The 144,179-nt window shown below is 38.3% G+C and overlaps 3 pseudogenes; 1 reads left to right on the plus strand and 2 right to left on the minus strand.

Annotated features, from left to right (window-relative positions):
• Nucleotides 1-24,870: 24,870 nt before the first annotated feature.
• On the minus strand, nucleotides 24,871-26,872 carry LOC149180665 (putative purine permease 5 pseudogene; annotated as a pseudogene).
• Nucleotides 26,873-27,546: 674 nt separating this feature from the next.
• LOC149180666 (putative purine permease 5 pseudogene) lies at nucleotides 27,547-96,336 on the minus strand (annotated as a pseudogene).
• A 47,288-nt stretch (nucleotides 96,337-143,624) lies between these two features.
• The window catches only part of LOC149180667 (SUMO-activating enzyme subunit 1B-1 pseudogene), a 798-nt pseudogene continuing 243 nt past the window's right edge, over nucleotides 143,625-144,179 (plus strand).

Raw genomic sequence — 144,179 nt, forward strand, 5'->3', positions numbered from 1 at the left:
ACGGAACAGCCATGCCAGAGAAAGGCGGGCGACATAAACTAGGCCAACAACTAGGTCTGGAGTCATCTGGAAGGTCGACTATTGGAAAAAATTTGCCCAATCTGGATCATCGCAGGCGCATAACTGGTCTGTCGCGCTGACATCGCTATTGAATAACGTATCTAGTCATGACATCACTCAGGATTACAGGCGACAGTCGCGTTGGCACATAAAATCCGACCATCGCGGGAATCATGTGTACTTCCATGATGGCAGTGCTTCTGGACTATTTTGGAGCGCTCATCAGCACGTTTATTTAGCCAACAGACACGATGAGGCAGAAACCTTTGGAAAAGTGGGTCATTTGGCAACATCAGAGAGCATTTTTCTAACATGAGCATGTACAACTTTGGACACATGACACAGTAGGAAGACTGGAGTGAAAACAATGACAAATTACTGTGTAACACCCATAAAAGTCATCATGCTTAGCTTGCGTGCTAATATATCATTCTAAGAAAGAAGCATCTCTAATATATCAGCTTTGGGACTTAAAATCATATCACAAACCAATTTATTTAAGTTTCTCTTAGACTGGAAAGAAACAATTAGAGTCAAAATTTTAGCATGTCCAACAAAATCTCCCAAAGGGAAGAATTCTTTTGACTCTATAAAATTGTAATACCTTCAAAATGATGCTAGAGAGGCTCTTCGAGAAGGAGAAAATCACAATTCACGACCTTCATAATCATGACCTTCATAGTCATGAATTAACACATTTAATTCAATGCGCACTTGTAGAGTGCAAAAAGACAAAAATTAAGAAGCATGAAACAAATTGCTTTATGGTTAATGCTTGGTTTGACGAGGAATGCCAAAAGGCAAGGAGAAGGTGGAAAGATTCAAACAAGGGTAAGATAAAGATCAAAGCTTACAAGCAGTTATCAAGCAAGAAAAAGGCTGATTTCATGGTTTCAAGGAGGGAAGAACTAATCTTCCTTGGGAAAAATAATCCCAAATTATTTTTGAAGGAGCTCCAACCAAGAAAGATACAAACTGGAAATAGTATTACAACTTCTAAATGGTTTGACTATGCAAGACAACTCTATGAGCAGGATCCCAAGGTTGACCCTCTCCCTTGGTCAACACTGATATTGAATTCTTCACGGTGCAAGAGGTAGAGATGGGTATCAAAAAGTTGGGTGTTGGAAAAGCAAAAGACTTAGCTGAACTCCAAGCAGGATATCTAAAGTGGGGCTCAAAGATTCTTGCACCTCACATTACAAAAATGTTCAACAACATCATACACCAGGGAATCCCCATAGGTTGTACAACTAGTCTGGAAATACCTCTTTTCAAGAGCGGTGACATCAATAATCCCTCCAATTATAGGACCATCATGATAAAATCTTTGTTAACAAAGCTATCTGGAAGCATGCTGGAAAAAAAATTAGCAAGTGGGTAGACGAAATAGATAAGTGTGCTAAAGGGCAAGCAGGTTTTAGACCTAAACATTCCATAGGTGATCATTGTATAACATTAAGGCACATCATTGAAAATGTTTAGGACAAAAAGGAAGAAGTCTTTTGTTTCTTTGTTGATTTCAAAAAAGTGTTTGACATGGTTCCTAGGGATAAGCTTTGGTACAGAAGGGAGGAACTTTGGGTTCCTAAACATTTGAAAGCAGTTGTGCATAGGCTCTATGAAGAGGTGAAAATCAAAATTAGAACTTCAGTAGGCATTTCTGAAAGTTTTAGAAGCGACATCAAGGTCAAGCAAGGTTTCCCACTGTCTCCTACCCATTTTGGTTTATATATTGACAAGCTTGAGGAGTGGTTAAATTCGCAAGGGGGTGATGGTATCTATTTGGGAAAGTTTATTATAAGGCTTCTTTTGTATGTGAATGACCTTATTCTGATTGCTAAATCGGCTCTTGGTTTGCAAGAGCACTTACCATCCCTTGAGCATTTTTGTAGAAGTGTGGGGATGCAAGTCAATATCAGTAAACAAAAGTAGTGGTTTTCTCTAAAAAAAGAAAACATAACCAACATAAGTTCTACTTTGAAGGCAACATTCTGGACGAAGTTGCGGATTACAAATACCTTGGAATTGACTTCAACAAAGATCTAAGTTAGGATGGCTGTAGAAAAAAAAGAACTTTGGGGGGTTGGAAAACATTTTATGCTTTTCAAAATAGGTGCAGAGAGGCAAAGTTATGGGACTAGAAAACCACTCAAACTCCTTTTGGGCTTTTAGTGATTCTGGTGATTCTCTATGGTTGTGAACTATGGGCCAATAGTACATATGACATGCAATGAAAACAAATTGAGAACATGAAGTGGAAAAAAATTGAGAAAATTCATAAGCGTTTGATTACAAACAAATTCAAGATTAAAAGTGTAGTTCCTTATGCTATCTTGGTAAGTGAAATAGGGGTTGCTCTTATTGAAGCAATTGCAATAGTGTGAGTCATAATGTATTTAAAAAAAAATGAGCAAATGGAAGAGGGTAGATGGCCTAAGGTTGTCTTAAGAACATATTTTGCAACAGAAAAAAGACTTGGATACGACAAAATAACAAATGGTTTAGTAGATGGGGTATTTGCTTGAACACGTGTCTCATAAACAGCAACGAGATAAAAGATTTTGTTATGGATAAGTTCCACAAGTGTACTTGGGAAAAGGAGCTAGGAAGAAAGAAAAAGTACTATATTGAAGTGTTTAATCCCACTCATAATCATCAACCAAAATCATACATAGAGGCCAATATCTCTTGGAGAGCCAAAATTCTTATTGCTAAGTTAAGGGTTAATTCTCATCAACTCCATTGTGAAACAAGAAGCTAGGAAATGCCAAAAGAAGTGTGGGAGGAAAGAGTATGCATTTTTTGTCCTTCCAGAAAAGTGGAAACAGAAAAGCATTTCATTTTAGAACGTGAGGCCTTCAAAGACAACAGGGAAAGTTATGCAGACATGCTGGTAGCTAGCTCTAGACAATGGTCGAATACATCAAGCAGATGAAGAAGAAATTTGTTCCATAGGAAGGCTATCTTAGCTCTAGAAAATGGTTGAATACATCAAGTAGATGAAGAAGAAATATGTCCAATAGGCAATATTTAGCATCGTGGACATTAAAATATTTGTCTTTCTTTCTTTCTTTCAATCAAATTATACAATTATTATTATTATTATTAATTAATTAAAAAATTTTAAGATTTTCAAATTATATAAAAATAAAATAAATTTAAATAAATAAAATAATTATAATTAATAATTAAACCAATTTAGATCCATTTTAATTCCAGACTTACTAAGCATTTAGAGGGATCAAATCTTTTCAATCTAAAAAAAAGTTGCACCTCAAAATATTTAATCCCTCTTAAGAAAAATTCCAAATTAAAACATAAATCTAAATAATAATTTATCATACCATTAATAAAAAGATTGACAAAACTTGATAAACATATATAATATCATTTATAAAATTATTTTCATTTTTTAAAAACAACAAATAAGGGTTTCTGATGAAGAACATCTTATGGATGAGAAGACCCATCTCTTAAATGTCTTCAAGAAGAATGGTTATAATAAGTTCCAAGGTCTCCGGACCTTTTTAAAAGCTAGTGAAGAACATAGAACTAAGAAAGAAGTTAAGATAGCTCCTAGTGTCCAACTTCCCTTTATCCAAGGGACAACTGACAAGATTGCTAAGATTTTGAGGAAGGCTCCACCTTTAGACCTTTAAAAACCATTTGTAGCTCTAACTGACAAGATTGCTAAGATTTTGAGGAAGGCTCCACCTTTAGACCTTTAAAAACCATTTGTAGCTCTTTAATCTGTCAAAAACCCTATTTATCCAAAATGTATGAAAGGTGTTTATTTAATTCCTTGTTCTTGTGGAACCCCCTACATTGGAGAGACAGGGTGTTCCATTTCACAAAGGATTCAAGAGCACACAGCGGACCTTAGGCACTGTAGGACCCGCTCCTCTGCGTTAGCAGAATATGCTGAATTAACGAAGCACCATATTTGCTTAGAGGAATCTAAGGTCCTTGCGAGGGTTGACCATTTCCATCATGGGAAATTAAGGGAAGCCATTGAAATTTAAAAGAGGAATAAGACTCTTAACAGGGACGATGGACAAAAGTTAAGTAGTTTGTGTGTTCTTTCTCTTTGTTCTTGGGAGTTAAGTAGTTCGTGGATTCCTTCTCTTTGTTCTTAACCCTGTGCCCCTGCCTCTTGGTTATTGTGTCCCGGTCTTTGGCTTTTAATTGTTTTGTTTTATTTTTAATTTATTTTTTGATTATATAAAAAAAAACAATTTTTTTTATAATGTTCATTAATTCATATCACATTTAGATAAATTGTGATATTATTATTATTATTATTATTATAAGTTGTAATAATGTACTAAATTCTTAAAATTAATTTTAAATTCAATTTAAAACTAACATAATTTATTTACAGAAATTATTTATATCACATTTAAGAAAATAGTGATATTATTATTATTATTAATATTAAGATATTATTATATTTAAAAATAATAATAATAATAATAATAATAAATTAATTAATTAATTAATTTCAAAAAATCAAATATAACTATTGACTAAATTTTTTTATCATTAATTATTCTTTTTGAACGTTGAATGATCTTGCTCTTTAGGGTGGTCCCAATGATAATCCCTTCAAATCATGAATCACAAAAACATCTGATGAAAAAAATATACGTAATTCATAATACTTTTAAATATATTCCCCCAGTCTCCTAAAAGCTGCCGACTAAAATAAATACACCAAACTACAATACGTAAAATGTACCAAAAATAAAAAATGTAAATGTAACTAATGAGAAAATATCTATAACTATCTTTAACTTGTATTAACAAACCAATTTTTGTTTTTTTTCACCTACGTAAAACTCTTAAATAATTTAAAATTTACCCAACATCGATTGCTTGGTTTCACAAACAATTTATGCACCACTTCACGGTTTGTGCCAATTTCGAGTCGTGCTGGCCAATGCACAATTACATGTGGAAAGTGAAGTGATAAACACTACTTCAAACTTGAAACCCGGAGCAAATAGACAGCGGCCATGCACAATGCAAACCGAGAGTTAAATTGCACAGTTATATTTGTGCCCTCTTTTCTTTTGCCACGTGTAACTAACGCATTGAGTTTTTATTTGTGGGATTCCCGGTGCCATGACACTAACACTGGCTTTATTCAGAGCAGCCGAACCGCAATATATATATATATATGTATGTAGCAGAGAGCGGGGAACATGGAGAGTCAACTGGAGAATTAGATCTGTGCCCTCTTCGTCTTCTGCCACGTGTCATAAACTGCAATATATATATATATATATAGCAGAGAGAGGGGAGCAGTTTGGTAAAAGCTATTTCCTATTTCCTATCTCAGAGAGCGGAAAGCAGTTTGGTATATGATATCCTATTGAGAAGCTATTTCCTTTGCCTTTAGAGAATGGAATGAGAGAGAATGAAGATGGAAGAAGAAGAAGACGTGGAAATGGTAGATGCAGAGCGAGGAGCAATATCTGGTGTTAAAATGTAATGCATGTCTGACAGTGGCATCGCTCGTCACAGGATGCAGCATCGATACCCTCCACGGCAATGCCCAATATGCAAATTCCATGTCTGCGAAAAAATAGTTTTTCCAATTTATAGCAGCAGCCCCCAAGAAAATTCTCCGCCTGAGTGCCGTATATGTTTGGACAGCGCTGCAGCACAAACAATTGTTACAGAATGTGGTCATATCTTTTGTAAGGATTGCCTTCTGCATTGGTTCCGTACATGCATGTCCCAGGTGCTCCATTCCGGTTGGGTTTACCAGCAACGAATCAATTATGAATCAATGCGGAGATAGTTGGTAGCCATGGCTTCGGCTTCAAATATCATATCATATACCAAGGGGTTTTGATTTTGCATTCCCTAAAGCACTAGCCTGCTAGCATATATTCAAACTCGCTCGCTCAAAAATAAAATTTCGGGGGAGGGACCCCGACCTACAACTCGCCCTCTGCGATCCTGGCTTCTGCTTTTGCATTCCCGAAAGCATTAGCCTACTAGCATATATCCGAAGTTGGAAAAATATAATTCATTTTATTTACGGAGTCTATTCCTGTATTTGGTTTAGTGGGTTTTTCTTAGATTGGCAGATACGCTTAAGACAGGTGATCTGTGGACTGACGATTCGCTGCCGAGGTGTTGTTTGAACTTTGAGCTTCGTGTATAGCTCGTTGGTGGTCATGCCTTCAAACTCGGGGACGTTGAAGTTGTATAGGGCGAGTAAGCACTGTGAAGCAGTGCTATGGGTGTGGACACAACAATTTGCAACAGGCCTCAGTTGTTGTGCGTGAAGAAGCGTTGTTCTATTGAATGGAAAAATAAAAATAAAAATAAAAATTGTAGAACATATCACTGTTGGAGCGTAGTTTATCAGTGTTGCAGAGTGGATTGTAGCGTATCACCATTGGAGGTTGGAGGTGGTGTCAGACAATTTTTTGTTTTCGCAGAATTGCTCCGTTCTGTGCATTTTCCCTCATTCTAGCTGTCGAATTTGTTGAATCGACTGCCAGTATTACTCTTTGGTCTGTGCCGAACCGAACTGGAGTGAACCGAATATCCATGAGAGCCGACTGTTGGTGCATGAGTCAAGACTGGGCAGTTGCATTGAACGTGTTGTCAGAGTTTCATCTTGCAATAACGGATATATATGTGTTAGCGTTTGGCAGTCTCCAGAAATGGCTACAAGAAGACCATCTTGGAAGTGCGTTGAAAGAGGTGGCTACAAGAAGACCATCTTGGAAGTGCGTTGAAAGAGGTGATTTGGTTCATATTTATGAGATAGCTTAATAGGTATGGCCAGCTTATTGGAGCTATTACAGCATGTGGACATTAGGGTGATAATATTTTTTTGTTTTCTCAATACATTGAGTATTGAGCTTTATTGAGTCTAGCTCACTCAAGGTGGTAAAGTTATTTGGTTAGAATTCACAAGGAGATCCAAGAATTAATTGATAAAGACAAATGCTCAGGATGTGAATAATTTCAAACAATGAGGTAAAGGAGCAACAATAACCATTAAAAGATGATGGGCAAACAAGATGAAAGATTGTATGTTGAAATAAAACAGACTCAATATTATGTTGTAATGTGAATCACACATGTATTAGTAAGCAATTATGATGTTTTGTAATGGCGTTTGGAAAATATGTACTTGGTAATTCCATGAGTTGGAGTGTGTAATGTAACCCTGATGAGGCATGTGTACCCCATGAGGTTTGTGGTAATCTTAAAACCACTTTGTAATTGCAGGTTTGTGGTAACCAGTAAACCACTTTGCAGTTTAGGTTTGTGGTAATCTAGAAACCACAAGTGTGAGAGTGAAGTGGACAAGGATTCCTTTAGGCATGGCTTAGGGTCAGCCGACAAAACAGCTAGCCTGATTATGGGTAATCTGAGGAAACCCATGATGACTGTTATCAAAAAATCACTACTAAGGGCTGCAACCAAGCAAGATTTCATGTAACTCTTTCAACCAGACTTTAGACCAAAGATTAGCCTCTTTGGTCAGAGAGGGCTCTCTCACAGACTCTTGATAAAAATCCTTCACTACAACAGATGGCTAACTCTTTACTCATTCATGAAAACAAAAGCTGGTTGGATACATATCAAACTGGTCCTCATTGGGCTATGGAGTCTCATACACTAAGTAAACAAGAAAAACATAGTCATTTCATGGAAGTCAAGGCTCTTTGCATTAAATGTTCAAACATACTCCACAAAAACCACAGCTTGCCAAACACACAGGAAGTCAGAGCATAAGATATGAATTCTGAGTGATTGTGCTATAACAAGGCTGTAAAAGAACATATAATATAAAACACCACCATTATATTTGAACAACATAATCCATCGAGAATCTTGAGAAGAAATCAACACTGTTTTACTATTACTGTAACAAGTCTTACATTGGCCCAAATAACTCTGTTTTTGTATAAAATGTCCAACCTTTTTTACATCAGAGTCATTTCTATATATAGCAAAACCAAAATACTACTACCTGAGACTCCTCAACAAGCATGAAGGGAGCTCGGAATCCTATCATTAATTATCTTATCCATATCTAAACAAACTAATTAATTACAAAGGTATTGCGCTGTGAAAACAGAGGGTTCCATTCCCCTTGAAACTTCAAGTCTATCTCCTCGTGTGCATTGATGCTTTCTTGAAATTTGACACCTGTATCACTTCAATGATAGCCGAGCCATGCTGGAAGAACATTCACTGAATGAGCAGTCTCGGATGCTTGATATGTGGATGATTCATCAACTGATAAGAATCTGTGCCCTATGTTCACGGTCTTTGCCTCCCATTAGTCTTCATGCATTAAAGATTATGCTTCAAGCCATTTAATCCTTTAATAATCACGCATGATAGAAAAAACCTTATGATCTGGCCACCTTGTAAACTGAACAGGTGTACCACTCAAAATCTCGGTAACCCTACCAGAACCCTAAAAATTTGGATATAAAGTGAAGACTTTAACAAAAGACAAAAATTTCACCTTTTCCTTAAATACTCACACCTGTCACCTTTTAAACATCTGAATGGCTTTATATAATCTCCATGCTAGCCTCGAGTCATCCCTTTAAGATTCGCTGACCTCAGCATCAATCTCAAATTTTTCACATAAACAGTCATCTACAGCAGTTTCGTAGCGCGCTACGAAACTGCTGTAGGTAATCAAAACTAAGCATATGAACCTTAAAGCAATAATGACTTAACTCTGTGATTTCTTCAGCTATTTTACACAGGTGTAAGGACTTCAAAAAGTTTCAAAACGATGATAACCAAAATTTACCAAAACTTGGAAGGCATATTTTCCCTTGGATTAATTAGCTAGTTTGCCTAGCTTCATCTTCAAACTGCTAACTTCTTCCTTTAAAACCTTGTTTTCTGCTCTTAAGCTTGTATTCATCTGTTTCATGATTTTTGCCTGCTTCAGAGCTGGCACCGTCCACACATATGCATCAGAGACTGAGTCAGTTTGACTCATCAAACTTGTTCTGCCTTTCATTACAGCCTTTTTATAATTTGCATATCTTACTGCCCTTTCCTTAGAAACATTTTTAATCTGAGGTATTTCTTCTTTTGTTGTTCCAGCTTGTTTCTTGATAGCAATAACATTTCCACCTTGACTGATGATAACCCTATTACCCTTGTTCTTGCTTTTGGCTGCTTGAACTATTCCAGTCAAAACCTCAAGTACCTCTGTCCTAGGCACTTTTAAAGGTGCCTTCTCTTTCTGCGCTTTCTCCACTTCTTTGATTTGCCTTCTTGTGACTGGTCTACGTGGCTTAAAAGCATATTCTTTACTAGGCTCTTCAAATTTCAACCTTTTAGAAGCCCTTGATTTTTTAGAACTTTTGGGTGAAGACTGAGTGAGGTCAATATGCATTGGCTGCACCGGGTGATCTTGCTCAAATTCTATTGGTTCAATCTGTATTGGCTGATCTTGCTCTAGTTCAATGGCTTCAAGTAAGTCATTTAAACTACCTTTTGAAATAGGGCTTTCTTCCACAGTAATTGACTTACCTTTCTCTTTGTTTAGTTGACCTCTGGTTCTCACCCTTGAAATTTTTTCAACTTCACTTGATTTAGCTTCATCCTTCTTTTTCTGAATCTTCTGCTTTGATGACTGAGGTGTTTCCTTAGATGATGACTTAGGAGTTTCCTTTTCTGATACTTTAGATCTCTCCTTAGATAATGGCTTAGGAGTTTTCTTCACTGATGATTCAAGTGTCTCTTTAGCTGCCACAGACTTCTCTGATTTCCTTGACTTAGTTTTAGGCTTCTTTTGGTCTGTCACTTCTCTCCTAAGTTCAGCCAAAGTAGGTTCTTCACTCCTTTCTTCCCTTTCTCTCACAGGCAATGGAGTGAGGCCTGTTTTGCTTGGGAAGCCGGCCATAAACACAAATGAATCCCAATCTCTGCCAATCTTTTGTAAACTATCCAACACCAACAACTTTACTAGACCATGATGAAACAGGGATGTTTCACAACCATCTCTCTTTAACTGAATTTTATCACACATTTTGCTAATGCTTCTGAACAAATAGAAAGGTATGTCTATTGAAACCTTACCTGTGAAATGTAACAAAAGTTTGAAGTGGTAGGAGTAAACTTTATTGTACCTACCCTCGCATGTCAGGTATTTCTGGATGCATGTGAGGAGCGTAGCATAATGTTCTTTTATATAACTCCTTGGCACCGCTTTGGTGAGGTTTTCATCTACATAAGGTTCCTTCAAAAACTCTTTACAGGGACTCATGTCGAACTTGAAGTTTTTGAACCATTCTTGGCCACCCCTCGGAATTTCAGTGACAGTGGAAATAACTTCAGGAGACACAGGAAACTCTAACATTGCCACCTTTGAATTCAGTCCAGTAAAATTTAATGCGAAAGCCTTCGTCACCTCTGCATGTCCTCCCTTCAATTTTTCGCAAAACCTCCAGCAACCAGCATTTCGAAAGGCTCTTGCTACACCTTCATCCCTGAGAGCAACATCTAACCCCTCCGGCTCTGTCTTCACACACTTACTGGATCGATGTTCCCTCTTTTCCATCTTGCTTTGAATATTTTCACACAGGGAACTAATGGTAGCTGTAGCGCGAAAACAAACTCGACTTTGGAGTGCAGGCTCGCTTGCAATGATCCCTTTAAATAAGAACTTGGGCTTCTCATACAGCAATCATGTTTACACATTATGAAAAACCTATTATGATATAACCATCCCTTGTAAAATCCCTTAAACTGACACTCAAATGCATGACTCTGGACCTTATGGCGGAATGATGGTTTATCATGACCTGGAGAGGACGTAAACTGACAAACATGAACGGAGCTATGACTCACCTCTCTCGGATTTGACATTCAAAGGAAGAGCGCTACAAAAAACCCTGAAACCCCGATTTCGTAGTGCGGACAGTTCAAACTTAACAAGATGCGCTACTAAATGGCTGACAAACAGAACGCTGCGGAAAAACGAAAACATCATTTCGCAGCTAAACTGACCAATCAAACATGCGCTGCGAAACTGCGCAAAGTACTAATGACATGACATGCTTTAACTAACAATGATGGAGGGTATCTAATGATTTTTTCCTTACACGAATTCACATCAATACCTTTTGAAATTCAAATTTCAAATTGACATACACCAATAAACCTATTCACAAAACTGAAAACCTTTATATGAAACTTATGGACAACCTTATATACATGAACTATAGTTCTAAGTGATAACAATGACCATGACGGAAGGGGATTTACAGGTACAGGTATGTAGAGAATGGTTGACTGAACCATGTACCCATGGTTGACTGAACAATGTACCCAAGGACATTCTAGTTGACTGGTGGTTGCAGAGATTGGTGGTCACAGTTGTTGGTACTCATGCATTCCAGTGGTTGATTGTTATTTTATATGGACGTCAATATATTTTTTTTATCATGTTTGTAAACACCAAGACCACCGATAGACTTTGCTGGTTGAGATTGAGACAAGTAGTCATTAAAGGGGGCTTGGAAAAATATAATTTCTACTTGTCTATGTTATGATTCATTTTATGTACATAGTTTTTTCCTAGTATTTGGGAGTTTGTTGAACTCTAGTTGGTTGAGAGAATCTCTCCAACTAATTTGCTTCCTAAATTGGTGCGTGGTTGAGATATTCACTAACCAAGAAATTGTATGTCCAAGATAAACTTAACTATCTCAAAACATAACATAATGTATTTATATTATTTATTATTTTCATATGAATATAATTTTGAGTGTTTTATCAAAATTTATTCCCCCACCCGGCAGATACCAAAAATCAAATGAAACATTTATGTTTTGCAGACTAAGTGTTATCTAACGGTCTCTTCTCAACTTTGTCAACTTCCTCTGTTCAGGTAAGAGACTACAACACATCCTGTGATTTTATGCACTGTAATTTCTTTTAATGATTTGTTTTCTGTGATTTTTTGCTTTTAACTTCATCGAATGGTTCGGTTTTTCTCATCTATTTCACATTATTTTTTGTTTTCTTTTTTCATTTAACACTAGTTGATGTATTTTTTACTCTCACATAAAGGGTATTGCAGGAATCTATGTTGCAAGTTGCAGTGGTACGAAATTTCCCAAGTTCAATCCCTACATTGAAAGAAAGCATTTGGAGTCTCAACAGAAATATTATGGTCTCTCTATGATGCGCAATTTTATTATTTTCAACATTACCTTCCTCTTTCCATTTCCGTATACAAATATTTATGTCAATCTTTAATACTGTAAGAATTCATTTCAGTTAACTCTGACTTCTCATAAGAATTCATTTAAATTAACTCTGACTTCTCAAAGTTTTAAATGAATCAGGAAGTTGGAGAATGATCTCCCCAACATTCAAGTCTATTGGGAATCTCCTTTCGGGTGTCTCTTTTTCGTCATGCTTTAAGATGGAAGTTGGAGAATGATCTCCTCAACATTCAAGTCTATTGGGAATCTCCTTTGGGGTGTCTCTTTTTCGTGATGCTTTAAGATACCAAGCTGTAAGAGCCCAAATAAACTCAATTAGAAGGAAAGGAGAAGGAAGAATTAAAAGGAAAATCAAGTGCTTTGATACAAACTTGTGTACATTATCCTATTGCACCAGTACTTCAACTACAACGTAATTAAAAATAACAGCAACTCATTCGAGCAGAGTTCAAATGGCCAGTAGAGAGCCAAAAGAACAATAGCGGGGACGACCTATACATCCATGTAGATTTCACCCATAGGTCTCCATTAATGAGAAAAGCTTATATATATAAACCTTTTTCATTATATTTCTAAAGCCATAAAAGTTAAAAAAAAACATATAACCTCCTATTTATATAGAAAGAAAAAGAAAGGATGGGTTTTCCTTTAATCATAAACAATAATACGTTACTTTTTTAAATTTTGGTCCTTTAAACATTGGTCTCAACATTGTATCTGTGTATGGATGTATCTTTATCCTGTTTTATGACCTTATTTTTATTCTTGTTTGAATCAATGAATTTCATTATGCTATTATCAACTAAATGGAATTTATTTCTTTTCCTTTCTTCTCTTCATCCAAAATTTTCAGGTCTAAGTGTGTTTCTTATCCATATGAGTGTGTTTCTGAACAGACACAAGTAGCTAGCATTTGAGATTAAGGTATATGGCCACATGGAAACTTATATAGGTTTGGGTAAAAATCGATTGTTTCTTTTCGAAAAGATTTTGCTATAGTGAATATATATATATATATATATATATATATATATTCAAAAAGGCTATGAATGAAAAAAATAAAAATAAAAATTCAAATCTGCAATTATATTTTGCTCCAAATTGTTCTCACATATGTAGAAACTTGGTCTTATGAAAAGCTCAAATTCATGAGTTTTAGAAGGGGGAGGGGCTATTTTACAGGAACATGTTAGGGGTTTTGGGTTCAAATTCTCCTTTTTTTTCATGTTTTTGAAAAAAAATGAGGAAGATTCACTAGCTTGATATTTTTGACAAATGTTAAAAACAAATTTTAAGTGGATCCTTCGGTGCATTTGAAAAGTAAATGTATCTTGTGGATCATTCTCCCAATTTGCACAAACACAAATCCTAGATCCCATGATTAATTGTGTTCCATAGACATGCACTACTTATCCAATCTATGTTTATGTGTATGGTTTTTGCATGTTTGCCTGAAATTAGCAAGTTCTATCTTATCATGGTAATTAATTTTTTGAAGTTCTATTACAGTACTTTTATTAGAGTTTTACTTGTTGCTCAATTTGTGTTCTCCTTTAGCAGCAACTCATACACCACAGGTCCAAATTTCTTTGCCTTCGTTCTTGTGTGTAATAGAGAAGGCATTGGGATGATTTTGCAACACTAGCATCTCTTGAGGGGCACACAATAGCTATGTAGACAAAGGTAGAGAAATATGTGCCATCCCTAGTTCCCAGTTTTAGTTATTTTTAGTAGCTTTTTGAGAGTTGGCTAAAGCACATGGATTAAGGAGTGATTCTACATTTAGATAAGATGCAGGTTCCAAGCAGAGAAATGCTTGCTTTCCTGCATTTACTCTCTCCTAATGCATGTTCTTTGGTAGGAAATTTACTCATGCAGGATAGGCACATTTCTCTAGGTGGTTAGGGTTTGACACTACCAAACTTGATGCATGAAGTTCGGGTCTGTTGTAAGCCCCCCTTATTATTCTATAAAAGAAAGAGGGCACTCGACTATTATTTATTCAAGTCATTTTATGTGAGCTAGATTCCTAATCGAATCCCTATTTTAAATAAATAAACAAAAATGTGATTATTTCCTACAATCTTAATTTGTTGCCATAGTTTTCAATGTGATGTGTTGTTAGATCTAGAGTTTCATAATCTATTTTTTTGATGTGTTTTATTGTTTAAGTATCTATGGGTTTGTTTAGGAGTTTGGGTGTGCTTACCATAAAGTGAAAACTTGACATGGTATTAGAGAGGTGCAACCAAAATCTTACACATCTATATATGGAGTGGGATTTTAACTATTAGAGGGAGTACTCAAAGAATCTCAACAGGCATGATGCCCAAAATACTCCAGAGATTAGACTGATTTGTGCCTGAGATAGAAGACAGGCCATGTAGCTCAAGTGATTGAAGTATTGATTTGCACCTATAATAATTTATTGATTTTTTTTGTGACTGACCTATATGTTTGAGGTGTGATGCAAGAGTAGTTAGCATGGCTAGTCTAAGTCTCAAGGAGTGTGAATAGTTAGAGGGTACTACCAATTCTACACCTTGGAACTACACACTACAAATATTGTTGGAGGAGGTCAATATTTGGGGAGTGGAGGACATCTAGAACCTTGTCCTCATTGAGAGTGTAATTAGAGGAGGTAAGAAAGGATGACCTAAGTGTGTTCAAAGGGGAAAGAAGGGAAATTCATGTTTTTCAAACCAAGGAAATAAAGATTGAGGTACATGAAGTATTTCAAGTGCCATAGGATGGGTCACTATGCATCTCAATGTCTTGAATAGAAGGTAAAAGGAAAACAACAACAATAAAAAAAAATTGCAAGTGAAAAAGAGTCTTTCAGAGTTTGTGAATTTGTATCCAAGTGAAAGCTTTCTCCATGGTTTCATACATTTCCACTAACACTATCTCAGGTATGGGAAGCTATGTGGATGGTGGAGGACCCATACACATGGCCTTCAACAAGAAAAATTTCAGCAAACTACAAGAAAAATAGGTTGACATATAGGTGGAGTTGGTCAATGATGGTACTTATCCAATTACAAGGGTGGGTTTTGTCTCAGTCTACATCCCATTAGGTGATTTATTGAACTAGAAGATCTTTTATATGTTCATGGTTTAACAAAGAAACTTCTTTCAGTATCAACCATGACAGATCTTAGGTGGGTTGTTGGTTTTGATGATCAATGAGCTATTATTGATGATCACAACTACATCCCTAGTCAAGTTTTGGCCAAAGGTATGTGAGATTCGAGAAGGTATCCTCTACATGTTGCTTGTTGATTTGAGCAAACAGGGAGCTTTAGTGCATGATAACAACAAATAGTGTGTGCTTTGAAACAAGTGATTTGATCACTTGCAGTATGAATTATTATCTCTTTTGAAGGACATGGTGAAGGTTGTCTTTCTTCAAGATTGAGAAGACATGTATGTGCAAGTTTGTAAGCCTGATAGGCATGCTAGGACTTCCTTCCCAAGCATTTTGCATTGAATAAGAGGGATTCATGATTTGATCCATTTAGCATCATTGATAGGTAACATTTAACATGTTTCTTTCATTGCTGATTTTTATTTTAAAAATTGGGTTTAGTTTACGAATACCAATGGAGTCTTCAATAAGATCTAAGAAGCTCCTATGGAGAATCACATGTTGGAAATATTGAGAGGGGGTGAATCAATGTTTCTTAGCAATTCATCACTTATTAATCTTTTCAGAGTAGTAGTTAATCTTCAACAATATTTAAAACCATAAATAAACAGTAGCATTGAACACAAAGATTTTTAGGTGGAAAACCCCCTCCGGGTCAAAAACCACCGAATGCTTTTCTAATAAGTTCTTTTAATCTTCACCTCCAACTGAAAAGAAAGTTCCAACTCCCTAGAGCCTTAGAAAAACATTTATTCTCCAGCTCTCACCAGAAGGACGCCCCAACGCCCTGGTTTTATCAGCAGTTAGCTGAAAAGATGCTCCAACACCCTAGCAAGCTCCAACTTGCCCTAGCACCACCCCATCACCCTGAAGCTTTTTCAGGCTCCAATTTGAAGGTGACTTCAAGCACCAGCCTAGCACCACCCAATTGCCCTGAAATAATAATAAAGTTTGACAAAATAATGTGGGATCCCATCCTAGGGACAATGACCCACTTTACAATGAATAGATGACTACTACAACTTTATTGGGCTCCTGTACCAGGGAAAATGGCCCATTTACAATGAATAACAATAACAACACTTACAATCAGCCTACAAGACTTTTGTTCTAGAAACCCTACTAAAAACCCTCACTGCCAGATATGAACCAAAACACCCTTTCTCCAGACTGCTATAGTAATGAACAAATGTACCTTTATATGGAGCAGTTGTTAGATAGTGTAGGTGATGAAAGAAACCAAATTTCTGATGATGATGCTAAAGTTGACTTGATTAAATCCTTGATGTTACTGTAGCTGTGGAAGTCCTTAAGAACGGTCCTCAATCACTAACTTAACCGCATTTACTTCTGTAAGAGATAATATTCGTGAACTGAACACTATTGAAGGTGAAACAACTGAATCGGAATTTCTTCCATTTCTGTTGGCTGACTGTACATATCTGAGTCCTTACTGATAATAAGACCTCTGAAGATGAATCAATGACTGTTGTCAGATGAAACTACCTTACTGTACCCAAACAACCTGTTTATTACTTCTTTAGTTTAAGGGCATTAACTTCCTTACAAAATTCTTCACAATACTTCATAATTGTGTTATGATTTGTTGGAAATTGACAACTAATTATGTAAATTTGAGTAAAAATGTATTAGTTATTGACAAGTTAGTTTTATATCGAAACAACAGTTATGTAACTAAGGAGGCTCATATAAAACTGATGAATGCCCGAACTATTGTAAGGAGAATCATTTATTGATTGAATAGAGATTCCAATCCCTTGCCCCGTGGATGTTTCCTTGACACCCTGTCAAGGTTTTACCACGTAAATCCTGAGTTTTTTACTTGTATGGTTATGTTCAGTTGCATTCTCTTTCTTGGTTAATTTAACCTTCTTTCTTGATCAGTAACCTATTTTATAACTACAAATGGTATCAGAGCGAGGTTTTGAGTTGAGTCTGGAGTGCGTATGAACCATGAGTGTTGTCTGTGCCCATCAAAGGCTGTGTGCATGTGGCAACAAGGCAATGTCAAGGAGGGTTCAAGACCCGTCGTGGAGTGTTGTAAACGGTGGGTGCGTGAAGCTAGAGCCCATGTCTCTGCATGGACTGGTGAGGAGGCCCTATCCAAAACCGGAGCAAAGAAGTGCTGCTGTGAACGCCGCCAACCCTCTACGCTGCCAGACCACCACCACTATCTGTCGTGAACCAGAGTCTTTGCGTGGACTATGCCAGACCACCGAACCTGTGTCTCTACTCTCTGTGTGTGCGAGGAGCTGCCAAAGACCAGTGCGTGAAGACCCCAGGGAGCATGAAACCCCTGCGTATGGCCAGGCCAGTCTTTGCTCTGTGTAGAAAAAATTTTGTGGGTGCGTGAGAGTAAAGACCCTCTGCGTGATCTTTTTTGGAGGCGAATGCAGAGGTGAAATCATGTTTGGCCATTGCTGCAAGTCTGGGAAGAGGGTTTGTTTCATCAATTCACTGTGGAAGATCTGGGTAATTTTAAAATAATTTTTTTGAAAACAATTTTTTTCCCCAGAATATTTGGGCTCAAAAGCCAGTGGAAATTTATTTTTAGAAAATTGTTAAAATTGATGAGAGAAGAGCAGGGTTTCATTAAGGAAAGGAGAACAAGTTTTATTTTTTCAGTAAAATCTGAAGGGTTTCTCTAACAGAATCAAGAAAAAAACTGAAATAAGGATTTTTTTTTTCTTGGGGAGGTTTAGAAATTTGTTTTTTTTTTTTAATAAACAGACTAAAAAAAACAAAGGCTCAGAATTGTAGAAAGGAATTTGTTTATTTAAAAAGGGGCTTAGTTTTTTTTAAGAAAGGGAAACCAAAAATAAACCCTAGTTGAAAAAAAGGAAACCCTGGGAGGAAAGAAATGGCCAAGATGTCCAATGCAAAGTTCAAGGTGGAGAAATTCACTGGCAAGAGAAATTTTGCTCTATGGAAACTAAAAGTTAGTGATTTGTTGGTGCAACAAGGGTTGGACAAAGCTTTGGACGAGGTAAATAAGAAACTTGCAAGCATGAAAGATATAGACTGGGAGAACTTGGATTTCCAAGCTCTCACTACCATCAGGTTATTTGGCGGATGAAGTTCTCTCCAACATTGTTGAAGAGAGTACAAATTCAGGCTTATGGGAAAAACTAGAAAGACTATATATGACAAAGTCATTAACCAATAGAATTTATTTGAAATACAGTTGTACAGTCTTCAAATGAAGGAGGGTTCAAAAGCTGTAGAGAATTTAAATGTTTTTAATACACTTATATGCCAATTAGCAGATATGGAAGTTAAAATTCAGGAAGAATACAAGGCTATAACCTTGTTGTGTTCTCTACTCGAGTCATCGGACCACTTCGTAACTTCAATCAGTTTGAGAACCGTTGAATCTTTGAAATTTGAATCAGTTGTGGGAGCTCTCTTGTCTGAAGAAGTACGAAGGAAATCCAGTACTGAAGAAACAACATTAGAAGCCATGATAGCTAGAGGACGGTCAAAGGAAAGAGGAGAAAAAACAAGGGGGTCTTCCAGATCTAAATCAAAGGGAAAGAAGTTGTAAGGCAAAATGTTGGCACTACAATAAAATTGGACACCTGAAGAAAGACTGTTGAAAAAAAAAAGACTTTGATAACCCGAAGAAGGAAGCAAATCAGGTTGATTCAGGTATGATAGACAAAGTTTTATATGCTAAAGAATTATGTATGATAGTTGAAACTTCACCTGTATGTAATGTCTCTCAGGGTTTTGAAAGTTGGCTATTAGACTCTGGTGCTTCTCATCACATGTGTCCACACAAAAATTGGTTTACTTCATATGAAGATGTAAATGGTAGTTCTATGTTTATGGGTAATAATGTATCATGTCAGACTATTGGGATGGGAAATATCAGGATTAAAATGAACAATAACACAATTAGAACATTAAATAGTGTTAGACATGTACCTGAATTGAAGAAAAATTTGATTTCTTTGGGAGTGTTGGATTCAGATGGTTATAAGTTTACATGTCAGAATGGAGTGTTGAAAGTCTCTAAAGGCGCCCTAGTTGTTATGAAAGCAAAAAAGGTCAGAAATCTTTACAGACTCAAAGGAAGTACTCAAGTCAGTGAAGCAGCAATTGTGTCAGAAAAAGAAGAAGGTACTCGCCTATGGCATCAGCGATTGGGTCACATGAGCGAGAAAGGTCTTCAGGTATTGATGAAATGTAAATCACTTCCTGATCTGAAATATTTGAAGTTGGATTTCTGTAAACATTGTGTGTATGGAAAACAGTGTAAACAGAGATTTAAAACTAGAAATCATAATAGTAAAGATATTTTAGACTATATTGATTCTGATCTGTGGGGACCATCTCCTGTTGTATCATATGGAGGTTCTCTATATTTTTTAACGTTTATTGATGATTTCTCTCGTAAATTTTGGGTCTTTATGTTGAAAAGGAAAGCTAATGTATTCACTGTCTTTAAACAATTTAAAGCAATGGTAAAGAAAAGAATAGGAAAATCAATTAAATGTTTAAGAACTCACAATGGTGGTGAATTTACTTCAATAGAGTTTGAACAATATTGCAAGGTTGAAGGAATTGTTAAACACAAAACTATTGTTTATACTCCTCAGCAAAATGGTGTTGCTGAATGTATGAATCAGACTCTTATGGAAAGAGCCAGAAGCATGATCAGCAATGCTAACCTGCAAAAGGAGTTGTGGGCAGAAGTAGTATCCACTGCTTGTTATTTAGTTAACAGATCACCTTCAGTAGCAATTAATTGTAAAATTCCTGAAGAAGTTTGGTCAGGTCAGTCTTGTGATTATTCACATTTAAGGATATTTGGTTGTGATGCTTATGCTCTTATTCCTAAAAATAAACGTTCAAATTTAGATCCAAAATCGAAATGTTATGTCTTTGTTGGCTATGACTATGCGGTGAAAGGATATAGGTTGTAGGATCCTACATCGCGGAAGATAGTGATTAGTAGAGATGTAAAAGTTGATGAATCTTCTTTTTTAAAATCAAATGTTGAAAGAATTAAATAGGAACAGGTATTGCCAAATCAACAAATTCAGTTGGAAGCTAGGCCTTTCGGTTATAGTCAAAAGGAAGAAGAGATGTCTGGAGAAAAAGGTGTTGAAGATACAAAGGAAGTTGTTGAAGTTTCTGAACTAGTTCCGCAACCAGTCACTCTAAGAAGGTCTACAAGGGAAAGAAAAACTCCCAAAAGGTATGAAGATTCTGCTTCATCTTTTTCTTTGATTACTGAAGATGGGGAACCTTCTTGTTATCAGGAAGTAGTAGATGATATGGATAGTGAAAAATGGAAAACGGCTATGGAAGAAGAAATGGATTCCTTAGCCAAGAACAATACCTGGGATCTTGTAGAACTTCCTGAAGGGAGAAGTGTTGCTGGATGCAAATGGGTCTTCAAACTGAAATGGAAAGTTGATGGAAGCATCGAAAGGTAAAAGGGGAGACTGGTAGCAAAAGGGTATTCTCAGGTTGAAGGTATCGACTTTCATGAGATTTTTTCACCAGTTTTAAAACTTGTTTCTATTCGTACTGTGTTGGCACTAACTGCATTACTTAACCTTGAGGTAGAATAGTTAGATGTTAAAACAAATTTTCTACATGGTGATTTGAATGAAGAGATATATATGGAACAACCAGAAGGTTTTGTACAAGGTCACAGTAGAAGATTAGTTTGCAAGCTTAGGAAATGATTGTATGGTCTGAGGCAGTCATCCATACAATGGTACAAGAAGTTTGACTCCTTCATGGTGAGCCAGAACTTTATTAGAAGTGACTATGATCATTGTGTATACTTCAAAAGTTTCAATGGCATATTCATTATCTTAGGTTTGTATGTTGACGATATGCTTATTGCAAGCAAAATCATGGAAGAGATCAACAGGTTAAAGGCTCATCCCTCTAGGACATTTGATATGAAGGATATTGGAGCAAAAAAACATATCTTGGGCATGGAGATACACCAAGATAGGAAAAATGGTAAGCTTTGTTTATCACAGCAGAAGTATGTGGAGAAAGTACTTGAAAAGTTTTGTATGAACAATGTCAAACCTGTTAATGTTCCATTAGCTTCCCATTTTAATCTTTCTTCAGTTTTGAGTCCTAGAACTGATGAAGAAAAGCAGTATATGTCTCATGTACTATATACAAATGTTGTAGGCAACTTAATGTATGCAGTGGTATCTACAAGACCTGACATTTCACATGCAGTTGGAGTTGTCAGCAGGTTCAAGGAAAATCCAGGTGAAGAACATTAGCGAGCAGTGAAATGGGTGCTTCAATATCTAAGAGGCACAAGTGACCATTGCATAATCTTTAATGGTAGTGAAGGATCAGTTTGCAGATATGTAGATGTTGATTATGTGGGTGATTTGGACAAAAGAAGATCTACTACAAGTTATGTCTTTACTCTTGCAGGTGGAGCAATTAGTTGGATGTCAAAGCTTCAAGAAATAGTTGTGTTGTCCACTATAGAAGTAGAATATATAGCTGCTTCAGATGCCAGTAAAGAAGCAATCTAGTTAAAGGGTCTACTTGATGAGATTGGAAGGACGCAGGAGAAAGTGAATGTACTTTGTGACAGTCAAAGTGCTATTCATTTGGCTACAAATCCTACTTATCATAGCAAAACCAAGCACATTGATGTAAGGTATCATTTTCTGAGACATGTGATCGATGGCGGAAAAGTAGCTCTTCAAAAGGTCCATACACGGGAGAATTGTGTAGACATATTCACAAAGTTAGTTACAGTAGAGAAGTTGCGATGTTGTTTAGCTTCTCTTGGCTTTCAGAAGATATGATGAATGGGCATGGGCAAGGGATTAGGAAAATTGCTGTCAAGGTGGAGTTTGTTGGAAATTGACAACTAATTATGTAAATTTTCCCTGTGGATGTTTCCTTGACACCCTGTCAGGGTTTTACCATGTAAATCCTGAGTTTTTTACTTGTATGGTTATGTTCAGTTACATTCTCTTTCTTGGTTAATTTAACCTTCTTCTTGATCAATAACCTATTTTATAACTACATGATTAAGGTTTTCCAAGATTTAGCTTCTTGATGACCTAGCAATGCTCCCTTTTGCTGATAGATGATAGAGCTGCAAAGGAGAAGAGATTCTTCACTGTTCAGATTGCCTTCACACTTTCTAACAGTAAATTGTGGCCACCACAAGCTCGCTTTCCACTTGACTTCAGTTTTTCTCTTTTAAATAGACAATGCCATAGCCACAGATGCAGTTTAACCTTTAGACTTCAAATTGCAAAGATTAAGGTTAATGAACCTTCTGGAAAGTATCTTCTACAATCTCCAACATACATCCTTCCTTCTCTACTCTATTTCTTCAAAAGAAAGGCCAAACCATGATCATTTTCTCGTTAGTCTTGGAAGATTCCTTTCAAAGATTAGACAAGAAAATGCCCAACTATTCAACTGATCTGCAATTCACAGTGCTGGTGTAATGACCATCCTCAAGGCTCGGTTTCTTCCAAAATAATTGACCGTACCTTCACTATAGAAGAGAAGCCAAATAAATCTTTGTTGTCTTGATGTATAACCTCAAAAATTTATTGCCCAACGAGGGCCGAAATTGCAGATGTGTAAAGGATGATAAGTCTACTTTAAAAGGAAGGTCTTGACTTGTGAAATATATCTTCACTGCTTGGAGATGAGCCTTTTCTTTTATTCACAAGAAGGCCGAAATTGCAAGGGAATAGCCAATTAAAACCTTCAGTCTAACTACAAGATGGATACCCAAAATGAAATCCCAAAACCAATCAACATAAGGTTCCATAAACCTCTTTTCTTATCATTCTTCCACAGGGCTGAAAAGAGAAATTTCAGGGAAGATGTTCATTGATGTTTATACAATAGGAAGTAAATTCAATTTCCACTGATGTTCAATCTTCTGCTTGCAGTAGAATAGACACAAACAAATTCCAAATAAAAAAAAACGAAACCCAAGTTACCAATCCTCTCTTTTGATAATGTGATGTTTCCATAGAGACTGAAAAAGACTCCAGAACTTGTATTTTTATCAAATGATTATTATTGCGCTTATACTTTAGGAGGGAGGATGCATGAAGGTCTCTTGTGAGGGAGTAGCCAAAATCTCCTTTAGGAAGGAGATTTAAAAATTTTAATTCAACCTTTTTGGCACCACCAATTTTATATAAGTTTGACTGGGTGGAAAAACCCTTTTTGTGGGAGGCTATTTTCCCTTGGGGTAGATTTAAATTTTTACTTGAGGCAAAAATTAATTACATAAGGCATTTCTCTCTGAAATGAACTCCCCTATGTGCCACGGGCACTGTCTTGGGCTATTGATTTGATGTGTTAGGTGATTAAAAAGGTTCCTACTATTAGATCATTATAGGCGATTATAATAAGTTGGTTACCATAACGATACCCACACCATAATGATACCCACATTGCTATGATCCTGAAAGACATAAAATGGTGAGAAGTGATGTTGCCCCGACTTTCTTTAGCATTCTGGAGTCTCCCCATCATAACCCCATTCATAACAATGACTTGCCCAGGGAGCTCTCTTCCTATTCCCTTGGTTCCGATTTTTCCCAGCCACTTCTTTTCCAATGGCAGTGGTGTATGCATTTTTGTTTCACCTGTTTCCTATTTTGTTGCATAATTCTTATGGACCTCTTGAACAAGCTGAAACACTTGTGGGTGTTGCTTCCCATCATAAACCCCTTCGTAGCAATGGCTTGTCTGGGGAGGGCTCTCTTCTTGTTCCCATGGTTTTGATTTTTTCTAACCCCTTCTTTTTCAATAGCAATCGTCTAGGCATTGTTGTTGTACCCGTCTCTTGGTCTGTTGCATGGTTGTTATGGACATCTTGAATGTGCTAAAACACTTGTGGGTGTTGCTTCCATGGGTAAGGAAGTGGTGAAACAAGTAGCAGATTTGAAAACAGAGGTTTTCAATTACCAAACGTTGTGTGAAACAATCCAGGCGCACATTCAAGGAGAAGAGCTGCTGGAGAAGGCAATGTGTGGCGATATGGACATAATCTAGGAAGCTATAGACTATTTCAAGGTTTCCCTTCGTGATGTAGAAGAAAATAATTTGGAGAACGAAGTTATTGCATAGATCAAGTTTGGGAAATCATATTCCTCTATTTTGAAAATGGAGAAGAAAGCCCATTCCTACCACTTTCAGAGAATCAAGATTGCACTTGCCATCATGTCTATACGGATTGGAAGTTCTGAGTGGCACATGTATTCTTCCAAAGCAGTAAAAAAACACCAAAAGGGAGTATTTAAGTAGGAGAAAAGAGAGAATGTAGAAAACCACAAAGGCACTGAAAAAAGAATGAAAGAAAAGATAAGCGCGGAAGGGAAAGGGAATTCTTGTAAAAAATTCAAATGGAAGTCTTCATGCTATAGATTTTTCTTCAAAAAAATTCTTGTTAGTTAGTTGTTGCTCAACTTTGGCTTCTGTGGTAGTGCCATAAATGTATGAACAAAACCCCCAAATCGTAAGTAGGAAAAAAATAACTTTGAAGCCACCCATAGGGTCATGGAAATATACAACTTATGCAATACTAGTCACAAGGACTCGTATTGCATTAAGCACTCCAGCCATCAGTGTCAATGTCAAGTAAAGCATTACTACACTTCCTAGTATTCCAAGCTGGAAAGTTAAAACCCCCTAGAAAAGTACCATATAGTACAAAACTACCCCATGTTTAAACGCAAGTGCCTCTAACTTCATAGCTATGAAATCCTTATTTATAATTACACCAATTGTCGTAAAAATGCAACCGAACAGTGAAACCATAACCTGTTATTCTAGGACAACATGAAAATATTCCCTTCCTAATATCTTAATGAACATAAGCTCTGATAATGCAAAAAATAGGCCATGCAATGCAGAGCCTAAAATGTCCCATATGAAGCCAACAACATATTGGTGATGGCTTACACTAGTTGGCTTATCAGAGTTTGAGTCTATGCCTATAATCACAACTGTTGCAGTTATAATCACTATTGAATTCAAAGTGGAAGCATTCAACTTCTTTCCCACAATGAAATAAGCAAATATTGTAGTAAATGTGAGTGATGATGAAGCAAGAAGAGAAGCAGTTGATGCAGGCAAAAATGAATAAGCCCACACATACATTAGGTTGTTAATAGCACTAAACAAGCCAAGTACAACATATGACATAATGATTTTCCAACTAAGTGGTGTAGGTGAAATTCCTTTCTGAAAATAAAATGGAAGTAGAAAAATAGTTGTTAGAGGCCAGCCTGCTACTGCTATCCATAACAACAGCCACCTACTATTTCCACCATCAACATAGTATAGATGAGAAAGGAGGCTAGAAGCTAGAAAAGCAACAAATGTTGTTGAAATTCTTAGGAAGAAGAGCACCCAGTGAATAGGTGTTTTCCTTTCAGAAAACTTCCCTAACCTGGAATAAGTCAACCAACTTTCTGAAACTTCAAAGAACAATCTCGATTCCTGATATATACCTGCTATATTGAGACGAGTCAAATGTTAAGAACCATTCAAAGTTATAACAATATTTCAAGAATATCTCTAGATTTCCATTATCAGTGAACATACTTCTGAAATGGAAGCATCCATTAAAAAAATGTGTGCAATTTATGTGTGAAATTTGTTGTTGTGGCTACTCCTTAGTTGTTGCAGTTTAGCCCAAGGCTTGCTTTCACAATCCCATGTAATCATGTTCATGTGGTCTGGAAGCATCCATTAAAAAAATGTTTTGTTTTAGGAGATAGATACCTCTGGAGTTGCTTGTTGATTCATTTTACTTGTAGATTTTCAATGTTTGTAAGTTCCATACTTGAGAGAAAGCTATTCAACTATTTTTGATTTCAACTTCACTCTTTTGTAACTTACCATCCTAGTCAAGGACATATAAAAAAAAAAATCATATAATTAATCTCTCCAGGTAATAAATTTTCCTTTAGGGCATTTTATCTCCTAAGATCACCGAGGGAAAAGTTAAGTAGAAATAAAAGTAGCATGTTGGAGTTAATGCATGTTGGTGCTACCATAACTTTTTGCTTTTATTGATGTCTAGTTTCACATATGAAGCTCTTAATATCATCGAGCTTATCATGGGAATGTTCTTGATTGAGCTTTCCTTGATGTAGGTTGATTTATGTGTTGTTTTAGGGTTATTTGAGATCAATGACAAGTAGAGCATGTTTATACCTCTTTTAGGTATATGATTAAATTCCTATATAAATTTTAATCACTTGTGCAATTTCAATGAATAGATATGACGTCTTTAGGTACCCCATTATATGTTAACTATTAGTTAATCCCAATTATTTATGCTTGAAAGATTTAATACAAAGTAGGTATTTGGCTGACCTTTTTGAGAATAAGCATCTATGCAGGCCATTTAATTGAATTCCCACAGAGACATGCATAGATAATGTATCTCTCTTTAAATTAATCTAATTAGTTGTTGCCTTATCTATGAATGGTTGAGAACTTCAAAAAATACCTGAAATTTTTTTCAAAAGAGTTTGAGAACTTTGACTGTCAGAATGAGTTTCCAGAGGATAAGAAATGGACATGTTATAATAATATTTCAAGAATATCTCCAAATCTGCAATTTCTACAGGGATTGAGTTTGTTCAATGCTAAGAGAGGAAACAAACAGTCGAGAAAGCTTCTTTCCAACAATCTTTACAGGTGGGTAGTGAGGGTGATCATAATGAAATCCAGATGGGGAAACATCCCATATCCTCATTACCCTTTTTTACTCGTGAGGAACAACAACAAGATCTTGAAGAATCAAATCTATCAAATTTGAAACATCACAGACATGAATCAACTCATGCCAATATGGAACTTTCTGTTGTTCCTGCTAATGATATTTTTTGTCTTGGTTCATTCGAAGAGCATACAAACATCAAGAAATGACTTGAGAAGAAGCAAGGTAAAGTGGAGAAAATGATCAACTTAGAACTTATCACAAACCCTTCAATACTACAAACAAATATCTATATGGAAGGGAAAGGGAATTCTTGTAAAAAATTCAAATGGCAGGCTTCACATTGTACATGTTTCTTAAAAAAAATTATTGTTAGTTAGTTGTTGCTCAGCTTTGGCTTCTATGGCAGTACCATAAATGTATGAACCAAACCCCCAAATCACAACTAGGATAGAAAGAACTTTGAAGCCACCCACAAGGTCATGGAAACATACAACTACCCCAATACTAGGCACAAGGACTCGTAATGTGTTAAGTACTCTAGCAATCAGCATCGATGTCAGGTAAAACATTGCTATAGTTCCTAGTATTCCAAGCTATAAAGTTAAAGGCCCCCCATAAAAGTACCATGTAGTATGAAACTTCCCCATGTTTAATGCATATGCCTCTAACTTCATAGCTATGAAATCCTTTTTTTAAATTATACCAATTGTTGTAAAAATGAACCTAAATAGTGAAACCATAACCTGTTATTCTAGGAAAACATGAAAATATTCCCTTCCTAATATCTTAATGAACAGAAGCTCTGATAATGAAAAAAAATTAGGCCATGCAATGCATGTTAATCAAGGTTCTCATTGATGTCAACATAGCATTATTGGAGATGGTGAATATTCATGTGATGTCAATGAACCTCATGTAATCCCCAGGTGCTAAGGATGCCATTAATGAAGAAAAACCTAGGTGCTAAGGTTTCTCTTACATTATGAAGATGCCAAGCCACTAATGAATAAGTCTAGTATAAGATGCCCATGATGCTCTAAAACATGAAGATTGATGTTCATAGTGATCTAGTCTTTCAATGTCAATTATGTTTCCAATATACAAACCCTAGAACTATCCTTATAGTGGGAATATGATATCTTTGCTCTTGATGAAGAGGCCTTAAAACCATGATGATTTCCTTGCTCATGTGAAGAAGCCATAACCTAAACATTTATTAAGTTAATGACTTAGATGACTATACATAATGACATGGTTAGAGACCACATGATGATATGGAGGACCATATGATGACATGGAGATGATATGATGACATAGTTGAAGACATGACAATGGAGATCATATATGACACACTTGTATAATGGTTGGAGACCTCACTTAAAGCCCTAATGACCTCATTATGTCCCAAATACCTTATACATAGAAAAATTCAAGAACAATCATAAAGAAAAATACTTTTTGTCACCTTGGAGGCATCATATCAACTTGGCTCCTTCACCATCTTGAAGAGGACTCCTTCCTCTTTCCAATGAACCCTCAAGTTCAAAGATCCTATTTTTTAAGCTAGTTGACCTACACTCACACACCTATGTCAACCTCCCACTAGAAAGGCATGTCCCTTCATCTCAATTAAAATCCATATAAATAAAGGCTCGGACTCTCATTTCAAGACAAGGAACTCAGTCAAGGATTACATAAAGATGAAAGTAGTGAACACTACAACACCGAGAAGAGGAGAATTAGAGGATGAGAATAATTTTTTTGGACCTATGACACACTAAGAGGTGCGACCTCTAGAAAACTTGGACTTGTGATATATTGAGAGCTCAAACCTGTAGTGATATCTCAACAAGCTTGGACAAGTGTTTTTGGCTTGAACAGACCCATACATTCTTCACTTATGAACTTGGACTTGTGGAGTAATGACTAATCAACTTAGCAACTTGAACTTTATCAACATAATTCACCACAGTCGGTCCTAATCATCTCAGGCTCAAACTTGTAGTAACATCTAGAAGACTCGGACCGGTGCCTTTATATCTTCGATTGTGGATTTGGTGGCTTAGTCTTGTTGGAGAGCTCAGTGCTAGATAGTGACTAGAATTTGGAGCAGTCATCCATCTGTAGAAGCTTCTTGTTTGGAGACGTTGAAGATCCATTAATATTAAAACAATTTTTCCAATGTGGATTAAAGGAAGACAATCAACTATAGGATATCAGACTATAGAAAAGACCTGGCCTAAGTTTGACACAGTAAGAACAGGGATCTAGTGAACTATTGGACAAGTGAAGTAATCCCTGCAAACATTTTCATCTTTGCACCATCTTTGAGTAGACTTTAAGTAGTATTGAAGACTTTGAGATAGCTTAGGTCACCGGTATATTAACTCAGTTTGAGAGCCCTCAGAATTGCTTATAGTTATGTCTTGGACAGCTACCTTTGGAGGCTAGAACTGTGACATATCTCCAATTTGGGCAATCACCATAGAAACTTAGGATTGGACTTAAGAAATAACTCCAATCTATGGAGTGTTGGACTTGGACAGTCAACCATTAGGCTGACCTTGGAGGCACAATCTTAGAGTTCGATATAATCTCAGACCAAGAAGTATTTGGAGTCTTGGACAATGGAAGTTTGGAAAGGAAGACAAGCTTGTGGGCATTGAATAGTTCGAAGGCATGAACTATGAATGAATTGTGACTTGATTAGTGGAGTGAAGAACTAAAGGCTCAGAAATTCAGACTTTGAAGATTAGTTTTGAAGACACTAGGATCACTTGTGAAGTGACCTCGAAGACTTTCTTGTGAAAACTCTTTTGGAGCAGTGCTAGAGCATACATCATTTCTCTTGAATCCATTTGAAGACCTCTTGAAGTATTGAAGGCCTTCATGATGCAACCTTGAAGAATTTTTGATAACTTGAAGAGCAGTTGGAGATGATCTTGACCATGCCTTGGAGAGTCATATAGAAGCCTATTGGAGACATTATTGGAGACCATGATTCATTGTTGATGTCATCATGAGGTGACCTTGGAGAATTTTTTGGGTAATATGAAGATTTGTGGAGACACATTCATGAGAAGACAAGGTTTTCATTGATGAAATAATTTGGAGGAGGCATTGTTGAAGATAGGCAGGGCTCGTTGAAGAAGATATTGGGAGTCGTGAAGAATCATTAAACCTATCTTAACAAATTGAAGCTGAGGGTTGGAGCCCTAGAGGTAGGAGCATCATAGAGATAAGGTTGGTTCCTTAGAAGATAGTGTTGGAGCCCTAGAGGATAGGAGTCCTTAAGAGACCAGGTTGGAGCATGTACCAAAGATAGGGTTGGATCCCTAGAGGTTGGTGCCTCAAAGTGACAAGGTTGGAGCCTTGGGAAGTCCAAGTTGGTGCTTGGAAAACTACAGGTTGAAGCCCGGGAGATTGAAGATTGGTGTCTTCATCTAGGTTTGGATCCCTACACATTATTGTATTGAATTTATTGTAAAGAAGAAATTAATAAAAGTATTTATTCTTATTTTTCATTTTGTATTCTAATTATAAGTGATCTAACTGGTAAAAATAACAATTGAAAATAAATACTGAAGGAATACTGATTCACCCCCCCTCTTAGTATTTCCAACAATTCGAATCAGACCCAGTATCTTCACTCAAATCCTAACAACTTGAAAGTAGATCCTTAGAACACAAATGGCAAAGCCAAGGAAGAAAGTCTCCAATCCTTCTAAATATTTCTCTTCTTCAACCATGAAAATCGAAGACAATCAAATTGGGAGAGTTCCATGGTTCAATTGAAACTTTGATATATGGAAGGTGAGAATGAGGAATTTCTTAATGGCTCAAGATGTTTAAGTATGGGAATTAGTGATTACTGAAATCGCGATGGAAGGAGAATCCAAGGAGTATAATGCAAAAGCGATGAAGCCAATCTTGAATGGGCTACTAGATCCTATAAAGGTCAAAGTGGAAAAATGTTCATCAGCAAAAGATATGTGGGACAAACTTCATGATCTTCACTCAAAAGGAGCATTGACCATGACTGCTAGTTAAGAATATGATGGAAACCAAGAAGGAAATCTAGAACCCATTAACGAAGCTGAAAACAAGAGTGAATCTATCAAGGCCAAAGAAGACCTAGAAGATGAAGAAAATAAACAAGACTTCAAAGAAAATCTCATGGAAATACTTATAGCTTCCCTAGAAGAGATTAACCGTTTGAAAAAAGAAAATTAGGAGCTTAAGAAGCAATTACAAGATGGTGACCATAACCTTGAAAATACAAGGAAGGAAGTTGACCTATTCAAGCTTCAGGTTCAAGAAATAGATAAGGAGCTCACCAAGCTAAAGGAGGATTGTCATCAAAACAAGAAAATACATCATGAAGAAGTCATATCCATGAAAAATAAACTGGATAAAGCAAAGAAAAAGGAATACACTTTTCCAAGCCACCTTGAACAAAGACACGGTACCTTGAACAAACTTGAAGTAGAATTTAGTCAATACAAGGAAGAGTTTCCTCCCTTAGATCTCAACTAGAATAAGCAAATAAATAAGCACAAAAAGTTGAGAAGGCGATGGAAGCTTTGGCACTCATATAAGGACAAGATGATGATGCAGAAAAGGAAAGAAATACCATGATATGACAACTAGAATAAAAGGATGATGACATCTCCAAATTAAGATAAAAAATATCTTCACTTAAGGCCCAATCATGTGAAGAAACCAAGATGAAGGAATAAATGAAGATTAGTCTATCAAAGAAGGATGAAGAATGCAAGAAAATGAAAGAAGAATTTGTCTTTCTTAAAAAGGAAGTTGACTTGGTGAATAAGAGTCTAAAGATATCTAAAAAACTATATGACATCCTAAGTCATAAAAGATCTCCTCTTCAATAAATCAGGTCTTGGCTATACAGGTAAACCCTCAAATAAGAATGATGCAAACCCTAATGCTTCAAAAAATAAGGATGTGGAAAATCTTGGAAGAAATGTTGATGCTTCCAGTTCGAGCAAAGATAAGGAGAAGAGTCAAGATGACATTGGAAGAAATCCTACTCCAAGAAGACTTACAGATGGTGTCAAGAATGCAAGAGGCAATGGATATCATCAAAGGATCCCAAGACAAAATGAATTTGGAAGTACATCAAGACAATCTCCATCCTGAAGGTACCAAAGTATATTTTTTGGTTATTGCTATTCTTGTACAAATTTTGGGCACATGGAAAATGATTGTAAGGCATACCATAAGGACAAATATAATGGTCTTGTCAGTCTCCTAGAAGCAACTTCGCAACAAGAACTCATGCTTCCTCATACATGAATAAGATGGGATGCTTCAATTTCCATAAAATTGGACATATGGCTCATGATTGTAACTTGACTTGGGTCCCTAATCAAGCTAAAAACATGACTACCAAGCAAGAATAGAAAGTTACACAAGTATGGAGAAGGAAAAAAATCGGATCTGAAAGTCTCTTGAACACTCAAGCCAACAATGCATGTTGTTGATTTGATGAAGACGTCCTTGGCAAATGTAATATTCCAAGTGTTTGATGATGAGACTCTACCAAAAAAGAGACCATCCATACAGTTAGGGGGATCTTGTGATTATTCTTGCATAAGCTATCCATGAAGAGCCCTATGAAACCCTTGATGAGTCACACATGGACAATCTTGATAGATCATCTCTCGGGAGTACCTCCATTAAAGAACATAATCCTTTACTCATCTGATGGACCATTGTTTAATATGTCTTCCATTTGATCACAAAGCAAGCAATCTTTCTTGAGATAGAGGAGTTTATGCAGGCAGGGGGAGTTGGTTCATTACATGAAGAAATGAAAACACATCTATAATGGACCACATTGCCAGAAGGAAGAGCACCTTGACAGAGGGAGCAACATATCTATCACAAAGAACTATCATTGAAGAAAATACAATGGGAGAAACATATCAAGAAGAAGATTGATAGGGAGAGTACTTGGGCACCTAGTTTTCCATTGATGTCAAAGGGGGAGAGAATGTTTGAAGGGAAAGAATATTGACATGAATGACAAAGGGGGAGATTGTTAGTCAAGGTTACCATTGATGTCAATATAACATTAATGGAGATGGAAAATACCGTGTGATGTCAATGAACCTGTGGTAGCGGATACAACCACCCTCCAAAATTTTGCCTTAGCTTTGTTTTGGAGCCTCCCTCCTGACCATCCTTAGCGGCATTTTCAATCACATCAGCTTCAACTGTTTCATAGAGTCTTGTCAGCCTGTGCATGCAAGTGTGTTTCACCCCCTTCATAGGCTACTTTCTGGACTTAGTGTCAGTTGCTGGTTGAGTAGCTCCCTCTGGGAATTGCACAATTCGGGAGGGGAACCAACCTTCCCTCCAGAAATTGCACAAACCCTTGTGCAATTATTCCTGACAATATTCCTCCCAAAAATTGTGCAATTCATCCCTCAACAACTGATTAGCCCAGAAATTGTGTAATTCTGGGTAGCAATCACCTGCTGCTCCCAGACATTGTGCAATCCCTCTGGGACAGCTAGCCCAACAGTTAGCAGAAATTGTGCAAGTCAAGCCAGGCAACCTCTTGGGCTCAGAAATTGAGAAATACAGTCAGACAAGCTTCCTTAAGAAAATTATGAGGTCTAACCTAGGATAGCTGCTCAACTTAGAAATTGTGCAATACTGTCAAACATGCTTCCTTGAGAAAATTGCGCAGTCTGACTCGGGACAGTTGCTCAGCCCAAAAATTGTGAAATCCTAAGAGACAGTCACTTGTTCCTCCCAGAAATTGTGCGATACCTATGGGACAACCATCTCTGCTCAGCCCAGAAACTACGCAGATTTTCATCCCAGGCTCGCAGACCAATGCATGTGCCTTCAGGTTGACCGGTTCCCTCCAGGATTAAGCAAAACTGATTTGCATGCATGGACTGCTTCTCCCAAGGTAGCATGCAAAGGAATCCCTTGATTCAAGGATTTGTTTTTAGTAGCTAGAGGTTACATGCAAGGATAATTTCAAAAGCCTCCCGCCAAGTGTCGCCTTTCCTAGAGTTGTAGCATGTGCATCACAACATCAATTTTATTAAAACTCATCAACCAGATGCCGCAGAGCTCATTCCTCACATCTCAGAGTCATCGACACATTCAACTCAGCTATTTTGGGGTAAGCCTGCCTTTCATGTCTTGCATTGCATTTATGTCACTTTTTATGTTTTGCTTTGTGTGAGTGTTGTCTGCTTGATTTCAGTGAGCACTTGCTTTTGTTTTGATATATTTTAGCTTGTAGAAGCATCGTTTTAGTTTTTGTTCGCATCTCACCGTTGTCGTATGCATGACACTGTTTTTTTATCGATGGTCGTCATTGTGGCGACTCACCTCACACACATACATGCTTTCTCATTTTATGAATCTTGCACTTGCTATTTACACATATGATCATTCACTCTTGTTTGCACTCATCTCACCATGCATTCAGACTTCTCATGCTTTTAGTTGCCCATCAGCCTGACTAGACTGCCTTGGCCCAGATCGTGCCTTTCCTGACTAGCACTATGCATTTCTGAAAGCGAAGGCTCTACCTTCCCTCTAGAAATTGCGCAAGTCTGGCCTAGCACTGACTTCCAGGTTTGCATTACACAATTCTTGGGAGCAATGTCCTGTTTGCCCTAGAAACTGTGCAATGTAGTTTGCTAGTTGCATGTCATTGTTGACTAAAATTGTGCATTGCACAATTTCAGTCCTCAACAAGCTAGGCTAGAATGTGCTTTGTGCAGTTCCAGTGGTCAGTTAGCCTCCCGACAACCCAGACTGTGCCTTGCGTAGTTTTGGCAGTCAGTCTCCCGACCTCCCTTCGGAAATTATGCAACCTTCACATTCAATCACACAGGTATGTTGCAGGTCAATCCTCAAGTTTGTTTTGGTTTTCAACTGACAGATTGTTTGCCATGAGTGTTGCTATATCTGCAGGCATCATAGGTGTTTGCCTATCTCTCAGTAGCACAAGTACAACGACTTCTACAAAGACATCAATTTTTTCATGGAAAAGGATATAAAGATCAATGGAAATGAAATCCCATCGAGCAGCACCATCAGCAGCAGTAGAAGGAAGCACACATGCACGTGACGAATGCAAGAGGAAGGTTGTCGACAACATAGAGGCAGAGCAAAGTTGCCAGTTCAAAGCAGATCCACTCATGATGAAAGCAACTTTAGAGATTGAGGCTATGAGGTGACAACGTGACATGAAGATCACGTGATGACAAAGAATGGAGCAGAGAAAGAGTTGCATGTGCTGAATCAACAACTCAAGGAAGAATAAGAGCTTCACAGACAAGAGAATAATTTGCAGTAGGAACAGGTACAATAGGGGGTGCAACATGTACAGATGGATGAAACTGCGCCTGTACAAGTTATGGATCCATCCCAGCAGTTGGCATGGAGCAGACAAGGTGAGCAGTGTTGTCGATTGCATGCAAGGGAATTCAACAACATGCATGTCATTGTGCACATGCATGCGATCCCACTCATTTGGCACACTCACCAAGGAGAAGACAAGAATCAAGTCCAACTGGAGATGAACATGTATTTTGACAAGTCGATGTGCACGACCACTAGCACATGTTTGGATATTAGCGCAAACACTATGCATCAACATGTTGTCGGTCTGGTCGCACCCAGGACGACCATGCGCATGCTATCAGATGAGTTGGACAAAGGAGCCATATCAGTGTACCTGGATGCAATGGGGGCAAGAGTTTGCTTTAGCAAGATGTCACCATTGAGCACACAGACACCATCACGGATGAACAAACTTGACATCAATTCGCCACCATCAAACATCATAAGGATGTCAAAGAGTTGGCCTCACCACAACGGTCTGATTATTAGTGATGTCTTGCATGGTTTTCTCAAACCATTGTGTCTCACATGGGTACATGTGCAGGTTGTATGTAACGTCTTGCCAAGTGTAAGTTCAAGTATCGATAGTGGATGTAATATTCATAGAGTAGATGAAGATTCATGAGAGTAGATGAACTATCACAAAGGGAAATGTCAAGGGCCACCCCACCCTTTGTTATAAATAGTCCCTCATAACTCATTGTAGAGGCTTTTGGTTGGCCAAGATTGGATAGGACTATCTTAGAGAAAGCTTGGACATTATTGTAATGTGCCTTGGCTTCTCCATTGCACAGAGCTAGTATATCTCTTTAGAGGAGCAGGCGGTTATGGTTGTAACGTTTCGCTATCAGAACTAGTGGTTGGACATGGATGTATTGTATGACTGGAACTTACACTTCCTAATATAATAGAGCCAACACATTTCATGCATATGTCATATTGTATTCCATCTATCTTGTTTACTCTAAATGGTATATGTATCTGTTTTCTTACACATGCATGTATGGACTATTCTGTATAAGTATGTATGAATCTTACTAAAATGTGTTGATTAGTTTAACAATCACTTTGGATTGTTACCTAACTTTATTTCTAGCTGGTGATGCATCTTTGCTCACATGTTCCCTTCCAAGTCGAGTACTATTACAGATTTCCAAGGAGTGCACTCACCCAACTTTCCATGTGTTAGAAACGTTCATGCATCTTCCTTGTCTCGCTTAAACTGTCACACCCTTTGCTACCAACAGGGACATCTTACTTGCCTCTATGAAAAATCACGGTCAAGGCATCACCTTACGACCTACTGATGGATGTTCTGATGAACAGGCCAGTCTGTTGCTTGCATACACACTTCACGAATCTCTACATTGGTGGCTATGCATCTTACCAGTTGATAGCGTGCACTCACTTGAGCACTTCTGTGATCTCATTGAAAACACTTTCTATCATTTTGATCCAGAACATCTTGACCAAAAACTATTACAACAACAGAAGGCTCTACATGAGTCGCCTATGGATTTTTGGCAGCGCTTCCGTGATTTGCAATTTCAAGATCCGAAGATCTAGATGAAGTTTTTCTATCTTTTGGATAGTTTTGAGTATTGTCTTAAGAAATATTCCCATCCCAAGAAGAAGTTTGAACTCAAGCCTTGCTCAACATTTTTCAGTGATGGAGCTGCAAAATCACAGACGAATATGGTCACTGTCACAAGTGACTATCTATCGTCCCCTCATCAAACAGCTCCTCCACCACAAAGTGATGCGGGAGATCATGCTCACACATATGTTTAGTTGTCACATCCTCCCAACATCACTTTGTTTAATTTTCTTGCAGATTTGGTTGTGAATCCATCAAGTTGTCATATGAATTTTGTACCACAACCTCCGTCTTCGTACTCGGATGATCCTCCAGATGATACTGTCTTGTGTTCTTCCATTCCATAATCTACACTTGTTGTGAACGAGGATCAAGCCACTAACGGAGTTGGTGTTGCACAACCAACATACGATGTCATTTATGAATAGTATGACTAGGAGCTTGAGCATCAACAGTCAACAAAGGATGACTCCCTTCTGTCTGAGCCTCCTCCGTTCTTTCCTGAAATCTTTGGTGAACCTGCCATCCATGATTTCACATGTGTATCTTTATCTATGGATGCACCCATTGTTGGTCACTCGTAGGACATACCGGATGTCAGTCCATCATCTAACAATGTAGAGGATAAATTATTCATTGAAAATCCACTTGATCTTTCATCTACCTTTTCTAGAAACACAAAGGATGAATTTGTTCGTTGCTCATCTACCCCTATGTTTGATTTATCAGATCATGAGGATGCCGATGAAAACATTGATTTTTCTGATCATGGCTATCGTCATAGATTTACTCCCATATTCGATCACAATCATGATTCTATCTTAATTAATTTTTCGAAGCCACTTGTTTATGAGGATCTATCTGACGACAAAGTTGAAACACCCTAGACTATTGTGACACTTCAGCCCGAGCTGATGGTTATGTCAAGCTCTCGCTATCCTGAGGTTGGTTTCACTTCTGATCATGATATTGTTCGATCACCCGAGGCTCCTCATCACTCCTTTTTATGCGTTGAAGATCAATATCACATAGATCATGCCTCCTCCACTCAAACTACACGATCCCATCACTCATGCATTAGAGGAATCTTACATTGCAAGCACACGTGAACGACACAAGTTGTGTTTGTTTCTTTGTTTGCTTGCATGTCATAGTCAAGAGTATGCATATGCTTCAAAGCTACATGCAGTGTCGCACAACACAGTGATAAGTCCACGGACCACATGTCATGTACTTGCACTCACTTATGTCTTGTGGACACTTTGAAACATGAAGTGTGTTTGTCTTCATTGTTATATCTTTCTTGTTTGTTGGTTCATACAACCGGGTTTCTCGCGGACCAAGCCTTCACGAACATGGGTCAACCAATGCGTCGGTGACTGCATTGGAAATATCACTTCACCTGATCAAGCCCATACACTATTAGTTTAGGAGCAGGAGTAGTGTTTTCTTTCAGTTTGTTTTCTTGCATGCATGTTTGCATACTTTCTTTGCTTGTTTGTTAGTTTTCTTGCTTGTTTGCTTACTCATTTTTCTTTTTCATTTACTTATGCTTCTACTTTGCTTTGTTGTTTGTTTGCTTTTTTTTGTTCATAGGTTAGTTTTGCATGAAACCATGCACGACTCTTGAAACAAGCTGGGTAAAAGTACAAGAGGCCTTGTGCAACTATCACTACTTGGTTATCTATCATCCTGCCTCTGTATGAATAACTTGTTACTTTTGGTCCATGATACGTCGATGGAAAATGCGTACTGTTCGAAATGAACCTTGGTGAAAGCACAACGCTTACATGCTAACTAGTATCACCTACTCTAGTCAGTTTTTTTTTTGGGTTAATCCTTGTCAGCTCAGTCAAGTAGAGTAAGGTGAGTGGGAAAACCTTAACAAGCATGTCAGAGGTATATAATAAATTACTTCTTTGAAGGAACAACCTCTTCTGCTCTCAATAAGTTGGTATCCCTCTTCCACCTCTAAAATGAATAAGTGCTATGCATAGTTATGAAAAATGAAAAATTTCAAAAATGAAAAATGAATAATGTGAAAGAAGAGAAAGGCTTCCTGCATAGAGTGGTGATGCAAGTAACTCTGCCAGGGTACTTACCAGGCTCGTTGGCAACGGATTGATGCTTGTGTTCCTGCGTGACTCTGCCAAGGTACTGTCCAGTCCTGCTGGCAGTGGAGCAACACCAAAGATGAAACTAAGACTCTGATTACTATACTGTTTGTGCACCAATATACCGCTCATACCCAATTGAAACCACTGTGTTGGTTTGGCTTGGAATGTGTGTCGACCAACCAAGGGCTTGACAGATGCTACATCTAAATCAAGCAAGTGTGAAAACCAAGATGATCAGAGAACTGAACAATACTTCTAGAGGTGTTAGACTTACTTTTCACGAACAATGTCCATTCAGGGAGCTGGAGTTATACCAGTGTGCCCCCAAGTGTTGTAGTGGCTACAACCGCCCTCCAAAATTTTTCCTTAGCTTTGTTTTGGAGCCTCCCTCATGACCATCCTCAAAAACATGTCTTGCACTATCAAGCACATCAACTTTAGCTGTTTCATAGAGTCTTTTCAACCTGTGCATGTAAGTGTGTTTCACCCCTTTCACAGGCTACTTTTTAGACTTAGTGTCAGTTGCTGGTTGAGAAGCTCCCTCTAGGAATTATGCAATTCTAGAAGGGAACCAACCTTCCCTCCAGAAATTGTACAAACCCAACTAGACACCTAGTTGGGCTTTAGAATTTCGCAATTATTCCTGACAATCTTCCTTCCAAAAATTATGCAATTCATCCCTGGACAACTCCTCAGCCCAAAAATTGTGTAATTCTCAACAACAGTCACCTGCTACTCCCAGAAATTGCACAATCCCTCTAGGATAGCCAACCCAACTGCTAGCAAAAATTGCGCAAATCTAGCTAGGTAGCCTCATGGGCTTAGAAATTAAGCAATACAGTCAGACAAGCTTCCTTGAGAAAATTGCAAGCTCTGACCCAGGATAGCTACTCAACTCAAAAATTGCGCAATCCTGTGAGACATGCTTCCTTGAGAAAATTGCGCAGTCTGATCCAGGATAGTTGCTCAACCTAGAAATTGCGCAATCCTGGGAGACAGTCACCTATTCCTCCCAGCAATTGTGCAATCCCTCTAGGGCAACCATCTCCGCTCAACCAAAAACTGCGCATATTTTCATCCCAGGCTCGCAGATTGATGCATGTGCCTTCAGGTTGGCTGGTTCCCTCCAAGACCAACAAAACTGATTTGCATGCATGGACTTCTTCTCCCAAGGCAGTGTGGAAAGGTATCCTTTGATTCAGATATCTATTTTTAGCAGCTAGAGGTTACATGCAAGGATCGTTTCAGAAACCTCCCGCCAAGTGTCGCTTTTCTTAGATTTGTGGCATGTGCGTCATAACCTTGATTTTATTAAAACTCATCAACCAAACACTGCAAAGCTCATTCATCACAACGAATTTGCAGCTCTGACATCCCACCTTTCATCTAGGAGTCATCAGCACATTCAGTCCTTAGTAGGCCAGGCTGGACTATGAATTATGTAGTTCTAGTAGTCAGTCAGCCTCCTGACATCTTAGACTATGCCTTGCGCAGTTTTGGCAGTCAGTCAGTCCTCAAGTTTGTTTTGGTTTTCTATTGACAGATTTCTTGCCATGAGTGTTGCTATGTCTCTCGGCATCACTGGTGTTCATCTATCTCTCAGCAGTACAAATACAATGGCTTCCAGGAGAGAAGAGTCAAAGACACTATTAAGAGTGCAACTGGGGATGCAGTCGGTCAAGTGTCTATGAACTTGCCTATCCACGAAGACATCAAGTTGTTCATGGACAAGGATATCAAGATCAATGGCAACGACATCACAGTGAGCAACACCATCAGCAGTAGTAGAAGGCAACACACCTGCATGCGATGAATGCAAGAGGAAGGTTGTTGACAACATAGAGGCAGAGCAAAGCTGCAAGTTCAAAGCAGATCCACTCATGACGAAAGAAGCTTTGGAGATTGAGGCTATGAGGTGATGACGCGACATGAAGATCATGCAAAGGAAGAGAAAAAAACAAAGAGGAGTTGCATGTGTTGAAGCAACAACTCAAGGAAGAATAGGAGCTGCATAGACAAGAGAATGAGTTGTAGTAGGAACAGGTAAAACAGGCGGTGCAACATGCACAAATGGATGAAACTGCACCCGTATAAGTTATGAATCCATCCTAGAAGCTAGTATAGAGCAGACAAGGTGAGCAGTGTTGTTGATCGCATGCAAGGGAATTAAATAGCATGCATGTCATTGTGCACATGCATGCGATCCCACCCATTTGGCATACTCATCAAGGCGAATACAAGAAGCAAGTCCAATTGGAGCTGAACATGTATTCTGACAAGTCGATGCGCATGACCACTAGAGCATGCTTGGAGATCAGCACAGACACTATGCATCAACATGTTATTGGTCCAGTCACACCCAGGATGACTGTCATGGATGAATAAGCTTGGCATCAATTCACCACCATCGACCATAACAAGGATGTCAAAGAGTTGGTCTCACAACAACAGTCTAAGTGTTATTAATGTCTTGCATGGCTCACTCGAACCATTTTGTCTCGCATGGATGCATGTGCAGGTTGTATGTAATGTCGTGTCAAGTGTAAGTTCAAGTGTCGATAATGGATGTAACAATCATAGAGTAGATGAAGAGTCATGGGGGTAGATAAACTGCCAAAAAGGGGAATGTCAAGTGCCACCCCACCCTTTGCTATAAATATTCCCTTATAACTCATTGTAGAGGCTTTTGGTTAGCCAAGCTTCAATAGGACAATCTTAGAGAAATCTTGGATAGTATTGTAACACGCCTTGGCTTCTCCACTATGTAGAGCTAGTATATCTCTTTGGAGGACTAGGCGGTTGTGGTTGTAACGTTCAGCAATCAGAGCTAGTGGTTGGAAATAAATGTATTGTATGACTAGAACTTACATTTCTTAATATAAAAGAGCCAACACGTTTCATGCATATGTCATATTGTATTCTGGCTATCTTGTTTACTCTAAATGGTATATGTATCTGTTTGCTTACGCATTCATGTATGGACTATTCTGTATAAGTATGTATGAATCTTGATGAAATGTGTTGATTGGTTTAACCATCACTTTGGATTGTTAGCTAACTTTCTTTTCATCTGGTGATGCATCTTTGCTGATGTGTTCCCTTCCAAGTCGAATACTATTACAGGTTTCCAAGGGGTGCACTCACCCCACTTTTCGTGTGTTAGAACCATTCATGCATCTTCTTTGTCTCGCTTTAGTGGTCACACACTTGCTACCAACAGGGACATCTTACTTTCCTTTATGTGAAGTGGTGGTGAAGGCATTACCATACGACCCACTGCTAGGACTCCTACACCAAATGGTCTGAGGTCTAATTGGGAATTCTTACTAGGGAGATCCATTGACATGTTGGTGGGTCCAGAGCCATCAACAGAACCTCATGCAATCACTAGGTTCTAAGGATGCCATTAATGAAGCAAACCCTAGGTGCTAAGGTTACTCTTACATTATGAATATGTCAAGCCACTAATGAAGAAGGCTAGTCTAAGATTCCCATGATGCTCTAAAACATGAAGATTGATGTTCATAGTGATCTAGTCTTTGAGTGTCAATTATGTGTCCAATATACAAGCCCCAGAACTATCCATGTGGGAATATGATATCCTTGCTCTTGATGAAGAGGCCCTAAAACCATGATGATGTCCTTGCTCATGTGAAGAAGCCTTAACCTAAACATTTAATAAGTTGATGACTTAGATGACTATACATAGTTGGAGACCACATGATGATATGGAGGACCATATGATGACATGGAGATGATATGATGACATAGTTGAAGACATGACAGTGGAGATCATATATGACACACTTGTATAATGGTTGGAGACCTTACTTAAAGCCCTAATGACCTCATTCTGTCCCAAATACCTTATACATAGAAAAATTGAAGAACAATCACACAGAAAAATACTTTTTGTCACCTTGGAGGAATCCTATCAACTTGGCTCCTTCACCATCTTAAAGAAGATTCTTTCATGTTTCCAACGAGTCCTCACTCATCCCCTAACACCCAACAGTTTGTGAGAAACTAAATTTTCAAGTTCAAAGAGCCTATTTTTTAAGCTAACCGACCTACACTTACACACCTATGTTGGCCTCTCGCCAGAAAGACGTGTCCCTTCATCTCATTGTAAAATCCATATAAATAAAGGCTCAGACTCCCATTTCAGGACAAGGAACTCGGTCATGGATTACATATAGACAAAAACAGTGAACACTACAACATCAAGAATAGCAGAATTAGAGGCCATGAAGAATTTTTTTGGACCTGTGACACATTAAGAGTTCAAGCCTCTAGAAAACTCGGACCTATGATATATTGAGAGCTCAGACTTGTAGTGATTATCAACAAGCTCAGAAAAGTTTTTTTGGTTTAAATAGACCCATACATTCTTCACTTATGAACATAGACCTGTGGGGGAAGGGCTAATCAACTCAGCAACTCAGACTTTATCAACAGACTTCACCATAGTTAGTCCTCATCATCTCGGGCTCGGACCTATAGTAACGTCTAGAAGACTCAGTTCAATGCCTTTATATCTCAAATTGTGGATTTGGTGGCTTAGTCTTGCTGGAGAGCTTGGTGTTGGACAATGAATAGAATTTGGATCAGCCATCCATTTGTAGAAGCTCGGTGTTTGGAGACCTTGAAGATCAATTAATCTCATAACAGTTTTTCCATCTTGGATTAAGGGAAGAAAATCAACTATAGGAGCTCGGAGTATAGAAAAGAACTAGCCTAAGGTTCACACAGTAAGAACAGGGATCTAGTGAATTATTGGACAAGTGAAGTAATCCTTGCAAACCTTTTCATCTTTGAACTATCTTGGAGCATCCTTTAAGCAACAATATTTAGGACACTGAGATAGATCAGATCACAGTTTAAATGTTAATTTTGGGTATGTTTTACGTTAGAAAAATTTATTTCAATTCTCAATATCTTTTCCAGATTAGCAATCACATCAGCATTAAAGTAAACTACAGATAGAACATAAATATAAATTGCAGAAGACAAGCCAAGACAAGAGGACACAAGATGTGGCACTAGCCAGGGAAAAACCCCAATGTGGGGAAACCCTTGATTAATTCTTCTTATATTTTATTCAATAGTTCAGCAGCGAGAGAGAGATAGTACATTTAAAACAGAGGTCAACACTTTCACTTATCTAGATGAGAGCATAGATCATCTCCTAGGATGATGATACATGAGATCAGTTGAAGACATGTTGCTTCAATTGATTTTCCAAGGTGACTCCGTCACTTATCATAGTGCTACATCTCGTCATCATGTTGCACCTCATCATGTTGCACCATGTTGCAGCCATCATCACAATGTTGGACCTCATGCTGTTGTTGCCCAAGTGTTTATCATTGTTGTACATAGTGCCATTGTTGCACCATGATTATTGTTGTCCCAACGTACTTGCTACTATCCATGCTTTAACATGTTGTTGTTGTCCATGCTTTAACATGTTGATGCTGTCCATGATTCTTCATGCTTGCAGCTGTCCATGCATCACCAAGATTGTAGTTGTCCCACTTGCAATTGCCCCATGTACAAGCTTGCTGATCTGATGAGGGTACTTGAGGCAGACCTAAACTTCCTTCATAATCTCCAAATAGTCCAAAAGAGTAGCTCTAAGAAACCCTTGCTATGATGCTATGGCCTATGGCCTAGCACATAGCAACTCTGAAGTAAATGTCCTCAACACAGTTACATAAACATCATTAATGCAACAACACTAAGGAGCAGACTTCAACGCTTTCCTTCACTGTATAACTGTGGCTTATCAAACAATCCTTAAGGCATACAATAAACAACTTATTTTATCACAACAAACATGTTGTCCTTATAGGCTTATTCATGTAGTGATAATACCCCTTCTTGTTGTTGTCAAGAGTCTCTCCATGACTGCGTCTAAGATCTCTTGACTGTGGATTAAGGGCTATATAAATAAAATCTAGGCTAGCGGATAAGGTCGTGGATTAAGGCCTTTTGTAGCTGCAGATTAGGGCCTTCATTTAGGGCTTATATCAGCTGTGTATATAACCTCCTCTTAGCTGTGTATTAGGGCCCAGTTGCTGCAGAATAGGATCACTGTTTAGCCGTGAATAAGGGCTAAACATACTGTGGATTAGGGCACCTTAGGACAACGTATAAGGGCCTCTTTAACAATGAATTAGGGCCACCCTTAATTGTAGATAGAGCTCCCTCCTTAACTATATTGAGCCTTCTCTTTTGACTGTGCCTTGATCTCGTATAGAACAATAGTTAGGGCGTCCCCCTTTAGGTCAACGTTTATACTTCTTCTCTCCTCCATGATGGCGTTAAGGTCTCTCTCAAAATGCAGATTAGGGCATGGCATATTCCCTTTGACTGTGTCTAGATGTTCCTCCTTTAATTGCGGCTAGACTGCTGCTAGGGCATCATAAGACTTAGGCCAATGTATACTCTTAGGATATCTCCTACCACCAAAACCCAAAGACAAGTGGAGAGAAAAATATCAAAAGAAGAGTGTGTGTGTGTGTACAAATGACTTGAAGACCTCCTCCTTTTATAGTAAAAAGTGGAACACAAGAGGGGGTAGATTAGTTGCTGGCCGACCTTGACGAATTATCCCTTAACACAAATAAATTCACATCTCCATGAATAGTTATCAGAATCAAATGATCTTGAGATCAATCTTACACCTCTCGACGAGCGGAGTCCAAGAAAAATATCAATTGCCATTAATAAGATGACCCATATGGAGTTTGGCCCTAGTTTCCAATTTTAACACTCCCTCTCAACTATGGAGAACTCCATTTGCTGATCCATATGTCCTAATGTCCTAGCTCTGCCATCAGTGCCCTGCACCGCTATGCTCTTCTCTATTGAACCATGAGGAATAAGAATTGATCGAGAATGTATCATACCATTCTCTACTGACTCGAAGTCAATTTCATCTAAAGAAAGTGTGTCATATCACTCTTACTGACCTGAAGTCAGGTTTATTGATCCCAGATCAATATCACAAGAGAGTGTCTCAAACCACTCATACTGATCCGAGATCAATGGAGGTCATCCTAGCATAGGGAGTACAATAGATACAATGATGCGTCCATTGATAGTACTACTATGGTCCCTAACCCCATTTCCTTGCTCATTGATTAGATGAGAGGTACTTCCCATGAGTCCTAGACTGCATGAGTAGGATGCCTAGATAGGAGAACTAATCATCCTATCCACAGGAGAATGAATCATCTTGTCCCACAATCGCCACGTGAGAACTAATAATCCTGACCCATATGAGAACTAATCATCTTGTTCCACAGGAGAACTAATTATCCTGTCCCAAAAGCGCCTTGGGGTATCACAGGGGAAGGCTGAGCTATTCACCCTATACACAGCGCACCATTAGGGGAGGGTGAGTCGCCCTATGGTCATGTGTTGCTCCAGTAAGTACCCCAAGCCCCCTAGAGCTCCCAGAGCTCAATGCATATAATGCGCATGACCCTTATACAAGGGTCTCTCAACGACTCCAAGTCGCTCAGGAAAGTCACATATTTGACCTTTCCCTGGGGCTTTGAAAAAATGTCTGCGACATGTACATTAGTCTCAATGTGTTGGTGCCTCCTTGCTCATTGACTTACCATATCCCAAATAAGGTAGTAACTGATGTCTATCTGCTGGAGCAATCATCGAATACGAGATTCCTCAACAATGGAACCCCCCCTGGTTGTGACAGAGAATCACAGTGGTATTCATCATGTGTATAACTACAAATAACTCACTAAAGAGCTTCCACAACCAGGCAGTTTCACACGAGATCATACTCATAACTATGTATTCAGTCTCAGTGGTGCTCAAAGCAACCGTCTTCTACTTCCTGCTCATCTAGGACATCGAAGTAGAACCCAAAGAGAACCAACACTCAAAAGTGCTCTTGCGATCCTCCACACTGCCTGCATAGTCAACATTCGAATAATCATGCAACTTCACATTTCTAGTAATGTATCTCAATCCATGACATATTGTGCCCCAAATATATCTCAGAACATTCTTGGCATAAATCTAGTGAGGCTCAACCATATATGAGCTCATCATGCTAACTGCAAAACATATGTCTGGACAGAAGTTCACCAAGAACATCAATGCGAATGAGTTTATGAAACTCAGAGGCATTTCCAAAATCTGGTCTGACACTACTACCACATAAATTTTGAAAGTTAAGCTCCATCGAGGTAGTCACGGGCTTGCAGTTTACCATTCCAAATCTGGAATCCAACTCTCTCTTACTTCTCCAAATGAGAGGGTTTGCACTTGTCAAAAAGAGGTTGTCCTCAGAAGGTGCCGGTATGAGAGGTCTATCATCCACAACCTTCAAGAAAAGGTTTGGATCGGCTTCACTCATAGTGAATTTTAGCTTCATCATATAGGTATCAATCCTCTCATACTATGCCCGAGGTGTTTTTCTTCAAGCCATAGAGGGCTTTCTTCTACCTGTATACATGAGATTCCCGATCATGAATCTCAAACTCCTCGGGTTGTTCCAAACCTGTGGTCTTGTTACATGAGGGGAATGGTCCCCTTGTAATATTTTCCTTTGGTACATCTTGGACATGTGTTATCGGGAAATCTAGTGTCTATGTAGAGTTGCTAGTCCCACTAAGGCTGGTAGCTACCTTAGAAACAAACAAACTAAAACCACTTTTTTTTTCCTTTATGAGAAGTAGATAAGAGGGGAAAAGAGGAGACCAACCTTTGTCTTGCACTTGGTTCCTTGCTTGATTCCTCTCCCTTCTGATAGGTCTTTGCCACTCACTTCCTCATCTACCCAGCTTCAAAGAGCACCTGTGGAATCAAAGTAGCATAACACTATCCAAGAACAGAGATCTACAATCATAAACAATATAGGACCAGATATATATTGACCACACAAATGCATATATCATCAATCATACAAGAATGTGGAGGAAAACTTGAATAGATTTATTAATAATCAAGAATAGCAAACAGGGTTACAACCAATTGTTCTGACCCAACGTCATCCTCTCAGCAAGAAAGCCCTTCTTCACCTCATGAAAAGCTAAGATCACCCAACACTATGATGTTACACCAAGAAACTAGCAACACTTCCTTACAAGATACAAAATTCCAGCCTCCGGATCTCTGGGATGAGGGATCCATATATAGATGTTTGCAAGGGGGGTGAGTCAGCTTTTGAGATTTGATTAGTGTCCTCTCTCTGATAGTTCTTGATTCCACTTGGAGATTGATGATCTCTTACTCATCCCTGGGCGAATGCAGAGAGGCAAGTGTCACAGGAGAAGTTTCTGGAAGATTCCATGATCCTCCACCTCACAGATTGACCCTAGCATTTGTCCACTCTCGCCCATCGCACCCCATAGAAGGTATTTCCAGTATGCATCACACCTCCCGTGTGCATTTAGGTGGGATGCAACGCACCTTGACCATGGAGCAGGTGAGATGGTCCAGTTTTGACCAGTTTTGAGTAGTTTTTCATGGAGAACTTCCGGGAGATGTTGTAATCAGTTGACCTTGTTCTTTTAGGGGTTGGAACAACACTTTTAGGGACTTAGGAGCCCTTAGTTTATGGACATTTATGATTGGGGTTGCAGTGCAAAAAAATGTCTATAACAGTTTCCCCCTAAAGCATGAGGTCGTTAATCTTTTGATGTCGGGTGAAATGCTTTATCATGAGGATCCGAAGTTTTCTCAAGCTGGAAGGCGACCTGTAATAAGATACAATACAATACATTATCTTCATAATATTTTCATGATCTAGCTGAGGCGGGCATTCCCATGCTCAGCTTTATAAATTCATTTTCATGCACATAAGACAGATAATCGTCTGAGTGCAGACTGATGATTCTGGTAGAGCCATCATCCCTTGCATTGGATGATTGTCTGTGCAGCAATGATGTACATTTGATGTCTTTATTTTCCTAAATATATATCGCAACCCAGATGGATGAAACTAGATCCGGGGTCTTCAATCTCGTTCGATCTTCACTCAAAGTACAAGTCGATCCATGTGAGAGATGTTCTGGAGTCGAACATGGAAAGACATCGCCTGATTACCAACCAATGATGTAAGCTGTTAACAGGCATCAGAGGAATCACCGATAATGATGATGACCCTCAAGGTACTACAATACAATTCACGTGGTGTGAATAAGGGACTTGGCATCGAACAACACGCAAAATCTTTCGGTCGAAGGCCATTGATGTAGACCTGTCGCCGGAAGTGAGAAACTTGCCATTGAGGCATGCAAGCTTCAAAGTACTGAAAGGGTTGTTCCTAGATCGACTTCCTGGATAATGAGCTAATGTCGACAAGAAGTGATCCATCATAGGAGGGCCTTAGTGAATCCCACATCAATGACACAGAACGGAGCAAATGATTTTAATGGAGGTGAAAACGATCTGATGAGATAAGGTTCAGGGTGGCGGTCATGAAAGAATGGAGCATAAATGTATTGCAGTGAATGAGACACAGGTGAATTCTCTGAGCGACTTCTCTTGAACATATCAGCGACACTGACATGATGGATTGGCAGTGTTAACCCCAAATATGGATGGTGTGATGGACCAATGGTGATATGACCAGTGAACGGAACAACCCAACCAGACTCGAATGCGGAGTGAAAGTGTCATGTGCAAGAGCGACTTGCTACCAATAAAGTTTCTTCAAGTTTTCTTCCCAAATTTTCCCCAGTCATTGCTGACCAGTACCTCTTTATTTTTTTCAAGCTTGAGGAGGATAACATATGCTTGTTCTATACTTTTCCCTTCGGGCAAACCCATCGCTATGTTTTAACGAGCCTAGCGATAGTGAAACTCGTTCTTGTCTGTATGGACAAGTTTGTCGCTATTCGGTTTTAACGAGTTTAACGACAAAGATAACTCGGTCCTTTTCAATTTTAGAGAGTCTGAAAAGGTACGTAAAGAAAACTCCAATAATCCTTTTTCGTCATATAATCCCATAAGTCCGAAAAAGTATAAAATAATACAAAAGGGATGGATTTTCGGTAATTTTAATGAGTCGAACAAAACAAGCGCTCGATATTTTTGTGTACTAATCCCTCAGGTCCAAAAAGATTAAATTCTAAAGGAGGGATGGCACTTCCGGTCACTTTAATGAGCTGGAGAGGCCAATTTCTCGGCAATATTTTCATATTTTACGATTCAGATGAAAAGAGCTTAAAGGAGACTCATTTTTCGAGGAACGAGTGATAAATTCGGGTAGCAACTAATTCCAGGTAAGGTTTGGAATTTTCCAATCATGGCAGTGTCACAAGGATGGCTAACAGGATCACTCTTTGCAACTATTCCTCAAAAGGGTAAACAATCAAATGGAGGTCAATGATCGGCCAATGCAGAGTGGAGGTGATGATGAGAACACGACCAAGGCTTAGAAGGCTAATGTTAATACATTCACGATGGTTATTTACCGGAAATTGGTTCATTTTTTAATGAGCTTAAACTCTGGGGGAACGTTTTCTCATTGCTTATGTTTATTTTTTAACGAGCTTGAATTCCACGTTAAAACTGCTCGATCCAGTCGTATAATAAGGATGTCTCATTTAATATGGCATTTTTTCAAAGCTTTGCCCCGCATCCTTTCTTTATGCAAGTTAGGAAACGACCAATCCTACGAGTTTAAAGGGTTAGAGGACCTACAAATTTAAAAAATAAATGGTCGCTCTTCGCTTGCACACCAAAAGGTTTGCATGCCCTCGGGTATAGCGAAAAATTTCCAAGTTACCAAAGATTGTTCTATCCGTACTGCGGACAAAACACTTCCTTGGCGATGTCTACCGAAATAAACAAAGGTGAGTGGCGCAACTGGCTCCACTCACATAACTTTGACGAAGGAATCTTATTCCAGTCTAATCTCATAAACTAGTCATATATCCTTCACGGAAACCTACCCTATACCCAAGGTTTTCCTGCCGAAACAGACCAGGGTGCATGCCCCCTGGGTTTCAGTCATGTCCTCTGAATCACTCACGCTCATCAGGTGGACGGACTGGGGATTGATGAGACATTCCTTGCGCGAAAAGACCATTCAGGGATGGTATTTGACTATTTTCTATTTGTGAACTGGGAATGAAAGCTGGTCTACGAGCTTGACCACTCTTCCTTCATGCGGAAAACACATTACTCTAAAGAGTGAGGAGACAATGGCTCCCATGCAATAAATATAGTCACGTCCAAGGAGTAGATTATAATCCAGGGGTCCTTGGACTACCATTATGTTCATGTGAACGGTTTTCCTTCTCAATGTTATCGGCACATTGGGAAGGATCCCTAACGGTCGACTGGTTCCTTTGTCAAAGCCTGTTAGATTTCTCATTTCAGGAAAAAGTGATGGTGAACCAAGCGCTTTCCAAGCAGTTGAGGAAAGGATACTCACAGAAGCCCCTTCATCTATGATGGTACCGGCCATGACCATTCTATATATTTGAGCAATGATTCGAAATGGTACACTAGCCGGTAAACGGGGTCTGCCTAGTAGATTCCAATCGAAGGAAACAACTAGGTTGCTTGGAGGTGGGACCGAATAGACGGTCGGATATGACTCTGACGAACTTCCTTCCTGTGGTAAAGGAATGGGTAGACTGCCCCCATGTTCATCAGAGTCTGTGCTTACGAAGAGAATTTGAACGGTGTCGTTCTTGTTCTCTCCAGTGACTGTATCATCTGAAGATGGACCTTCTGAAGGAAAGACTGGGTCAACTGCCACCTCGACCTTTTGACTTTCATCTGGTGTGGATTCAGAGGGTTCATCTTCAATGGTAGATGCTTCAGCCAACCACAATGGCGTGTCAGCCAGATTTTCAACTAGTGACGGACTCAGCAAGAGTTTCTTATATCCAGGAGGAAGCCGTAACGGTGAAACCGAACGGTCGTCTAGAACTCTTTTAGCCTCGTCTAAGAAGAGACAACGGTGGACGGCGTGACCGCCTTTACACAGTTTACAAGGAAATTTACATTTTCCTTTTTTCCAGGGACTTCACTTTCACTAGTTGATGGTGTATCCTTAGCATGATCGTCAAAGGTTGATGACATCGGATTGTGCAAACGAGGAGACCAGTCCCTTAAGATCCGAGGGATGCAAGGACAATCTCAATGATAGTGGTCTCCTTTGCAAATGACACATGGCGATTTAGTCCTGGACAGTGCAGTGTGTGGATTTTTGCTAGACGATGCCTGGTTGCCCCTTTTTGCCTTTGGATCCTTCTTCTTCTTCTCTTTATTCTTCTTCTCCTTCTTCTTCTCAGTTACTTGATTTTTGGCTTTACCAGCTTCATCAAGCGAAGAGGAAGGAGGAGAGGGAGAATTGGACGAAGTAGAAGGTTGGGGGGTAACTTTGGTATCGTTTAGTTGCTAACTTGATTGTTCAGGAATCACGGTGTTCTGAACGACAGAGGTCGAGAAGAGCCATACGGGCAAGCCGATTGTCAATCCTGGAAGTGACAATGTGGCCATATGGGGTGCACCAACATCTCCCCAAGAGGAGAAAGGACTAGGATTTCCTCCAAGGGGAAATCCTTGGTTGGTGGACTCCATTTTTCTCAACCTAAGACCAACGTAGGAAAGGTGATGTTTATTTCGATTAAAATAAATTTTAGATGCTTTGACACAAATTGTTTTTTCAATTTTTAAGAGTTGAGAAAAAACAAAAGATGACTCTAGTCACCTTCGATTTTTAATAAGATTGAAGTGACAAGTGCTCAGATGGACATTTTCCTTTAAGGAGTCTGAGAAGGAATGGAAGAGACTACTCTGGAAATCTAGACAGAGGGATTACCAAACCAATCGCAAAACTGCAGAATACTTTTTACGATACGGCAGTCAATCTTCCCGAATGATGTGTTCAGTGCATTGCGATCAATAGGGTGGCAGACACGGCTTCCTATGGATAAAGGATAAAGCCTATTGTGGTTTCCCAATATATACTCGACGGTACATGGGAGCACAAGTCCGTACTGGCACTTATCATCTCAAAGTGGAGGAATCACCCAACCAACAATGAAAACAACAGTTACCAGGCTTTACGACGCCAGAATACGTCTCTAGCCTAGACTTCTAAATGTTGTGCGTTAGGTTCAAAGCGCTTTTAGATTCATTAAATTTATTTTACAGTTGATCTTGCTTAAGAAATTTGCCTTTCAGGTTCACCGCATGATGTAGATATACAATTCCTAAAATGCAATCTAAGATGATAAACAATCGTTTAATCTTCTTTTTGCAATGCAAATCCTAGCTACTAAAGAAAGAGAGATGATATTCTTTCAACATAGAGCAGAGAGCACACACTATATGCACTGTCCTAAATCAAACCAACAAACAGTCTAAATGCAAATGCACATGCATGTATTTGTTTTCAGCCTTCTTAATGTGTGAATGATAAAAAGAAAGCTAAGCGCAAATCTGAATTATTTTTCAAAGCGACATTACTAACAAGTTTATTTTCAAGACAAAATAAAGATAATGACGACACTTTGTTATTTGGAATTGAAAACTTGCTTTCGACACTTGAAAAACTATTAATTCAAATCAAATACAAGAGTAACAATGTAATCGACTATCAAGAACAATCGGATTCTCTTCTATGACTGAAAATGACACTTGCGACACTTCCAGATCAAGAAATGACAGTTCAATTACACTACTTCTTTGTAAAGGAGAACTAAAAATGGCTCACAATACATTAAAACATTTGCAGTTCTTTGCACAATGGAGGTAGAATAATGGCAAGGAAGGGGGTTTCCAACATAGGTATACTGACTACAGACAACAAAACTCCTGAATAGAGCTGAAAAGAGTGAAAAACCAAAGTCTGAAGGCAAAATTAGACCTTTCTGATCAACGTACCTATTACACAGGGATCCCAGTATGCATCCCACCTACAGCACATGGGAAGTGCGATGCATAATGATATCCTTGAAGAGAGGGTGCGATGGTACAGTGCGAGACTTTTGATCCAGTCCTTGATCACAGTTTGCAGCACAGTTCAGGGATTTAGGCCGAGCAAGTGGTAATCAGTAAATAAATCACAGGGGTAGATCTAAAGAGGTTACTGGAGCCACCACAAGGGAAATTAGAGAGTTTGTAGATCAATTGTTCAGTTCATAAACAAAACCCGGAGATAGACTGATGCAGCATTGATCTACTTTGCACTTGCATAGCAAATGCAGTTCAAAGGCTAGCTGGCTTGACTTCAGGCTCCATCTGTAAGTTTATAAAGCAAACAAATATAGACAAAAAAACAATCTATTCACTCCCCAGCGGAGTCGCCATTTTGTTATCGTGAAATCTAGTGTCTATGCAGAGCTGCTAGTCCCGCTAAGGCTGGTAGCTACCTTAGAAACAAACAAACTAAAACCACTTTCGTTTTCCTTTATGAGAAGTAGATAAGAGAGGAAAAGAGGAGACCAACCTCTGTCTTGCGCTTGGTTCCTTGCTTGATTCCTCTCCCTTCTGATAGGTCTTTGCCACTCGCTTCCTCGTCTACCCAGCTTCAAAGAGCACCTGTGGAATCAAAGAAGCATAACACTATCCAAGAACAGAGATCTACAATCATAAACAATATAGGACCAGATATATATTGACCACACAAATGCATAAATCATAAATCATACAAGAATGTGGAGGAAAACTTGAATAGCTTTATTAATATTCAAGAATAGCAAAGAGGATTACAACCAATTGTTCTGACCCAGCGTCATCCTCTCAGCAAGAAAGCCCTTCTTCACCTCATGAAAATCTTAGATCACCCAACACTATGATGTTACACCAAGAAACCAACAGCACTTCCTTACAAGATACAAAATTCCAGCCTCCGGATCTCTGGGATGAGGGATCCATATATAGATGTTTGCAAGGGGGGTGAGTCAGCTTTTGAGATTTGATTAGTGTCCTCTCTCTGATAGTTCTTGATTCCACTTGGAGATTGATGATCTATTACTCATCCCTGGGTGAATGTAGAGAGGCAAGTGCACAGGAGAAGTTCCTGGAAGATTCCATGATCCTCCACCTCACAGATTGACCCTGGAATTTGTCCACTCTCGTCCATCGCACCCCAAAGAAGGGCTTTCCAGTATGCATCACACCTCCCGTGTGCATTTAGGTGGGATGCAGTGCACTTTGACCATGGAGCAGGTTAGATGGTCCAGTTTTGACCAGTTCTGAGTAGTTTTTCATGGAGAACTTCTGGGAGATGCTGTAATTAGTTGACCTTGTTCTTTTAGGGGTTGGAACAACACTTTTAGGGACTTAGGAGCTCTTGGTTTATGTACATTTATGATTGGGGTTGCAGTGCCCAAAAATGTCTATAACAACATGTACCTTCATGCTTCTCTTGAATTCAAGCATCCCTATCACCATCTGACTCACATCGGGTAGGGCCCCATAATAAGTAGACCTCTGAAGTTATAGATAATATATGTCAATTGACATGATCCCCAACGGACCATCCTGCAACTTGATACAAATTACCAACCATGAACCCATGAGAGAAAGAATCTTTGAAAATTCTATTTTCAAACACGTACCTTTCCATCGATGAATGCCACCTTGAAACCTTTCCATTGCCGAAATGGACACCAAGTTCGTCTTACGATCATGTACATAAAAGAGATTTTGTAAATGAATTGAGTTACCCTCATTCAATTGAGGGGTAACATTCCCTATACTCTTTCCGGGATAGGTGGCATTGACTCCAAGTGTAATCCCATGATTGTTTCCATCTCTACCAAATTAGAGAGAGCACCCTTCTATTCGTTGAAGTGCTTTGAAGCACTACAATCAATAAGCCAGATTCCCAAAGAATCTGAAGTAGAGGGCTAATACAAGATAAAATTTCTTTATCTTATCAGAGACAACATTTTATTCTTCATACCTAGGGTTCCTTGCTTTCTCTGAGAAGTCGGCCATTTCCTTGATGACCTGCATTACCTGTCATTCCTTTGATCATTGAAGATGTCCCTGGAATGATTGTTATCATCATCAAGTGATGTTTTCCTGCCATTCAAACACTCCTTTGCATAATGGCCAAACTTATTGCAAACAAGGCATCTATCTTTATTTTCACCCTTAGATCCAGACTTCCCATTGAAGTGATCTTTAGGCCACCAGAAGCTTCCACTGTGCCATTCTGATAATTTTCTCTACTTCGACTTCACCCTTGGTGAATTTGAAGAGGGATGAGGAATCCATTGATCCTTTTGTCTTTTCCAAACTGTCTTTGGTGATTTTTCTTTCACTCTTGCTTGGGCTTTGTCTTCACCTCACCTCTAATACCATGTTAATTTTGGGTATGTTTTATGTTGGAGAAATTTATTTCAATTCTCAATATCTTTTCTATATTAGCAATCACATCAACATTAAAGTAAACTGTAGATAGAGCATAAACATAAATCGCATAAGACAAGCCAAGACAAGAGGACATAAGATGTGGCACAAGCCAGGGACAAACCCCAATGTGGGGAAACCCTTGATCAATTCTTCTTATTTGTTATTCAATAGTTCAGCAAAGAGAGAGAGAGATAGTACATTTACAACAGAATTCAACACTTTGACTTATCTAGATGAGAGCATAGATCATCTCCTAGGATGATGATACATGAGATTAGTTGAAGACATGCTACTTCAACTGATTCTCCAAGGTGACTCTGTCACCTATCATAGTGCTACATCTCGTCATCATGCTGCACCTCACCATGCTGTACCATGTTGCAGCCATCATCACAATGCTAGACCTCATGCTGTTGTTGTCCCAGTGTTTATCACTATTGTACATAGTGCCACTACTGAACCATTCTTACTGCTGCCCCAAAGTAATTGCTGCATTGTACTTGCTTCTATCCATGCTTTAACATGTTGTTTTCCATGATTCTTCATGCTTGCAGTTGTCCCATGTTGTAGTTGTCCATGTGTCACCAAGCTTGCAGTTGTCCCATGTATAAGCTTGCTAATCTGATGAGGGTACCTGAAGCAGACCTAAACTTCGTTCATAATCTCCAAACATTCTAAAAGAGTAGCTCTAAGTAACCCTTTCTATGATGTTATGGCCTATGGCCTAGCACATAACAACTGTGAAGTAAATGTACTCAAAACAATTACATAAACATCATTAATGCAGTAACACTAAGGAGCAGACTTCAATGCTTTCCTTCACTGTATAACTATGGCTTATCAAACAGTCCTTAAGGCATACGATAAACAACTTCTTTTATCACAGCAAACATGTTGTCCTTACAGGCTTATTCATGTAGTGATAAGACACCTTCTTGCTATGGTTAAGAGTCTCTCCTTGATTGCGTCTAAGGTTTCTCTTTTACTGAATTTTAAGGCCTCCCTTTTAACTATGTCTAAGGTCCCTTGACTATGGATTAAGGGCTAGATAAACAACAACTAGGATAGTGGATAAGGTAGCAGATTTAGGCCTTCTATAGCTGCGAATTAGGGCCTTCATTTAGGGCTTATATTAGTCGTGTATAGAACCTCCTCTTAGCTGTGTATTAAGGCCCAATTCTTGCGGAATAGGATCATTGTTCAGATGTGAATAAGGGCTCAACAAACTGTGTATTAGGTCACCTTAGGAAACGTATAAGGGCCTCTTTAACAGTGAATTAGGGCCATCCTTAACTATGGATAGAGCTCCCTCCTTGACTATGTTGAGCCTTCTCTTTTGACTGTGCCTTGATCTCGTATAGAACAGCAGTTAGGGCATCTCCCTTTAGGTCAACGTTTAGAATTCTTCTCTCCTCCATGATAGCATTAAGATCTCTCTCAGAATGTGGATTATGGCATGGCATATTCCCTTTGACTGTGCCTAGATGTTCCTCCTTTAACTGCGGCCAGACTGCTGCTATGGCATCCTCCTTACTATGGCTAGGGCATCATAAGACTTAGGCCAGAATATACTCTTAGGATCTCTCCTCTGTTATAGACATTTTTAGGCACTACAACCCCAAGCATGAAATTTCCATAAACCAAGGGCTCCTAAGTCCCTAAAAGTGTTGTTCTAACCCCTAAAGGAACAAGGTCAACTGATTACAGCTTCTCCCAGAAGTTCTCCATGAAAAACTGCTTAGAATTGGTCAAAAGAAGATCATTTTAGCTACTCCACTGGCCAAGTGCATTGCATCTCACCTAAATACACTGTGTGGGTGCGTTGCATTTCAAAAATCCCTTCTATGGGGTGTGATGGGAGAGAAATGACAAATGGCAGTGTCATTCCACGAGGTGGAGAGGAAATGGAAGCTTCCAGAAACTTCTCCTGTGACACTTGCCTCTCTGAATTCGACCAAGGATGAGTAAGAGATCATCAATCTCCAAGTGGAAGCAAGAACTATCAGAGGGAAGACACTAATCAAATCATAAGCTGACTTATCTCCATTACAAATATCTATATATGGATCCCTCATCCGAGAGATCCAGAGGCTGGAATTTTTCATATTGTAAGGAATTGTTGTTGGTTTTTTGAGACAAACATCAGATTGTTGGGTGATCTAAGCTTTGTATGAGGTGAAGAGGGCTTCCTTGCTGAGAGGTTGATGCCGGGTCAGAACAACTGGTTGTAACTCCTCTTGGCTCTTTCTTGTTTATCAATAAAAGCTATTCAAGTTTTCCTCCATACTCTTGTGTCATAGATGTTTGCTGCATTTGTATGGTCAATTTACATCTGATCCTAGATTGTTTATGATTATAGATCCATGTCTTTGTACAGTGCTATGCTACCGTGATCTTACAGGTACTTTGTGAAGCTGGGCGTGCAAGGGAACAAGTAGCGAAAGACTATCAAGGAAGAGAGGAATCAAATCAAGAGATTAGCGCAAGACAGAGGTTGGTCTTTCTGTTCCTCTTTATCTATAATTCATAAAGGAAAAACAAAAGTAGCTTTACTCTGTTTGTTTCTAAGGCAGCTGTCACACCTTAGTGGGATAGAGCAGTTCTATATAGACACTTTTCCCTGTAACAAAATGGCGACTCCATTGGGGAAGAATTAGTTTGTTTGTTTATCATTCTTTGTTGTCTATTTCATAAACTTACAGGTAGTAATCGAACTGCATTTGCCATAGCAAATGAAAAGTAGATAAATGCTACTTCAATCCATCTACTGGATCTATTTATGATTTAAACAACTGATTCACAAACTCTCTGATTGCCCTTGTGATAGCTCTTAGATCCTCCTTAGATCTACCCCTGATTGTTGAGTTACTGATTACCTTTTGCTCGGCCAAAACCCACGAACTGAACTGCAAATTGTGACCCAGAACCCAAATAGAGTCTCATTTCTGGCCCAGCGCAGGTACTGTTCAGAGAATTTGAACTTCAACGCACTTCCCGAGTGGAGAAGGTGCGCTGCATTTCAAATTCCCTATGTTACAGGTGCGCTGATCAGACTAGGCTTTGTGCAGTGTTGGTTTCTGTGATTCATTCTTTCCAATTCTATTCCTGAATTTTGCTGCCTGTGATCAGTATATGTTTGTTTGAAACCCCTTTTCCTTACTGTTATTCCGCCTCTTTTGTACAAAATAACTGTAAATGTTTTTGTGTGTTTGTTGAGTCATTTTCAGTTCTCCTTTGCAAAAGTAGCATAATCGTACTGTTGTCCTTTCATTTGAAACTGTCGCAAGTGTCGATTTCAATCATGGGAAAGAGTTTGATTGCTGTTGATGGTCAATTATCCTGTTACTATTGTTTTTGGTCTGAATTTGTAATTTTTCTAGTGTCGAAAATGTAGGAATTTACAGGGTAAGTTCCTCAGAAAGAACACCAAAAGGACACCGCTCACAACCAGATCACAAATCAATACACCAGTATTTTTGACGTGGTTAAAACCCTCAAAGAGGGAAACAGTCCACGGCCTGCGCCAACGTGGCTACTACAGGCAATTTATTAATCAAAGAATGAAAATTTACATAAGCTTCTCTCATGCACGGATTACCCGAACAATGACCCTCCATGCGCTTTAAATAGAACTCATGGACCAATCGGGTGTCAAGCCACGGATCAAGTGTCGGTAATACCGAGGAGAGAGTGAACCGTCGGATCACTACATATCGTGACCGTCGGATTGTAAGTTACAAAATGTACAACGGTAAAGAAACACACTTTACCTAACTCTATACCTAACTCTACACTAGACCAAGTTGAACTTAACTATATCCTATGTGTCGGAATATCCTAACATCCCCCCTTAAGAACAACTTGGGATAGGATTGAAGGATTTACAAATATGACACAATAGGAGAAGGAAGGAGGCACTAGAGCCTATCCCCCCTTAGTGACAACTTCCTGAACTCCAAGCATATATCGAAGTTTAGTGAACTTCGCCTCTGTGAGAGCCTTTGTGAAGATGTCTGCAACCTGATCATCTGTTGAACAATATTGCACTTCAAGAACATGGTCATGAATGAGCTTTCTGATGAAGTGCATGTGTAGTTCAATGTGTTTGCTGCGCTGATGCTGGACTGGATCTTTGCATAGCTGAATGGCACTTTGATTATCACACCAAAGTGTGGTTGGATGCTGCTGCTCAAAGCCAAACTCTGATAGGATCTGACGAAGCCACAAGGCTTCCTTACTAGCTTCCACGGCACCACGATACTCTGCTTCTGCTGACGAAAGAGAAATGGCAGCCTGTTTCTTACAAGCCCATGTAATAGGTCCTGAACCAAGAGTGAAGACATAACCGGCAGTAGACTTCCGATCATCAGGGTCACCAGCCCAATCAGAATAAGTGAAACCAACTAATAGAGGAGCTGCTTTGGCACTGTAATGAATCCCAAACTGTACTGTACCTCGAACATAACGAAGTATTCTTTTAGCTGCTTTCCAATGACTTTCACGGGGGTTTTTCATAAAACGAGCAACAAGGCCAACAGCAAAGGAAAGGTCAGGACGAGTATGGGTTAAATACAAGAGTTTTCCTACAAGTTGACGGTATAAGGTAGCATCAACTTCAGGAGAAGTACAAGAGACTGAAAGTTTGACTCCAGACTGAAAGGGAGAAGGGGCTGGCTTACAGTCTTCCATGTGAAAATGACGAAGAATATCACAAGCATACTTGGACTGGGAAAGGAAAATACCCTCCTTGGATTGCAAGACTTGAAGACCGAGAAAATAGTGTAAGTGTCCTAAGTCTGTCATTTCAAATTTCTTTTTAAGGCTGGACTTCACATGGTTTATAAGGTTGGGATCACTACCAGTAAGAATAAGATCATCAACATAAAGAACAAGGATGATAAGAGAGTTGCCCACTTTCTTGGTGTAGACAGTATTGTCAGAATAACACCTAGAAAAGCCAGATTCTAAAAGAAAGCTATCCATTTTGGCATACCAAGCCCGAGGAGCTTGCTTGAGACCATAAAGGGATTTCTTAAGTCGACAAACAAGGCTGGAGTCTGTTTGTATGAAGCCAATGGGTTGTTCCATATAGATTTCTTCCTGCAAGTCCCCATGCAAGAAGGCAGATTTAACATCCATCTGATGGACTTCCCATTTTAAAGAGGCAGCAAGGGAAAGAACAAGGCGGATAGAGTTCATTTTGGCAACAGGGGAGAAGGTTTCAGTGTAGTCAATGCCTTCAACCTGTGAAAAGCCCTTAGCAACAAGACGAGCTTTATGTTTATCAACTTTCCCATCTGGTCCATACTTGGTTCTGTAAACCCATTTACATCTAACAAGTTTGCGTCCCTTTGGTAGAGGAACAAGATCCCATGTATCATTTGCCAACAATGAATGATATTCTTCATTCATAGCTGCTTCCCAATGTGGATGGCCTGAAGCTTCTGCAAAAGTGTCAGGATCATGATTTACTGGAGCTTGAGCCAGTAAAGAAGAGGCTCTTTCAAACTGAGAACGTGTACGTCGCTGATCTGTAGGATCACCGGCAAGATCACCTGCTGCATCCCGAGTAGCACGGACCCATCTTGGAAGTTGAGGATCCTGAGAAGGTGGGGGAGGATTATCATCCTCACTTTCATCATCTGAAGAAGAAATGTTTTCAAAAGTAGAAGAGATAGGAAGAGGTGGCACATCCGCCGGACTAGGCTCGCAGGCCGATTTATTTTCATCAAATTTTACATCTCTTCTAATGATAACATTTTTGGACTTAAATGGAATAAGTCTATAACCTTTTACATCTTCAGAATATCCAACAAAAGTACATTTCTCACTCTTAGGTTCTAAAGCTTTATGCTTTTCATCTGGAATATGGGCCCATGCTTCACTTCCAAAAACACGAAAGTGACTTACATCTGGTTTAATGGAACTCCAAGCTTCTTCTGGAGTGATATTCTCTAGAACCTTAGTAGGAGTGCGATTGATTATATAATTTGCACAATTAATTGCTTCGGCCCAAAAACTAAGACTGAGTCCTTTAGATTGCAGCATACAATTAGCCATTTCCTTTAAGGTGCGATTTTTTCTTTCAGCTACACCATTTTGTTGTGGAGTGTATGGAACAGTATGTTGCATTTGAATTCCATTTTCGGTGCAAAAGTTGATGAATGTGTTTTTAACATATTCTCCACCATTATCAGTTCTTAGCTTAAGAATTTGATGTCCAGATTGTTTTTCAACAAAGGCTTTGAAGGCCAAAAATGTGTTAAATACTTCGCTCTTGAGTTTTAAGAAGTATACCCAAGTGCGTCTGGAGAAATCATCAATGAAAGTTAAGAAATACTTGCAGCCAGAGAATGAAGCAACAGGAAGTGGACCACATAAATCACTGTGCACAAGCTGTAAAGGGGCTGAGGCGTGCCAAGAGGCACGTTTGTCAAAACTGTCCCGATGATGTTTTCCGAGTACACATCCGGAACAAACACCATCCCTGCAAGATACCATAGGAAGACCTGTCACCATATTTTCTTTACATAGATGCTGAAGGGAGCGATAGTTTAAGTGACCAAATCGCTCATGCCAAAGTTTGCTCACTTCATCATTATGAGCAACAAATACTGAGGGAAGATTTGATGACCCAAAGTTGTGAAACTTATACAACCTTGTGGAATCATCAGCAATACCAGTAGCTAGAATCTGTTTAGGATCTCTTAGATCCTTGATTACAACATCATGAGGTGAAAATTCAACAATTTTACCTTCACCTGAATGAGTTATCTGATATACAGATAGAAGGTTGCAGGATAAGGTTGGAACACATAATACATCATTAAACTGACCATTGTCTAGATGAACAGTTCCAGTCCCGACAACATTAAGAGATCTATCATCACTAACATATATATTTTTGGTGTTACAATCATTTAAAGAAGAAAACATGGCTTGGTTTTTGGCCATGTGATAAGAGGCTCCAGAATCAATGAGCCACTCATGAGAAGGAGAGGAAGAAGATACATTTAATGCATAACCAGACTGAGATGATTGACAACGACATGCAGAAAGTGCCATTCCGGAAGTTGAAGTTGAAGTATGCTCCACATGGATGTTATGTTTCTTCATTGCGGCTTCCAAGGCTTCCATCTTCTTAAAGCATTTAGATTCTAAGTGGCCATCTCGATTACAAAAGTTACAATGTCTATCAGTCTTCTTCCATTTGTTTTTATTGGTCTTATCATTTTGAGGCTGAGTTGGTTTAGGACCATTCTTTTGAGGATATGACTTCTTAGGATTCTTTGAATTTGGTTGCTGCTGGGCGGCTAACGCTTTCGTGGAAGAGTTTCCAAGATTAAGAAGACCAAGGTGTAAGAGTTTTTCTTGTTCTCTTATTAAAGAATCACAAAAAGAGTCAAAGGAAGGGGCCTTGTAGTCTTTTCCTTGACAAATGAAAGCTTCCCTTGTAGAATGGAAGGTGGAAACAAATACAGAGTAGGCTGGTCCCAACTTAGTAAGGATGGAATAAATAAGGTTACTATCTTCTTTCTTAACCTTAACACCTTCCAAAAGATATCTAAGGGTCTTGAATTTGGACAAGAAATCTTCAATGCAAGAAAAATTATTAGGATCCAATGTAAGCAACTCATTTTCAAGTTGATGGGCTCTAATTTCATTTTTAATCCCAAAAACTTTAGTGATTTTTTCCAATGCTTCATGAGGAGTCTCAAGTTCTGCAATATGGAATCTAAGATCAGGAGAAATAGACATCCCTATCAAACCACGTGCTTGATCTTGTCTATTTTCCCATTTTGTAGCCTTGTCTTCATCTTTTGGTTTCTTCTCTTGGTCTGTGGCTATTCTGTAGAGACCTTTACTTCTAAGTAAATCTTCCATGTAGGCTATCCATTGGAAGTAGTTAGTGCTGTCAAGAATGACTTGGCATGGACTTTCCATTTTTTAAAAAAAAACTGAAGCTGAAGATGCTGAAAGTAAGTGTTCCAATGGATAGATCTCGAAAAATTAGGCTGTTTTAAAAAAAACGGCTCTGAAAAAGGCTTCCGGATGAAGAAGTTATGGCTTTTTGAAAAAAAATTGTTGAAGTTGCCGGCAAAGTGCGCGAATGTGCGGGAATGAAAAAATCCGCCCCCACAAAATGGAGACTTGAACCCAAGACCTCTACTCTCTTAAAATAGCTTTGAACCAATTGATCTATACAAAAAATTTGAGAGAGAGAGAGAGAGAGAGAGAGAGAGAGAGAGGGGGGGGGGGGGCCTTGGTTTGCGTGCTTGCCTTGAGAAAGCTCTTTTTCCCTACAAAACACAAAACACAAAACACCCAACACGAGTATGCAAAGAAAAACGAACCTTGCGGCTCGAAGTTAGCTTTAGCCAAAAAACTAGATATTTAAAAAAAAAATCTCAAAGTTAGCTTTAGCCGAAAAACTAAATATTTTTCTCAATGTTTCTGATTTTCCGAGATCACACTAAGGTGCAGGGAAAAGAGCATACGCATGAGAAAAATCCTTCCTTTCTGTTTCTGATTTGATCGCACAGAGTCGCAGGGAAAAGAGCATACGCAGAGATGAAAGGTATAGCTAAATAAACCGAAACCGAAATAAGCAGAGAGAAAATAACAGTAAACTGCAAAAACATTGTATACCTCCCGATCTGAAAAATGACGCAGCTAGGGCTACCGGAAACCTTTTCGCGTGAAACGAAAGGGGTTCCTCACTGGAACAGATGCTCTGAACGCAACAGAGCAGTCCTCTCAGCCCGAAAGCAGTCAGAAACAGCAGATCTAGGAAACGACAGCCTCATGCAGTTCTACCGGCTTCAGATTTGGATCACCAACGGACGCGGCCCTCAAATAGCTCTGATACCATGTAGGAATTTACAGGGTAAGTTCCTCAGAAAGAACACCAAAAGGACACCGCTCACAACCAGATCACAGATCAATACACCAGTATTTTTGACGTGGTTAAAACCCTCAAAGAGGGAAACAGTCCACGGCCTGCGCCAACGTGGCTACTACAGGCAATTTATTAATCAAAGAATGAAAATTTACATAAGCTTCTCTCATGCACGGATTACCCGAACAATGACCCTCCATGCGCTTTAAATAGAACTCATGGACCAATCGGGTGTCAAGCCACGGATCAAGTGTCGGTAATACCGAGGAGAGAGTGAACCGTCGGATCACTACATATCGTGACCGTCGGATTGTAAGTTACAAAATGTACAACGGTAAAGAAACACACTTTACCTAACTCTATACCTAACTCTACACTAGACCAAGTTGAACTTAACTATATCCTATGTGTCGGAATATCCTAACAGAAAACAAGTATTCATTTCAAAATCTTAAAGTGTTGTGATCGTCTCCATTTTTGATTTCGAAAAGAAACTTGTTGATATTTGTCGCTTGAAAAGAAATTTAAATTTAGGAAAGTGCATTGGTTTGATTTAGGAAAGTGCACTTAGAGTGTGCTCTTTGCTCTTTGTGAAAAGATTCTGTCTTTCTTTCCTAGTAGCTAGGATTTTCATTGCATAAAAAGAAGATAAAAAGTTTGTTTATCATCTTAGATTGCATTTTAGGAATTACATCTACATCTCGCGGTGAACCTGAAAGGCAAACTTCATAAACAAGATCAACTATAAAATAAATTTAATGAATCTAACAATGCTTTGGAACTTAACGCACAACATTTAGAAGTCTAGGCTAGAGACGTATTCTGGCGTCGTAAATCCTGGTAACTGTTGTTCTCACTGATGGTTGGGTGATTCCTCCACTTTGAGACGATAAGTGCCAATACGGACTTGTGCTCCCACGTACCGTCGAGTATATTTTGGGAGACCCCAATAGGCTTAACCCTTTATCCATAGGAAGCCGTGTCTGCCGCCCTATCGATCGCAATGCACTGAACACAACATTTGGGAAGATTGACTGCCATACCGTAAAAAGTATTCTGCAGTTTTGCGATTGGTTTGGTAATCCCTCTACCTAGATTTCCAGAGCAATCCCTTTCGTTCCTTTTCAGACTCTTTAACAGAAAAGGTCCATCTGAGCACTTGTCACTTCAGGCTCATTAAAAATCGAAGGAGACTAGAGTCATCTTTTGTTTTTTCACGACTCTTAAAAATTGAAAAAACAAGTTGTGTCAAAGCGTCTAAAATTTATTTTAAACGGAATATTCATTACCTTTTCCTACGTCGATCTTGGGTTGAGAAGATGGAATCCACCAACCAAGGAATTCCCCTTGGAGGAAATCCTGGTCCCTTCTCCTCTTGGGGAGATGTTGGTGCACCCCATATGGCTACATTGTCGCTTCCAGGACTGACAATCGGCTTTCCTGTATGGCTCTTCTCAACCTCTGTCATTCAGAACACCCCAATTCCTGGACAATCAAATCAGCAACTAGACGAGTCCAGAGTTACCCACCAACCTTCTACTTCCTCTAATTCTTCTTCTCCTCCTTCCTCTTCGCTTGATGGGGCTGGTAAAGCCAAAAGTCAAGTACCCGAGAAGAAGAAGGAAAAGAAGAAGAAAGAGAAGAAGAAGAAGGAGCCAAAAGCGAATGGGTGCAAACAAGCGTCGTCTAGCGAAAATCCACACACTGCACCGACCAGGCCTAAATCGCCATGTGTCATTTGCAAAGGAGACCACTATCATAGAGATTGTCCTTGCATCCCTCGGATCTTAAGGGACTGGTCTCCTCATTTGCACAACCCGGTGTCGTCAACCTCTGATGGTCATGTTGAAAACACACCGTCAACTAGTGAAAGTGAAGCCCCAAGAAAAAAAGGAAAATATAGATTTCCTTGTAAACTATGCGAAGGCGATCATGTCGTCCACCATTGTCCGTTCTTAGACGAGGCTAAAAGAATTTTGGATGATCGTCTGGTTTCACCGTTACGACTTCCTCCTGGATATAAAAAACTCTTGCCAAGTCCGTCACTAGTTGAAAATCCGGCTGGCCCACTCAGGTGGTTGGCTGAAACATCTATCATTGAAGACAAACCATCTGAACCCATACCAAATGAAAGTCAAAAGTTCGAGGCGGCAGTTGACCCGGTCTTGCCTTCAGAGGTTCCATCTTCAGATGATACAGTCACCGAAGAGAACAAGGATGACACCGTCCAAATCCTTTTCATAAGCACAGACTCCAGTGAACATGGGGGCAATTTACCTGTTCCTTTACCGCAGGAAGGAATTTCGTCAGAGTCGTACCCGTTCATCTATTCGGTCGTCTATTCGGTCCCACCTCCAAGCAACCTAGTTGTCTCCTTCGACTGGAATCAATTAGGCAGACCCCATTTACCAGCTAGTATACCATTCCGAATTATTATTCAAATATATAGAATGGTTATGGCTGGTACCATCATAGATGAAGGGGCTTCTGTGAGTATCCTTTCCTCGACTGCTTGGAAAGCGCTTGGTTCGCCATCGCTTTTGCCTGAAATGAGAAATCTAACAGGCTTTGATAAAGGAACCAGTCGACCGTTAGGGATCCTTCCCAATGTGCCCATAACATTGAGTGGAAAAACTGTTCAAATGAACGTAATGGTAGTTCAAGGACCCCTGGATTATAATCTACTCCTTGGACAAGACTATATTTATTGCATGGGAGTGATTGTCTCCTCACTCTTTAGAGTAATGTGTTTTCCGTACGAAGGAATAGTGGTCAAGCTCATAGACCAGCTTTCATTCCCTGGTTCACGCATAGCAAATAGTCATATACCATCCCTAAATGGTCTTTTCACGCAAGAAATGTCTCAATCTCCAGTCCGCCCGCCTGATGAGCGCGAGTGATTCAGGGGACATGACTGAAACCCAGGGGGCATGCACCCTGGTCTGCTTCGGTAGGAAAACTTCGGGTATAGGGTAGGTTTCCGCGAGAGAATATGACTAGTCTGTACTCCCGTCTGTGATTGGAAGAGGGGGCTATTCTGGAACAAGATTCTCTTGTCAAAGTTACGTGAGTGAAGTAGCCTCCTTCACTCACCTTTGTCTATTTCGGTAGACATCGCCGAAGAAGTTTTTTGTTTGCGCTGTGAATAGAATAATCTTCGGGTGACCTGTAAGAGGTAGGCCTCTCCCGGTAAAACAAATGTTTTAACGGAAAGAAGAAGGGGTAACCTTGAAATTCTTTTTTATACGTGGGGGCATGCAAGCCTTTTGGCGTGCAAGCGAAGAGAGACTATTTATTTTTTAAATTTGTAGGTCCTCTAACCCTTTAAACTCATAGGATTGGTCGTTTCCTAACTTGCATAAAGAAAGGATGTGGGGAAAAACTCTAAAAATTGCTGTTTTTATATATGAGACATTCTTATCACATGACTGGATTAATCAAGTAGTTTTAGCACATAGTTCAAGCTCGTTATAAAATAAACATAAGCCATGAGCAAATGTTCCCCCCACATTTAAGCTCATTAAAAAATGAACTATTCCCCGGTAAATAACCATCGTGAATGTAGTACTTCAGCCGTTAAAGCCTTGGTCGTGTTTTCACCGTCACCTCCACTTTTGCATTGGCCGATCATTCACCTCCATTTGATTGTTTACCCGTTTTGAGGAACAGCTGCGAAGAGTGATCTCACTAGCCATCCTTGTAACACTGCTGTGATTGGAAAATTCCAAACCTTACCTGGAATTAGTTGCTACCCATTTTATCACTCGTTCCTCAAAAGACGAGTCTCCTTTAAGCTCTTTTCAACTGACTCGTAAAATATGAAAAGATTGCCGAGCCATTGGCCTCTCCAGCTCGTTAAAGGGACCGGAAGTGCTATCTCTCCTCTAAATTTTAATCTTTTTGGACCTAAGGGATTATTACACAAAAAGATCGAGCGCTTGTTTTGTTCGACTCGTTAAAAGTATCGAAAATTCATGCCTTCTATATTGTTTTATACTTTTTCGAACTTAAGGGATTAGATGACGAAAAAGGAATTTTGGAGTTACCTTTACGTTCCTTTTCAGGCTCTCTAAAATTGAAAAGGACCGAGTTATCTTTGTCGTTAAACTCGTTAAAATTTTAATAGCGACAAACTTGTCTATAGACGAGAACGAGTTTCACTATCGCTAGACTCTTTAAAACATAGCGATGGGTTTGCCCGAAGGGCAAATTATAGAACAAGCATATGTTATCCTCCTCAAGCTTGACAAAAATAAAGAGGTACTGGTCAGCAATGATTGGCGAAAAATTGGGAAGAAAACTTGAAGAAACTTTGTTGGTAGCAAGTCGCTCTTGAACATGACACTTTCGCTCCGCATCCAAGTCGGGTTGGGTTGTTTCATTCACCGGTCACATCACCATGGTCCCATCACACCATCCACATTTGGGGTAATGTACCAATCCATCATGTCAGTGTCGCCGATATGTTCAAGAGAAGTCATTCAGAGAGTTCACCTGTGTCTCACCCACTACAATACATTTAAACTCCATTCTTTCATGACCGCCACCCTGAACCTTATATCAACAGATCGTTTTCACCTCCATTAAAATCATTTTCTCCGTTCCGTGTCATTGATGTCGGATTCATTAAGGCCCTCCTATGACGAACCGCTTCTTTTCGATGTCAGCCCATTATCCAAGAAGTTGATCTAGGAACACCCCATTCAGTACTTTGAAGCTTGCATGCCTCAATGGCAAGTTTCTCACTTCCAGCGACAGGTTTACATCAATGACCTTCGACCGAAATATTTTGCGTGGTGTTCGACGCTAAGTCCTTTATTCACACCACGTGAATTGTACTGCAGTACCTTGAGGGTCATTATCATTATCGGTGATTCCTCTCGCACTTGTTAACTGCTTACATCATTGGCTGGTAATCAAGCGATGTCTTTCCATGTTCGACTTCAGAACATTTCTCACATGGATAGACTTGTACTTCGAGTGAAGATCGAACGAGATTGAAGACCCCGGATCTAGTTTCATCTATCCAGGTTGCGATATACATTCGAGAAAATAAAAACATCAAATGTACATCATTGCTGCACAGATAATCATCCAATCAAAGGGATGATGGCCCTATCAGAATCATCAATCTACACTCAGACGATTGTCTGTCCTATGTACATGAAAATGAATTTATAAAGCTGAGCATGGGAATGCCCGCCTCAGCTAGATCATGAAAATATTATGAAGATAATGTATTGTATTGTATCTTATTATAGGTCTCCTCCCAGCTTGAAAGAACTTCGGATCCTCATAATAAAGCATTTCACCCGACATCAAAAGATTAACGACCTCATGCTTTAGGGGGCAACTGTTATTGACATTTTTGGGCACTACAACCCCAAGCATGAAATGTCCATAAACCAAGGGCTCCTAAGTCCCTAAAAGTGTTTTTCTAACCCCTAAAGGAACAAGGTCAACTTATTACAACTTCTCCCAGAAGTTCTCCATGAAAATCTGCTTAGAATTGGTCAAAACAAGATCATTTCAGCTGCTCCACTGGCTAAGTGCGTTGCATCTCACCTAAATACACTGTGTGGGTGCGTTGCATTTCAAAAATCCCTTCTATGGGGTGTGATGGGTGAGAAATGACAAATGGCAGTGTCATTCCGTGAGGTGGAGAGGCAATGGAAGCTTCCAGAAACTTCTCCTGTGACACTTGCCTCTCTGAATTCGACCAAGGATGAGTAAGAGATCATCAATCTCCAAGCGGAAGCAAGAACTATCAGAGGGAATACACTAATCAAATCATAATCTGACTCATCTCCATTACAGATATCTATATATGGATCCCTCATCCCAGAGATCCAGAGGCTGGAATTTTGCATATTGTAAGGAATTGTTGTTGGTTTTTTGAGACAAACATCATATTGTTGGGTGATCTAAGCTTTGTATGAGGTGAAGAGGGGCTTCCTTGCTGAGAGGTTGATGCTGGGTCAAAACAACTGGTTGTAACTCCTCTTGGCTCTTTCTTGTTTATCAATAAAATCTATTCAAGTTTTCCTCCATACTCTTGTGTCATAGATGTTTGTTGCATTTGTATGGTCAATTTACATCTGGTCCTAGATTGTTTATGATTATAGATCCATGTCTTTGTATAGTGCTATGCTACCGTGATCTTACAGGTACTTTGTGAAGCTGGGCGTGCAAGGGAACAAGTAGCGAAAGACTATCAAGGAAGAGAGGAATCAAATCAGGAGATTAGCGCAAGACAGAGGTTGGTCTTTCTGTTCCTCTCTATCTATAATTCATAAAGGAAAAATGAAAGTAGCTTTACTCTGTTTGTTTCTAAGGCAACTGTCACAACCTTAGTGGGATAGAGCAGTTCTATATAGACACTTTTTCCTGTAACATCCTCCCACCAAAACCCAAAGGCAAGTGGAGAGGAAGAGAGCACAAGAAGAGAGTGTGTGTGTACAAATGACTTGAAGACCTCCTCCTTTTATAGTAAAATGTGGAGCACAAGAGGGGGCAGATTAGTTGCTAGCCGACCTTGACAAATTGTCCCATAACACAAATAAAATGAAATCTCCATGAATACTTATCAGAATCTGATAATCTTTAGATCAATCCTACACCTCTCGATGAGAGGAGTCCAAGAAAAATATCAGTTTCCATTAAGAAGATGACCCACATGGATTTTGGCCCTATTTGCAAATTTTAACATTAAATAACCTTGGAGTCTCGATATATTAACTCGGTTTGAGAGCCCTCAGACTTACTTACAGTTGTGTCTTGGACAACTATCTTTGGAGGCTAGATCTGTGATATATCTCCAATTTGGACAGTCACCATAGAAACTCAAGATTGGACTTAAGAAATAACTCCAATATGAGGAGTGTTGGACTTGGAAAGTCAGCCATTAGGCCGACCTTGGAGGCACAGTCTTAGAGTTCCATATAATCTCAGACCAAGAAGTATTTGGAGTCTTGGACAGTGGAATTTTGGAAAGGAATACAAGATTGTGGGCCTTGAATAGTTCAAAAGAATAAACAATGAATGTGTTAGTGTCTAGTCTTTTTTTCCTGTCACCAGTGATCAAATATGCTTTTACCAAGTCTATCAGGAGTCTCAAGGTCAAATTTTACCATGTCACTAGGTTTACAATGTAAAATTTGGTCACTGGTTAGTTGGTCTAGGAATGATTTTATTCTTTTGTGAAAGTCACACAAGCTGGTCACCTACCTCATTCAGATGAAGTTGTCATAACAAAAAGGATATTTTCATTACATCAGTGATCATCATCATTCCATTCAATTTCAGGTCTTTAGTAAGTCATTAGGGTTTCAAGGTCCATCATCCTCATGTGCAAATCTAGCATTAAATAAATCATGACAAGTAGCTCTTTAACATTATCTTGATGAATTTCCACAAGTTATTCATGATTTTTGTGTCGAAGGTTCTAGGAGAAGAAGTTTCATTGTTCAAAAAGTAAAAATGAAGCTCAGGTTTCAGCTCTCTAAGGTGAATCAATGTTAAAGTTGAAAAATCATTTAAAAAAAAAGGTTTGTGGGGCCCATTTCTTTTCAAAAGGGAAAATAACTTGCCTATATAAACACAAAAATCCCCAAACTCACTTCATTTGCCTTTTATTCCCCTTTGTGCATCGAGATCTCTCTTCCATTGGCAAGAAAAACTTGGGTTTTTAGGAAATTTTAGCAAAACATTGAAGGCGTTGCACTTCCAAAGACTGCGTTGCGCTTCTGAGGCCGCCGCTATGCTTCTCAACACTTCGCTTCTAGACATTGCGTTGCGCTTGTGCTAGAGCAGCTCAAAACCGTCCAGAAATCACCCAAATTGAAATTTCAAGATTGCAATTTGTTTTCATGCTAACCTAGACTCCTCTACAAGTAAGTACATCACTTCACTTACCTTTTTTTTATCAAGATGGATTCAAGCTCAAGATTTTTTCATCTAGGGATTTTAGTGAATTTATCATGAAATGAGCTAGGGTTAGTGATGGCTAGTCTAATTTTCATATGTTAAACATGTAAAAATTTCATCCTACACTTCTAAACATGTTTAAAATACGTTATGAACCACTAAACCAACTACAAATCACCAACTTACTTCACCAAAAATTAAACCCTAGCTCATTCCTAAGCAGTTTGGACAGTTTTCCTAGAAACTCTGTTTTCCATTTTTCACAAACACTCATTTCCTTCATTTATCCTCATTTGAGTTTTATGAGTTTCTCACAATCCATATCCACCTCCTATAATTTCCATTGCCATTTTTTCCACTCCACCTATCCATCATTTCATTTTTCACTCATCCCTCACTGTTTTTTCTCATTTTCCTGCTGTTAGGGTTTTTGTCATCATGGAAGGAAATTCTTCATGAGAAAGGAAGAAACATCATAAAGGAGGAAAAATTCTCAGATATAAACCTACCAATTGTAATGAAATTAATACATCACCCTTCATCAAGTAGTGTTTTGACATGTGAATTATTTAGATTTTTGCAAAAGGGTCTATGAAGTAGGTTTCCATGAGCAATTGACAGATTTGGTTGCTACTCATTTGAAAGGAGAAAGTTCCATTATTGTTGGGGTTGAGTTGACATTTTCAGTGGCTTCTATTTCACTTGCTATAGGGAGACCAGATCATGGAGAATATTGGTTTAAGGGCATGAGCTTAGATCTTGTGCATTACAGGTCCTTCCTGAAAACACCATATAGGGAAACCCATACACATATCATACCTTTTAGGTACCTGTTGGAGAAGTATGCTCCTTTGATGAAAGTTTTCCTGATTTTTTCACATGTGAAGGAAGGTTTTCTAGATTATATTCCTATCACATCTAGCTTCTAGTGCACTTTACAACTCAAAAACCTTTCAACATGTGCAACTATCTATGTAGAAGCCTTGCCAAGATGTCCAAGAAGGTACAGGTGAAAAAAAAAGAAAACTATCCTAGTCTCTTTCATCATAGTTTGATCAAGACTGTAGTGCTCCATCAACTTGCAGAGAAGAACATGACATGGGATTATTTCTTGGAGACAACTTTGAAATGGCAGGAATCCAATGTTTCAGTTCAACATTCAAGCATTCCAACACAGCAAATGGAGATTGGGTCCTCAAGAAAATCAGTAGAGATTCCTAAAGCACCTAGACCTGAGGTGACTAGGATGTACAAAAGAGGAAAAAGGCTTGTGTTTACTTCTCATGATGAGAAAGAGGCCAAGCCTTCAACATTAGAAAAACAGGTGTCACCAGTATAGGATAAAGATTTGATTGAGCATGAGTTTGAGTTGGTACACTTGGAAGCAGAAAATGATCCCTCAAGCATACAATAGATTATCAAAGGCAAAGACTCTCAGATTAGAGAACTCATGGACAACATGGAAAGGGAAAGGTTTGTCACTTCATTCCTAGAAAAAGAAAACAATCAGCTAAAGGAAAAACAACTTATCATGGAAAAGGAGCAAGCTAAACTATTGCAGCAAGCAGGCAAGGGCAAACTAGTTTTGGAGATAAATGAGCCTGAAGGAACTAAAGGACAAGGTAAGAAAAAGAGGCCAAGAACTAAAGGGCTTAAGAAGACATTGAAAGAGGAGAAAAAACACATCTTGTTGGATGAAGAACCAGAGTTAGAGGACATAATCACCTTAGAGGTTAATGAAGACATAGAGTATTGGATTGACAAGGTCAATGACCACTTGGAGAAGCTTCTGGACAAGGCCAATAGAGACAACTAGCTACTAAGGCACATGGCACGTCACTACTAGGCCAAGAATATGATTTGCAATGTCAAGGTCAAACAAGTGGAAAACAAGCTCAAAGAAACCCTAAAGGACCAAAATGACAAGGGTAACTTAGAGACGCTTGCTGAAGCATCCACAAGGGCGTAACATACCAACTCATGACAAATTTTGGAGGAATTCTAAACATTTTTGGTTTTTTGGCTATTTTGGTGCCTTATTCAGAAATTTGGCTAGTCACAGAAGCACAGCGCCTTGGAGCTGCACTTTTTCCTCAGGCACTCAAATGACAAATTATTTGCAATTTTGGAAAGCCATTGGCATCCTCTCAAAATTCATTTCTTCATATTTCCCAGAGAGGGCCCAAATTTTGAGAAAAAGAGGAAAAAGTGGTCAAACATTAGGATTGTGGCCCTATTTTTTACAGGCATTGTGCTTCTAGAGTGACCTTGTGAGAATGGATTTTTGAAGGCCTTCCCATGGGTCATTTTCACAAATTCAAGGTTATTATGGAAACTATACTTGAAAATATAGTTTACCGTTCTTTTAGATCTTCATTTAGACCTGAGAATGACACCTTAAAGTGGGCTCAAAGTTGACACTGCACTTCTGCAATTTCCTATGTTTTTCATTTAAAATTTCACTATGTAAATTTCCTAGTTTTCAGTTTGACTTGGTCAAAGTCAAAGTTGAAGGTAGTCTGAGGTTAGATGATGCAAGCATAAATAAATGGACATGATAGGTTGTTTTTTTTAATAGGTCTCATTAAGGAAGCAAAATACAAAATAAAGTCTACAAGAAGTGTTTGTGTTTAACCTTCTCACTCTCAACTATTGGTTGAGAGAATCTTGGAATTAGTTCCACCACCTAGGAATTCGAATCCTGAAGGTGGGGAAGTGGTCTAATTGAGTCTATATGTATCATTTCTCTTTCAGAGAGAAGAGTTCGGACTTTTGTGGAGGAGGCTTGTATGTTTATGTTCTCTTCAGCTAATACAAGAGCAGTTGCAGCTATTTTTTAGGAACTCTAGTTCAGGTAGTCTACGGTGTTTGTTTACTCTTTCTATCAGTTTCTAATGGATAAATCATCTTTCTTCACATTATTTGTCTTCTTTCTATGAATTTCCTTGCAACTATATAGACAGGATTCTTGATTTCAAGCTTTGTTTATGCGGAATTCATAGTTGTGTTTATTTTCTTCTAAAGCTAATGAATTCGTACTTTCTTATGCTCATTAGTCTCTTCAAAACTCTATAATCTATGCTACATTGACAACATTTCAAGTATACCATAGCCCACTGATACCTAACTCCTTTCTATACTTGTCTCTGCATTCTTGGATCCTAGACCTAATCACTTGCTCTAAACCCTAGTCCAGCAAACCTTAAAATCCTAAATTCACAAATACACAAACAAACATGCATATCTAGCCTAAAACCTATCTCTTTTCATATGTTCATTGACAAATCCTTTGAGAGATCCATCTCTGGCTCAATAGGGCTAGCTACTGAGTTGAAAGTGGTTCAAGGTTACCTCTTTCGATCTCCTCCTTAGCCTAGGAAATTGTAGGGGGTAACATTTTTTGGCGCTGTTGCCAAGGAAATGACTGATAAATCATTCCTGGGAAATATTTTAGAGCTTTCAAGAGAATTGGTTATGTAGTTGATAGTTTCCAGTATCCAAAGATAGGCTGATTTTACCAATTTCATCAATCTTAAGGTGAGACAAAATTCTGGCTTCTAAAAGATATAATAGGTCAAATCTTGACCCAAATACACCTTTTATTATTGAAGATCTTGAAAAACTGCTCAGAAAACTTAAGTTACCTATCATTAAATGTGCAATTTGAAAAATTAAAAGAACAACTTCTCTACCTAGAAATCTATTTGCTTTTGAGCAGCTTCCTTTTGATACTCAGTTAGAGTTGTCTCTTTCAAGGTCAAAATCTAAGTCTTACATTTCTGAAATAATATCTAAACCTCTTCAATTTTAATCTCATTCTCATTCTTCAGAATATCTATCTGCTAGAGTTGATCATGAGTTGTGGTTGAATTTTGACAAACTTCAAAGTCTTGTTGACAAGCTCCAAATCACTACTGAAAAAGCCTGTATTCAGTATCAACTTGAATACTTAACTGCTGTCTCATCCTCCACTACACCTCCAAATACATCTACTACATCTCCAAGTACCTCAGCCACCTCATCCTTTCTTCCACCACCTCCATCAGTGTCATCATCTTTACCTACACAGCCCATTGTAGTACCTCCACTGCCTCCAGCAATCATGGCATGATTTGCACCTCTCATGCTACCTGCTCAACTTGCTGCTTTACCTCAGAACTATGGTCAAAGACTCCCTCTATTTGATGGGAGTTTAGAAATCACAACCCAACATCATGTTGATAAATTGATAGATTTTATTGATCTAGAATAAATTGATGAAGATGGTTCTGAGATGAGAATAATAGCTCAAAGTTTCTCTGGAGATGTGAAGAAACGGTTTCAAATTTTGGCCGTTAATTCTATCAATAATTCTTAGAGACTGATAGAATTGTTCTTAGCACGTTGGCAAGAAAATAAAAATCCACTACAGATTTTGGATGAGTACAATTCTATGAAAAGAAATCAAAATGAGATAGTCCAAGAGTTCATAACAAGATTCAATTTGGTATACAATTCTATTCGTGATGATATGAAGCCTCCCCCTGACCTAGCACTTCTCCATTATCCCGATGCTTTTGACCCAAACATGGAATATCAACTTAGAGAGAGAGACCCTGCAACTCTTGAAGAAGTGCAATAAAATGCAATAAGTGTTGAATCTAATATACTTATCAAGAAATCTAAATCAAAGCCTGAGAGGACTGAGAAGAAAGTTGTTTTTAAAGAAGAACCTTCATCATCTTCAGATGTAAAGCTTGACACTCTTATCAAAACCATGGAGAGAATGATGGATATAACATCCATAACTGATCGACAAGCAGAACCTTCAGTGAGGAATCTGAACTTTCGTGGGCTAGCAACAACAACAATTCAGATATAGACAAAAAGAGCAGTGAAATCAAGATCCTTAAGGACAAGTAAGAGCGCCATTTCAAAAAAATTATACTGAAGACTATGAAGAAGATGAAGAAGAGATTGTAGAAGCAAATCACTTCTTTGAAGAATATGAGATGCCTACCTTTTTGACAGAAGAAGATCAATTCTCTGAAGAATATTTCATACCAATTGATCAGCAACTTGTGCTTGCAAGTGATGATTGTTTAAAAGTGTGCAACAAGAAATGCTAAATTTAGAAAGTGCTAAAAATAGAATTGCTAAAAATAGCACTTCTAAAAATAGTAGTTTGGCAAATGAGAATTTTTTCCACCTTGGGTGAGAGGTGAAACTGCTAAAAATAGCATTTCTGGGTCCCTTCCTATTTATAGCAGTCCCTGGTCTATCTATAGGAAGTAAATTCAAATTTGGTCTTACTAGTAATTTGAGATATTAATTAATTAATTCCATTTGAGTTCATTAGTTAAGGAAAATCAAACTTGAAGTCTTTGTGAGAACATGCAATTATTTCTCCAATAATTGGGGAATGTGTCCTTGATTTGCTCCACTGATTAAGGAATTAAGGATGAGTTCTATATTGAGAGGATTAGTTGACTTAGTTTAACTTATTCAAGTTCATTTAGATTAATTTAACAAGTTGTTAAATTAATGAGATTCAGTTTGTTGAAGCTTGCATGCATGTGACAACTGTTATTTTCAAATAACTGTGTATTCACTCATGGATAACTGATGCATGTCAATTCAGACAGAGACCCAGTTGAGATCAGAGAAGGGATAGTGTACTATTAGTTGGATGAATATTTTTCCTATAAAGGAAGCTCATCCATGATGAGGATTTATCTCCTTTAGGTTTGTGTAGTTATTTCAGAGGTCAGTGTTGTGTGTGAGGTGAGAATCACACAGGTTGCAGCTGGAGGACCCAGGAAAAACTGTGCATAGAAATAGGAGGCTTGGAGGGTAGAGGAGAAGTTTTGTGAGAAGCCTTGGACTGTCTATGAGTAGCAGAGGGATTGTACTAAGATCTGGATAGCTTCTGAGCTAAGGCTTTGTGTAATCCGAACTATATTTCCACTTGTATGATAATACAGAGATGGGGTTTTAGGCAGGTGCTCTCCCCAGGTAAATTCTTTTGTGTTATGTGTGATTGATTCCTTCTTATCAGTTATATGTGTTCTTATTGATGTTGCTCATGGTTGATTAAGCTTCTACTAAATTGGTTGTAGAAGTTGATCAAGTGTTTTTCTTTAGTACATTCCATTACCAGGTTGATCTACAGGTGGGAAATTTCTGCATGGTATCATAGCTAGCCGATTTGTAGAAAAAGTTCTACATGGTATCAGAGCTAGCTGATTTGTAGGAAAAATTCTACAAAATTCTACAACGATCTATGGGATGTTCAAACTGAAGAATATCAAAGAGGATATCATAATTCTCTTAGTCATTTGCAAAAGAAGTAGAACTTGAGGAACATAAATATACTTGTTACATTGAACTAGAACAAGAAAAATTTGCAGAAAGACACACCAAGCAAAGAAGTAGTTCCCTAAAATTAGAATAAAGAAAAATAAGTCATCATACTAAGCTGGGATAAAACAAATGAGGTATCTACCAGCAATGTGAGAAAATATAAGGAGTTTCAAAGTGAAAGTCATAAGAAGGAATCTCAAGCTAAAGGGAAGATTGAAAAGAAGAACATTGCTGCAAAGGAGGTAGAAAAGCAATATAATCTTTTTAGTTTAGAAAATGAAATTTCTAAGTTGAAAGTTTCCATTCCTCTCACTGAATTAGTGAAGAATGATGCATATAAGTTTTATATTGCAAAAATGCTCAAGGTTGATCAAATTTTAGATACTGTGAATGTGGCCGATGATGAGCCAACAATCCTTTTTGGTCCAGCCTTAGAAGGAAGTCCTGAAGATAGTGAAATTCCACCTTTTTATCTTAGTCTCAAACTTCATGACTTTATCCTCCATAACGCTATGCTAGATTCTGGTGCCTCACATAATCTTATGCCCAAAGTCATCATGGACAAACTAGGACTGAGTATCACCTGACCTTATCACGACCTCTACACTTTTGATTCAAGTAGAGTGAAATGTCTTGGCCTCATTAAAGATTTAGTAGTGTCCTTGGACCAAATTCCATCCAAGAATGTGCTAATGGATGTAGTGGTTGTTGATATTCCTCCTAGGTTTGGTATGTTTCTTTCAAGGTCTTGGGGAGAAAAACTAAAGGGCACTCTACAACTTGACTTTTCATATGCTACTATCCCAGTATTTGGGCAGCTTAGAAAACTCTATCGGGAAAAGAAGATGAAATTCATGATTAGTAGTAAGGAAAAACCAATAAATCACCCTATACATGTTGTGCACACTGATCTTGATTCCTTCATTTTGTTTAGTGATATGAATTCAGTCGATGATGAAAGTCAGCTTGTAGAAATTTCAGAAGTTCCAGATGTTATAACCAGTGTGCAGAAAGTTATGATTGTTGAAGGGAAAGAGATGAATGAAGAGTGTTTGCATCCAGTAAACCCTCTTGAAGAGATTGTTGAGATAGTGCAAAAAATAGAGTGTCTTGAGACAACCAGCCATCCTCCAAAAGATCAGATAGTTTAGCCTTCAGAAATCCTTTTTCCGAATGAAGAAAATGGTCTTTGGACCATGGAGTTTGATGGTGCATTAGGAAGAGAAGGAGATGGGATTGGTGTTTGGATACATGGTCCATTACATCAGTCATATAAAATTCCTTGTAATGTAAGAATGAGTTCTTACAAGTTAGCTTTTGACTGCTCAAACAATGAGGAGGAATATGAGGCATTGATTGCTGGCCTGAAGATTCTGAAGAAGTTGGGAGCAAAGAAAAATTATGTTTATGGCGACTATGATTTGGTAATCAAACAAGTAAAAGGGGAAAACTAGGCCAAGCATCCAAGAATGAGATCTTATCACAATGTTGTACTTTACATCCTCAAAACTTTTACAGAATATACTTTGTCTCTTATTCCTAGAAGTCGGAGTGTTATAGCTGACTCTCTTGCTACTGCAGCCAATATGGTGAAGAATCCTATTCACTCTAATAAGAAGTATTATATCCATGTCAAACACCACCCAACTCTCCCTGACAATATGATATTTTGGAAAGTGTTTTGGGATGACAAACAGAACAACAATTTTTCTGCAATTGGAAGGAGAATTTCAGAATTCCCACATTGATGATACATCCAATATTAATGATCCAGAGATTCAATCAGTTGAGATTGAAATATTGTAGCGGAAGGAAAACAACATTCCAAGAGGCCTTGTACCTTTGGAAGAGTTTTTTGATCGTGATGATGTTGCCCTAAAGCCTGCCTTGGTCCCCACAGAAAAAATGTGTTGAAGATGTAAACATTGGCACATTTAACAAGCCTAAGATGGTCAAACTGTCAAAATCTTTATCTCCTGAAATGTAAAGTAATTACATAGCTTTAATGATAGAATTTTCTAATGTATTTTCTTGGGACTATTCAGATCTAAAGGTTTATGACAAGAATATCATTCAGCACACCATTCCAGTCAGTCTGATCAAAAGCCATTTTTGCAGAAACTGAGAAGGATTAATCCAAAGCTGCCACCATCAATTGAAAAAGAGGTAAATATGCTTTATAAGTCTGGTATCATAGTTCCTATTCAATTTTCTGAATGGATTTATAATCTAGTACTAGTAAGAAAGAAGACTGGGGAGATTTGTCTTTACAATGATTTCAGAAATTTGAACAAAGTGTCCCTGAAAGATAATTATCCCCTGCCAAATATGGATCATATTCAGAGGGTATTTGGGTCTTCTAGGATGTCATTGCTAGATGGACATTCCGGGTACAATCAGATTTTTGTGCATAAAGATGATTAGCTGAAGACAACCTTCACAACACCATGGGTTACATTCAAGTATGCCAAGATGCCATTTGGATTAAAGAATGCGGGGGTGACATTTTAGTGGGCTATGGACATAGCTTTCGCCAATGACAAGATCTATTTTTGTTTATATATTTAGATGATATCACAATGTTTTCCAAGTCTAATGAAGATAATTTACATCATTTGAGAATTGTTTTTCAGAAATGTAGAAAATTTGGCATCTCACTCAATCCAAAGAAGAGCCTATTTGCCATGGAAGAAGGTAAGTTGTTGGAACACATCATCTCTAAGGATGGCATTCACATTGATCCTACAAGAGTGCAAGCCATTCAACAATTAGATTTCCTAAGGAACAAGAAAGAAATTTAGTATTTTAATGGGAAAACCATTTTTTTGAGAAGATTCATCCCTAATCTAGCTAAACATTTGAAAGCGATGATAGGCATGCTAAAGAAGGAAAGTGAGGTAATGTGGTCTTTAGAGGCTAAGAAATTATTTCATGTAGTAAAATTTTTATTATCCATTGCTCATATTTTGATTAGTCCATTTTATACTTCATATTTCATTATCTTTTCATTTACCTCTAAGCACACATTAGCAACAGTCCTAATGCAAAAGAAAGATCATAAAAATGAGCAGCCTATAGCATTCTTCAGTTGCACTATAAGAGATGTAGCACTAAGATACAAAATCATTGAGAAACAGGCCTTGGCGTTGGTGAAAGCTCTCAAATATTTTTGAGTTTATATTCTGCATTCTCACACCATTCCTTGTGTTCCCATTGTAGCAGTGACATAAATTCTTGTGCAAAAAGATCCTGAAGGCAGAAGGGGAAAATAGATTGCAACCATGCTAGAGTATGATTTAGAGATAAAGCCCACAAAGCTCATCAAGGGACAAGGTTTGGCTAATCTTATGGAAAAATCTAATCTACATGCACTAGACATCAATTTGATTACAACACTTTCTGAAGAAGAGGAAGAAGAAGACCCATAATTATAGGTGTCCTACATGTTCATCTCATCTCCATGGTATTTCGATATTGCTTATTTCTTGTAGCATTTAAATCCTCCACTAGAATTTCCAAAGGTAAAGCTAGATTCTTAAAGTTGAAAACTTCAAAGTATTGTATTCTTGATGGTGTTTTATACTGGAAAGACCCTGGCGGTGTATTGTTGAAAATGAAGCAAAGGATGTGATGAAAGATTTTCACAAAGGAGACTATGGTGGCCATCAATTTTGGAAGACTACAACAAATAAGATATTAAGGGCTGGTTTTTGTTGGCCTACTCTTTTTTCTTATGTATATAAAACAATGATGAGCTATCATGAATGTCAGATTCTCCAAGGAAAAAGAAAACTTTTTCCATTACCCATGCAGCCCATCTCAATTACAACTCCATTTCAGCAATGGGGTCCTGACTTCATTGGCGAGATCCATCCTTCATCATCAACACAACCCAAATGGATTTTGACAGCCATGAATTACTTCAAAAAATGGATTGAGGTAATCCCAACCAGGCAAGCTACTGATTCTGTTATCATTCAATTTATTGAGTCTAATATCTTGTCTAGATTTGGCTGCCCACAGAAAATAATCACTGATAATGTTGCTGCCTTCAAGTAAAAAAGAATGGTGGAGTTTTGTGCTAAGTAACATATTGTATTAGGACATTCCACTACTTATCATCCATAAGGGAATGGTCTGGCTGAATCTTCCAACAAATCTTTGATTAACATCATCAAGAAGGTTTTAGAAGTGAACAAGAAGAACTAACACAAAAAGCTCATTAATGCTTTATGGGTGGACAGAGTCAGTACTAAGAAATCAATAGGTATGTCTCCTTTTCAGTTGGTGTACAAGATTGACACAGTTTTTCCTTCATCTCTTACTGTCCCGTCATGAAAATTCTGCAAGAATTGGACAACGAAACCAATGATATGCAAAGAAGGATAAATAAGATGATCCATCTATATCAGACTAGAGAGGAATTTATTAAAAACACCTCTAAAATTCAGGAGAGGATTAAAATATCTATAATTGCAAGACCAAGGAAGACAATTTCAACTTGGGAGATGTGGTTCTTCGGTGGGATGCTAGAAATGAAGAAAAAGGAAAACATGGAAAATTTGAAAACTTATGGAAGGGACCCTACAAAATTTCTGCTTTAAGAGGGAAGAATGCTTTCCTATTGGAGGAAATAAATGGAGAATATTATTTCGGAGGAGTGATCAATGGTAGGCTTCTCAACCACTACCATGTTTGAAAAATGTTCTGAAATTTCATCACCATTGTATATACTGGTATGATTTTTATGTTCAAATATATAAGTCACTATCATAGGAGTTTGAAACCCGAAGAGAAGGCCCTAAGGCTTCTTTGGTCAGCCGCTTTCTTTGTTTTACTTTTACAGTCCTATCATGTCAAAAATTCAGTCAGTTTTGAGTCAAAGTTCGGTTTTCTGCATGTTTACTCCATTTCCTAATGAATAAGGCTACTTGGTCTACGGTGTTCATGACACCTCCAAGAAGTTGTCATCCCCAGCTGGAGCCAATGTTAGTATCAATCTTGTTTGGTTGTCACTAGTGATCAAATATTATTTTACCAAGTCTTTCAGGAGTCTCAAGGTCAAATTTTACCATGTCACTAGGTTTACAAAGTAAAATTTGGTCACTGGTTAATTGGTCTAGGAATCATTATATTCTTTTGGGAAAGTCACACATGCTGGTAACCTACCTCATTTAGATGAAGGTGTCATAATAAAAAGAATATTTTCATTATATTAGTCATCATCATCATTCCATTCAGTTGCAGGGCTTCAGTAAGTCATTAGGGTTTCAAGGTCCATCATCATCATGTGTAAATCCAACATTAAATAAATCATGACAAGCAGTCCTTTGGCATTAACTTAATGAATTTCCACAAGTTATTCATGATTTTAGTTTCAAAGGTTCCAGGAGAAGAATCTTCAGTGTTCCAAAAATAAAAGTGCAGCTCAGGTTGCAGCTCTCCAAGGTGACTTAGTCTTAAAGGTGAAAAACCAGTTTTTTAAAAAAGGTTTGTGGGGCCCATTTCTTTTCAAAAGGGAAAATAACTTGCCTATATAAACCCAAAAAGCCCCAAACTCACTTCATTTTCCTTTTGTTCTCCTTTGTGCATCGAGTTCTCTCTTCCATTGGCAAGAAAAACTCGGGTTTTAGGCAAATTTACCAAAAAATTGAAGGCGTCTTGCTTCCAGAGACCACGCTGCACTTTTGAGGCTGGCGCTGCAGTTCTAGAAACTGCACTGCGCTTCCAGAAATTGCGCTACACTTGTGCCAGAGCAACTCAAAATCGTCCAGAAATCACACAAATTAAAATTTCAAGCTTGAATTTTTTTTTCTTGCTAACCTAGACTCCTCTACAAGTAAGTACATCACATCACTTACTTTTTTTAGCAAGATGGATTCAAGCTTATGATTTCTTCATCTAGGGTTTTTAGTGAATTTATCATGAAATGAGCTAGGGTTGACGATGGCTAGTTTAGTTTTCATATGTTAAACATGTTAAACTTTCATCCTACACCTCTACACACGTTTAAAATACATTATGAACCACCAAACCAACTAAAAATCACCAAATTACTTCACCAAAAATTAAACCCTAGCTCATTCCTAAGCAGTTTGGATAGTTTTCCTAGAAACTTTGTTTTCCATTTTTTATTTTTTTTAACTGAAACAGTTAATTTTTATTGATAGAAAGTTGATCAGGCAAAGCCTAGACGACCATTACAATTTCCAATAATAACTAAAGCACTCTTTCCACTTAAGGAATGTTTGCCATGATCAGAGGTTCTACATTTATGCTGATCATTCCTTCTTGAAGAGAGCATCCGATATTTGCCAATCTGTCCGCGTCTTTGTTTAATCCTCTAAGAATATGGCATATTTGAGCCGAATGGTGGTCTTTCAAGCTGTTTGTTCAGTGCCAGATCCTTAAGACTTTTATTTTTTACCATTTCTTTTATCAGCAATTCTAAATCGCCTATGATTAGGATTTCATTTGGGTTTTCTTTTCTGGCAATTTGGCAAGCTTTCCAGAGACTAAGAATTTCAGCTTGATTGTTAGTTTTTAGTCCCAGGCCCCAACTGAATTCGTCTTTTTTCCCATTCTGGTAAAAAATCACACCTCCTGCTCCTGACCTCCCTGGGTTGCCTTTTGAGGCTCCATCAAAGAAAATGGTGCATTTATCCTGGGATTTCCACCACTTTTGGAAGTTGTCCTCAGATTCACGGATTTGCCATCTTTCCTTGTGGATTGGGCGCTTAATTGCTGGATGTTTGTCTTTTCCTGTGTATTCTTCCAACCACGCTCTTTCTTCACTTCTTAGGGAGTTGTCTTCCTTTGCTGTATAGTGACTGAGAGTTTCTAAGAGGAGCTTATTTGCCTGTTCCACCACTTTCACTGTTGGTAGCTCATTGTTATTGAAAATAATCTCGTTCCGGGCTAACCAGATTTTCCAGCAAACATATTTAGGAGCAGCTATCCATACTTTGTGCCAAATTGATTTGCTGACAATACAATGGGGATAGCTGGCATTCCAGGATGTAAACATGGAGGCTATCATGCTTTGAGAAGGGGGGCTCACATTCAGTCCGAAGAAGAAGATGGACCATACCTCCTTCGCAAAATCACACACTATGAACATATGATTTGTTGTTTCCAGATCTCTTTTGCAAAGGGCACATCTATGTGGCCCTGCTATACTCCTTTTGCACAAGTTTTCTCCCGTAAGAATTTTGTTGTGAAATAATGTCCAAAAAAAGAAGTTGATTTTAGTGATGCTGAAGCTGTCCCAAATCTGCTTCCACACAAATCCCTGGTATGGTGAATCTTGTTTGCTTTGCATTTGATAATATCCTTGGCTTGCTGTGTACACTCTGTTCTTGCCCCAGCCCCAAATGTCTTCATCATCGATGTGAACTGGAGCTAAATCAGAGATTGCGTCGATGAGAACAGCCAAGTGAGTTTTTAATTGTTCTAGAATTCTGGGGAATTCCATCTCTGCCAATTGCCATTGCTGTCCCATTCTGATAAATCCTCGATTTTCCTGATGCCTTTTGCTCGGAGCCAGTCTCTGATCTCAGCGATCTCCATTTTTTCAATAAGAGGCCGGTGTCCCATTATACATTCTTTCCATAATTTGGTTTTTTTTCCCATTGCCAGGAATGCGATATAAATGGCTTTTGAATAACTCTATACCTTTGATGCACAATTTCCAGGCCTGCGTGCCTTTTGGATGTTTCTCCAGCTTGTAAGTCATGATGGTCTAGTTCTTGAGGTATTTCTTTTTGAAGATCTTGCTTACTGGATGGTTGGGCTCAGCGCAGAGCTGCCATAGCAATTTGCAGCCCAGAGCCAAGTTTGCATGCACGGGATCGCGAATTTGGAGACCTCCTTCTGCCATCGGTCTTTTCACTGTTTCCCAACAGATTAGGTGGAATCGATTGGTGTTCCCTTTCCCACCATTCCACAGAAAGTTGCGTATATATCTGGAAATTTGATCTGAAATGAATTTGGGTGCCATCATAAGAGAAGCTTGAAATATGGGCAGCACCGAGAGGACAAATTTAATTCGCGTGAGTTTTCGGCCTATAGATAACCAAAAGCCTCCCCACGTTGTTATCTTCTTCTTGAATTTTGAGATTACTTCCTCCCACAGGTGATTTCTATTGGAGCCCAACGTTATAGGAAGACCCAAATATTTGATTCTTTCCCATTCTGCGTGCCCTGTGTATCCCAGTTCTTCTTCGATTTTCCCAATTGAGTGTTGGTCTGTATTCCAACCATAGACCGCGATTTTCTTTTCACTTACCAGTGCGCCCGTGATGCTGCAGAATTTCTGTAATATGGTTCTAAAGGCAGTTGCTATTCTTGAAGAGGCCCCCCCCAACAAGAGCGAGTCATCTGCGAATAGTGCATGGTTCACTGATTCTATGCCTTTCTCGATTTTGATCCCTGGTATGCTGCCTTTTTGTTTTTCCATAGTCATCTTTCTACTTAAAGAATCTGCCATTAGGATGTAGGGAAAGGGTGAAAGGGGACAGCCCTGTTTCAAGCCCCTTGTGGCTGAGAAGAAATTTGCAGGTCTACCATTTATCATTGGTGCTATCCATATCTTTTCCAGACATGCTTTGATTAAGTTGATGAAGTCTTGGCTGAAACCAAAAGATGATAGAACCCTGTACAAAAAAGACCTATTAACTCTATCAAAGGCATTACACATATCCAGTTTGATTAGAATACCTTGTTCTTTTCGCATCTGACTGGAGTGCAGAGCTTCCTCGACTTGGATGACATTGTCCAGAATGTGTCGCCCTTTCACAAAACCACCTTGAGCAGGAGAAATTAAGTTTTGAAGTAATGGTTTGATTCTATTTGCCAACAACTTGGCCAGTATCTTGTAGGATGAATTACATAATGAGATAGGTCTGTATCTATCTAATGAACCTGGGTTTGCTTCCTTTGGAATTAGGGCGAGAAAAGTAGAGTTTATGCCGCCTCCGACCTTTTCCTTCCTCATGAAACCCTGAACCATTCTCAGGAGATCATATTTGATTATCTCCCAGCATATTCTATAAAAGTGAATTGAAAATCCATCGGGCCCAGGAGCTTTGTCTGGCTCCATGGACCAAACTATGTTTGATATTTCTTCTTCTGAGACTGGTCTTAGAAGGGTTTCATTGTCATCTGAATTAACTAGCTAGGGAATGTTTGTGAGGAATTCTTCTATATCCTCCTCACTCCCATATTTTCCAGCACTAAGAAGGTTTTGGAAATGCTTAACGGCGACCTCCTTAATTTGTTCAAATCCTCTGCATACCTGTCCACTAGGTGTAGTAATTTCTGCAATGTGATTTCGTGAGAGTCGAGCCCTGTATTTTCTATGGAAGTATGTAGTGTTTTTGTCCCCTGCTTTGAGCCACAAGTTGTGGGACTTTAATCACCAGTATTCTTCCTCATTTCTAAAGGAGTTGTATGCTTTCCTTTGGGCATATTTTTCTTTGTCTAGATCCATGGTTGAAATGTCTTTCTCTTCCAGCCCAAATTGAAGTTCTTCCAACTGTTTTATTGCTTCTTTCCTCTGGCTGGTGGGGGTGTTGGTGACTTTCTTTATCCATTCTTTAAGTTCCTTCTTGGTGTTCTTCATTTTTTGCTCCCATACAAAGCTTGGGGAGCCTAAGACATCTGTTTCCCATGCTGTTTGTACAGTTTCAAGAAAACCCTCTCTTTCAACCCAGAGAGGACTGAATCTGAATGGGAGAGGACCGAGATCTTCTTCCTCCTTTATGCGCAGGAGGATTGGCTTGTGATCCGAAGTTAGTTTAGGAAGGATCTTGGAAAAAAACTATTCTATTGTCCATCATGATTGAGATGCTGGCGAGGAATCTGTCTAGCCTTGCTGAAATATGATGTTCGCCTGTTCTATTATTTGTCCAAGTGTATGCTCCTTTTACCGGCTTAACGTCTACTAAGTCCCATAACTGGTGAGATTTTCCACAGTGGAGAGGAAGGGATCTCTTGTAGAGGATCCGCCTCGCTTTTCTTTAGGGTCTAGGATTATATTCAGGTCTCCTCCTATGAAAATATTCGTAGGACTGCAATGCTCTAAGTAATCTGATAGGGTCTTTGAACACTCTTTTTTTTCCTCATAATGCACCGGGACATACATGTTCAACAAGTCTAGTTTAGCTTTACTTGTTGTGTGCCATAGTTCTATATATATCCAATGTTGGGACTCGTAAAATCTGCCTAGAGTCAATAAGTTTCTAGACCAGAATGTGCCTATTCCTCCAGCTGAGCCTCTTGCACTGATTACCTTCCCCGAATCAAATTTCCATTTGGTATTGCTGGTGTTAAGAAGGATCTCCCCTTCTATTTTGGTCTCTTGGAACATGAGTATGTCTATGGGTTCCATTTTCATTAAATCTTTGATGGCCTCTGCCTTAGTGGGATTTCCCAAACCCCTGCACTTCCAAGAGACCAGATTCATCATTTACAGCTTGTTGGTGTGGGTCCTCCTCCCTTGGGGGCCCTTGGTCTGGTATTCCTTCCAAGTGTCATTTCAATAGTAGCTTGACTTCCGAGGGTTTTTTGCCTTTCTAATTCTTCTTCCCTGGCTTCCTTGTTTGATCTCCTTCCGGCTCTCTTGGATGGCCTTTCAAAGGTCTCATCATCCGAGGAGCCAGCATTTTCTATCTTCTTCTTCTTCTGTTTAATTATATTCGCATATGAAGGGGAAGAGTTATTACTTGGGTTCGGATTTGATGTGTTACCTGGAGCTTGAAAGTTGGTGTTGTTTAGCTGGGGAGGATCTTCTTGTTCTGTCTCCTGAGGCTCTGAGGGAGGTGTGAGAGATTCGAAGGGGTTTTTGTCCTCCACTATGCTGGTGACTTCCTTGTTCCCAGTGTTTTGATGACTTTCAGTTTCTTGCCCTGATTTATTCCCTGTCTCCTTGCCTTTTTTTTGTTGTTCTGCCTATTGTTTGTTGCTTTCTTTACTTGCTTCCATTGCTCTCCTTTTTCTCTCTCTGTAGTTTCCTCATTTTTCTTCTTACAATATCTTGTGAAGTGTCCGTATTCGTGGCATTATCAACATTTGAAGGAAGCTGCTCATAGTCGAGCTCTTGGATATGCGTCCAGTCTACCACCGAGAGCTTAATGGCTTCAGGAAGCCCGATTTCTAGGTCAACCTCTACATAGATTCTCGCGCAGGAGTATTGATCCTTCCTTGGCACCTAATCTATATATCTGCCGAGAGCATTTCCGATGGATTGCAGCGAGTTCTGACTCCAACAATGGAGGGGGAGGTGAGGAAGGTGCACCCAGACTGGCACCGCCGTGGGCACATCTTGAGCTGGATCAAATTCAGGGGACCATTTATTCAAATATAGTCCTTGAGGGCCCATAAAATATGGCCCATTTCTAAAAATCAGGCTTCTATCTTCTACATTTTCGAACACGAACACAAAGAAACCCTTGCCCACGAAATAACTTTTCATTCCTTCTTTGACCAGGGGGGTCCAGTTACATTTTACCCAATCTTCAACGGCTTTCGGGGAGGGCCATAACCCTGTAAACTGGCCAATTGGTCCTCTTTCGGTGAGATTCAGTACTGATCTGCAAGTGTCTTCCACTGGAAAAGACACCGTTGGAATACTTCCCAGTTTTTTGACGAACCTGAGTTGAGGTCTGGAAGGCTGATGTTTTCCTGAAGCTGCAATAAGAGACCTGAACGCTTCTAGTTCAGGAGGAGGTGAAGGAGAGTCTTCGAAACTATCGCCATGTTCCATGGAAAAGGAGGATGCCCACGAGGAGGAAATCAACCATGCTAGGCCGTAAACGAAGCCCCCATGTGAGGGCACTGCAGCCTCTAGCAGAACCGCGAGCCACTGCCAGCCAGCACCGTGCGAGAAAGGGATAAGCACCACCGCAATCTAATGTGAACCCTAGAGGAGTTGCAGAGCTCGAATGAAATCTCGATCACCTTATGCCTCTTTTTGATGCTTTTTTTTCCATTTTTCACAAACACTCCTTTCCTTCATTTCACCTCATTTGAGTTTTATGAGTTGCTCACAATCCATATCCACCTCCTAGAATTTCCCTTGCCATTTTTTCCACTCCACCTATCCATCATTTCATTTTTCACTCATCCCTCACTGTTTTTTCTCATTTTCCTACTGCTAGGGTTTCTGTCATCATGGAAGGAGATTCTTCACCAGAAAGGAAGAAACATCATAAAGGAGGAAACATTCTTAGATACGAACTTGCCAACTGTAATGAAATTAATACATCACCCTTCATCAAGTAGTGTTTTGAAGATGTGAATTGTCTAGATTTTTGCAAAAGGGTGTGTGAAGTAGGTTTCCATGAATAGTTGACAGATTGGGTTGCTACTCATTTGAAAGGAGAAAGTGCCATTATTGTTGGGGTTGAGTTCACATTTTCAGTGGCTTCTATTTCACTTGCTACAGGGATACCAGATCGTGGATGATATTGGTTTAAGGGAATGAACTTAGATCTTGTGCATTATAGGTCCTTCTTGAAAACACCATACAGAGAAACCCATACATATATCATACCTTTTAGGTACCTGTTGGATAAGTATGATCCTTTGATGAAAGTTGTCATGAAATTTTTCACATGTGAAGGAAGGTTTTCTAGATTATATGCCTATCACATCCGACTTCTAATGCATTGTACAACTCAAAAACCTCTCAACATGTGAAACTATCTGTGTAGAAGCCTTGCCAAGATGTCTGAGAAGGTACAGGTGAACAACAAAGAACACTATCCTAGTCTCTTTCATCATAGTCTGATCAAGACTGTAGTGCTCCATCAACTTGTAGAGAAGAACATGACATGGGATTCTTTCTTGGAGACAGCTTTGAAATGGCATGAATCCAATGTTTCAGTACAACATTCAAGCATGCCAACACAGAAAATGGAGATTGGGTCCTCAAGCAAATCAATGGAGATTCCTAAAGCACCTAGACTTGAGGTGACTAGGATGTACAAAAGAGGAAAAAGGCTTGTGTTTACTTCTCATGGTGAGAAAGGGGCCAAGCCTTCTACATCAACAAAACAGGGGTCACCAGTATAGGATAAATATTTGATTGAGCATGAGTTTGAGTTGATAGACTTGGAAGAAGGAAACGAGCCCTCAAGCATGTAGAATATTATCAAATATAAAGACTCTCAGATAAGAGAACTCATGGACAACATGGCAAGGGCAAGGTTTGTCATTTCATTCTTAGAACAAGAAAACAGTCAACTAAAGACAAAAGAAATTATCATGGAAAACAAGCAAGATAAACTATTGCAACAAGCAGGCAAAGGAAAATTAGTTTTGGAGATGAATGAGCCTGAAGGAACTAAAGGACAAGGTAATAAAAAGAGGCTAAGAACTAAAGGGCTTAAGAAGGCATTGAAAGAGGAGGAAAAACACATCTTGTTGGATGAAGAACTAGAGTACATAATCTCCTTAGAGGTTAATGAATACAGGGAGTATTGGCTAGACATGGTTAATGACCACTTGGAGAAGCTTCTAGACAAGGCCAATAGAGACAACCAGCTACTAAGACACATGGCACATCACTACTAGGCCAAGAATATGTTTTGCAATGTCAAGGTCAAACAAGTGGAAAACAAGCTCAAAGAAACCCTAAAGGACCAAAATGAGAAGGGTAACTTAGAGATGATTTATGAAGCATCCATGAGGGCTTAAAATAACTTATTTTATAGTTCATGACCAATTTTGGAGGCATTCTGAACATTTTTGGTTTTTTGGCTATTTTGGTGCCTTATTCAGAAATTTGGCTAAGCGTTGTGCTTTTTCCTGAGCCACTCAAATCACAAATGGTTTGGAGTTCTGGAAAGCCCTTGGAATCATATCAAAGCCCATTTCTTGATATTTTCTAGAGATGGCCCAGATTTTGAGAAAATGAGGAAAAAGTGGTCAAAAATTAGCATTCTGGCCCTCTTTTTGACAGGCGCTGTGCTTTTGGAATGACCTTGGGAGAATGGATTTTTGAAGGCCTTCCCATGGGTTATTTTCACAAATTCAAGGTGTTCTAGAAAATAGAATTGAAACTATAATTGATTGTTCTTTCAAATGTTCATTTGGAACTTAGGAAGACACCTTAAAGTGGGCTTAAAGTCGGTGCTGCACTTCTGCAATTTCCTGTGTTTTTCATTTAAAATTTCACTATGTAAATTTCCTAGTTTTCAGTTTGACTTGTTCAAAGTCAAAACTCTTGATGTTATTGAAGGTATTCCAAGGTTAGATGATGTAAACATAAATAAATGGGTGATAGGTTGTTTTTGTTGTTTAATAGGCCTCATTAAGGAAGAAAAATCCAAAACAATGTCTACAAGAAGTGTTCGTGTTTAACCTTCTCACTCTCAACTGTTGGTTGAGAGAATCTTGGAATCAATTCCACGACCTAGGAATTCGACTCCTGATGGTGGGGAAGTGGTCTAATTGAGTCTATATGTATCATTTCTCTTTTATAGAGAAGAGTTTAGACTTTTGTGGAGGAGGCTTGTATGTTTATGTTCTCTTCAGCTAATATAGGAGCAGTTGCAGCTATTTTTCAGGAACTCTAGTTCAGTGAGTCTATGGTGTTTGTTTACTCTTTCTATAAGTTTATAATGGATAAATCATTTTTATTCACATGATTTTTCGTCTTTCTATGAATTAACTTGTAGTTATATAGACAGGATTCTTGATTTCAAGCTTTGTTTATGTGGAATTCATAGTTGTGTTTATTTTCTTCTAAAGTTAATGAATTCATGATTTCTTATGCTCATTAGTCTCTTCAAAAATCTATAATCTATGCTACATTGACAACATTTTGAGTATACCATAGCCCACTGATACCTAGCTCCTTTCTGTACTTGTCTCTGCATTCCTGGAGCCTAGACCTAATTACTTGCTCTAAACTTTAGTCCAGCAAACCTTAAAATCCTAAATTCACAAATACACAAACAAACATGCATATCTAGCCTAAAACCTATCTCTTTGCATATATTAATTAAAAAATCTTTTGATGGATCCCTCTCTGACTCAGTAGGGCTAGCTACTGAGCTAAAATTGGTTCGAGGTTACCTCTTTCGATCTCCTCCTCAGCCTAGGATATTGTAAGGGCTAACAGAATGAAATGTGACTTGATCAGTGGAGTGAAGAATCGACGGCTTAAAACTTTAGACTTTGAAGAGCAGTTTTGAAGACACTAGGATCACTTGTGAAGTGACCTCGAAGAATTTCTTGTGAAAACTCTTCTGGAGTAGTCCTAGAGCATAAATCCTTACTCTCAAAGCCATTTGAAGACCTTTTGAAGTATTGAAGGCCTTCATGATGCAACCTTGATTAATTTTGGGTAACTTGAAGAGAAGTTGGAGATGATCTTGAGCATACCTTAGAGAGTCATCTAGAAGCCATTGGATGACAACCTTTATGACAAGACAAGGTTATCATTGATGATAATTTGGAGGAGGCATTGTTGAAGCTAGATAGGGATTGTTGAAGAAGATATTGGGAGCCATGAAGAATCATTAAACCTATATTAATGAATTGAAGCTGAGGGTTGGAGCCCTGGAGGTAGGAGCCTCATAGAGACAAGGTTGGTGCCTTGGAAGATAGGGTTGGTGCCCAAGAGGATAGGAGTCCTCAAGGGACCAGGTTGGAGCCTGTACCAGAGATAGGGTTGGAGTCCTAGAGGTTGGTGCCTCAAAGTGACAAGGTTGGAGCCTTGGAAAGTCCTAGTCAGTGCTTGGAAAACTATAGGTTGGAGGTTGGGAGATTGAAGATTGGTGTCTTCATCTAGGGTTTGATCCCTACACATTATTTTATTGAATTGATTGCAAAGAAGAGATTAATAAAATTATTTATTCTTATTGTTCGTTTTGTGTTCTAATTATAAGTGATCTAATTGGTAAAAATAACAATTGAAAAGAAATACTTATTCACCTCCCCCTCTTAGTATTTCCAATAATGAAGAGCCTAAAATGTCCCATATGAAGCCAACAACATATTGGTGATGGCTTACACCAATTGGATTATTAGAGTTTTAGTTTATGCCTATAATCACAACTGTTGTAGTTATAATCACTATTGAATTCAAAGTGGAAGTACTCAGCTTCTTTCCCACAATGAAAAAATCAAATATGGTAGTAAATGTGAGTGATTATGAAGCAAGAAGAGAAGCAGTTCATGTAGGAAAAAATGAATAAGCCCATGCATACATTAGGTTTTCAATAGCACTGAACAAGCCAAGTAAAACATATCACATAACGAGTTTCCAACTAAGTGGTGTATGTGAAATTCCTTTATGAAAATAAAATGCAAGTAGAAAAACAGTTGTTAGAGGCAAGCTTGCTACTACTATCCATAACAACAACCACCTACTCTTTCCACCATCAACATAGTATAGATGAGAAATGATGTTAGAATCTGGAAAAGAAAAAAACATTGCAGAGCTTCTTAGGACAAAGAGCAACCAGTGAATAAGAGTTTTCATTTCAAAAAACTAGCCCAACCTGGAATAAGTCAAGCAAATTTATGAAAATCCAAAGAACATTCTTGGTTCTTGATACATATTGTACTCATAGTCGAGGGTCTACATCCAAAGCTCATATTGATAATATATCTCGATAGCCACTGGAAACAACTCTAAATGTTCATGTATACACAAATTATAGTGTAGGAGATGTCCCTTGCCTATTTGTTCACATATAAGGATTTGACATAATGTCCAAGATCATTCTCCATTGTTTCTAGAGTCTCTTCATCCAATATCTCCTATGGAAATGAATACATGTGAACCCATATCAAGGAACTTTTGAAATATTCTTTATTTGGAACAAACCACTCCATCCATAAGTGGAGGTAAAGTCTTGTTGAATTGAATAAATAAGGTCCATTCTTGAACACATGGTTTATGTCTACAAAATATGTAAAAAATGATTGTAAAAAACAATTTTGCACCTAATTCTAGTTTTGTTTACCCTTGTAGCTTCCATTTAAGTGGGATCTAATGGGTTAGGATTTTTCAAATGGAAATATGCCTAAAATATTATCTATGAGGATGTGATCCTTTGTAAACTAAATATAGCCACCAATGTAACTAGAGATGATTTCAAATTTTGGATCAACCACTTCCTTTGCAAGGAAACTACCAAGGTTGTGCCTCACTAAGGGATGAGATGGTTGTTGGAGTTTTTTCTGATTGCCATTAAGGTTTTTCTTAGCATTGGGCAGCTCGGTACCATATGATTTCCTTGATTATTCAATACATCAACAACTTAATAGTAAGAGGAATTTTTCCCTCCACTAGAATTTGCCATGGGAAGAGTGGTGGATGGAAAATTAATGATTCAAAAGCTAGGGTTTGGACATGACTATCAATACAAAATATTTTAGTCATATGGAATAAACCATTTCTAGAAAGAATTATCATTTTTATATTCCAATTAGTTAGTTAAGTTTTCTTCCAAGATACTATTGAATGTTGTGAACTTCTTGAACAAGTTAATGTCTATTTTTGCAAGAAAAATCCTAGTTACATTGCTCTCTGGTAAGAGTCCTCTAGTCCTTTCTTTTCACTATCAACCAAAAATATTTGAAATACGATAAATGTTTTATATAACTTTTGTATGAATTATAATCGTAACAAGAACATTCTCAAGAAGAGGAAAGGAAAAATAGTCAAATCTCTCAAGCTCAAGCATAAAAAGAAGTAGATGAGGAATGAAGACCATAGATATAGATAATTTAGTGAGGAATATAATCCAAATACATCCTTCTATTAAAAAACCACCTAGAAAACATGATTAAACAATTGTGTAGATTGGAAAGAGATTTATGAGTACTAATAAAGTGGTAATTTTGAAGAAGAATATGAGACAAACATGGAATATTTTAAATACACAAAAAAATCAAGCCTACATATGGTAAATCATAGGCTAGTTATCCTTTCATATTATGACATGGTATGATAAAATCTTTCTCATATTGATACTAGAGCTTGTAAAATTGTAAATCCCAAAAAAATCATAATAGGTTCCTTCATACCATATGACATTGGAAAAATGTATAAACTACATTCCCCATAAGTTTCTTTAGACAGAAAATTTGTACACCAGTTTAAGGAAAACAAGATGAAAACAAAGAAAAGAGAAATGGTAAACCTGATATGATCTAGGTGGATATTGGAAACCAACCACCTCTTCCACTAAATCAATAATTCTCTATATTCTTAGCATTTTCCTATGGTTTTTTGGGTCCCAAACATCAGGGGCTCTTTTGAGGCTCTAAATGATGTTTTTGGGCCATTAAAGATGCTTGTAGTTTCTATGGCATGCCCCAACCCTTGTTAAAAGTTACAATAATCACATATTTATTTCCAATGAGTTAATGTATACCCTAAATAGAGATTGTATGCAAACATTGTGCCCCCAAGGCATTAATGCACCAACTAACCACCTTGAGGCAACAAACCTTTTGGAGCTTCATCTTCTAGGGTTAGAGTTTTATACCTATAGGTTTATTTATTTATGTTAAAAGGCAATTATTTTGGCCTCTTGCAATAGATTTTTTGAATGCATGTTGCTGATCTCACTCTCTTCATAGAAAACTATCTCCATTCTAGCCTATTTGTGTTTTACAGTATTATGTTATTCTATCTATTAACAGCAGTTGAGTTTTCACTATATTATTGTTCTCTATATTATATTCTTATGTGCATGTGTTTCATTTTTTTCCTATTTTTCATTTCATTACTTATACAAATTGGATCATTGGTATCAAAACAATCTTCTCTTGTTGTTTCTCGACACATGTTCCTGATGAGTTTAAGGTCTAGAGAGTTGGGTCTCGAGCTAGTTTCACTTGGGGATGATTTCTTTGCCAATTCAAGTAGATTTCCATGGTGGAAAAAAAGAGATATGACAAAGTAGGATATATTATCAATTTGTGGATTAAGGAATCACTTAAATGATAGAGGAATGATATGATGAGAAATTTCAATAAAAACCATCGACAATTGCTAATAACAGTTGAGCTACCTTCAAGAAGTTGTAGTTTCAAAGGTGTGACACCCTTCAAGGTACAATTTAACTTTGGTATTACCTTATTTGAAGGTGAAATAGATTTATATGCTTTAGATAAATGGTTAAATTTTTCGGACGAATATTATTTTATCCAAAAAAAATGACAATGAAAATATCACCTTCACACTCCTTAAAGCCCTTCCCCTTGTCAAATATTGTTAAAATTGGAAACTAGGGCCAAAATCCATGTGGGTCATATTATTCATGGCTGATAATACTTTTATTAGATTCCTCTCGTCGAGAGGTGTAGGATTGATCTAAAGATCATCCAATTCCGATAAGTATTTATGGAGATATGAATTTATTTTGATTATGGAATAATTATCAACTCGACCTAGAACTCATGTAGGCTCAGAAGCCCAACAGTCGCATCTATTCAATCATCAAAAGTTGTGTATAAATACAAGAGGCCTTTTCCTCATTTGGACTCACTCAACTCATCACATCCCTCTCTCTCTCCTGTGCAGAAAAGAGGCTCTTCTCCTATTGTGCAGAAAGAGACTCTTCTCTCACACGTGTGGAAGGAATGTGCAAAATTTAGGGCTGCAACTGCAGAACCAAAGTTTGACCAGAGTTTACCATCAGTCTACCTCTTAGAACTACGTTGTAGGTGAATATGGATCTCCTCTGAAGGCCACATTTTTTGGTGAAGGAATCAAGCTGATCCGACAGTCGGTTTGCAAGATATTGTTTGCCCTAGTTTGGCTAATCTAGGTTTTGTTGTTGCTGATGTAAATCAGATTTATGTACTATTTCTCTCTGCTGAATTATTGAAGATAAAGGAAGATTTCATCAAAGGGTTCCCCACATTGGGGTTTATCCCTTGCTAGCTGCCACATCTTGTGTCTCTTGTCTTGGCTTGCTTTATGTCGATCGTTTAATGTTCTATCTGCACTTTACTTTATGTACATGTGATTGCTAATCTGTGGATAGTAATAAGAAAGATAAGTAAACTGCTATAAGCATAGAACATATCATAACTTAACATGGAATCAGAGTTGAGGTGAAGACAAAGCCCAAGCAAGAGCAAGAGCAATCACCAAAGAGAAGATTGGAAAGGCTATACTAAAAGAACTATGGGGTCCTGTTGTGCTATACAACAACCCCCCCATTTCTTAAAATATTTACACAAGAAATTTGAAGTAGAAATGGGTCCCTTTTTAAATAAACTTAGAAAATTAGTGATTCAATAAAACCACTTGCCTGACATTAATCATATCACACAAAAGGTCTGAGGCAATTGAGTTATTACCCAAAACCTTTTGATAAAATGTGAAATATCCTTTTGAAAGTCATCATAAGTAACTCTCCAATGCGATAAAGCGATCGAAGATCGCATATCGCAATGATAAAAGGATGCACTTAGAAAGGTCATCATTAAAACCTCTAATCCGATAACGTAATCGCAATCAACAGTTGGAGGTATCACAAAACACATAGCAAAGATGACTCTGAATCCCCCGATTGAGATAGGCACTCATTTCAAGGAAACCTCGTTAAAAGGTATTGTTTGCAAATATAAATTTTAAAAGCAATAAACCGAACTATTCGCTCAACATACCCCATTTATTATATTTCCTTTATCACGATCAGAGCTATCAGTATGAAACGCTAAACCCGACCCATTGAATCTTCCGATTGCAATTCATGATTTATTGTTGATCGCTGATAGGCGAAATCTAAAGACATGCTCGAAAGGATCATTAAGCATATTGCCGATGTGATGGGTAATTATGACATTTATTTACTACGGTTCGCAGCTATGATGGTTATTAATTTCACAGTTAAGGGTGCATCCTTCGAGGATTTCACCTGTGGTGATTCTTAATTACATTTAGTTTATCATATGCGAATTCCCTTAACTATTTTCATTCCGTATTAAGCTTTCAACACAAATATTTATCTGTTACATTTGCCATTGTCTATGTAGAGATTCTTTGAGATTATGAATTCGGAAAAGATGGGAAAGAAGGTGAAGAAAGCCAAGGCCGCTATCGTAGTTAAAGAACCAGAGCCGAATAAGAAAGGATTGATATCAGATATGACTTGCTACAGTTTAGGAAAAGCAAGCTGGGAGAGTATCTATAATTTACTGGAAGCGGAAGAGCTTGAAGAACTTGAAATAAAAGCTATAGTTGATTCTACAAGTAAATCAGAGAACACTTTGAAAGAATTGGCCTGCTCATACCTACACAGAATAGTAGCACATCCCAAAGTTTTTCCATATAATGACGTGGTCAGATGGATTGTTGAAAGCATTGCAACTACAGATAGGACGTTTAGTACAGCCGAAGGAAAAGTGTTCGGGTCATTTAGAGTAGAGGATCTCAAACAAATGTATCATTTACCCAAGCCAGAGAAGTATTATAATAAATCATTCTTAGAAGCTTTTGCAAAGGAAAATGACATTGAATTAGATCCTATCAGGCAATAGAGACACTTCCCGACCAAACACAAGTATGAGACATCGGGTATGTACTCTGTAGATTCATTAGCTTCTCCTTATTGTTATGCTAGCGCATTGATGTGCAGACTCTTTGGAATCCATAATTCCACTAAGTTCTCTATAGATATGGTTCCTTTAATGGAAGCTACAGTTCATGGTTATATTATGGATTGGGTAAATATTCTCTCTGATAAAATGCCCATCGAAATACCTGAATATAGAAGAAAGAGGTCTATAGTTTCCTGGGTGATACCTCCTTTTTACTACAGTGCCTACATAATGGACACCATCTGTTTTAATTTTGAATACCCCATTCTCGGATGGAAATGGACTCCCCAGGATCCCAATCCCATTCACATCTATCATAAAGAGCTATGGAAGGCCCATTATAAGAACCATTTGTATAGAATTTGTAATGGTTTTATTCTTCCTGTACATTACTCCTTATTCAATAAGCCTGCCCCTAGGATATCCGAGGAAGCAACAATTGACCTAATAGTAGTGGGTAGTTGGTTTGGAGAAGAGAAATTCACATATATAAGGCTTTTTGGCAGTCTCACTAATCCTCATGTTCTTCCTTTGTATGTCCCCGATAAACTACTGGCCGAGAATTAGCATATCAGATAACAGTTGCAGGAATGTCAAAGACCCTTAGGGATTCCAAGAAACACATGTGGCCTACATTTCCCCTTCAATGTGGTGCCTTTACCCTACATGATTTTAAACATGCAAAGAAAGAGGCCGAGAAAATCAAATTGTTAAATATTGCAATTATTTCAAAAAAATAGTATGACCCTAAAAAGGTTGCCTATAATGTTACTTCTCAGGCTAAAATCACGAGATTTGATCATGAAGAGGATAGCTTTGATGACTTGTTTTCTTCAACAGAACTATTTTTCCAGGTCAAAGGATTGGCTAAGACTATATTGGGAACAGAAGGATTAGAGAAATTCAATAGGCTCATGGCTCAAATATTGGAAACCCTGCCTTTAGATCTATTAGCTACAACTTCAATGGTTCAACCACAAGGCCACAATGAACAGAAAATCACTAAAAAAGCTGTCAAAATAAAGAAGGTTCGTGAAAAGAAGAAGACACTAGAATAAGAGTAGAAGCATGTAACAGTTAGTGAACCCCTTGATACACACATTAATGCTGACCCTAAGTTGATCAAGGAATGGGAATAATTTGATTCTATCATCAGTAATCCAGGGAACACCCAAGGGCTCACTACACTAGAGGTGTCTACAGCTCAGAAATAAGTAGTCAACATAATTCTGATTGTAGGAATATGTGGCCCACCCAAGCTTCATAAAGACATAGAGATTATCCCTAAAAACCCCACTGATGAAATTGTTTTGTATATAGAAGAGATACCACCACTAGATGTCTTCTACAGCCCTAAGCATAGGGCTATAGTCAAAAGACAAAGGAAGAAGAGGAAAATTGATCACTCTCCTCTTTTGACTCCTCAGATGGAAACGATGAATGTGGTATGGAGAGAGGAAGTAAATCCCTCTAAAGATTTAACCAAACTTTCTTAGTATGTCAGAGCATATATAACGACAACAATAGATAAGATTTCATAGGTTAATCATTTATTGAAGGAAAAAGATCAAGAGATCATTCATTTAGAGGCATAATCAGTGGAACAACAACAAAGAATAGAACAACCTGAGCAACAGTTGGCAGAACAGAGAGAGTTTATGAACAATTGAATTAGTAATTAATTAATGAAAAGAAGATAATTGATGAATAGGCCATCCATAAGAAGCAAGAGTTATCCCAAGCATTGAGAAAACTACAACTATTGAACGAGCAGATGAATAAATCAAAAGAAGAGCAAATCGCTTAATTAAAGGATCAAATAGAGCGATTCAAAGGATATACCAAGGTAGAAGAATTCAAAACTGAAGCCCTAAAGATGACAAATGCTCTATCTCGGCAGTTGGACCTTCTATGTTATAATATCTCATTGGTTGTTCCTTTATGTGATATCTCAGCAGCTATGATCGATAAGTCAGTAGATGCAAGGCTTGAGTTAGAGAAGGCAGATGGAAGCTTAAATAAGTTTCTATCCTGGCAAGATTCAAATGAAGGAAAAGCTGCCAACCTACCAAAGATACAGGAGTCACATAAAGAAATCCTATTTTCTAAATGGGAGTCTCAATAAATGAAAGCCGAAAGAGCTACGTCCAGATGCAGATCAATGACAAATAATTTGATTGAATTAATCAACAATAGTTTGTATTTATGTAATCTAATAACAGAATGCTCTCTAGGAAAACTTCCACCGGTGAAATTAGTAGAACAATAGTGGAAATAGGAGCTAAAACATAGAGGAAAACTAATCGGAGGCATTCACAGCTTAACATGGGAAACGTTTTGGTTTTTCCTTGTAAAACCACATAGTCATGGCGATGAAGTGTCTCACAGATGCGATCAACAACATGATCCCCAAACTTGTCGATGCCACATTTACAATTCAATTACACTCGTATGAGTCAACCACCAGAGGTCCAGCCAATGCTTGCCATTTTTCAACTAAGATCATAAGAAGATAAGCCAATTTAGTGAATCATTTCAACCAACTGTGGCACTGCTATTTTGAGATAAATTCCATATTTTTATGTTTTGGTTATACCAGCGCATAGAATATTTCTTTCATAGTTTGTTATTTTTGTAATATTTATAGACCCTTTCATGTTTTTAGAAAGGGTCCTAAATTTTGTATTAAGACAAGTCGGGAGTTGCACTTCTGTGCTTCCGATATATCTATTTTTATAAGACTGGACCTAAATTCTGAATTTTGACAAAGAATATTTTTATGAGATATGCACTTTTGCTTCCTATGAAAGTATTCCCGAATTAGAAGACAAAATTTGAATGTGATTCACATTGGAGGAGATCCAAATGCATACGGTACTACTATCTATGTTTTCGCTTTATTTTTCTATGTGAATTAGCATTTATCAACTTTGCTATTATTGATGTGTATATGTTTCTACAACAATTCTTTAACCTGTCACTATTGAATGTTTCTGAATTGTCATCTTTCATATATATATATATATATATATATATATATATATATATATATATATATATATATATATATATATATATATATTACGATTAGTGCGATAACGTTTTAATTATTACTTTGTTCAATTAATTGAACAAAGTAATTATCATATGAATACATATTTTTATTTATGAGTAAGTCATCTTCATGTTTACTTGTCAATAAAAACAATTAAGAATCGCACTAAGAGAAAGAATTCCGGGATAGATTAGTTATCTTTGTATATTTTTGCACTTTAGAATAGAGCATTTATCACTCCCATTATACATTACCAACCAATCATCCATCAACTCATATATCACTGGGAAACTGGTCCCATTACATCTAGGCGGAGCCACCACACCAAACGGACAAGGAGCTACTTTAAGGCCTGGATCGGGTGGTTTTCCCTAATGTTGATGCAGCGGTTTTCGAGGCATCAACATTTTTGGCACTAGAAGGAGGGCATAAACTATGAATGGTGAGAAAATCCAAACCCATATTCCATTCCGAGAGTAAATCTACCTCAACATCTCCCTCGACTTCTCCCTCGCATTCTAAATCTCCAATTTCTAAGAGAGAAGTTAAGAAAACATCAACTGCTGAACCCCAAAACATCTCAGATAAATCTACTCTTGAACCTCTTGAAGTTCAATCTCTAATTCATAAACTTCAAATATTTTCAATATCACCACAGAAATCTGAGATATCTCAAGGCAACGTGACATCGAAATACATTCCTTCCCATCCTCTTACTAGACTACGGAGTGAAAATCTTGGTATTGAACCCACAAAATTCCCTCTGCCTAAAAGAAAAAGAGAAAGGAAGACACCTGAAGGGTCTAACAGTGAGACTCTTTCAGCATCATCATCAATTTCATCTAATCCATTGCAAAGTCAACCATACACTCCTCCACTCCATATTGTTGTTCAACAGGGTACTGGAACTTCAACATCTTCTTTCCAACCACTAGGAACTTCATCTATGCTTTCCTCTGTTAGTAGCTCAACAATGGCTCAAAGACCATGGAACAATCCAGAGGCAGTCACAATGCCGACACCCTTGAGTCAATTGCCGGCTCACCCTGAAAAAAGGCTGCCAAAGATTAACCTAGATACAGGCATACTGGCAGAAGAACACATAAACAACTTTATGTTGTTAGTAAATTTAAAAGGAGTAATTGAAGAAGATGCAGTTGTTAGGCTTTTCCCATATACCTTCCAAGGAGCAACTGGGTCTTGGTATTTTTCATTACCATTAGGATCCATTACTAGTTGGAACATTTTTCAAGAGCAATTCTTGACTAAATTCGGTGATGATAGGTCTACAATGACATTAATTAATGATCTCTTAAATCTTAACGCTGAATCAAGAGAACCTATCAAAGATTTCAACTTGCAATTTAATAAGCTCTTAAATAAGATTCCTACTGCATCTAAACCTAGTGAAAGGTTAGAAGTGAATGGTCCATATCAGCCTTACCTTCAAACATAGCAATATTCGTTGACAGAGCTGCAAAGCCCACTTTAGCAGAGAATATGAAGAAAGCAATCACTATCGAAAAACGTATCATTGCCTTAGAAAAGAAAACTACCCTAGAAGAGTGAAAGTCCAAAATGGTTACTTTTAAAGATGATTCAAAGAAGAAAATGGCTAAAGATCCTTATGATATGGAATGTCTTCAAAAGGTTTTAAAGACTATGTCAATTAAGATGGTAGAAATTAAAAAACAAGTAGCTGAGACCTCCGCTAAGAAGCCATTTAGAAACTTCAAAAGACCTGAATCAAAACTGCTTAATGTTATATATCTAATGCAGAATCAGATCCAGCTAACGATGAAGATGAAGATACAATCTTATCATCGGAGGAAACTGAGGAAGAAGAGGTTGTAGAATGTCATGGTATGTGGGACTTCATTTTGCCCAATTCAGATACTGAAAGTGAACAGGAAGCTTTTCCAGTAAATACCAGGAGTAAAGGATCGGCAAAACCTGTTCAACCATCTCAAAAGAAGAAAAATATGAGTCTTGCTACTAGAGATAAGGTTCCCACAAGGAAATCTATAGTAGTGCCTACTCAAAATCAACCATCATCTTTCAATCCACCTTCATCATCCAAAACATTAGTAGTTGCTGACTCTATGGATTACAATATCATTGAAGACATGAAGAAGACTAGAGAAAATATCTCTATAATTGAGCTTAGCAAGCTCAAACATCAACATAAATTGCTACTCAAAGAATTAAATGCAGTACCTTATTCTCCTCTTCCAAATGCTGTACTATCCAAGGCAGCTAATGGAACAGGTAAGCAACCATCTGGTAGAGTAGAAGCTACTCATGTTGTGTTGATTGGAGACAGATCTAATTCTCATACCCCTCCTTTTCTCTTGACCTATGAAATCTAGAATAGAAGCTTGCATAATTGCTTGATAGATTCAAGGGCTTCATCATATATAATGCTAGCTTCATTTTTCTCAAAATTAAATATTAAGCCTAAAAAGTCTGCAGTGCATATTGTTCAGTTGGATATAACTAAGGTTCAAGTTTTGGGGGAAATCAATTCAGTTACCATTAGGTTATCAGCTGATCTAAGAGTAGTTCAGAGAATTGATATTTTGATTGCTGACATCCCTGAGTTTTATGGTTTAATTCTAAGCAGGGATTGTTCTGAGAAACTCCATGGTTACATTTCTACCGATTGGTCTCATATGTGGCTCCCCTATAAGGGAAAGCCAAATCAGATTAAGATCGATCGGGAGAAGCATATGACTCATACTGTAACAGAATTTGAGCAGGAAAACCAGCCCATAGCATTCAATAATAACATTCTTGGAAACTACTCATCTGAATCATTCTTTGGTAATTTTAATGCTCAATCATCACCTTTCTCAGTTAATATTTTCACATCTCAAATTGAAAATTTTTCCCATACAGATACATCAAGGTGTGTTAATATTGCTGAGGAAATTGTAAATAAAACTGTAGATAAGCTTGTATTTTGGTCTTTATATTTTGATGGGTCAAAATCCAATGATGGCGCAGGAGTAGGATGTATTTTAGTTAGTCCTGAAGGAGACAAAACTATGTTATCCTGTAGACTAAAATTTGAGTGTACAAATAATACTGCTGAATATGAGGCATTGGTCCAAGGACTTTACAAAGCAATAGGCCTGAAAGTGAAATATCTTGAAGTATTTGGTGATTCTAAAATCATTATCAAGCAAGTAAGGAATACTATACATTGCCTTTCTGGTCATCTTAAGCATTATCAGTCCTTGGTTCAAGATCTTATATCTCATTTTCTAGCATTTAATATTTCTCCCATTCCTAGATCTTAGAATGTAGCAGCTGATTTACTAGCTAATGTTGCTTCTAAGCTCCTCCTATCTGAGGATTACAGCCCTGATAGATTTTCAGTTGAATTAATTTTTAGACCATCGGTTCCAGACAATGTCACTAACTAGTGGGTATTCAATCATGACGACGACATTTTGAATTTCTTAACTTCTGATAAATCCTACGGTGACCAGATTATTGATGAGAGTAGGCATGATCTTCAAATGAAGCAAATACTTGAGGAAAATTCTATACCTAAATCAGTAGTCAAGCTTGAGGATCTATATGATATCAAGGATAGGTTTAAACAAGTTACTAAATCAAAACTTCAAAGTTCTACTTTGAGATTTGAATTAAGAAACCTTGGCACTGAGGCCAAACCACAAAATATCAATCTGGGAGTAGGACTTACTTCAGAAGAAAGACTTGATTTTATAAGACTTTTGAATAGATATAAAAATGTTTTCACTTGGAATTATGATGATTAAAAAACATATGATACTTCTATCATACAACATACAATTCCAATGATATCTGAAGAGAAACCAGTACAACAAAAATTGAGGAAAATTCATCCGAACCTAGAAAGTCAGATTAAAGCAGAGTTAAACAAACTCTTAAAGGCTAAGATACTTTTCCCTGTTAGACATTCAAAGTGGGTTTCTAACTTAGTGCCTATCAGGAAGAAAAATGGTGACATTAGAATTTGCATTGATTTCAGAAATATTAATAAAGCTAGTCAAAAGGATAACTTCCCACTACCAACGATGTAGAAAACTCTTCATTCAGTAGCTGGTTCTGAATTAATGTCTTTCTTAGATGGCTTTTCTAGATATAACCAAATATTGGTGCATCTAGATGACAGACTCGAGACTACTTTCATAATTAAGTGGGGAACATATGGCTACCAAAAAATGCCTTTCGGTTTGATTAATGCTGGGGCTACCTTCCAGAGAGCAATGGATATAGCATTCAAAGGTATAATTAATAAGTCAGTTGTTTTCTATTTAGATGACATTACTGTCTTCTCCAAAAAAAGAGAAAATCACTTACATGATTTGAAACAAATCTTTGAATGCTGTAAAGGTATGGGATTTCATTGAATCCCAAGAAATCATTTTTCGCTCTTGACCAAGGTAAGCTCTTGGGGTTTATTGTCTCAAAAGATGGTACTTATATCGATCTAGAAAGGATCAAGGGGATTTCTGATATTCCACTTCCTCATAATAAAAAATCAATGCAATCATTTTTAGGTCAAATAAATTTTGTAAAAAGGTTTGTTCCAGATTTTTCACAGATTGTTTTACCATTACAGACAATGATCAAGAAAAACTCGGTGTTTAAATGGGGGCATAAAGAAAAGGAATATTTTGATTCAATCAAACAAGCAATCATAAATACTCCTGCATTAAACACTCCCAATTTTTTCAATCATTTCATTTTATACACTTTGGCATTTGATACTTCCTATGCAGATGTGTTGATACAAATCAATGATCAAAACATGGAAGCACCCATATTGTTTTTCAGTTCAAATCTTCAAGGTGCTGAGCTTAATTACTCTGAAGTAGAAAAGCAAGCCTTCGCTGTGTTCAAATCCATTAAACACTTTAGGCCCTTCCTCTTAAAAACTCATACGAAAGTAATAGTCCCATTTTCAGCAGTGAGACAATTACTAGTCCAAAGGGAGTTAGGAGAAAAAAGGGCAAACTGGGTCACAACATTACAAGAATATGATTTGGACATTAAACCAGCAAAAATTGTCAAAGGTCAAGGTTTTTGCAGGTTGTTAGCAGGAGCTTCTAACATTCAGGAATATGAAGGTTCAAACAATATTGAAGAAATCAATGAGATAAGTACCATCAATCCTGAATCTCAATATGCAGATTTGATATTTTATTTGAAAAATGGATATGCTCCTTATAATATTTCCTATAAAATAAACGTGCCATAAGATTGAAAGCTAAAAACTTCGAGATTATTGATGATGTGTTGTTTAGAAGGAATTATGATTCAGTTTTGTTAAGATGCCTTGAAAAAATTGAGGCACAAAAGGTATTGCAGGAACTACATGATGGTCCAGCAGATGGACATTTTGGAGGTGCTACAACAGCTCACAAAATTATACATGCTAGTTATTATTGGCCCACGTTGTTTAAGGATTCCCATGAATACGTAAGAAAACGCAGAATGTGTCAGACTACTAGTGGCAGACAAAGGAAGCCAACCTTTCCTTTGCAACCAGTCAACATCGAACAACCTTTTGAACAATGGGGACTGGATATCATCGGATAAATTATTCTACATTCATCCAAACAACATAGATATATCCTTACAGCCACGGATTACTTTACAAAGTGGGTAGAAGCAATTCCTTTGAAGGTAGCCAACTTTGAGGCAATTATCGACTTCATAGATTAGTTCATCATTACTAGGTTTGGAGTACCTAATGCTCTCATTTTCGATAATGCATCTTATTTCTCTGGAAATACCATACTTGAATTTGCTATTAAAAGAGGGTTTAAATTGAAATACTCTGCAAACTACTACCCTCAGGGTAATGGTTTAGCATATTCGACCAATAAAAATCTCATCAAAATAATTAAGAGAATTGTTGATCAGAATCAATAGAATTGGAACAAGTCTTTAGTATTTGCACTATGGGCAGATCGCATAATGTGGAAGGCCTCAATAGACACTTCTCCATTCAATTTAGTGTATGGAAAAGAAGTTGTCATACTAGCAAACTTAGCACTCCCATCTCTAGCCTTAGTGCAGTTTATTGAAGAGAATCCCTCATCTTCTGTTCAATTGAGATATAATCAAATCCTTAAATTAGAAGAAGAAACGGAAAAAGCCAGAATTACACATGCAAAGCATCAACAGGTTGTTAAATCCTCTTTTGATACAACTTCCACAGGCTCAAAATTTTTACAAATTGGTGATGTTGTTTTGAAATGGGACAAAGCCCATGAAGATAAAGGTAAACACACTAAATTTCAGAAAATGTGGCTAGGACCGTTTCAAATCATTGAGAAGATATGCCCATCAACATTCATATTGTAAGATCTTTCAGGAAAGAGAGATTCTGTTCTTGTCAATTGGCTTATCTTGAAAAAATTATTTACCTGAGGAAACCCCTTCTTATTTGTAAATATTCAATTTGCAATTATATTTGTGTGAATTTGCAATTTTTTTTGTTTGCTAGAAAATAAGGTTGTAAATAGCCTTCTATTGGCCTTTACTGTTTTGAAATTTGCTTAAAGGAAATAGTGTTAATATTTTCTTTTGATAGATGGAAGCCTTAAAAGAAAAGAAGGAAGGCCTAGAGAATTAGATACAATTAAACTCTGAAAACCTCTTTTATTTTTGTAAGATCTTTTCAAACCTTGAAAACACTGTAAATCACTCAAGGTTGTTGAAGCCTGAATGAGGTTATCTATAAAAAGCAAAAGCCTATCCAAACTTTTCATATTTAACTCTTACATTGTCATCCATATTCTCTTAAGGAGTAAATCATTCACTACATCCTCAAAGATTGTGATTTTTCAAAGTGTGATTCTAAAATATGTTGAATATAAAAGATAAGAGGTCTCATTACGAGCCTGCTTACCATGATCATAGGGAAATAATTAAACTAACATTATCAATACTACATATCGAAACATGGTAATGGCTTATAATTAGAAGACAAGGGGTCTCATCACGAGCGAGCTTGTTCAATTCAATTAAAATCAGTGAATGGCTTTGTCATAGCTGTCCACCAAACCAGGACAATGGCTTTTTCTCTTTTTAAATAAAAATAAAAAAGATGAAAAATGCAATACAAAAAAATATCTGGAAACATATCTTTTTGGATTTACTCTTAGAAATTATACTCTAAAATGGATGGGACAATGAATGATTAAATGGTTAAAAGGTAACCCTGTCGAGATTATAAACGTTTGCTGGCAGCAGAGGCTCTATCTATGAAAACGGAGTCACAATATAAGCTAGGTTGGAGAAATCTTCTTGTTTTATCTTTATCAACCAATCAAGGCTTAATTGAACTTATAATGTTTTTATTTTCAAGATAAGAAAGAGATTGTAGGAACATCTTTCATTATATTCAGAGTTCATGATTATCTAGTTGTTCTTAGAAATTCTCTATACTCAAAGGTTTTCAAATAAACAAAGTTAGTACATTGCATTACTTTCTAAGAGATAACTGTTTCTTCCAATGAATCGCCAATTGTTGTGTTGAACAAAAACCCCCCCATTTCTTAAAATCTTTACACAAGAAACTTGAAGTAGAAATGGGTCCCTTTTTAAATAAACTTAGAAAATTAGTGATTCGATCAAACCACTTGCCTGGAATTAATCATATCACACAAAAGGTCCGAGGCAATAGAGTTATTACCCAAAACCTTTTGATAAAATGTGAAATATCCTTTTGAAAGTCATCATAAGTAACTCTCCGATGCGATAAAGCGGTCGAAGATCACATATCGCAATGATAAAAGGATGCACTAAAAAAGGTCCTCATTAAAACCTATGATCCGATAACGTAATCGCAATCGGCAGTCAGAAGTATCACACAACACATAGCAAGGATGACTCTGAATCCCACGATTGCGATAGGTGCTCATTTCAAGGAAACCTCGTTAAAAGGTATTGTTTTCGAATATAAATTTTAAAAGCAATAAAGCGAACTATTCGCTGAACATACCCCATTTATTATATTTCCTTTATCATGATCAGAGCTATCAGTCTGAAACGCTAAACCCGACCCATTGAATCTTCCGATTTCGATTCATGATTTATCGATAATCGTTGATTAGGGAAATATAAAGACACACTTGAAAGGATCATTAAGCATATGGCCAATGCGACGGGTAATTATGACATTTATTTACTATGGTTCGTGGCTATGATGGTTATTAATTTCGCAGTTAAGGGTGCATCCTTCGATGATTTCACCTGTGGTGATTCTTAATTACATTTAGTTTATCATATCCAAATTTCCTTAACTGTTTTCATTCTATATTAAGCTTTTAGCACAAATATTTCTCTGTTACGTTTTCCATTGTCTGTGTAGAGATTTTCTGAGTTTATGAATCCAGAAAAGATGGGAAAGAAAGTGAAGAAAGCCAAGGCCCCAGTCGTAGTTAAAGAACCAAAGCCAAATAAGAAAGGATTGATATCAGATACGACTTGCCTCGGTTTAGGAAAAGCAAGCTGGGAGAGTATCTATAATTTACTGGAAGTGGAAGAGCATGAAGAACTTGAAATAGAAGCTACAGTTGATTCTATAAGTAAATCAGAGAACACTTTGAAAGAATTGGCCTGCTCATACCTACACAGAATAGCAGCGCGTCCCAAAGTTTTTCCATATAATGACGTGGTCAGATGGATTGTTGAAACCATTGCAACTACAGACAGGACGTTTAGTACAACCGAAGGAAAAGTGTTCGGGTCATTTAGAGCAGAGGATCTCAGACAAATGTATCATTTGCTTAAGCCAGAGAAGTATTATAATAAAGAATTCTTAGAAGCTTTTGCAAAGGAAAAAGACATTGAATCATATCCTATCAGGCAATGGAGACACTTCCCGACCAAACACAAGCCCAAGACATCAGGTATGTACTCTGTAGATTCATTAGCTTCTCCTTATTCTTATGTTGGCGCATTGATGTGCAGACTCTTCGGAGTCCATAATTCCACTAAGTTATCTATAGATATGGTTCCTTTAATGGAAGTTGCAGTTCATGGTTATATTATGGATTGGGCAAATATTATCTTTGATAAAATTCCCACCGAAATACATGAATATAGAAGAAAGAGGTCTGTAGTTTCCTGGGTGATACCTCCGTTTTACTACAGTGCCTACATAATGGACACCATCTGTTTTAATTCCGAATACAACATTCTCGAATGGAAATGGACTCCCTAGGATCCCAATCCCATTCACATCTATCATAAAGAGCTATGGAAAGCCCATTATGAGAGAACCATTTTTATAGAATTTGTAATGGTTTTATTCTTCCTGTACATTACTCCTTATTCAATAAGCCTGCCCCTAGGATATCCGAGGAAGCAGCAATTGACCTAACAGCAGTGGATAGTTGGTTTGGAGAAGAGAAATTCACATATATAAGGCTTTTCGGCTATCTCACTGATCCTCATGTTATTCCTCTGTATGTCCCTAATAAACTACTGGCTCGGGAATTAGCATATTAGATAACAGTTGCAGGAATGTCAAAGACCCTTAGGGATTCCAAGAAACACATGTGGCCTACATTTCCCCTTCGATTTGGCACCTTTACTCTGCATGATTTTAAACATGTAGAGAAATAGGCTGAGAAAATCAAATTGTTAAATCTTGCAACTATTCCAAAAAGACAGTATGACCCTAAAAAGGTTGCCTATAATGTTACTTCTCAGGCTAAAATTGCGAGATTTGATCATGAAGAGGATAGCTTTGATGACTTGTTTTCTTCAGCAGAACTATTTTTCCAGGTCAAAGGATTGGCTAAGACTAAATTGGGAATAGAAGGATTAGAGAAATTCAATAGGCTCAGGGCTCAGAGATTGGAAACCCTACCTTTAGATCTATTAGCTACAACTTCAACGGTTCAACCACAAGGCCATAGTGAACAGAAAATCACTAAGAATGCTCTTGAAATAGAGAAGGTTCCTGAGAAGAAGAAGACACTAGAACAGGAGTAGAAGTAGGTAACAGTTAGTGAACCCCTTGATACACACATTAATGTTGACCCTAAGTTGATCAAGGAATGGGAACAATTCGATTCTATCATCAGTAATCCAGAGAACACCCAAGGGTTCACTACACTAGAGGTGTCTACGGCTTAGAAATCTATAGTCAACACAGTTCTGATTGTAGGAACAAGCGGCCACCCAAGATTCATAAAGACATAGAGATTATCCTTGAAAATCCCACTAATGAAATTCTTTTGCATATAGAAGAGATACCACCACTAGATGTCTTCTATAGCCCTAAGCATAGGGCTATAATCAAAAGACAGAGGAAGAAGAGGAAAACTGATCACTCTCCTCTTTTAATTCCTCAGATGGAAATGATGAATGTGGTATGGAGAGAGGAAGTAAATCCCTCCAAAGATTTAACCAAACTTTCTTAGTATCCCGGAGCATATACAATAGCAACAATAGATAAAGTTTCAGAGGTTAATCATTTATTGAAGGAAAAATATCAAGCGATCATTTAGCTAGAGGCACAATCGGTGGAATGACAACAAAGAATAGAACAACTTGAGCAGTAGTTGGCAGAACAGAGACAGCTTAATGAACAATTGAATCAACAATTAATTATTGAAAAGTAGAGAATTGATGAACAGGCCATCCATAAGCAGCAAGAGTTATCCCAAGCATTGAGCAAACTGCAGCTATTGAAGGAGCATATGAATAAATCAAAAAAAGAGTAAATCGCTTAATTAAAGGATCAAACAGGGTGATTCAAAGGATATCCCAAGGTAGAAGAATTCAGAACCAAAGCCCTGGAGATGACCAATGCTCTATCTCGACAGTTGGACCTTTTGTGTTATAATATCTCATTGGCTATTCCTTTATGTGATATCTCAGCAACTATGATTGATAAGTCAGTAGATGCAATGCTTGAGTTAGAGAAGGTAGATGAAAGCTTAGACAAGTTTCTATCTTGGTAAGATCCAAATGAAGGAAAAGCTACCAACCTGCCAAAGATACAAGAGTCACATAAATAAATCCTATTTTCCGAATGGGAGTCTTAGTTAATGAAAGCCGAAAGAGCTACATCCAAATGCAGATCAACGACAAATAATTTTATTGAATTAATCAACAATAGTCTATATTTATGTAATGTAATAACAGAATGCTCTCCAGGCAAACTCCCATGGGTGAAATCATTAGAACAATAGTGGAAAGAGGAGCTAACACATAGAGAAAATTTGATCGGAGGCATTCACAGCTTAACATGGGAAACATTTTGGTTTTTCCTTGTAAAAACACATAGTCAACAAATGGCAATGAAGTGTCTCACAGATGCAATCAACCACATGATCCCCTAACTTGTCGATGCCACATTTACAGCTCAGTTACACACTCGTATGAGTCAACCACCAGAGTTCCAGCCAATGCTTTCCATTTGTCAACTAAGATCACAAGAAGATAAGCCGATTCAGTGAATCCTTTCAACCGACTACGACACTGCTATTTCGAGATATTCCATATATTTATGTTTTGGTTATACCAACGCATAGCATATTTCTTTCATAGTTTGTTATTTTTGTAATATTTATAGACCCTTTCATGTTTTTATAAAGGGTCCTGAATTTTGTATTAAGACTTGAGGCGGGAGTTGCACTACTGTGCTTCTGATATATTTATTTTTATAAGACTGGACCTGAATTCTGAATTTTTACAAAGAAGGCATTTATGAGACATGCACTTTTGCTTCCTATTAAAGTATTCCTGAATTAGAGGACAAAATTTGAATTTGATTCACTTTGAGGAGATCCAAATGCATATGGTACTACTATCTATGTTTTCACTTTATTTTTCTATGTGAATTAACATTTATCAGCTTTGCTATTATTGATGTGTATATGTTTCTACAACAATTCTTTAACCTGTCACTATTGAATGTTTCTGAATCGTCATCTTTCATATATATATGTCAGTGATATATTACGATCAATGTGATAGAGTTTCAATTATTACTTTGTTCAATTAATTGAAAAAAGTAATTATCATATGAATACATATTTTTATTTATGAGTACGTCATATTCATGTTTACTTGTTAATAAAAACAATTAAGAATTTCACTAAGAAAAATAATTCCCGGGATAGATTAGTTATCTTTGTATATTTTTGCACTTTAGAATAGAGAATTTATCACTCCCATTATACATTACCAACCAATGATCCATCAACTCATATATCACTAGGAAACTAGTCCCACTACATCCAGTCGAAGCCACCACACCAAATGGAAAAGGAGCTGCTTTAAGGTCCGGACTGGGTGGTTTTCCCCAATGTTGATGCAACGATTTTTGAGGCATCAATGGGTCCTCAACACTCTTCCCTGTTGAGGACAAGCTCCATGAAAAAGCTGAGTATCACAGATGGAAGATGTCTATCAATCTAACCTTAGAAGATCAATGAGTATTGGACCATGTGAGAGGCAATATTGTTGAGCCTCCATCAAATGCACCCGCTACTGCCAGGAACAAATGGAAAACCAGTGAAGTCAAAACAAAGAAGATCATCCGCGACTCTATCGACAAGCACTTGGTGGCCTACATCTCCAACCTGAACACCTCCAAGGAAATCTACGATAGACTGGTGAGTTTATTTAATGTTAATGATGCAAATCAAGTTTTATTTCTTAGAAATAAGCTGAAGGAAATTAAAAAGGGCAAAGATGAGAGTATGCAAGCATACTTCTTAAGAATCACCGAGATCAGGAATGATCTCCTATCTATTGGGGAGACTATTACTGATAGGGAAATGGCACTCACGACTCTTGGAGGATTACCATCCAAATGGTACGTGTTCAGGACTATTCTTCTGAACAATAATGTAACTCCTAGTTTCGAGGAATTAATGGCTAGATGCATTAATTCCGGGACTAAATAAAAAAGAAAGGTTGGACACAAGGGTGGAAGAAAAGGATGATGTTACATTTGCGATAAAGCATGTCACTATGCAAGGGAGTGCCCTGATAGAAAGGACTCACTCCGGGATGATGATCAAAATCCCTCTCATCAAAATCAAAGGAATGGAAAATTCAATAGCAAAGGTAAAAGGAGTGTTGGAAATCAAGGAAGAGGACAACCATTCAAGAAGGCTAGAAATTCCAGGTGTGAATCCAACATTGTTGGAAATAAGCAGGATGAATATTATCTACCAGTTGCTCTATCTACCTCTGCCCCTTCGGACTCAATGGGAATTTGGCTCATTGATAGTGGTGCCTCAAGGCACTTCATTGCTTACAATGAAGTTCTCCATAATCTAATAGAGAAAGAAACTAACCTGGAAATTGTCCTTGGAGATAATATGAAATATCCCGTGGAAGGTGTAGGCAATGTCTCTCTCAAATTGAATCAAGGTAATACAATCCAATTACAAGATGTATTATATGTACCTGACCTCAAAAAGAACCTGGTGTCCATCTCGAAAATGGAAAACAAAGGCTACAAGGTAAACTTCAGTGATGGCAAGTTACGTATATGGAAAAATAATGTTAAAGATGCCTTCACTCTTGGGTTTCGAGTTGATTCATTATTTCAAGTTGGTGGAAGTCCGCTAGGTGTCATGTCTTGTGACACATATTTTCAGCCCGAATTTTAGCATCGGAGGTTTGCCTACCTTCATTACAAAGCTCTACCCGATGTAAGAAAAATGGTAACAGGGATGCCTGAATTCTGAGTAGAGAAAGAAGGTGTATGTCAAGGATGTTGGTGAGCACCAGTATTGCAGCAATAATGCTGCAACTCCTGGGCTGCCTACTTTACTCTTATCAACCCGGTAGATCGTAATAAACTTGGAAGTGATGGTGCTGTATGCATAAGTACTAGTTCTTACTGCAGGCTGTCACTTGGTCAGCTGATGCAAGATCACTAGGAGCTCAAGCCAACTTCTATGGATTCCAGAAGAAGCTCTATATGTGATGAAATAAAGGAAAGCTTACTCTACAAAGGCTACTCTAATTGCAGAAATGAAAAAGACTGAAATGTAAAGTAAACCTAGCAAACCCTACTTAACCAACTAATCCTTCTTTTGCAAAATGCACTATGAAAACCATGAAATGAATGCCATTACCTACTCAAGGAAGTAAACAACATCTACTCATGCTATTTCTAGAAGTAAATGAGCAAGAAACATCTTTTTGGATTTTTATGTGAAATTGACAGGCATGTATTTTATTGTGTGTGAAGGTGGAAGCAAATAGGCGGTGTTGAAGGGTGACTTTGGGCTTTGTGGGGATGTAGGATGGTGTGGATGGGTCTTAGGAGGTCTCGAGTGGCCTTCTAGAGGCTTTTCCCACACTTGGCCTTCAAAAGAAAACCTATAGGAAAATCTACAGGAGGACACAAGGGATCTACAGGGGGTCTACAAGAGGTCTACAGGAGGATACCAAGAGCAGTTTTGAAGGTTTTGAGGGTGTGAGAGTGGGTGGAAAAGGTAGGTGAAGGTTGGGATGATGTGTTAGGGTGCTTAGGGTCCACCAAGAATCACTAGGAGAGGGAAAGATGATTGCGAGAGAGGAAGAAGTCCTATGGAAAAATACGAAAAAACTAAGGCAAATTTGAGGTGAACTTTGGGCGACCTGTAGGGCATGGATCAAAGAGAGAATGTGATGGCTGATAGGCTGACCTGTTGTGAGGAGAGATCTGCTACAAAAGAACTGACAGTCAACCAATAAGATCAAGCAAGCAAGGAAGTGAGTACATCTAAAAAACAGAATTTTGCATCAAGCTAGTCTAAACTATGATCCATGGAAGTGAATGCTGAGCAATGCTACAAGAAAAGAAAGCATGGAAGAAGACTTATTGCAAATACAAAAATGAGCATGGTGGAAGAGATCTAAAGCAAAGCATTAACCTTCTAACACACTTGCAAACACTAGAAATCCTATGGAGAAGGAAAATCTGTGTTTTTGGGGCAGCAAGAGGGTCTTTGCCTCAATTCATAGTCCCAAAGGGAGGAAAAGAGGCCAAGGCACTATTGCTAGCCTTTTGAATCTTCTTTCTATCACTACTTAACCTACTATAGAAAACACAAATGAAAGAAAACTAGTAAACCATAAAAAAACAACCTATCCTTAACCAAGAAAGAAATTCATCTAAAAACAACTAATCCATAAACTGAAACAAAGCATATAAATAAAAACAAAGAGGAGATTGGCTGCTTGGGTTGGGCCCTAACCCAAGAGCTTTAGCCCTTTGAGGTAACTCAGTGCTAGCTCAAAAAGGATCTCATCATTATTATCAAAACAGTAATAGGATTACATGAAACTGTCCACAAAAGTAAGCTCGAAGTTGAGTAGAGTTTTACAATAGAAAAAGTACAACAAAAATCAGACCCTAGTGAGGCCCTAGGCCTATCTAATTATACAACTGAAGCTCCCAGCAACTTCCTTAAAATCAGGCAGGCTTGGCTCCCAAAACTCGAGATAAACATTAGTTATCCTCCACTTGCTCGACTGCCTCCTAGTGCATTGATTTGGCTATTTGTACTCTGAGCTGCATGAAGGGGAATTCGAAGTGGGGAGTAATAAATGATGGGGATTCCATCCTAGAAATCCTCTCCTTTGTCCACTTTGAATTATTGTTGCCAATTGTCCATTGAATCTTTAACTTTGTCTCCAAAATTCAACAAAAATCTGCATTAACCACATATTAGACCACATGGCATCATAACTAACTCAACTTGCTCCATAAGCATAAATATAATTAAAAAACATGCAATAAGCTAAGATAATGGTTGATTTAACTATGTTAGGAGGAAAAATGAGACCATATAATTACCCATTTATGGGGCTCGTCATCACCCCCTACTAAAGGTGTTGCTCATCCTCTGAGCAACTTAGTCCATCTCCTCATATTTTATGGCCCTCGTGGCCTCTCTAACATCCCAAGCTTCTGATGTTGTTTCCTCTTCCTTGTCATAGAAGCCTGATTTTCTGTCTATCTCTTCCCACTGCCTCTACTCTTCTTCTTTTGTCCTTCCTTCTAGCATGCCTAACAACAGTGGCCGACTCAGTTTGAGGCCAATCCAATTGACCTACAACCTCTCATTGAGTGCTTGTACATTGGCACTCTCCTTAGTGCCTCCTTCATCCTCATTGGGGAATGATATTCCATGATCTTTAGACTGTGTGGCAAGGTGTTCCATCTCCTCATATATGCATGCACACAGTCATCCCCAAGTAACCTTTCCATTTCCTCAAAATGTGCAATGGCCTGTGCTTGATCACTTATATATCTAGGGGCAATTTGAGGATTATTGGCAAGCAGCTGGTGTGTGTTGATGAGAGCTATGGGATCTGATGGCTACTCTTTGATCATTAATGGCTCATTTTTCTCCCTTATCATCAACCCTTTTATTTCTGCTGCCCTTAAATCTTCATGGTTCATCCAGGAAGCCATGGCCATTAGTTTTATGTCCCCTAGCCTAGCATTGGGGTCCCACACATTCATGTATGTGAGGGCCATATTATGCAGGTAAAATTTTTCCATCTCTGCCTTATCTTCTGTTGTGCTTTGATCACATAGGTTCATAAATTGTCTGTAATATTGAAAAGGCATTGTGCCTCTTTGTGCCAAATTTTTGATTTGAAATTGTATCCCTTGGTCCTTGAGGTATAATCCATAGGATTTTGCTAGTTTTCTACATTGCAATGCCTCCATGGATAAGCTAGCCATGCATGCCAGTTGGGTCTCTTTCTCCTTTAATTGCCTCCTTAGCAATTCATTTTAAGTTTGAAGTTGGTTTATTGCAATTGCTTCTCTATGCCTGACAACACTTAACTCTCTACCCATTTCTCTAAGTCTGTTCTCCATATGGCCAACATCCTCAACTCCCTTGGATTTTGCTGTTTGCATCCATCTATGTGTTCTTATTATTTCCTTCTCTAGTTCAAGAAGATGGTAATAGGAGGCAAGGCTGGGCTGGGGATCAGGTTCTTATGGATCTGTAGCTTCCTCCTTCCCTTTTGGATGCTCTTCTATTCTTTTCTTCAGCTATTGGGTCTCTTGTAGCTTTGATAGTGTCTCCTATAGAACTGTCTGTGCCTCCTGTAAGACTGTTTTTGGGTCCTGTAGTTGCACTTTTTCCTTCCAAGTGGAAGATCTAGGAGTCCCTCTTTCATATGTGATAGGGGTTTTAGAGGGAGATTCTTCCCCTTTGATAGTGGGTGAATCTTCAATTGTAATGGGCACTATTGAAGATGGCTGGGGTTTCCTTGTTTTGATCCTTGTGCTTTTCCTAGCCTTGAAATACATGGAGGCCTACCTTCTTCTCTTTTATTTTGGCTTAATTGGTGTGCTCAGGGCTGTGAGGGAAGTTGTTACCTCCCTTTCCAGGGTCTCAAGGGACCCTTCTCTTTGTTTTACCTCTACTGCCTCTTTTCCCCTCCTTATGCCTCCTTTTCTCTCTCTGTTTGCTCTATTTCTTCATGTTTTGTTTCTTCTCCCTTCTCCTATTCTATCTTAGTTTCTTCCTCCTCCTTTTCCTATCCTGTTGAGTCATCAGTTGCTTCCCCTTCTCCCCCTTTTTCTCTTCTTCCTCACTGTCAGAAGGGCTAATATCATTGGTGAGGGCCTTTATGTCATCTTCTGTTGTCATGTTCCTGAATACTTCCCATGTTATAGGGAGTGTGAATGTATGGAGGGCTTATTCCACTAAAATTTTGATTAACCCATGGTGAGCTAGCTAATCTGGACTCCCTGCCTTAAACTTAATGCTGGAGTCTATGAGGGACTGTAGGAGGAAATAGGGGATGCTAAGTTTTTGGGGTGTTGGAGTGTCCATGCCATCTCTCAACTCATGAAGGATTCTAAAATGGTAGCCATACACTATGTTGTACCTCCCTTCACAGGAAATGTATTTGATGATTTGATAACTAACCTCATCCCAAGGTATGGTATGCTAGCCCTTTTAATGCCATTTTTATCTTCTACAGGATGTTCATTGTTTTGGAAGAAGTTTTTCTTGGCAACCTGTCCAATTGGTTTTTCATATTTTCTCCAAGGTAATCCAAGAGGAAGGGTAGTATACCTACTAATAAATTTAGGGGTTATCTCCATGGAAAGACCTCCAAAAGTGACAATGGCATGTGTTCTTGAGTGAGGGACTAAAGAGAGGGAAAATTCCTGGGCAATTTCCTCATCAAACCCTCAGAATGTCTTAAAAAAGTTCATCCAGTTTGCCCTTGTGAATATGGCCACTACTTGGGGATATTCATGGAGCCTGGTGGAATTAGTGGGCTCCTTCCTCATGAATACTCCTATCATTGTGCTTATAACCCTTTTGAACACCAAATGTTGAGATGGAGACAATAATTTTGAAGAAACAGGAAAATAAAGGAAAATTGTGTTTTTTTTAAAACAGGTAGAAATTTTTTATGTAATTACTCTTCTTCTATGGACTCAATTCCTCCTTAAAATGATATCATTTCTTGCATATGCTGATAATCAAGGTGGGTATGCATGGAACCTACCTCCTCAAGCCAGAAATCAAGAAAAAAACTCGTGTTTTCTTCTTAAAAACAGCTCACTGCCCCTCTTGTAGAACTGCCTATAGGTGCTCCTGTAGAACCTGTAAGTGCTCCTGTAGACAATGCTGAGAGCAAGAGGATGGGTGAGATCGATGGAAAACAATAGTTTCGAGGTTGTGGGGTGACAAGGAGTTTGTTGCAGCTAATTTTACGAGGAGGGAATGAGGGAAAAGGTGGTGAGAGTGCTCAAGGAGGAGTACTTATTACTTCTTTTAGATATTTCCGGTGATGGGGGTGAGATAGCAAAAATGTATGTTGGCCATATTTGGACCATTGGTCCCCACCTACCTTGTCATCATGGTTCCTTTCCAAAATCACCTCTCATTATTGCATCAAAGTTTACATACCCTCCACTACCTATCCTTGGTATCTTTCTCTGAGTTGACTATGCGCACATGTGGGTGACATCTTCGGATGAGTGTAGTCAACTAGATGAAGGTGGCAAAGTTAACTGGCCACCTTTTCCTTGCTCAACCTCAACCATCTTGTTACTCATGCATATCTTTCAATTACAGAAATGCAAACAAAGGAGCGGGTTAGTCACTTACCTGTGAGTCGAATGTATGCGCTGCGAGGTATTTTGGCTCCTTCTACTACTGCATACGTGTGTTTCCCTTGCTGCATGCTCTCTACTTTTTGATGTGTGGTTGTTTGTCTTGTGTAGGTATCCTTTGACTAGATCTAAGCTTCATATGTCTCCTTCCATCCTCATGGTTTCACTTCTTTTGCTGTTGTGGCTTGATTTAATGGGATCAGCTACTACAGGAATTCCTACAGGAGCTCCTGTAGCTGCTTCTACCCTTGAAATTTCAGCTTATTTTTGTACCGGGGGCTCTGAGGATGATGCCAGAGATGCTGATGGAGATGTAGAGATAATAGGTAAGCTGCAGGTGAGATTTGAGGTGCTGCTTCCTTTCTTATTTTTGTTTTTTTCTCTTTTTACTAAAAATTGTTTTTTCTGTGTTTTTCTGGGACAAGAAGCAAAAAATGATGATGATGATGTGATTCAGGTGTGGAAAGGATAGAAAGGTTGGTTGATAGTTGTAGGAGGGTTTATATGTTCTTCATGAAGTTTCCCATCCCCTCAAATTGCTTTTTGGAACTATTTCTGGTTCTCTGTAATTCCTACAGGAGCCTCCTGTAGAAAACACAAAGCCTCCTGTAGAACACACAGTTTTAGGAAAAGAAACACAGTGGGGTGGAAGAAAGGTCAGAAATGAGGGAAAAGAGTGTGGAGGAGATGAAATAGGTGCTGGTGTGAATGTTAGGGCTCTGTGGCATCTCCTCTTGCTCTTTGTGGTCCTCATGCATACCTACAATGCACATTAAAATTCAGTTTTTTTTTTCTTTTTTCTTCTTTTCTCGAAAACAACTAGGGCGCCTCAAGGAGTTTTTCACCCTAATTTCCTGCCCTGGGCGCCTCCAAGGGAGGTTTTCACCCAGGGATCTTATTCTATTTTTTTCTTTTCTTTTTTTTGACATCACTGGGCTGCCTCAGGAGAGGTTTTCAACCCAATGATGGGACTTCAAGCGTCTCATGGAGGTTTTCACTTGAGTCCTTATTTTTTTTTTCTTTTCCTTCAGTGAGTGGGTGGAATGGAGGCTAAGACATGCTCCACTACCATCACTATCTTATTCAAATCTTCAATGAAATCTCGCTTGGAGAGGGGCTTCTTGTAAATTTTCAACTGATGTCCATTGACAAGCATGGGGATGGCTTCATCATCAATGGTTCTGATCAGGACTGAACCATTATCATTGCATTTTTCCACAGTGTAGGGTCCCAGCCATCTTGTCCTCATCTTGCCTTTGAAGTATTTATACCTTGAATCCAATCTCCTTCTTGGAATTGCTTCTCCTTGATATTTTTGTCATGCCATATCTTCCTCTGAAGCTGAACTACCTCTCTGTGGAGAAGTGCCTGCAATCTTTATTCATCCAATCCATTGAGCTGGAGTAACATTTCCCTTTGTGCATGGCTGAGGTCTAGGTCCAGCTAAGCTACCATCCTTAGTGTATTGAATTCAAAATCCTAGTGATAGAAAAGCCTTCTTCTCATAGACCATTTCATAGGGTGTGAACCTTGTAGTGGTCTTCCATGTTGTGTTGTAGGCCCAAGTGGCCTCAACTAATTTGTCCGCCTAGTCTTTTTTGCTGCTGCTCACTACCTTGGTCAGAATTCCTTCTGAAGCTCTGTTAGTGACTTCCACCCTCCCATTGGCTTGTGGATGGTAAGGGGTGGAAGTCCTGTGCTTGATTTTATGATGTGTGAGAAGGTCTTCAATCAAATTGAAAGTGAATTGACTAGATACCCGAACTTGTAGAATATGTTTTCTCTCAAAAAATCAGCTACTTTTTCCTCTGTTACTGCTTTTATTGCTTTCATTTCTACCCACTTTGTCAAGTAATCGGTGCACACAATGATGTATTGTTTCTGTCTTGAAGGAGGGCTGATAGGACCCACAAAGTCCATGTCCCACTTCTCAAATGGCTCAAAGGTCACTTGAGGTTGCATGGGCATCTCATCCTTTGGAGTAGGTTTCCCCATCATTTGACACTGATCACATTGGCTAGTGTATCTCCTCACATCTTGATGAAGATTGGGCCAATAGTAGCCTTCTTGAAATATTTTGAAGGCAGTTCTCTTTGCTGCAAATTGACCTCCACAAGGCCTATCATGACAGGTCAAGAAAATGTCAAATACTTCCTCCTCCCTAACACATCTTCTCAAGATCTGATCTACGCCAAGTTTGAAGAGATTACCCCCAATCTAAGTGAAAGGGGTGACTTTCCTTACTATCTTGCTCTTCTCTTTTGAGGATAGGTGTGGTGGAAACTGTGCTAAAACCAAGTAGTTTGCTACATCAACAAACCATCGAGAGAGTACTAAAATAGAAAATAGATGTTCATCTGGTGTTTGGTCATCCACCATTCCTTCTTCACCTATAGGAAAATTTACTTTAGACAAAAAGTCAGCAACAACATTTTCTTTACCAGGCTTATCAATAATGGTTAGATCAAACTGTTGTAGTAAAAGCAACCATCTAATAATGCAAGCATTTACATTTGTAGAGTTGAGGCTTCTGTGATCCATAACAAGTTTATGATAGATTTTTTGGCGAAAATCACATGAGAAACCATTTGTCGACGCATTTCGAACCAACCAGTGTGGTTCATTTACATTTGGTTTGTTCATCAAATATCTAATTTCAGCATGATCAGTGTGCACGAAGGTTTGATAGCCTATGATATAATGTCTGAATTTGTTTAAGGAATGCACAATAGCTAGGAGTTCCTTCTCAGTCACACTATAATTTAACTCTACCTTTGATAATTTTTTGCTTATAAAGTATATGGCATTAGGTAACCTTTAATCAATTTGTCCTAAGGCTGCTCCTATTGCTTTGTTCGAGGCATCTGTGTGAATGTGAAAAGGTAGGGCCCAGTTTGGGCCTCTGAGAATTGGGGCAGTTACTAACTTGCTCTTCAAGGTATCTAGGGCTTCTTGACAGTTTTCAGACCATATGAACTCAACATCTTTGCCTAAAAGGCCAAACAAAGGAGAGGCTAGCTTACTGAAATCTTTAATGAATCTTCAGTAATATCCAGCTAAGCCTAGGAAACTTCTGACATCTCTCACCTTTTGAGGAGGTGGGACCTTTTGGATAATGGCAATCTTGTTGGGGTCCACTTGCAGTCCTTGTTGAGATATTCCATGACCTAACATGGTCCCTTCAATCATAAAAAACTCGCATTTTTCCAAACTGAGGGATAGCTTCATCTCAATACACTTGTCTAGAACTTTTCCTAGCTTAGATAAAGCTTCCTAAAAGTCAAAACCATAAGGAGTAAAATCATCCATATATATTTCCACTACATCATGAACCAGTTCAGAAAATATACTCAATACTTCTCTTTGGAAAGTGGCTGGAGCATTGCACAAACCAAAAGGAAGGACCTGGTATGCAAAGGTATCCCAAGGACAAGTGAAAGTGGTCTTGTCTTGGTCTTTCAGGCTGATTTGAATCTGATTGTACCCATTGAACCCATCTAGGAAGGAGAAAAACTTTTTCCTTGCCAGACCATCTAACACTTGATCTATGAACAGTAAAGGAAAATGGTCCTTTTTAGTGGCTTTGTTCAATTCCCGATAATCGTCACAGAAGCCATTTTTCTTTGGCACTAGCACTAAAGGAGAGGCCCATTCACTGTCAGAGATGGGGTAGATGAATCTTGCATCAAGCAATTTTTGCAATTCTTCCTTAACAATGTCTTTAAGTGCTGGATTCATCCTCCTGTGAGGCTGCCTGACTAGTTTGCAATCTTCCTTAATGTATATATGATGAGTACATACTGAAGGGTGCACTCCCTTCATCTCCTTATAACTCTAGGCGAAGGCATCTAAATGCTTTCTCAATAAACTGTATAGCTCCTTCTCCTAGGAAATGGATAGGGATGGATTGATTTTCAAGGTTCTTTCTGGGCCGAACTCTATATTCTTAACACGAAGAGAGGTCAGTTCAGCCACACAAAGATCAGTTGAGGGGTTGTTTTGGGTTTCTCTCACTATGTCCTCTAATGGTAAGACATTGAGGGGTGGATTCTGAATCAAATTTTCAATCATATCATCCTCATCTTACAGTTTTCCCCCCATGGCGATTTCTAATGCACAAAGTGGTGTAGAATAGACCTCATCCTCATCCTCCTCCTCCAACCAGAGAGGTATATCATGTTCTAGCAAGGGTTGGGAAAGGGGGTATATGATTAACTGCTTGGACATATGCCCATTCTTTATGGTCATGTTCCCAGCTCAACAGCTGATGTAGGCATCGGTAGTAGCCAACCAGGGTCTTCCTAGGATGAGACGATACTCAGTGAGCTTTGCCTTCAGCTGGAGAAATAGGAAATCAGCAGGGTACTCCCAAGAATCAATGGAGACCATCACATCTTCCACAATCCTTTCAGGGGTCATGGTGGAGCAATCTGCTAGCTGCAGTACTATCGTGGTCTTCCTCAAGGAGCCCTGGAGGTTAAGTTTGAGCATTGTGTCCTTTGTCATCACATTAATGGCAACTCCTAAATCAATCAAGGTATGTGGAATCATGGTGCCATTGATGTGGACCTCAAATATTGCGATTCCATGGTCTAGATATTTCGGACAAATTACCTACCCCAACATCAGGTCGGATAATTGTTCTATGACATTGATGGTTGGAGCATCTCTTTTGCGCCTTCTTGGATGCCTAAAGAACTTCTCTTTGATCAACCTTTTGTAGATAGGAACATCTTTTATGGCTTGGAGAAGTGGTATCTTCACACATAATTATTTCAATTCTCCCAGAAGTTCATTTTCTTCTAGGGTAGGCTGTGTTGTCCCGGATAGTATCTCAGGAAAGGGTGTGATTGCTTTAGGTTCACTTTCCTCTTTATCTTCCTCAACCTCCCTGGGTGGAGGCTGCCTATCTGGGAGAACCTTCCCAGATTGCAGGTTAATCTCCTGAATCTCTACAACATAAGTTGGGCATGATGGTTCCCCACTATATAATTACTGAGCCTGTCTGTTGTTTGGGTTCGGGTTCGATTGGGAAGGCATTTGGGGTTGCCTTGGTGGAGCAGAAGGTAATGGTTGTGGTTGAGCAGGTGGTGGAGGCAAAAGAGTGGGAGGAGATTTGTACTGGGGTCTCCACCCCTGATGAGATGCATTCCAATGAGGTTGTGGATGAACATAGGATTGAAATGAATAAGCGGCTGGTTGGGCATGATATTGAGATGGGAAGGACCAAGGAGGAGGCGTGGACCAAGAAGGATGAGCAGGAGGGCCCAAAGAAGGTATGGAAGTGACTTGGTTGGGGTTGTAGTATGCATAAGATGTCCCTTGCATCCCCTGCTGGTATGGTCTAGGTCCATGCGGTCTCCTTTGGTTCATGAAATAGAGTGGTTCAGTGGCTCCTTCAACCCCTTGGTATACAACTTTAAGTCTAGGCAAGGAAGGGCACTTATCTGTAGAATGATCTTCTTCACAGACTGAACAAACCTCTATAGAGTTCAATGAAAATTCGTTCCTAGGATGCCTCCTGGTGCATCTAGGACAAAAGATGGCCAAAGCCCTATCTGCTTCCTCTTGTTTTCTTTTGATATGCAAGGTATCCATTTTCATGGCAAGAGTCTACAACATCTCACTTTTGAAGTCTTCCAGCATGTTTCCAATTTCACCTTTAATGGATGAATTGGAAGAGGAGGTATTGGCTATGGGTTGACTCCCCCTACCTTTCTTTCTGGCTGCTCTAGAATGGTTTCTAAAAACAATCTTTATGTCCTCATAAGATAGTTGGTAGATGTCTCCCCTAGCCAGCAGATGGAGGGTGTCTAGAAGGTCATCCAGAATTCCCCTGAGCAGGACCAACTTCAGAGAGTCAGGGTCAAGTGTACACTTGGCTCTTTTGTAGCTGATCTGGAACCTCTCTTCATAATCTTCCAAGGATTCATCACTTCCCATGGTCATTCAGAAGATTTCTTCTTGGTATATTTTGACCTGCAGTAGTCTCAATACTTGTCATTAAAGGCCTGCTGCATCTGAGCCCAAGTTGTGATGCTATTTCCAGGTAACCCCATGAACCAGTGCAATGTTGCATCCTTGAGAGTAGAAGGGAATAGCTTCAACTTTTAATGGTCTTCTGCATAGTCATAAATTTGACAGATGACAGCAAACTCAAACAAGAAGGTGTCAGGATCTTCTGTAGTCAAACCATGGAAGTGAGGTATGGCTGAAGGGCTTATATTCTTCATTTTTGTGTCCCCATTGGTCTCCCTAATGGGAAAGGTACCCTCTATTCTCTCTCCATTCCCCCTAGCATTTCTATTTTCAGCCATTGGCTCAGGAGGGATGTTTTTTTCTTCTTCTTCCCCTATAGGTTCTTCAAATATCTCTGGTTGTTCACCTAAAGGTTCTTCTTAATCACTGCCACTGAAGAAGAGAGAAGGTTGGCTATGTGAGATAGTGGGGGTGCTGGGCAAGAATTTTAGTGAATTATCTCTATTCCTACGAGGCATGAAAGGAAATCTTTTTGGTTGGTTTTTGTTTTTTTCACACTGATTGTACCTGCAAAACTGAAATGAATTGAACAAAACAAATTGAAACTAACTGAAATGAACTTGCTGAAATGAAATTTGCAGAATTGAAAAGGAAAGAAAGGAAATGTAGAACTTGAAAGAAATGATTAGCCTACTCTTGCTGAAATGAAATTTGCAGAATTGAAAAGGAAAGCAAGGAAATGCAGAAGCTGAAAGAAATTATTATTCTACATTTTCTGAAATAAACTATTTAGCAGAATGTTGCGATAGAAAATAGAAGAAAGCAGTAATCAAAAAATACTCTAATGCTTCCCTGGAAACGGTGCCAAAAAGTAATGAGCACCAGTATTGCAACAATAATGCTACAACTCCTGGGATGCCTACTTTACTCTTATCAACCAGGTAGTTCGTAACAAACTTGGAAGTGATGGTGATGTATGCACAAGTACTATTTCTTACTGCACGTTGTCACTTGGTCAGCTGGCGCAAGATCACTAGGAGCTCAAGCCAACTTCTATGGATTCCAGAAGAAGCTCTATATGTGATGAAAGAAAGGAAATCTTACTCTACAGAGACTACTCTAATTGCAGAAGGGAAAAAGACTGAAATGTAAAGTAAACCTAGCAAACCATACTTAACCAACTAATCCTTCTTTTGTAGAAAGCACTATGAAAACCATGAATGAATGCCATTACCTACTCAAGGAAGTAAACAACATCTACTCACTCTATTTCTAGAAGTAAATGAGCAAAACACATCTGTTTGGATTTTTATGTGAAATTGACAGGCATGTATTTTATTGTGTGTGAAGGTGGAAGTGAATAGGTGGTGTTGAAGGGCGATTTTGGGCTTTGTGGGGATGTAGGATAGTGTGGATGGGTCCTAGGAGGTCTCTGGTGGCCTTCTGGAGGCTTTTCCCACACTTGGACTTGAAAAGAAAGCCTACATGAAAATCTACAGGAGGACACAGGGGATCTATAGGAGGTCTACAGGAGGATGTTGATAGAAGTTTTGAAGTTTTTTGAGGGTGTGAGAGTGGGTGGAAGAGGTAGGTGAAGGTTGGGATGATGTGTTAGGGTGCTTAGGGTCAACCAAGAATTAATAGGAGAGGGAAAGATGATTGGGAGAGAGTAAGAAGTCCTATGTAAAAATGTGGAGAACTAAGGCATATTTGAGGTGAACTTTGGGCGAATTGTAGGGCATGGATCAAAGAGAGAATGTGATGGCTAGTAGGCTAACCTACTGTGAGGAGAGATCTGCTACAAAATAACTTTCACTCAATCAATAATATCAAGAAAGCAAGGAAATGAGTACATCTAAAAAACATAATTTTGCATCAAGCTAGTCTAAACTATGATCCATGGAAGTGAATGCTGAGAAATGATACAAGAAAAGAAAGCATGGAAGAAGACTTATTGCAAATGCATAAATGAGCATGGTCGAAGAGATCTAAAGCAAAGCATTAACCTTCTAACACACTTGCAAACACTAGAAATCCTATGGAGAAGGAAAATCTGTGTTTTTGGGGCAGAAAGAGGGTCTTTGCCTCAATTCATAGTCCCAAAGGGAGGAAAAGAGGCCAAGGTACTATTTCTAGCCTTTTGAATCTTTTTTCTATAATTTCTTAACCTGCTATAGAAAACACAAATGAAATAAAACTACTAAACCATAAAAAAAAAACTATTATTAACCAAGAAAGAAATTCATTTAATAGCAACTAATTCATACACTGAAACAAAGCATATAAATACAAACAAAGAGGAGCTTGGCTACTTGGATTGGGCCATAACCAAAAATATTCAGCCCTCTGAGGTAACTCAATGCTAGGTCAAAAAGGATCTCATCTTTATTATCAAAACAATAATAGGATTACATGAAACTATCCACAAAAGTAAGCTCTAAGTTGAGCAAAGCTTTACAATAGAAAAAGTACAACAAAGATCTGACCCTAGTGAGGCCCTAGGTCTCTCTACTTATACAACTGAAGCTCCCAATAATTTCCTTAAAATCAGGGAGACTTGGCTCCCAAAACTCGAGATAAACATTAGTTATCCTCCACCTGGTCAGCTGCCTCCTAGTGCATTAATTTGGTTGTTTGTACTCTAAGCTACATGAAGGGGAATTCAAAGTGCGGAGTAATAAATGAGGGGGATTCCCTCCTATAAATCCTCTCCTTTGTCCACTTTGAATTATTGCTGCCAATTTTCCATTGAATATTTGACTTTATCTTCAAAATTCAACAAAAATCTGCATTAACCACAGATTAGACCACATGGCATCATAACTAACTCAACTCACTCCATAAGCATAAATATAATAAAAAAACATTCAATAAGCTAAGAGAATGGTTTATTTAACTATGTTAGGAAGCAAAATGAGCCCATATAATTACCCATTTATGGGGCTCATCAGATGTGTTGAAGGAAAGCTCAAAAGGGTACCATTCCCCTCAAGCCAAAGCAAGCCCTCCGATATATTACAATTGTTTCACTTAGACATATATGGTATGATGCCTGTGAAATCCTTGGGAGGATATTCACATTACCTTACTTTTACAGATGACTATTCTTGCAAGAATTGGATATACTTCTTGAAAAGGAAGGATGAAGTGTTCTCTTGGTTTCGACACTTGAAAGCCTTGATCGAGAATCAAACCGAAAAGAAGATCAAAATATTAAGCACTCATAATGGGACTGAATATGAATCTAACGAGTTCCTTGATTTTTGTAAAGAGGCTGGCATCAAGAGGGGGACTACTACACCATATACTCTTGAACAGAATGGTGTGGCAGAAAGTAAGAACCGTACGATTGTGGAAGCTGTCTGTTCCATGCTCCATGATCAAAGACTTTCGAAGTTTCTATTGGCTGAAGCTGCAAACACCGTTGTATATTTACAAAACTAATTCCCTCATCAATGATTGGGTTCCAAGACTCCTAAGGAAATGTTCACCGGTAAGAAACCTAACATATCTCATTTTAGAATTTTTGGAAGCCTTATATATTTTCATGTGCCGAAAGAGAAAAGAAATAAATTGGGTTCATTTGGAAAGAAAGGAATCTTTGTGGGATATGGAGAAAATACTAAGGGCTATGGAATCTATGTAGCTGGTCAAAGGAAAGGCGTGATTAGTCATGATGTCACCTTTGACGAAGATATGGCACTCGGCAAGGTGGACTATCTTCCGACTTTGAGGAGCTCTCAAGAAGCTGACACCAGGGAACCAAAAGAAAAGGATGATGAAACAATGCCTAATGTGGAAGAACCCATGGATCCTATTGATCCACCTGAGCCTTCCTCTTCTAGGAAGAGGCCCTCTTGGCTTAGGGGGCTGCTTGATGATGCTGGAGGACACACTACACCCCGAGGAACCTTCCGTGAAAATAAGAAATCCAACAGGTATCAGAGATACTTGACCATCATGAGCACGATCATATAAAATGAGCCTTCATCATTCTCAGATGTTGTCAAGCATCAAGTATGGAAGGATGCTATTACCGAAGAGTATGAGTCTATTATGAAGAATGATGTTTGGGAAGTAGTTCCCAGACCCTAGGACAAGACAGTTGTCACTTCTAAATGGCTTTACAAGATTAAAGCATGCAACAAATGGAAGTACGAAAGAAATATAAGGCTCGTTTTGTCACTCGTGGCTTCTCCCAGAAGGAAGGTATAGAATATGACAAGATATTTGCACCTGTTGCCAGATATACCACCATCTGTTCAATCATAGCCCTTATGGCTACACAAGGATAGAACCTACATCAGATGGATGTCAAGACCACGTTCTTGCAAGGTTCTATTATCACCCTAAAGTTTTTCTTTCTAAACTTTGGAAAGTTTGCCTTGTTTCTAGTCATAGTCTTATAATAGGCTTTGAGTCATCTCATCTCAATAGTTTCATTCTCTTTTCCAAATAAAGTTTGACAGCCTCATTCCATGTCCTAGAAGCCTCACCAGGTGTTTAGAAGTCATATATCACATCATTTTTTGAAAATTTTTTAAATTAGCTATGAAATCATGGATTCTGAACTAGGAGTTTTCATAGCGCGCTACGAAACCACTGAAACAACTTGTTTCAACACAAAAGACTCTGTTTTCTGCTTTTACTAATCAACTTCTAGAAGGGTTCCTGAGCAGCTGAGAACTCAATTTTGAAAACTAAAAGAGGCTTTTCTTCCTAACATATTTAACTACAAAAAAATCTTTTAGTTTCTTCAAATTCGTTATGCGGTGGGAGAAATTGATAGTTAAACTTGCACTATGAAACTGCTGAAAGACAAGCTTTGTCTTCTAGTTTTAGCAGTATTTTTCAAGATCAGTTTCTGGTAATAGGAAAAGGTATTTTGGAATTTTGAATGAGGTTTCTCTTCATCAACTCTCCAGCTACAATAAAGTATTTCACTTTCTTCACAAGTGTTATCAGTTGGGAGATACTAAGCTTTCTTTGAAACCCTAATTTCAGAGAACAAATGTTTCTTGTTTTACATGTGTTTTTCAAGGACAGATTTTGGATAGCTGGAGAAGTGCTTTAAAAAACCAAGAGAGGTTTTTTTTCTAGATAACATGGACTACAAACACCTCCTTCAGTTTAGTAAAATATGTCATGGATGATAATATAAAGGCTTTGTCCCATGTGCTAATTTTCAAACATCCTAAACCTAGAAACAAGGAAACATGTTCCCTAATTTCTAGGGTTTATCATCAGCAGTAAGGTGACAACGTGGGAGGCTTCATCAAATTCGACCTCATGAGGTTGCAACTATCAAATAATTCATTCAATTTTTAGTTAAGGTGGTTTAGTCATAACAAGGAGTTGTACTCCAAATTGTATTAGGACTCTAGGAATGTTAGTTAGCTGTCAAATGCATTTAAAGGTTTGTTTTATGGTTAGAATAGGTGTCACTCACATAAAATTCGAATTCTCTTGATAAGGGATGAGGGAATCCATGTTTTAAATGCTATATATAAAGAAAGAGGTCGAATTAGCAAAGGGTTGGAGACTTTTTGGCTCAGTTGCTGCTCTATGTGCAGACTGTGTATATCTTTAACCTAATGCAAAGTTTCTACTTAGACAACTCAAGATTCATGAAGTATTCTTGTATGTTCTTGTTTTTATGGCATCTTCCAATACTTAGATTCCAGTGGTGTCTAATTATGATACTCATAACTCATCAATGATGCTCTGACTTCCTTCATAGATAAACTAACTGTGTTTTACTGTTTTATATTTGCATTTTTGCACCTGAACTCTATAATGCCTTGACATCCATGATAGGTAGAATGTTTTGGCTTCACTACTCAGGATTCAAAGAGAGATTTTTATGTCCTATTTTCTCATGGCTTTCCTCTTTCACTTACTTGCAGTGGTACGAATACATGTTACTTAGAACTCATCAAAGATGCTCTAACTTCCTTCATGTATTTATAAATTGTGTTTCCTTGCATTGTATCTTTGTTTTTCTGATGTATAAAAACTCTCTATGCCCTGACTTTCATGTTAAGATGATCTTGTTGTGGTACTGAAACATACTTTGACTCCATAGCCCAATGGTAGCCAACCTTCATCTTTCATAAATCACAAACCATAGAGTTAGCCATCTATCCATATCTTTAATCAATATCATTAACCCCTTGAGAGAGCCCTCTCAGGCTGAGGAGGCTAAGCCTTAGCTAAAAGATTGGTTTGAAATAGTTACACTAAGATAGTCTGATCAGCAGCCTATCAGGGTCCTATTTTGGTGATAACATTTTGGTGCGTCTACTAGGAGTCTAAAGATTATTCATTCCCGAAATCAAGAAAGCTGAACTTCTGAAGGTAGCAGGAGCTCAGAAAGTTTTTCGAGGCTGCAATCTACCTTGGTAACTCCACACATCAAATAAAAAATTGGAAGGTGACTCCATTGCTAGAAGATCAGTAGCTTGATGAAGTTTCAAGATGAGTTCCATTGCAAGAATGAATACCAGGTATGCCCCTATGAATTGGTCTCATATCCCTGGTTTTCCAAATCATATTCCAAAGGTTGATTGGTTAGATGATCTTCCAATATTCAAAGATGAAAAGAAAGACAATGCTGCTCTTCATTTGGTTAGGTTCCATATGCATGTACGCAGTCTTAAGGTTTAGTTTCCTGAAGATTGTCTCATGAAGATGTTTATCACCACTTTAGAAGGAAAAGCATGGTCTTGGTATAAAAGCTTGGAAAATGGTTCATTATATTCTCTTTATGATTTCCATGATGTATTCTATGACATGTATAAAGAGTGTCATCCCTCATTATTGCTGGTCAAAGATTGCTATAAACATTCTACAAGTTTTATTCAATATTTGGAGGATTGCTATGATGATGATGAATTCATGGATGAAGAAATTTTAGAGGCTCTTCATAACAGTACATTTCAACACCAAGAAGAAAGGATAACATCCCATGAAATGCAGCATGAAAATCAGTAGGGGTTTACTTATGAAAATTATATTACATCCTCCGAGATTGATGTAGAGATGTAGCAGACTTGTCAGTCTTCGGATCATAATGAAGATGAAAATAATTGCAAACACCAAGAAGAAATACTGGAAGAAATTTTTTATAACCCTCAGGCAAAGGAAAACTTTGATCATTTATGTAATTCCTTGCAGTAGATCACTTCAAAAAATGATCATAATAGTGAGGAAAATTATATTATCTATGGGAATCATGCAGAAAGGCAGTTGGATAGCATATCAAAGGAATTTTTTGTGGATAAGAATCATTTGTCTAAAGATATAAAATGTTATGAGAATCATCAAACTAATCATGTCTTTTTTGAACCTATAGTTGATTACATGGAAAAGATTTGTTGTTCAGATTTCCAGTTATATTTTTATCTTGAAGATCAGTTACATCTCATGCTGACTCGGTTATTTCAATATCACGTTTATTTTTGCTTCAAGAACAGCCAAGAGATTCAAGTGTCAGATTAGATTAATGACTGGCTTCATTGGAAGTTTCATGTTCCTTGAGATACAAATGGAGGTTGCAATTGATAGGGTAGGTAGGAATGTGAAAATAAGCTCAGGGTAGGTTGACTGAGCATCTATTTCAGTAGGTGCAGTTTGAATTCTTCTTACAAAAATCATTAAAGGCTTGAGGAGCAAATTGGGCAGAAGTTCAGAGTTTTATTCTAGAGGATGGATAGCAACACTGTAGCTGCAGGTTCTTAGTGTACCACAAGGGCACACTATCCCTAGTGGAGCCATTTTTATCACCCTAAAATTTTTGTTTCTAAACTTTGGAAAGTTTTCCTTGTTTCTAGTCATAGTCTTATAATAGGTTTTTAGTCATCTCATCTCAATAGTGTCATTCTCTTTTCCAAATGAAGTTTGATAGCCTCATTCCATGTCCTAGAAGCCTCACCATGTGTTTAGAGGTCATATATCACATCATTTTGAAAATTTTTGAAATTAGCTACGAAATTGTGGATTCTGAACTACGAGTTTTCATAGCGCACTACGAAACCACTGAAATAGCCTGTTTCAGCATAAAAGACTATGTTTTCTACTTTTACTAGTCAACTTCCAGAAGGGTTCCTAAGCAGCTGAGAACTCAATTTTGAAAACTAAAAGATCGTTTTCTTCCTAACATACTGAACTACAAAAAACTCTTTCATTTTCTTCAAATTAGTTATGAGGTGGGAGACTTATATGGTTAAACTTGCACTACGAAACTGCTGAAAGCCAAGCTTTGTCTTTTGGTTTTAGTAGTCTTTTTCAAGATTAGTTTTTGGTCACAGGAAAAGGTATTTTGGAATTCTGAAGGAGGTTTCTATTCATCAACTCTCCTATTATAATAAATTATCTTACTTTCTTCATAAGTGTTATCAGTTCGGAGATACTAAGCTTTCTTTGAAACCCTAATTTCAGAGAACAAATTTTTTCTGTTTTACATGTGTTTTTCAAGGATAGATTCTGGACAGATGGAGAAGTGTTTTAAAAAACCAAGAGAGGTTTTTGTTCTAGAAAGCATGGAATACAAAAACCTCCTTCAATTTCGTAAAATATGTAATGGATGAGAATATAAAGGCTCTGTCCCATGTGCTAATTTTCAAAGATCCTAAACCTAAAAGCAGGGAAACATGTTCCCTAATTTCTAGGGCTTATCATTAGCAGTAAGGTGACAACGTGGAAGGCTTCATCAAATTCGACCTAATTAGGTTGTAGCTATCAAAGAATGCATTCAATGTTTAGGTAAGGTGGTTTAGTCATAACAAGGAGTTGTACTCCTAATTGTATTAGGACTCTAGGACTGTTAGTTAACTGTCAAATGCATTTAAAGGTTTGTTTTATGGTTAGAATAGGTGTCACTCATAGAAAATTCAAATTCTCTTGATGAGGGATGAGGGAATCCATGTTGTAAATGCTATATATAAAGCAAGAGGTCAAATTAGCAAGGGGTTGGAGACATTTTGGCTCAACAGCTGCTCTATGTGCAGACTGTGTATATTTTTAACCTAATGCAGAGTTTCTACTTAGAAAACTCAAGATTCATGAAGAGTTCTTGTATGTTCTTGTTTTCATGGAATCTTCCAATACTTACATTGTAGTGGTGTTTACTTATGATACTGAGAACTCATCAATGATGCTCTGACTTCCTTCATAGATAAACTAACTGTGTTTCACTGTTTTATATTTGCATGTTTGCGCCTGAGCTCTATAATGCCTTGAGTTCCATGCTAGGTATAATGTTTTGGATTCACTACTCAGGATTCAAAGAGAGTTTTTAATGTCCTATTGTCTCATGCCTTTCCTCTTTCACTTACTTGCAATTGTATGAATGCATGTTACTTAGAACTCATCAATGATGCTCTAACTTCCTTCATGTATTTATAAACTGTGTTTCCTTGCTTTGTATCTTTGTTTTTTTTATGTATAAAAACTCTCTATGCCCTGAATTTCATGTTAAGCTAATATTGCTGTGGTACTAAAACATAATTTGACTCCATAGCCCAATGGTAGCCAGCCTTCATATTTCAACCTATAAACATATAAAATCACAAACCATAGAGTTAGCCATATATACACATCTTTAATCAATATCATTAACCCTTTGAAAGAGCCCTCTTAGGCTAAGGAGGCTAAGCCTTAGCTAAAATATTGGTTTGAAATAGTTACACTGAGATAGTCTGATCAGCAACCTATCAGGGTCCTATTTTGGTGATAACAGGTTCAATCAAAGAAGAGGTCTACGTAGAGCAACTCGAAGGATTTGAGATTTATGATCGAAAATATCATGTATGTAGGTTGAAGAAGGCTCTATATGGGCTGAAGCAAGCACCCTGAGCATGGTATGAGAGGATCGACATCTACTTGATGACGGTGGGATTCATTAGGAGTGAAGCCAACCCTAACCTATACTTTAAGGTTGAAGATGAAAAACCTCTCATACTGGTGTTCTATGTGGATGACCTCTTCCTAACAGGTGTAGACCCTCTCATTCACAAATGTAAGAGGGAGTTGGTTTCTAAATTTGAAATGAAGGACCTAGGACTGATGAATTATTTCCTAGGACTTGAAGTCTGGCAGAAGCAAAGGGAAATTTTCCTATCTCAAGGAAAATATGTGGTGAGAATATTGAAAAGATTCGGTATGGTGGACTGCAAGCTTGTAACTACCCTAATGGAGCTTGACTTTAAGAAGTTAAGCGGTAGCGTTGCTGGACCTGTTTTACGAAATGCTACCGAGTATCGTCAACTCGTCAAAGCATTAATGTTCTTATTGAACTCCCATCCAGATATATTCTTTGTAGCCAACACGTTGAGTCAACATATGGTTGAACCTCACCACATACATTGGATTGGTGCCAAGAATATGTTAAGATATCTTCATGGCACAATTACATATGGGTTAAGATACAGTGTCGGAGATGTGAGACTACTTGTATACACTGATGCTGATTAGGCAGGCACTGTGGTGGATCGTAAGAGAACTTCTGGGTTCTGTTTCTCCTTGGGATTTGCTTCAATATACTGGATGAGCAGGAAGCAAAAGTCGGTGGCTTTGAGCACCACCGAGGTAGAGTATATTGCTACTAGCATGGCCTCCTGTGAGTAGTCTAGTTGTGAAATCTCTTCAGTGAGCTATTTGGATTTGCATTGGATACCACCATGATCCTATGTGACAACTAGAGTGGGATTTGTTTTTCAGAGAATCTCATATTTCATGATCGCTCCAAGAATATCGATATTAAGTACTGTTAGTTCCAGTCTTCGCAGCCTATCACCAGGGATCAACATGAGATCTTACTATGTTTGGTTTTGTTAGATGTTTTGCACATGATCTTTAGGGAAAAACATGTCATTAGTGTGTCCATCGGAAGCAGCTTGGAAAGAGATTTCCAATGGTATATCACACTCCCAAAACCGACTCCCGGATCAAAAGATATGACTGAATGAATGGTTGACTCAAAGGCCTCCTGTGTAGTAGTTCAGGTATTGAATGATCCAGAGGAAGCTAGGAGATGTCAGTGGCTAGACTGTGATAGAGAAGGAGAGAACATATCATTTGAAGGTCTATTACCATGCTGCTAATTCTCATCTCAACATATGGCGAGCTTGTTTCTCTGCTTTGATTGAAAGAGATATCCTGTGCAGAGGGCACTGTACATTGTTGATAGGGATATTGCTGGTGAAAAGTTTACAACTGTTGGTCTCATGGTCCTAGAGAGGAATTACTTGAAGATTTATAGATGTTCATTCAGTGTTTGCTGTCATCCTTACTTACATCTCTTCCAAGATTTTCAACTCAAAGAATACTTGACATGTCAAATAAATGAAAAGCTCCTCCTTTGCCAGAGGGTCCAATAGATCTTTTCATTGGGGTCCTTTCTGCAAGTAATCACTTTGCAGAGCGCATGGCTGTGAGGAAGACATGGATATTTTTGAGCCAACATTTGTGAGCCAAGCTATCTTCATTCGTCTTAACATTCGTCCTAACATTATCTTCATGATCGTTCCCTGAGTTTATAATATTTGTCAAATAGATTGTTTTATAGGAGGGTCATGGTCCCTAAATGTACCAGTAAGGGTGGAAAATATTGTTCCAAGTTTTTGTACTATATATGTTATATCAAAAGGAAAACTCTCTTAAGTGAAATCAGCTGCTTCTTTAGAGTCAAGCAGGGCCAACAATGAAATTATCTCGAGGACTTGCAATTTTCAAAAAGAGGCAGAACCTCTAGTTGGGAAATCAACCACGCTTCTTGATTTTGAAACTATTGAGAGTAAAATGGGAAACAAGATGACTAATGGGGACAGTGATGAGCAATATCCATCATTTGATAATTATTCAGGCACATCCTCACTGCCAAACACGTCTATAAAGTCACAGCTTGAAAATAAGCTAGAAAAGTTGGAGTTTGAACTGAAACGGCTTCGTGAGATGTACAGCCAAGCATGTGAAGAAACAGTCAGTGCACAAAATGCCAGAGAGATTGCACATTCAGAGAATGGAAGAGCTAAATAAAGTGGAAGCAACCAAGGAAAGAGAGGAATTTGTAGGCGTAATAGATGCAAAAGAGAAAGCAAGGCATGATGTAGACATGAAGGAGCTCCAAAATTTCTGTTCCCAAGATGCAATAGCCAGACAGGGTTAGATACCCCCAATCAGGATACAGAACTTTCCCTGGCTTCAAAGGAAGATGGCTCATTGACTTCTGTCAATCCAAGTTTTAGCTTTGGAAGAAATACATTCTCCAGTGGTCCGTGTGGAACCTATTTCTTAAGTAAATTATTTGATTGTGGGTTGAAGCCTAGGTTTATTTCATTTCAAGAGATTCAAAGACACACCCACAATCGACATCTTGTTAGACACTTTAGTTCAAAAGGAAATGGCCGAAATAGCAATGAGGAGAAACATGTTCCTGTAAACAATGGCGGGGAACCAGATAAAAATAAGAGAGAGGTTACTGCTGATTCTGTTGGCAAAACACAAATCGAGAAATATGAATTGACTAGTCCTGGATCAAATGATCATGCTCGTTTGGGGGAACAAGATCAGCAGGAATGGCTTCAGAATGAGAGACTTTTTTTTTCAAACCAAGAAATGAGAGTCACCCTTTCTATCCAAGAAGTCAAGGTTTCGGAAGGAAATTTTGCGCAGATTGGTGCCCTGGCAGAATATCAATGTGTCATGGGAAATGTTTCCCTACTTCTTGGAGGGACATATTAAAGATACTTTAAAGGAATGTGCAATGGCCCATTTGAAACGTCACAAATTTGCTGCTCATTATGGTTCATGTTTGAGTTCTTCAAGCTGCAGGATCCTATTACAGAGCATACTAGGAACAGAGCTATATCGAGAGAGATTAGTGAAGGCCCTTGCACATCATTTACAAGTGCCATTGTTAATTCTTGACAGTAGTGTCCTTGCGCCCCATGATTTTGGTGAAGAAGGTGCATCAGAAGCTAAGACTAATGATGAAAATGAAACTGGTGAAACTGGGGAAGAATGTTCATCAGAGTCAGAGGTAGATGATGAGAATGATGCAAGCAATGAAGAAGACTGGGCAAGCAGTGAAGCGAAAGAAGATGGTAGCGATGTAGATGACAAGGATCCAAAATCTGTTGCCACAGCTCTGAGGAAACTTGCTCCTTATGGATTGGAAGGTTTTGAAAAGAGAGTTTCAGGTGAGGATTGTGAAGATGAAAAATGTTCTTCAAAACAAAATGACGATACAGAGTCATCGCAACAATCAAAATGTGCTTTTAAGAAAGGTGATCGAATAAAATATGTTGGAGTGCATGAACATGGCACAGAGAAGAATAGGGTAATTTTGGGGAAGATACCTACGCAGCTTGGTCCAACCAATGCTTACACTTACATCAATGGAAGGTCTTTGAGTAGAAGTCAACATCAAGATGTGTCAGTACCCCAATGAGCTTCTGCTACAATATTTGTTTAAGAGTGTAAAATCATGCTTGGAATCATCAATGAAAGGATAAATTTCCAAGTCTCTCCTGGACAACCATGTGGTCCATATTCGAGTGAAGGAGAAGTCATAACATTAACAGGAAATAGTCAAGAGGCTATTGAACAGATAAATTAAAAAGGAAAAGATTCATTGGGGGATACTGGAAGACTCTTTGGAAGAGAGACTTGAGAAGGAAATTTTAGTTGCAAAGGCTGATAAAACTAAAGCCGAAGCCAAAGAAGGAGATGGAATCCAAGGATGAGAGCCGAAGGCCCAACTCAGTTTCCCTGCATCCATAACACACAAAAAATCGAGTCAAGCTAACCGAAGGAGGTAGCGCTGCGCGTAGCTCTGTGGCATTGTGCTTCTGGAAGTGTGGCGCTGCACTTAGAGCCAAGCGTTGTGCGTAGGGCCATTCTAAAAAAACAAAGTTCTGCAGGTGCCCATCATTGAGCAGAAGGCCCTTACCTGACCAAAAAGACAACCAGATTCCTTGGGACACGAGGAAATCGACGTTGCTACATTTGTTGATTGGGGTTAAAATACGATAACCGGTTGTTGCCTTCAACATGGATGGAGAGGTATTGAATGACCAGGAAACTGCTGTCTATGATCGTCAAATCCGTGTCTGGGGTGTTGATGCACAAAGTAGATTAAGCAAATCTCGTGTTTTGGTTATTGGAATGACTGGAATGGTTGCAAAGCTATGCAAGAAAATAGTTTTGGCAGGTATTGGTAATTTGACGTTGATGGATGATAGTCCAGTTACAGCAAAAACTTCATCAGCAATTTTTTTTTATTCTTGCTAAGGTATCCAATCATAAGGGAAAATCGATTGCTAAAGTTTGCCAGGAATCATTAAGAGATTTCAATTCTATGGTCCATGTCTCTGTTGAAAAAAGGCAGTGTGAAAGATCTATCTGCTAATTTTCTCGACAATTTTGATGCTGTTGTTCTTGGGCGCACCTCAGTTATTGTGAAAAAGTAGGTTAATGAGACGTGCCACAAAAGGCCACAAATAATTGCATTTTATTCAGTAGATTGTAGAGGTAGTTGTGGAGAAATATTTGTTGAATTGTAAAACCACATATACACTTAGGAAAACAGGAA

This window comes from Pinus tabuliformis, chromosome 3_2 (assembly GCF_031772625.1).
Source record: "Pinus tabuliformis cultivar Carrire ecotype Pingquan chromosome 3_2, CPIR1, whole genome shotgun sequence".
NCBI classification, from domain to species: Eukaryota; Viridiplantae; Streptophyta; class Pinopsida; order Pinales; family Pinaceae; genus Pinus; species Pinus tabuliformis.